Source organism: Lucilia sericata, unplaced genomic scaffold (genome assembly GCF_015586225.1).
Source record: "Lucilia sericata isolate MDLA Ls3-8-SP2 unplaced genomic scaffold, ASM1558622v1 Contig000782F_arrow, whole genome shotgun sequence".
In the NCBI taxonomy this organism is placed as follows: Eukaryota; Metazoa; Arthropoda; class Insecta; order Diptera; family Calliphoridae; genus Lucilia; species Lucilia sericata.
This window is the reverse complement of record NW_023994776.1, coordinates 105648-238267: the sequence shown is the minus strand read 5'-3', so window position 1 is coordinate 238267 and position 132620 is coordinate 105648. Positions and strand designations below refer to the sequence as shown.

The 132620-nt window shown below is 31.3% G+C and overlaps 4 protein-coding genes across 9 annotated transcripts; 2 read left to right on the top strand and 2 right to left on the bottom strand.

The window, feature by feature from the left end:
- The first annotated feature begins 35703 nt into the window (after positions 1–35703).
- Positions 35704–55577, top strand: LOC119608057 (palmitoleoyl-protein carboxylesterase NOTUM). The gene is made up of 4 exons (XM_037962304.1): positions 35704–36016; positions 51804–52485; positions 52553–53059; positions 53124–55577. Exons 1-4 carry the CDS (start codon positions 35918–35920, stop codon positions 54173–54175), a joined length of 2340 nt encoding a protein of 779 aa, XP_037818232.1. The 5' UTR covers positions 35704–35917; the 3' UTR covers positions 54176–55577.
- Positions 55578–57481: 1904 nt separating this feature from the next.
- On the top strand, positions 57482–60306 carry LOC119608056. Its single transcript, XM_037962303.1, has 8 exons — positions 57482–57501; positions 57693–57856; positions 57917–58330; positions 58402–58540; positions 59275–59438; positions 59531–59719; positions 59788–59951; positions 60019–60306. The coding sequence occupies exons 2-8, from the start codon at positions 57790–57792 to the stop codon at positions 60235–60237; spliced, it is 1356 nt and encodes a 451-aa protein (XP_037818231.1). The 5' UTR covers positions 57482–57501; positions 57693–57789; the 3' UTR covers positions 60238–60306.
- Positions 60307–67083: 6777 nt separating this feature from the next.
- LOC119608055 (death-associated inhibitor of apoptosis 1-like) lies at positions 67084–68209 on the bottom strand. The gene has a single exon (XM_037962302.1). The coding sequence runs from the start codon at positions 68119–68121 to the stop codon at positions 67186–67188; it is 936 nt and encodes a 311-aa protein (XP_037818230.1). The 5' UTR covers positions 68122–68209; the 3' UTR covers positions 67084–67185.
- A 1744-nt stretch (positions 68210–69953) lies between these two features.
- LOC119608053 (death-associated inhibitor of apoptosis 1) lies at positions 69954–126513 on the bottom strand. Of its 6 annotated transcripts, none has more exons than XM_037962296.1 (2): positions 126201–126513; positions 69954–71968 (listed from the first exon to the last, which is right to left on the bottom strand). In XM_037962296.1, the coding sequence occupies exon 2, from the start codon at positions 71896–71898 to the stop codon at positions 70615–70617; it is 1284 nt and encodes a 427-aa protein (XP_037818224.1). In that variant the 5' UTR covers positions 71899–71968; positions 126201–126513; the 3' UTR covers positions 69954–70614. The 6 variants fall into 6 exon arrangements, with proteins under 6 accessions (XP_037818224.1, XP_037818223.1, XP_037818226.1 ...); XM_037962295.1 differs by lacking the exon at positions 126201–126513 and adding an exon at positions 105626–105951; XM_037962298.1 differs by lacking the exon at positions 126201–126513 and adding an exon at positions 89120–89448.
- Between the last annotated feature and the right edge of the window lie 6107 nt (positions 126514–132620).

Below are 132620 nucleotides of genomic sequence, written 5' to 3'. Positions count from 1 at the left end.
TTGAATCTTTAACGTAGTATATAAATTTCTAAAAGTGTGATCTTTGGAATTAAGTAACTGAATTCGTCCTAGATCTTCTTGTTTTTAAAAGGATTAACTGTTTTAATTGAAATCTTTGTTTTACAACTGCGTAATGTTGCAGAAGCAGTGAGATAGGTTACTACACCTCTAGATTTACACAGATAGTTAGATTAGGTTCAAAGGGAAGTCATTGTGTGTATTATTATTATATTATAATCATTATTTCTATAAGGATCCCAACCAGATGCCTTGACAAAATTTAGAATATGCCTTGTTTTATCCCACGTAGTTCATCAATGCCTGAGGAAAGCAGAACTTAAATTATGTTCTCTGTTAATGATGAATATGGGACATCACATGTATCAAGAGAACAGTGTCCAGTAATTACATTTATTACCTTTTTTATTGCTTCTCTTCGGAAACCTATAAAAATGATTGTCCTAGAGCAATTATACGAAGGTCATATTCGAAGTGTGACATGAAGTCAAAGTGCTTTACGAGAATACCGGCCATTTTGGGCTAATTTTACAACCACAGAGTGAGTGATTCTGCCGGTCCATGCACAAGCACTATGCTCAATTATTCGCGCTATATTAACTCTGACCAATGCAGCCCGGATGCTTAACATCCGAGATGAAAAAATTACTTACGTTTACAAACATGCTGATAGAATAGCCTCTATTGAATCGACAACAGCATCCGGAGACGTAATCGGTAGACTGATACCCTAAACCATCAAATAAGCCGAGAACACACTGTGGTAAATCTTGTATGAATAAATTATACTCTGAACATGTCCGGACAAGGAAGAAAAATTCAATGGTATCACTAATATAAGATTACATCCAACACATACATACATCTATCACCATTTATCGCAGCACACTTCTCATTCATCCGACACACTCATTGAGGAAAACATCCGACATATTCACTCTACGTATACGGGTCCAGAATCATATGCACTTGATACCAACTCATTTCCAACGCTTAGTACCACAGTTGGAGTATTTTTTGTCTCAGTAACAGCACCGAACTTATCCAGAACTATAGACTTTATCAGTGTTTTTACCAACATTATCTTCTAGGGATAAAACCACAGCCACTAGTACTTACACTTAGACGGGACAAGGGGTAAAGTTAGAAACTTTGTCCTAAGGGCTACCGGTTCCCAGATTATGTGGTTCTTCCCTATGGTTCGACCCCATGTCAAACCATTCTAATGAAAGACCGAGGATACATTTGATAATAGACAGTTTATAGTCCCGGCAGACTTGAGGTATTGGTATCAACTCTTTTCGGCGGTAACGTAATAACACCTAGATGAGTTTCTTCAATCAAGATCGAATCGGGGGTCGAAGTTTGTCAACTGAAGGTTAAGTTCATTTTGAACCAGTATGTTACAATTCGTAAGGTATTGATTAGTCATCGACATCCTCAGCCCTCAGTAGTGTACCTGTTTTGGCTAGTTCATAAATTAAACAGTTTCTCTGGTTGTTGCTATGAAACGGAACCCATATTAGCATAACCCAGGAATGTGTCGCTATGTCGTTCAAAGACACCAAACATTCTATATATGTCGAAAGACATCCGCAATACTCTATACAGGAGCTTTCCTGTCGAATATGTCACCAGATACTCAATAATCTAAAAGAGAAACAATGAAGAAACCACTGCTAATCCTTCTACTCCGTCAGTAAAAACTCTCGTCACACCAGAATTAGGGACGTTTTTTTATCTAGATGCTTTAACAAGAATCCAATTTGTTGATCCTTGTAAAAAATAGAGTTTCGATAGAATAAAGGAAGAAAGCGTAGATTACATCCTTAAAATAAAGGATTTGTTTTAAACTTGCAGTATACGAATCGTCGAGAATGAGAAAACAAAATGGCATCGCTAATGCATTATATGTCATTGTTTTGTGACAGACCCTAAAGAATATTGCAAGAGTATTGCAAGCCTACAATGAATCGTATTCTCATCCCGGGAATTCCCGTGAAAAACTCTATTATCCACTCTCGGTAATTTATAAGTAATGCCATAACTAGAGTGTCCCAGTATTCATTCACCAATACGAGTATTATCGAGCCAAATAGCTTTTCATCTCCAGTAGAGACCAACGGCAAACTTGGACTAGTATAGATATGCCAACAAACTGACTGACAGTAACAACTTGACAATCGATATAAATTCGAATGTCCCTAAAATAGTGAAAAATAATACATTTGAGGGTCAAATCATGATTTTATGCAGTTCAGGGAAAATGCCACCATAATTCTTATTACCAGTTATACCTCTACAGACCAAATACTTAAAGAACATTATGAAATATTGATAACAACTGTGGCCCAAATGTAAATATAAAGTAAGTTTTAGTCTAAATGAGGTACAGAACAGTGTCGTTCTCTAAAATTACTTTCAAGTGCCAATGATCGTCATTGTCATATGGTGCATATCGAGAAGAACATAACTGCTGTGGCTACTTAATTCATGAAAATGGATCTTGAGCGAAACAGAACTGTGATAGGAGTCCTTTCGTGGGCAGAGAGCTGAGCTACTGTAAGAGTAACATCCACAAAAAATAAAATTGTGTAACATTCCGAAGGACATCCAAAAGTTCCGAAGCATAAGTTTTATAATCCATAGAATATGGTTATCCAAAAGTCCATAATAGACCATTTTGAGACATTAGAGTCACCCAATGAGAATTCATTATCCCAATCGGTAGATCTGTAGAGACTCATCTCTGAAGAGCTGCACAGATACATTAAAGTACGATATTGTCGTATAATTATGAATCTAAATTTTCATATATTGCGAGTTGGTAGTTTGTTCGACTCTTTCCGAAACTATGTAAAGCTTTGTGTCTGGAAATACAATCACATGCAGGCGGGATAGGTAACTAGTTAAAATATTTGATCCTATAGTAAATAAATATAAACCCGGCTTAATTGTAGTGACTTCTCTCCTGTTTCATTCCATAATATACCACAATTATGCTCTCCTATTAAACTCTCAACATTTCCAAGACTCTTCAAAATCGCTAGATTTCTTACTCTCTCTTTATCTTTAAATCTTTAACTCGTATTTCTTTTATTATTATTATTATTGTTGTTGACTTACCTATATACCTAGTGAATAGTGAAAGAGATACTCTACTCTAAACTTTATCTCTACTCTACGTGCACCATGACAATGAGCGTGAGTATGTACATACAGCGAACGCATTTAACCAACATAATAATTAAAGGTCTTCGGAATGCTTTTTTTTGTGTGTTTGTGTTTAGATCGTTTGCCGACCATAACGTCTTTGTAGTCAACGTCGTCGGCGTTTCTTTTGAATATATTTTCGCGCAGCCGCAGAAAATTTGTCGGTATGCTTTGATGTTGAAAATGGCGTGTGCCTTAATGCAGAGATTAAACTTTGTTGTTTGCCGACATTATTTGCTGCTGCTTTTTACTGTTGTAGTTGTTGCTTGTTGTTATTATTTGTTACTCTTGTAGTTATTGTTGTTGTTGTTTTTGCTAGCTATTCTAGTTTTTGTTTTGTTTTCGGTTTCTTCGTTTTGCTTTAATATCCGTAACATTAAAACGATCGTTTTTAAGTGCATGACGATTGTAACAATAGTGAATGCGAGTTAAATAAATGCCAAGAGAGATTTTTGTCTCGCAAGAGTAAAGGGATAGTTAGTTTTTGTTGTTGTTTTTTAATAGTGAAGATAAAAACTATGACCTCTTTATAGTGTTGGCTCCCCTAAATACGGTATTTTATTTTTGGGCTGCCTTAATTTAAATTGTTCAAATAGTTTTTTTTTTTTAATTTTATTTTTGAGTTTAATATTTTTTGGGGTAAAGAAACCAGCTTGACTGGTCATAAAATTCCTTTCATAAAAATCCTTTTATAGCCCTCCAAAAGCCAAAATATGGCAAAGGTAAAACTATTTATGCAGAAGCACCTGTTGATTTTCCCACACTACGTTTTTTGTTATTGTTATTGTTTAGTTCTTTTTTGCGCTGTTTGTTATTCCTGTTACCTTAAAGAAACACACGGTAATCATCTTAATCCTGTGCTGTGGTGCAACCATGTGAATTTGTGTGAGCAAGTGTGAGTGAGCATCTTTTGTATCCTGTGGCTGTTTAAAACTTATTCATCTCAACCCCTCATCATTACTGAGAAGCCAGTCAGCCAGTCGTATTTATGACCGGCCACGTTACACATTTATGTTTGTCGGTCAACTTCACACGAATATCGCAAATCGCCACCTGCCAAAAGTTCCACAAATATACAAGGATATGTATGTATAGGTAAGTTAAAATGTAGTATGAAAAGGATAAACAACAGCTTTTAGCAGACATTTTTATGTACATACATTAAAAAAATGGCAAATCATAAAACCTTATACTTACTCCAAGTATATTTTCCTATCAACATCATCGTCATGATCAATCTTTCTAGATTGTGAAGCGGTTTCTCTTAAGCTTTTTTTTGCGTTTTATAAATATTCATTATGAATTCGTGGCAGTTTATGTTTTTAATGAAGAATTTTTATTTGAGTTTTCAAATGTTAACTTTTTGAACTTTTACACATTTTTAAATAATAATTCGTTTTGGCGACTCGAAAGCACTTTTTGGCAATTTTAGAAACGTCAACCTTGACGATCTTCCCTCATTTTTGTATTATTGAAACCCGAGGGAAAAGAGGTGCTACCAATACTTCTAGTCTACCAGGACTAGAAGTAAGTATCCTCGGCCTTTCCTTTGAATAATTTGACCTGGGGTCGACTCAGGGTGCCTTATAATCGGTTACATTGGGAACCGGTAGCCCTTAGGGCAGATTTAAGGACTTTGTCTTGACGGGGTTTTGTGGAGAGGTTTGAGTGCGAATCCACAGGAGGAGAATGTTGGCTAAAAAACGGTAAAGTCTATCTGTAACTCTAACAAGGGATCCCCCACAGAGGATAACTGTAGGTCTAAGCGTTGGAAATGATTTGGTGTCAAGTTCATATACACTTGACACCAACTCTAGGTATACGCATACCTAGAGTGAGCGGTTTGTTCAAGGTTTACTCTCTTCATGCCAGATTTAAAACAGTGTGTGTGAGTAACAAGTCTTCGGCTTATTTGATGGATTCGTATTTCGGTCTATCGATTTCTTCTCTAGATGCTGTTGCCGAATCAACATCTGCGTGGTTATAAACGGAAGTGATATTTTTGCATCTCGGAAGTTAAGCAACGGGCAGTCAATAAACATACTCAAAACATTTCAGACATCTTAAAGCGTTATCACGCCCAAAGACCTGTCATCTTCCCATATTTTCTGTTACTGCAAAGGAGAGTTTAAGTAACTTTCGAAAGTCACCATATACATCGACGCAGTTGCCATTAATCTACCATTAACGAGTTGATCATCAAGATTCTCAAAGGTGACAGAGATACATAGCTTAAATTCCGGAACCTTGGATGATTCTGTACAAAGATATATATCTTTCCTATTTTACTACACTTATACTGGGTCTTGTCCAATAACATGTCATGAAAACTTAAGTTTTCTTCTCTCAACAGTGTTGTCAACATCAGATGCAACGGTGATACAGCAAGAGAATGGTTCACAGATACTTTTCCGCAGTAGACTGCGGTCTTTTTACTCCTGTTAAAGAGTTTTGGAAGAGTCTTCCCAAGGATCCAGATCTCCCCTCTTAGCCAGCCTTTCTCCTGGGCAGATCACCGCTCTCGTAATCGTACTATTTAATCAAGGCGCTTGTGAAAGTTTATACTTTAACATGTAGGCGTTAAAGTAAAAACTCTTCGGCATTGAACTGTTCTAAACAGTTCTTTAATAAGGTTCCAAACATTATCCAATTAGTATTATACTTAATCGACTTCGGTGGCGGTCGTAGTATGTCTGAAAGGGATTGCGCTTACTATGCAATCCTTAATTTCGTGTATTAGATCTGCTGAACTTTTAAGTTCCTGACTAATACTTCTTTCCCGATTCTATTGAAGAAAGTAGCTGTATTTACTGAGTTCAAGTCTTAGGTATTAAAGACATTCATAAGAGCTTTTCCCCAGTTATTGGTGTTTAAGCTACACAAAGCGCACAATGATCTTACTTTCTCCTTGCGCCTCTTCAATCAACCTGTTTCATCAGATCTGAATTTGGTGCTAGTGTCGAAGAATCTGTAGTACCGTGGGTACTATTGTTGGCACTGAGGTGTCTTTATCAGTTATAAAAGGACCCCGCACTCTCTACTAGAAAGTGTGATATTACTTCCTCGTTTGTAGGATTTGACTCCTCAATGTTATCGGTAGTCTCTAATGATGATCTGTTCACCATCTTAGGTATTACAGTATCCTTGGCGGGGCTTGTTTTAACAGCCCTTCTAATCGGCACCTTCCCAATTTTTAAGATTACAACTTTAGAGGCAGGTTCTTCGCAAGACTAACCATGGAGTTCTGTTCGATACCTATCACAAGTAGAGTTCCCACAAATTATTCATTCCTGTGAAATGGGTCCCATTTTAAAAGCAGGTTCTTCGCAGGACTAACTGGAGTTCTTTATTAAAAGTAGAGTTCCTTCTGGTTCTTATTTCCTATGAAAGACATCCAACTTGTTCAAATCCACAAACATTATCGAAAGTTACTTAACTTATTTTCAAAGCTCTAAGAAACATACATTCATAGATCTTGGCCTTACAACTTATTTTATGTTGTAATTTTTTTCTTCAAAAATCTTCTATTTCAACATTGTCGGCAAAAGAACTAACAACATTGTATGTAATGTAAACAACAAATAACATGCAACAAACAATGGTATTAACACACTACAACAACACCATCAGCAACACTAATAACTTACTACATACCAATACATATACATATATCTAAACATACAAACAAATACCTAATCACACACATAAACTTAATGTAACGAGTATTTTTTTTTTTATAAAAATCACACACGCAACCAACAACCGTTGAATTAAACAACAACTATGCTGAGGACTACGACGATGACGACAACAACAATAACCAATCATGTTACAGCTGTTGCAGCTTGCTACTGCTGTATGCAACTGCATAGTAGAGATTAGTTTTGAAGTAACGAGGTTATGATGAAAAGTGCTTTTATTTTGGGTTAATGAAGTGTTGTTAACAATCCTTTAACTTTTGCGTCTGGGAAAGCGGACTTCGGAAGTCTGAAAGGAATTGTTCTCAATATTCAACACAGGGAATATATTTAAGACATTCCACCAAGATTATTCCGAGATTATCAGATTTCAAAGAATCCATATATAGAATCCAAATCCAATCTAATACTATTGAATCCAATCTAATACTATTGATCGGTTAGTATACAAAACCCACTCCTAAATGAAGAAATGTCGTAACATAGTATCCCCAATAAGGTAACCATTTTACATTTCGAAACTATTTTTCCGATTACCCTCGCATATATCGTTGATGGAGACAATAATGTTGTTGCTGCTATTATTGGTATTTATTTGTATGTGTATATACAGTTGTTGTTGATGATGTTAAAATGTTAATAATATTTATTGATGGCAAAATGCACAGTAGCCAAATAAGAAATAAATGGTAACTAACACGGCGACAATAATGATAATGACGGTAGAATAACAACAACAGCAGCGTAACAGTGGTAACTAAAACTAAATTAAAAAAACAAATCATTACAACAACAAAGAGAAACAGAAAATGTAGAAGAGCGAGAGAGAGATAAAAGGAAAAAGAGTTTCTTTCTAGGCCTTGTTTATGATGCTTCGTCAACACTAATTGTAGTTCATGTTTGCAATGAGATGCCGCCAAAAGTTGCCGCCGCCATAGACGATGCGTGTTGATAATCTTTTGGTTTGTTTGTTATTTGGTTTTTGTATTATTTTTTTTAAAGAGAAAAAAACATCAAACACTTACACACGAATATATGGAGAGGTTTATAGAGTGAAAGTGATTTGAATAAGGAAATCGAAATATTTTTGTGGAATTGATGTGGTCATGGACCATGTAGGTAGATAGTCTCCTAATATAATCAGAAAGGACAAAGATATTTAGGTTGCTTTAGCCTAAATACATGATCTAAACTTCAAGTTATATTTAGGGCTTTTAATTAACCAGACGAGGTTGCTTTGATATTTCGAAGTATAAATCATTCTCGACTTTACTCGAAGAAGTGTCAAGAATCCTTAGTGTTTGATTACGATAAATGTTCTAGAGCCTTATTCTAAAATGATAAACTAATCAAGCTTTTGATCTGTAGAAGCTTGAATATTTCCAATGGATTTTAACCAGTATGATATTGTCCAACTTTTCCAAATTTCATAGGCCAACCAAAAGGCGATTATGTGCGTTACTAGTTAAGCAGATCACTGACTTAAGACAGGTTCTTAAAAATACTCAACCTCGATATCAAATGCCCACTTAGGGGTTTTACAGTTACTCGATTTGTTTAGATCTTAGGTGGCGGAGAGAGCTTTAACAAGTTTGTGTATTGTCACTCCGAATCCTCTCATCGGAGGTATGTTATCTTGATGAAAGACCCCATCTTGGAATGATTACAATCCCATGGAAAAAAGGTGTTACCAGTACCTCTCACTCCCCACAGAGAAGTGATTGAGGGACTAAGCGTTTGAAATGAATTGGTGTTAAGTGTATATAACACAGGATGAATGTAGGGGTGTACGGATCATACCCGCCCGTATACCTAGAGTGAGTGTGTCGGATGTTGTTCTCGAATGAATGAGAAGTGTGCTGGGTTTAATGGTGATGGATGAAAGGTATCTTATTATGCAAGTGATACCATTAAATTGAAGACTCTATTCATAACAGATTTACCACAGTGTACCATGTACACAAATTGCCACCTGCGTGTAAGATACACAAAGTAAAGCACTTCGACATCTTGTCACTTTGAATTCGTAGTACACCTTCCTTACTTTTCACGGAGTAACGCTAACGATTCTTTATTAAGCCTTTCTGTTTGCACCTTTAGGTTCGAAAACCTTCATACGCGCCTCCGGTTCATGTGGTTCCACTGGAAAGACCACAACTGACCAGGATCACACCGAGTCTCTCGCCGGGCCACTCTTCCCCTAGAGACGTCACCGCTAGTTTTTACAGGTTTTCGTTCGTCCACGCCAGCAGTAGCCTTGGTACCTACCAACATCATTCTTTTGCGGAGATGAGCCAGGGTTCTCCTTGAGAATCCTCCATGTTATTTACGAGTCTCAAATCGATTCTGACGTTTAGTATTCAGGTGTAGAGTTTTCTGAAGAGCTTGCTCTTTCTCCGATCGCTACCATTTAGGCCGTGCAGATGTAACTTGGTCCAATAAATCTGATGTTGCAGGAAGATCATACCACTCGTGCAGGGTCAATAAGACTTTAACCAAATCTAAAGATGTTTTTTCGTCTGTAGTTGTCAACCGACTTGTTTTCAAGTCGATCAACTATGCCCAAAGAAGCATGATTTTGGACAACATGTTCCTAGGTTAGGGGGCGGAAGCGTTGATTGAACCCTGCATCGATCCAACCTATTCAGAGTTCGCTGTGTTCACTACTTAGTCCGCAGTACCCGAAGCAATGGGTTTGTATCCGTATCAGAAAATCCCATGCAAAGCTCTCCCTTTCACCACCTGGAACGCGTCCGAATGGAGATCTGACAACTCCACATTCCAATGTCCCAAAGCAGGGCATATGAGAAATTTAAAACGATTCAAAACTTTTAGTTTTAGTTGAATTTAAAAAACAATCTTGAAGCCATTAACTGGTCTTACAGAATAAGATATATTTCCATTTTCCGTAGACTATTGCGGCAAATACTTATGTTCTTATTTAAGTGCTAGACAGTATAAACTCAGGAGCTAATAAACAAACATCATTCATTGTTGACTACGACTACTTACTACGCATTCGTACAAATATTAAATAGAAGTGTGCGTGTGTATGTATGTTTACTATGATCTTGTCTTGAGTTTTTTTTTTTTACTCTCATGCATAAATAAAAATTCATGAATAATGTGAACAGCATGTAAGAGTTCGGATTGTAGACGACTCTATGAAAATGACGACAATAACGATGTTGTCGGGATGATGTAGATGATGATCTTGCTCCCACGGGATATTTGCACAGGCGAATTGTTTGTCATTCGACTAGTTGTATTCGTACGTTGTTTATTTGTGCGGTTAGTGGCTGCTCATACATAATAATTATTGCCTTATTCTTAACATCACATGCTCACACAAATAGTTCCAAAGACCATGGGTTATTTTCAATTTGAACATACATATGTATGTATCTAGAACTCTACTTTTCAGCAGTAGTTATACCGCTATACATACATATAGTAGTTCTTTCTCATCGCTTTGCTATTTATCTTTTGCATAAACATTGACAAAACATACAAATAACCATGAAGCCACTGAGCGATCACTGGTTAATAACAAAAACCTTCAAGAAATCATCATCTTCCACATCGCACTCCTCAAGTTATCACAAGCAGCAGCAGCATTAAGTCTCTGAAACCAATGGAGACACTCCATACAACTTACAAACAAACATACTTACACTAGAAATCGCTTGAGAATTCTTCAAGCTTTAACATTTTCCTACTCATTATTCTTTCTAATTGTGCGTCTAATCTGTACTTTGAAATTGAAGATTATACGTTTTTTTCAGTTTCTGCTGCTGTTGTTGTAGTGTTTTTTCTTTATTTGTTGATCTTTGAAGTTGCCTGCTGGCCTTTAATGTTTACCGTCATTTATATGGAAGACGAAATAGTACAAATGTCGTTTATGAAATACCGCGTGCGGAAGCTGATTATTTAATGTTAGAATAAAATATGATAGAATACGAGCATTTGAAAGATGTGAAATGAATTATATAATTTGAAATGTTAGCAAAATCTATACTGATGTACATACTGACATATATTCTTAGCATTAAAAATCTATAAATTAATTTTAGAATTTTAAGAAATTATATCAATATTCAGGATTTCATAACACTGGTGGACGATACCTTGTTGTGAATTCGTATCCAAAATTTACCTAACATTGTAGGCAAGTCTCCATATTACTGACCAAACCCAATCAAGAATTTACAGATCCAAATTTTAAATTTGAAACTGATGATACCTTGTTGTTGGTAGGTTCTTGTCTAACTCAATTATTAGCAAATTTCAACAAGTTTACCAAGTTTAAAACCTAGAAAATGCCTCAAATTAAATGGGTTAAGGACCTTATACATTACAGCTACGAAGTCTTTAAAAAAAGGGTTCCCAGAGCTCAAATTTATGATAGATATGTTCTTAAAAAGTAAGATGGTAGTACAATTTGTATCCATTCGTAACATAGTCTCTCCATGCTCTTCCGAAGTCATTTTACTTTGAAATTAACAACACCATAGAGCTGCCTTATATCTTCAGATACGATTAGGTCTTTAAAGCATGTTATAACATTGCTGTGTTCTTTATGGAGAGGACGAAATCAACACTTAGGTCTTCATTCGGATAAAGCTTAATTATGGGAGAAATGTTGTTGTCGAACATATTCATGATTACAATAAGGGTTTTCACAGTTAGTTAGTTAGTTAGTTAGTTAGTTAGTTAGTTAGTAGTTAGTTAGTTAGTTAGTTAGTCTGTTAGTAGTTAGTTAGTTAGTTAGTTAGTTAGTTAGTTAGTTAGTAGTAGTTAGTTAGTTAGTTATAGTTAGTTAGTTAGTTAGTAGTTAGTTAGTTAGTTTAGTTAGTTAGTAGTAGTTAGTTAGTTAGTTAGTAGTTAGTTAGTTAGTTAGAGTTAGTTAGTTAGTTAGTTAGTAGTTAGTTAGTTAGTTAGTTAGTAGGAGTTAGTTAGTTAGTTAGTTAGTTAGTTAGTAGTTAGTAGTTAGTTAGTTAGTTAGTTAGTAGTTAGTTAGTTAGTTAGTTAGTTAGTTAGTTAGTTAGTTAGTTAGTTAGTTAGTTAGTTAGTTAGTTAGTAGTTAGTTAGTTAGTAGTTAGTTAGTTAGTTAGTTAGTTAGTTAGTTAGTTAGTTAGTTAGTTAGTAGTTAGTTAGTTAGTAGTAGTTAGTTAGTTAGTTAGTAGTTAGTTAGTTAGTTAGTTAGTTAGTTAGTTAGTTAGTTCGTTAGTAGTTAGTTAGTTAGTTAGTTAGTTAGTAGTAGTTAGTTAGTTAGTTAGTTAGTTAGTTAGTTAGTTAGTTAGTTAGTTCGTTAGTTAGTTAGTTAGTTAGTAGTTCGTTAGTTAGTTAGTTAGTTAGTTAGTTAGTTAGTTAGTAGTTAGTTAGTTAGTTAGTTAGTTAGTTAGTAGTTAGTTAGTTAGTTAGTTAGTTAGTAGTTAGTTAGTTAGTTAGTTAGTTAGTAGTTAGTTAGTTAGTAGTTAGTTAGTTAGTTAGTTAGTTAGTTAGTTAGTTTAGTAGTTAGTTCGTTAGTTAGTTAGTTAGTTAGTTAGTTAGGTAGTTAGTTAGTTAGTTAGTTAGTTAGTTAGTTAGTTAGTTAGTTAGTTAGTTAGTTAGTTAGTTAGTTAGTTAGTTAGTAGTTAGTTAGTTAGTAGTTAGTTAGTTAGTTAGTTAGTTAGTTAGTTAGTTAGTTTAGTTAGTTAGTTAGTTAAGTTATTAGTTAGTTAGTTAGGTAGTTAGTTAGTTAGTTAGTTAGTTAGTTAGTTAGTTATTAGTGTAGTTAGTTAGTTAGTTAGTTAGGTAGTAGTTAGTTAGTTAGTTAGTTAGTTAGTAGTTAGTTAGTTTAGTTAGTTAGTTAGTTAGGTAGTTAGGTAGTTAGTAGTTAGTTAGTTGTTAGTTAGTTAGTTAGTTCGTTAGTTAGTTAGTTAGTTAGTTAGTTAGTAGTTAGTTAGTTAGTAGTAGTTAGTAGTTAGTTAGTTAGTTAGTTAGTTAGTTAGTTAGTTAGTTAGTTAGTTAGTTATAGTTAGTTAGTTAGTTAGTAGTTAGTTAGTTAGTTAGTTAGTGTAGTTAGTAGTTAGTTAGTTGTTAGTAGTTAGTTAGTTAGTTGTAGTTAGTTAGTTAGTTAGTTAGTTAGTAGTTAGTAGTTAGTTAGAGTTAGTAGTTAGTTAGTAGTTAGTAGTTAGTTAGTTAGTTAGTTAGTTAGTAGTTAGTAGTTAGTTAGTTAGTTAGTTAGTTAGTTAGTTAGTAGTTAGTTAGTAGTTAGTTAGTTAGTTAGTTAGTAGTTAGTTAGTTAGTTAGTTAGAGTAGTTAGTTAGTTAGTTAGTTAGTTAGTTAGTTAGTTAGTAGTTAGTTAGTAGTAGTAGTTAGTTAGTTCGTTAGTTAGTTAGTTAGTTAGTTAGGTAGTTAGTTAGTTAGTTAGTTAGTTAGTTAGTAGTTAGTTAGTTAGTTAGTTAGTTAGTTAGTTAGTAGTTAGTTAGTTAGTTAGTTAGTTAGTAGTTAGTAGTTAGTTAGTTAGTTAGTAGAGTTAGTTAGTTAGTTAGTAGTTAGTTAGTTAAGTTAGTAGTTAGTTAGTTAGTTAGTAGTTAGTTAGTAGTTAGTTAGTTAGTTAGTTAGTAGTAGTTAGTTAGTTAGGAGTTAGTTAGTTAGTAGTTAGTTAGTTAGTTCGTTGTTAGTTAGTTAGTTCGTTAGTTGTTCGTTAGTTAGTTAGTTAGTTAGTTCGTTAGTTAGTTGTTTCGTTGTCGTTAGTTCGTTAGTTAGTTGTTAGTGTTAGTTTAGGTTGTTCGTTAGTTGTTAGTGTATTTAGTAGTTAGTTAGTTAGTAGTTAAAATGTTGTTTTCGTTAACAACATTAAATTCCCACCCACCAAACTATGGATCATTTATAAAAATTCGGCAAATTTGCAATAAATATCCCAACCTTTTTGTTATCTAATTACTACAAAAAAAATATTAAGAATTCCTACATCATATTACGTTTTACAATGCAGATGTTGTTTTTATTACCCAAAATCTATTTGTTGTTAATTTGTATATTAAGAAATTTCCTGTCCTCTTTTTTGTGAATCTAACTATTAAAATTATTTTTATCAATTCTCTTCAAAGCCCTTAAAATTTACGAACAAAATCCTTTTTCAATGTTGGCCTAAAGCGGCATTTTCACTTTGAAATCACTTGTTAATAATGATCTTAAAATCATCATCTTATCAACATTTAACGATCTACTTTTATCGAAAGCCGAAAGAGCTTCTGGTTTTATGCGAACAATAACAACAACGATTATATTGCTAAAAAAATAAACTATATAAACTGAGAAAGAAGAATAAAAAAGTACCGAAAAGAAAACAAATTACGATCATTTCAGTGGCCATAATTTAGCAACACATTCAAAAGTTTCATTAACAACAACAATAAACAAAATATCAAGTTTGTGTCTTAAGTCTTTCGTTTTTTTAAGTATTTTATTTATGAAACAAAAGTTGCCTGCCCGTAGTTGGGGTATTTTAAAGTTTTCTTATTATTTTTGTTGTTGTTGTTCATTTAAAGCTAAATTTATTTTAATTACATTAACACTTTGGTGCGTTCTGCTTAAATTGATATACTAAACTGTGTCTATGTATGAGTGTTTTAATAACATAAATAAGGATTTTCAACAAAAGATTTATACGAAACGGTTACTTTTACTTTATAGAGGGTTTTGTTTAAAGAAACATAGAATTTCCATAAACCTTTTATTTATAATCTTTTAAAGAAATCTTTAAACTAATGACAAACTGACAACATTTAACATTCAAATGTTCTCTAAACAAAATTGCGCAGAGAGCAACTTTTAATGTTTAGCCGCTGATTTTTTATATGGAAATCATTAAATAATGGAATTTCAAATTATAACTTAGATCAGCTACTGTTCTTGCGGCTATTTTTGCACATTAACTTTTGTTTTTGTTTAATTAAGCTGAATTAATAAAATTCGTATCAATTTTTAATCGTTTTTTATTTCTAAATTGATTTTGTGTGTATTTTAGGAAACCGCATGAAGAAAAAATAACTTAATTTTTTTTTGGTTATTTTTACGGGATTCATTTTAATGTTACTTTAGGATTTTTTTTTTTTTTTTGTAGTTTTGGCTTGATAACGATTCAATGGTTAATATTGGTCTATAAAGACTTTTATTGCTGCCATTAAAATCAGTTTTTGTGTTTAATGACGAACCATTGATTTTGATTTTATTTGAAAAAAAAGATTTTACGATAAGTTTTTTTCCGATTTAGTAAATATTTTTTTAATACGATATGAATTTATAGGCGGCATATATCAAACATATATGGACTTAACATAAAGTTTGTTCGGTATTTTTTTTATTAAATAAGAAATAAAATTTCGTTTAAGTTTAAGCTAGATTACATATATTTTTGTAAATAGTAAAATCTCAAGTATATATTCAGTAATGTTCTTTAGCAAACTTTAGTAAATATATCTAATAGTAGCTTGAGGTTTTTGAAGAGCTCCCCATGTAGCGCGAGCTCTCGAACATCTTCTTTTTTTATAGTCCCAGAGACAATAATAAATTTTTATCAGAATTCTTCTATAACAATACAAAATATCGAAACTGCTATACAGCTCGGGGTGAGCTTTAGCCTTATCAGTTATTTTCTTCCATTCCTCTATGTTTAAAGCTTTCTGCTGCCAGTTTATAATATATATAATATTGGGTCGTCCTCTACGCAACCTTCCATCTCGTTCGCGGCCGTCCTCTTCTTCTAGTACCTCCGATGTCATAGTTTAGCATTAACTTTTGTGGACTACTGTCGTCCATGCGTGATACGTGTCCTGTCCATCCTATGTGTTGCGCCTTTATAAATTTTACTATGTCCTCTCCGTTGCATAACTCGAGCAGTTCGTCGTTGTCTCTTTGGACATATGTAGTTTCCATTATTACGTAAAGGATAGCAAACGTCCAATAGTGTGATTCCTCCATAGTTCTCGCATGAAATCTTGTGGATTGGTACTATGAGACCGACGCCCCATGATTTGGGTAACTGTTCCTGGTTCCATATATTAAGTATCAGTTTATACTTTTGTCTTCTGTTTTAGTGTCCTGTAGAAAAAAAAATTCCAAAAATTTTCCATAAGAAGAAGAATATTTCTTCTATAGAAGAAGAAAATTTCAAAAAATTTTCTATAATTTGTATAGAAGAGGAAAAATTCCAAAAGTTTCCTATAGAAGAAGAAAATTTCCAAAAATTTCGTATAAAAGAAGAAAATTTCCAAAAATTTCGTATAGAAGAAGAAAATTTCCAAAAATTTTCTATAGAAGAAGAAAATTTCCTAAAATGTTCTATAGAAGAAGAAAATTTCCTAAAATGTTCTATAGAAGAAGAAAATTTCCAAAAATTTTCTATAGAAGAAAAAAATTTCCAAAAATTATCTATGGAAAAAGAAAATTTCCATAAATTATCTATAGAAAAAGAAAATTTCCATAAATTATCTATAGAAAAAGAAAATTTCCAAAAATGTTCTATATAAGAAGAAAATTTCCAAAAATGTTCTATATAAGAAGAAAATTTCCAAAAATTTTCTATAAAAGAAGAAAATTCCCCAAAATTTTCTATAGAAGAAGAAAATTTCCAAAAGTTTTCTATAGAAGAAGAAAATTTCAAAAAGTTTTCTATAGAAGAAGAAAATTTCAAAAATTTTTCTATAGAAGAAGAAAATTTCCAAGAATTTTCTATAAAAGAAGAAAATTTCCAAAAGTTTTCTATAGAAGAAGAAAATATCCAAAAATTTTCTATAGAAGAAGAAAATCTCCAAAAATTTTCTATAGAAGAAGAAAATTTCCAAACATTTTCTATAAAAGAAGAAAATTTCCAAAAATTTTCTATAAAAGAAGAAAATTTCCAAAAATTTTCTATGGAAGAAGAAAATTTCCAATAATTCTCTATGGAAGAAGAAAATTTCCAAAAATTCTCTATTCTCGAAAATTTTCTATAGAAGAAAATATAAAAAATTTTCTATAAAGATTAAAATTTCCAAAAAATATATATATATATAAAAATAAAAATTTTAGAAAATTTTCCATAGAAGAAGAAAATTTCCAAAAATTCTCTATAAAAGAAGAAAATTTCCAAAAATTTTCTATAGAAGAAGAAAATTTCCAAAAATTTTCTATAAAAGAAGAAAATTTCCAAAAATTTTCTATAGAAGAAGAAAATTTCCAAAAATTGTCTATAGAAGAAGAAAATTTCCAAAAATTGTCTATAGAAGAAGAAAATTTCCAAAAATTGTCTATAAAAGAAGAAAATTTCCAAAAATTATCTATGGAAAAAGAAAACTTCCATTACATAATTATCTATAATCTATATCTATTTATATATAAAAAGAAAATTTTCTATATAAAAATTTTAGAAAATTTTCTATAGAAGAAGAAAATTTCCAACAATTTTCTATAGAGAAGAAAATTTTCAAATATTTTCTATGGAAGAAGAAAATTTCACAAATTTTCTATAGAAGATGAAAATTTCACAAATTTTCTATAGAAGATGAAAATTTTCTATAGAAGAAAAAATTTCAAAAAATTTTCTATAGAAGAAGAAGAAAATTCTCTATAGAAGATGAAAATATCCAAAAATTCTCTATAGAAGAAAAAAATTTCCAAAAATCCTGTATAGAAGAAGAAAATTTTCAAAATTCCAAAATTTTTAAAATTAAAATGTTGAAATTGTTCTATAAAGAAAAAAATTTTTCTATAAAAAAGAAAAGAAAGAAAGTTTTGAAAATTTTCTACAAAAGTAGAAATTTTGAAAATTTATTAGAGAAAAATATTTTGCAAAATCTTACAATTAAACTGAAACAAAATAATTGCGATAAAATTTATAACTAATCATCTCGCAATGCGAACATTAAACTGGATAGAAAAAAATCAAATGTCAGTCAGTTGTGTTCATCTATTCATCCTTCCGAATGTCTGCCTTACTATGCCTCATGTTGCAAACACTCTAAGTCACTCACTAACAGACTGACTTACAACTCATATAGATTTGTAATAATATAGGCGGCTAATTTCTTTAATCTTTAAAATCTTGTGCATTTCTAACCATCTCTTTTTTCTCATCCTCATCTTCTTAATTTTCATTTCTATTTCCACAGCAATAGAGAAAGACCTTATCTTGCCACAATTACGCTTTATTTTTTCTACTGCTATGTTTTACGAAATATTAAAGTTTAAATAAAAAAAAACTTAAATCGTAGAAAATACAATTGCAATAGCCGCTAGAAATGATTTGTATGACTGTATGTCTGTCTGTCTGTCTGTCTGTCCATCCAACAATTCGTTCATTCGCTCGTCTGTATGGGAAGGTATGATGGAATATTTTGTTGTTGTTGCACTAAACTAAAGCAAAGAAGAAGGAAAAAAATGACAGTCAGACCCAAGTAAAAGATGCATTCAAAGTCGGATTGTTAAGAAAAATGTAACTGTAACAGTAGAAATATTGCTATGCCACGAGCGATAATTATTGACGGTAAGTGGCGCAAAGGAATGTGTACATTTGCCGCATTGCAATGCAATTAATCCATTTGTGGCAAAATCAAAACTCTATACAAAAGAAAAGAAAGAAACTGAACAGCAACAACAACTACAAGAATTCAACAAACAAATGACAGCTTGCGGCAGGCTGGCCGCATGAAGAAGATGCCACAAGTGTTTGTCGGCAGAGTTTTAAACTAGAGCAAATAAACGGCTTTATCATTTTACTATTATTATGGTTTACTTAAAACATTTCTTGAAATTGGAGTTAAACGAGATGTAAGGATTTTACTATATAAATCTCTGGCTGGCTCTGTGTAGTTATGTTGAATTTGTTGCTTGCCGTTTAGATTACCTTGCAACATCTTGTATTATTAAAATTTTTAAGTTAAATTACGAAAACATATTTGTGTAAATCAGACTAATTTTGTTTGAATACAATTTCATTAAATACTTCTTTTTTATTTCGCGAGAAGAATACCTGGCGAGAAAGGCAAAGAAATATGTATAGTGAAAAAATCTGTTAAATTAAAAAATGTAGTGAAAAAATATATTACATTTTTCATGTTTTAAGTTGGTAGGTAGTTTTACTTATTAGAAAGTAAGTATAATTTTCCAACTTCTATTCCGATACCAGAGTATTGTTATATCAGCACCTGAAAGCTGACGAGATTATATCGTATCAAACCAAGTTTTTGGGGCTCTGAATGAAGTATGAAAATCGTCTCAAATTCATTTGGTTTTGAAAAATTTCTATAGAAATACAAAACTTTGAAACTGCTCTATAAAAATACAAAATATCGAAACTGTTCTATTTTATTAAGTTTACGGGCACTGCGAAAAGTATACCAAATTCATTTGAGGATTAAGCTCCGCCTGTCTTCTAGTTCATTTCTAGTTCAGTTCTAGTTCAGTTCTAGTTCAGTTCTAGTTCAGTTCTAGTTAGTTCAGTTCTAGTTCAGTTCTAGTTCAGTTCTAGTTCAGTTCTAGTTCAGTTCTAGTTCAGTTCTAGTTCAGTTCTAGTTCAGTTCTAGTTCAGTTCTAGTTCAGTTCTAGTTCAGTTCTAGTTCAGTTCTAGTTCAGTTCTAGTTCAGTTCTAGTTCAGTTCTAGTTCAGTTCTAGTTCAGTTCTAGTTCAGTTCTAGTTCAGTTCTAGTTCAGTTCTAGTTCAGTTCTAGTTCAGTTCTAGTTAGTTCTAGTTCAGTTCTAGTTCAGTTCTAGTTCAGTTCTAGTTCATTTCTAGTTCAGTTCTAGTTCATTTCTAGTTCAGTTCTAGTTCAGTTCTAGTTCAGTTCTAGTTCAGTTCTAGTTCAGTTCTAGTTCAGTTCTAGTTCAGTTCTAGTTCAGTTCTAGTTCAGTTCTAGTTCAGTTCTAGTTCAGTTCTAGTTCAGTTCTAGTTCAGTTCTAGTTCAGTTCTAGTTCAGTTCTAGTTCAGTTCTAGTTCAGTTCTAGTTCAGTTCTAGTTCAGTTCTAGTTCAGTTCTAGTTCAGTTCTAGTTCATTTCTAGTTCAGTTCTAGTTCAGTTCTAGTCCAGTTCTAGTTCAGTTTAGTTCAGTTCTAGTTCAGTTCTAGTTCAGTTCTAGTTCAATTCTAGTTCAGTTCTAGTTCAGTTCTAGTTCAGTTCTAGTTCAGTTCTAGTTCAGTAGTCTCAGTTCTAGTTAGTTCTTAGTCAGTTCTAGTTCAGTTCTAGTTCAGTTTCTAGTTCAGTTCTAGTTCAGTTATTCTTAGTCAGTTCTAGTTCAGTTCTAGTTCAGTTCTAGTTCAGTTTCTAGTTCAGTTCTAGTTCAGTTCTAGTTCAGTTCTAGTTCAGTTCTAGTTCAGTTCTAGTTCAGTTCTAGTTCAGTTCTAGGTTCAGTTCTAGTTCAGTTTCTAGTCCTCAGTTCTAGTTCAGTTTAGTTCAGTTCTAGTTCAGTTCTAGTTCAGTTCTAGTTCAGTTCTAGTCAGTTTCTAGTTCAGTTCTAGTTCAGTTCTAGTTCCGTTCTAGTTCAGTTTCTAGTTCAGTTCTAGTTCAGGTTCCTTAGTTCAGTTCTAGTTCAGTCTAGTTCAGTTTAGTTCAGTTCTAGTTCACAGTTCTAGTTCCGTTCTAGTTCAGTTCTAGTTCAGTTCTAGTTCAGTTCTAGTTCAGTTCTAGTTTCATTTCTAGTTCAGTTCTAGTTCAGTTCTAGTTCAGTTCTAGTTCAGTTTAGTTCAGTTCTAGTTCAGTTCTAGTTCAGTTCTAGTTCAGTTCTAGTTCATTCTAGTTCAGTTCTATTCATTCTAGTTCAGTTCTAGTTCAGTTCTAGTTCAGTTCTAGTTCAGTTCTAGTTCAGTTCTAGTTCAGTTCTAGTTCAGTTCTAGTTCAGTTCTAGTTCAGTTTCTAGTTCAGTTCCTAGTTCAGTTCTAGTTCAGTTCTAGTTCAGTTTCTAGTTCAGTTCTAGTTCAGTTCTAGTCAGTTCTAGTTCAGTTCTAGTTCAGTTCTAGTTCAGTTCTAGTTCAGTTCTAGTTCAGTTCTAGTTTTCTAGTTCAGTTCTAGTTCAGTTCTAGTTCAGTTCTAGTCAGTTCTAGTTCAGTTCTAGTTCAGTTCTAGTTCAGTTCTAGTTCAGTTCTAGTTCAGTTCTAGTTCAGTTCTAGTTCAGTTCTAGTTCAGTTCCTAGTTCAGTTCTAGTTCAGTTCTAGTTCAGTTTCTAGTTCAGTTCATAGTCAGTTCTAGTTTCAGTTCTAGTTCAGTTCTAGTTCAGTTCTAGTTCAGTTCTAGTTCAGTTCTAGTTCAGTTCTAGTTCAGTTCTAGTTCAGTTCTAGTCAGTTCTAGTTCAGTTCTAGTTCAGTTCTAGTCAGTTCTAGTTCATTTAGTTCAGTTCTAGTTCAGTTCTAGTTCAGTTCTAGTTCAGTTCTAGTTCAGTTCTAGTTCAGTTCTAGTTCAGTTCTAGTTCAGTTCTAGTTCCTTTCTAGTTCAGTTCTAGTTCAGTTCTAGGTTCAGTTCTAGTTCAGTTCTAGTCCGTCTATTCAGTTTCTAGTTCAGTCTATTAGTTCTAGTTCAGTTCTAGTTCAGTTCTAGTTCAGTTCTAGTTCAGTTCTAGTTCATTCTAGTTCAGTTCTAGTTCAGTTCTAGTTCAGTTCGTAGTTCAGTTCTAGTTCAGTTCTAGTTCAGTTCTAGTTCAGTTCTAGTTCAGTTCTAGTTCAGTTCTAGTTCAGTTCTAGTTCAGTTTCTAGTTCAGTTCTAGTTCAGTTCTAGTTCAGTTCTAGTTCAGTTCTAGTTCAGTTCTAGTTCAGTTCTAGTTCAGTTCTAGTTCAGTTCTAGTTCAGTTCTAGTTCAGTTCTAGTTCAGTTCTAGTTCAGTTCTAGTTCAGTTCTAGTTCAGTTCTAGTTCAGTTCTAGTTCAGTTCTAGTTCAGTTCTAGTCAGTTCTAGTTCAGTTCTAGTTCAGTTCTAGTTCAGTTCTAGTTCAGTTCTAGTTCAGTTCTAGTCAGTTCTAGTTCATTTAGTTCAGTTCTAGTTCAGTTCTAGTTCAGTTCTAGTTCAGTTCTAGTTCAGTTCTAGTTCAGTTCTAGTTCAGTTCTAGTTCAGTTCTAGTTCAGTTCTAGTTCAGTTCTAGTTCAGTTCTAGTTCAGTTCTAGTTCAGTTCTAGTTCAGTTCTAGTTCAGTTCTAGTTCATTCTAGTTAGTTCTAGTTCAGTTCTAGTTCAGTTCTAGTTCAGTTCTAGTTCAGTTCTAGTTCAGTTCTAGTTCAATTTTATTCAGAAATTTTCGTGTTTTCATAATTACAATACAGTAATAAACAAATTATAAATTAAAAAATATAATAAATGTATGTATATTATATATTATATTTTGGATCATCCGCATCTCTATGTCCTCAGGGATGTATATCGTGTTATAATTCAGGATGCGGTATGACATCCTGTTAGGTTCAGTTCTAGTTCAGTTCTAGTTCAGTTCTAGTTCAGTTCTAGTTCAGTTCTAGTTCAGTTCTAGTTCTAGTTCTAGTTCAGTTCTAGTTCTAGTTCAGTTCTAGTTCAGTTCTAGTTCAGTTCTAGTTCAGTTCTAGTTCAGTTCTAGTTCAGTTCTAGTTCAGTTCTAGTTCAGTTCTAGTTCAGTTCTAGTTCAGTTCTAGTTCAGTTCTAGTTCAGTTCTAGTTCAGTTCTAGTTCAGTTCTAGTTCAGTTCTAGTTCAGTTCTAGTTCAGTTCTAGTTCAGTTCTAGTTCAGTTCTAGTTCAGTTCTAGTTCAGTTCTAGTTCAGTTCTAGTTCTTCAGTTCTAGTTCAGTTCTAGTTCAGTTCTAGTTCAGTTCTAGTTCAGTTCTAGTTCAGTTCTAGTTCAGTTCTAGTTCAGTTCTAGTTCAGTTCTAGTTCAGTTCTAGTTCAGTTCTAGTTCAGTTCTAGTTCAGTTCTAGTTCAGTTCTAGTTCAGTTCTAGTTCAGTTCTAGTTCAGTTCTAGTTCAGTTCTAGTTCAGTTCTAGTTCAGTTCTAGTTCAGTTCTAGTTCAGTTCTAGTTCAGTTCTAGTTCAGTTCTAGTTCAGTTCTAGTTCAGTTCTAGTTCAGTTCTAGTTCAGTTCTAGTTCAGTTCTAGTTCAGTTCTAGTTCAGTTCTAGTTCAGTTCTAGTTCAGTTCTAGTTCAGTTCTAGTTTAGTTCTAGTTCAGTTCTAGTTCTGTTCAGTTCTAGTTCAGTTCTAGTTCAGTTCAAGTTCAGTTCTAATTCAGTTCTAGTTCAGTTCTAGTTCAGTTCTAGTTCAGTTCTAGTTCAGTTCTAGTTCAGTTCTAGTTCAGTTCTAGTTCAGTTCTAGTTCATTCTAGTTCATTCTAGTCAGTTCTAGTTCAGTTTTGTTTTTTTTTTTTTTTTTTTTTTTCTAGTTCAGTTCTAGTTCAGTTCTAGTTCAGTTCTAGTTCAGTTCTAGTTCAATTCTAGTTCAGTTCTAGTTCAGTTCTAGTTCAGTTCTAGTTCAGTTCTAGTTCAGTTCTAGTTCAGTTCTAGTTCAGTTTTAGTTCAGTTCTAGTTCAGTTCTAGTTCAGTTCTAGTTCAGTTCTAGTTCAGTTCTAGTTCAGTTCTAGTTCAGTTCTAGTTCAGTTCTAGTTCAGTTCTAGTTCAGTTCTAGTTCAGTTCTAGTTCAGTTCTAGTTCAGTTCTAGTTCAGTTCTAGTTCAGTTCTAGTTCAGTTCTAGTTCAGTTCTAGTTCAGTTCTAGTTCAGTTCTAGTTCAGTTCTAGTTCAGTTCTAGTTCAGTTCTAGTTCAGTTCTACAGTTCAGTTCTAGTTCAGTTCTAGTTCAGTTCTAGTTCAGTTCTAGTTCAGTCTAGTTCAGTTTTAGTTCAGTTCTAGTTCAGTTCTAGTTCAGTTCTAGTTCAATTCTAGTTCAGGTCTAGTTCAGTTCTAGTTCAGTTCTAGTTCAGTTCTAGTTCAGTTCTAGTTCAGTTCAAGTTCAGTTCAAGTTCAGTTCTAGTTCAGTTCTAGTTCAGTTCTAGTTCAGTTCTAGTTCAGTTCTAGTTCAGTTCTAGTTCAGTTCTAGTTCAGTTCTAGTTCAACATCAACAATCACAAACTCCATCTCTACATTAGTTTCTCAAGTTAACGAATTGAACGAAAGAGATAAGATAAAAGAAAAACAAATAAACGATTTGGACAATCGTATCAACAAGATAGATCAACAAATGATTTCTCAAATATTGAAATAAAAAACGTTGAAAACAAACAAATAAAGCCTATAGATGTTGTTAAAAAAATAGCAACAACATTAAATGTTGAAATTAGCGAAAGAGACATTAACCAGGCCTTTCGTTTGAAAAATCAAGATAATAAAATTATTGTAGAATTCTTTTCTCTGAGCAAAAAAGTGGAGCTAATGAATAAAATACAGAGACATAGAGTAGATGCAAATATAATCAACAGTGATGATAAAAATAGTAGCACTACTAAATACATCTATATCAACGACGAACTAACATACTACTATCGACGATTGCTGTGGATAACGAAAACCAAAGCCCGCGAAGCACATTGGAAATTTGTCTGGGTTCGAAATGGCAAAATATTCGCACGCAAATCTGAAAATAGCCCTTCCATAGTAATTAACAATTCCACCGACATTGAGTGTATAATACCCACAATCCAAATTTAAAAACTTTTTTTACAAAAAACACTTTTTTTTCAAAAAACATTATTTTAAATATAAAAACTTAATAAAAATGAATTTTCAAAAAAATCATATTTTAAATAATTTCAATCATATTGATAAAGACTATTTAAGTTATCCCACTTCATTTGTATATACGAATATCCGCTCGCTAAGACTTAACTTTAATTCGTTTCTCGTAAGCATAAATAAAATAATAAACAAAATTAAATATATAATACTCGTGGAAACAAATATAAATGATAGTGAAACAACTCTCTACAATATACAAGGCTTCAATGCAATCTTCATCAATAGGGAAGGCAGAGGAGGAGGAATTGCAGTTTACGTAAAAGAAAACATAAATTATACTCAAATCTTTTCACAGACAAAATCATTTGAACTTTTGCATATACAAATTAAAACAAACAGTAAAACTTTCTCACTCCTTTCAATTTATCGTCCCCCCGATCTCAAAGTTACTGACTTCATACAAGAGCTAGAATCTCTCATCAGCAAAATAAACAAAAAAGAAGAGATCATATTAGTAGGAGATATTAACATCGATATTTCAAAACAAAATAAAACAACAACAACATATATTGACATGTTATTATCGAATGGCATGCAAAATATTGTAACAGAAAACACTCGCGAAGATATAAACAATAACACACGCACTTGTATCGATCATATATTTATAAAAATAAACAAACAAATCCACATATATATGCATCAATAATAACAACAACAATAACTGATCACTACTCTCTGTTTTGTGCTACTCATAAAGAAGAGAACAAACAGACCATTAACAACCCAACAACAACTATTGGGCCGCTACTAAAAATAAACAATAATACAGTGTGTAAAAAAATAAAAGAAACAAACTGGAATGATTTAATGCAACAAACACAAAACGCTAATGACTTGTATAATAAAATATATAAAACATTTAGTGAAATTTATAATAAATCAACAAAGGAAACGAAACCTAGCAAAAAAAGATCAGAGAATCAATGGATAAGCGATGAAATTGTTCAAAACTGTGATTACCGGGATAAACTTTATAAAAGATGGCGAAACAATAAAAATAATAAAAATTACGAAACAGAATATAAAAAATTTAGAAATAAATTAAATAAAAAAATAAACTATGAAAAAAATAACTATTTTAGAAAAAAATTTTATGAAAATAGAAATGATATACGCGTAACATGGCAAATCATTAATGAAATTATAGGGAAAAAATCTAATAACATTGATGAAACCATTAAAAGAAACTTTAAGACGGACAATTTAGATAATATACTAAACGGGTTCGCAATAAATTTTAAAAACAATGTAAAGAAAATTGTGCACAATTGTGATATAAAAACTATAAACAGTGTTGAAGTAATTCGGCAAAACTCTTTTTATATGGAATATGCAAATGAAGAAGAAGTTTATTACATATTAAAATCACTCGACACAAAAAAGAGTGCAGGTGTAGATGATATTAGAGGGATTGATTTAAAAAATAATGCAAACTATCTAACGCTGGTGATAACAAAGTTAATAAATCTAAGTTTAGAAAACGGTATGGTACCAACTTTACTTAAGACTTCTATAATAAGACCTGTTTATAAAAACGGATGCAAAACAGACTACAACAACTATAGGCCTATTTCAATTTTACCTATAATAGAAAAGATATTGGAGGAAATTGTCGTCAGAAGACTAAAAGCTTATCTTGAAAAGTTTAAAATAATAAACAAAAACCAATTCGGATTCCAAAAAGGAAAAAACATTAACAAGCTATTGGGAAACTTTGCAGACCATATAAATGGCTGCTTAAGTAAATGTATGCACTGTCTTGTTCTTTTCATCGATTTCAGCAAAGCCTTCGACACTCTTACACACAGCAAACTTCTACAAATGTTAGAGAAAATAGGGATAAGAGGTAATACATTAAACTGGTTTAAAAACTACCTTGATCTTAGATCTTATCGCGTTAAGATAGGAGATGGATACAGTGATGATGTAGAATATGACTGTGGTGTTCCCCAAGGTTCAAAACTAGGGCCAATACTGTATATAATCTATGCAAATGAGATGATTAGTACTCTTCAGGGAAAAAACAACCTTCGCTTATGCGGATGATACAGCTATAGTAGTCTCAGGCCAAAATGTTACTTCTGTTACTCAAAAAATGCAAATGCAATTGGATATCGCAAATAAATGGTGCCACGACAATGGGTTAATAATTAACGCAACAAAGACCAAGTTAATGTACATTAAACCACCACATATTCCTAACTCAACAATCAATATAATATACCACGAAAACAAATGTCTACATGAAAAAGCCAAAGATCCTACAAACGATAACGATGATTGCTCCACAATAATAGAAACTGTAGATACGTACAAATACCTAGGAATATATGTCGATAGTAAATTTAAATGGAAAGCACATATTGAACATCTTCAAAGTAAACTACGAAAATCTGCTTATATGTTATGTCATTTAAGCTACTGTTCTACATATAGTGTGTTAAGACAAGTTTACTTCTCAATAGTAGAATCCTACATTCGACATGGTATAGCAGCATGGGGAAGTTCAACACATTGTCGAATTATACAAAACACGCAAAATCAAATACTTAAAATCCTCAGTAAAAATTTTAATTTCACAGTTCACAACACATCACAAATCCACAGACCAACTAACTACACATACAGAAACAACAGATCACTTGAAGAAAACAACCTTACACAATCCAACACACCCACAATAAACAACACAACAGAAAACACAAACGCTCACCGGTCCAATGACACATTTCATAACAATACTTCAAGCTACAATAACACGATACTCAACTTAACACAAAATAACATAGCAGACCATAATTTGTTTAACACAAACACAACTCACATAAATTCATCATTAAATGCTGATAACTCTTATGAAAACAACCAAATATTACAGAATATAAATATAGCACAATGTCACATAGCAAACAATACAATGGTCAATGAAATAGTACCCAATTCAGAACAACTCACGAACCAACATAATGCAAACAACAATCGAAATATATTCGCAATCGATAGTAATATTGCGAAAACGATGAACGTATTGAACATTAAAAGCATCTATTATATGACATTAATAACCGAATTTAATAAAGATGATCGATTTTTGAAGGTAATAGATCACGACTATAACACAAGACGTCGAGCTCAGGGAAGATACAAAGTGGAACGCTACTACAACAATTATGGCAAATATACTTTTGGTGTTATCATACCAACTATAATGAACAAAATACCTATACACATTTTAAACAACACTAGTAATTACAAACGAAAAAAACTTTTAAAAGAACATTTTATAAGTTCGCAATAATTACGTTAATTAAATATCTATTGTTTTTGTTAAATTTTACATATATTTTTTTTCACCTGCTGACAAGCCGAACGGTTTAGCGGGTTCTTAATTTCATATATTTATAAAACAATTGTTAGATTTAAGAAATCATTGTAAATCAAAAATTAATGAAATTAATAAATTAATTAATAAATAGTTCTAGTTCAGTTCTAGTTCAGTTCTAGTTCAGTTCTAGTTCAGTTCTAGTTCAGTTCTAGTTCAGTTCTAGTTCAGTTCTAGTTCAGTTCTAGTTCAGTTCTAGTTCAGTTCTAGTTCGTTCTAGTTCAGTTCTAGTTCAGTTCTAGTTCAGTTCTAGTTCAGTTCTAGTTCAGTTCTAGTTCAGTTCTAGTTCAGTTCTAGTTCAGTTCTAGTTCAGTTCTAGTTCAGTTCTAGTTCAGTTCTAGTTCAGTTCTAGTTCAGTTCTAGTTCAGTTCTAGTTCAGTTCTAGTTCAGTTCTAGTTCAGTTCTAGTTCAGTTCTAGTTCAGTTCTAGTTCGGTTCTAGTTCGGTTCAAGTTCAGTTCTAGTTCAGTTCTAGTTCAGTTCTAGTTCAGTTCTAGTTCAGTTCTAGTTCAGTTCTAGTTCAGTTCTAGTTCAGTTCTAGTTCAGTTCTAGTTCAGTTCTAGTTCAGTTCTAGTTCAGTTCTAGTTCAGTTCTAGTTCAGTTCTAGTTCAGTTCTAGTTCAGTTCTAGTTCAGTTCTAGTTCAGTTCTAGTTCAGTTCTAGTTCAGTTCTAGTTCTAGTTCAGTCCTAGTTCAGTCCTAGTTCAGTCCTAGTTCAGTTCTAGTTCAGTTCTAGTTCAGTTCTAGCTCAGTTCTAGCTCAGTTCTAGCTCAGTTCTAGTCAGTAGCTCAGTTCTAGCTCAGTTCTAGCTCAGTTCTAGCTCAGTTCTAGCTCAGTTCTAGTTCAGTTCTAGTTCAGTTCTAGTTCAGTTCCAGTTCAGTTCTAGTTCAGTTCTAGTTCAGTTCTAGTTCAGTTCTAGTTCAGTTCTAGTTCAGTTCTAGTTCAGTTCTAGTTTCAGTTCCAGTTCAGTTCTAGTTCAGTTCTAGTTCAGTTCTAGTTCAGTTCTAGTTCAGTTCTAGTTCAGTCCTAGTTCAGTCCTAGTTCAGTTCTAGTTCAGTTCTAGTTCAGTTCTAGTTCAGTTCTAGCTCAGTTCTAGCTCAGTTCTAGCTCAGTTCTAGTTCAGTTCTAGTTCAGTTCTAGTTCAGTTCTAGTTCAGTTCTAGTTCAGTTCTAGTTCAGTTCTAGTTCAGTTCTAGTTCAGTTCTAGTTCAGTTCTAGTTCAGTTCTAGTTCAGTTCTAGTTCAGTTCTAGTTCAGTTCTAGTTCAGTTCTAGTTCAGTTCTAGTTCAGTTCTAGTTCAGTTCTAGTTCAGTTCTAGTTCAGTTCTAGTTCAGTTCTAGTTCAGTTCTAGTTCAGTTCTAGTTCAGTTCTAGTTCAGTTCTAGTTCAGTTCTAGTTCAGTTCTAGTTCAGTTCCAGTTCAGTTCTAGTTCAGTTCTAGTTCAGTTCTAGTTCAGTTCTAGTTCAGTTTTAGTTCAGTTCTAGTTCAGTTCTAGTTCAGTTCTAGTTCATTCTAGTTCAGTCTAGTTCAGTTCTAGTTCAGTTCTAGTTCAGTTCTAGTTCAGTTCTAGTTCAGTTCAAGTTCAGTTCAAGTTCAGTTCTAGTTCAGTTCTAGTTCAGTTCTAGTTCAGTTCTAGTTCAGTTCTAGTTCAGTTCTAGTTCAGTTCTAGTTCAGTTTAGTTCAGTTCTAGTTCAGTTCTAGTTCAGTTCTAGTTCAGTTCTAGTTCAGTTCTAGTTCAGTTCTAGTTCAGTTCTAGTTCAGTTCTAGTTCAGTTCTAGTTCAGTTCTAGTTCAGTTCTAGTTTCTAGTTCTTCGTTCAGTTCTAGTTCAGTTCTAGTTCGGTTCTAGTTCGGTTCAAGTTGAGTTCAAGTTCAGTTCTAGTTCAGTTCTAGTTCAGTTCTAGTTCAGTTCTAGTTCAGTTCTAGTTCAGTTCTAGTTCGGTTCTAGTTCGGTTCAAGTTGAGTTCAAATTCAGTTCTAGTTCAGTTCTAGTTCAGTTCTAGTTCAGTTCTAGTTCAGTTCTAGTTCAGTTCTAGTTCAGTTCTAGTTCAGTTCTAGTTCAGTTCTAGTTCAGTTCTAGTTCAGTTCTAGTTCAGTTCTAGTTCAGTTCTAGTTCAGTTCTAGTTCAGTTAGTTCAGTTCTAGTTCGGTTCTAGTTCGGTTCAAGTTGAGTTCAAGTTGAGTTCTAGTTCAGTTCTAGTTCAGTTCTAGTTCAGTTCTAGTTCAGTTCTAGTTCAGTTCTAGTTCAGTTCTAGTTCAGTTCTAGTTCAGTTCTAGTTCAGTTCTAGTTCAGTTCTAGTTCTAGTTCAGTTCTAATTCAGTTCTAGTTCAGTTCTAGTTCAGTTCTAGTTCAGTTCTAGTTCAGTTCTAGTTCAGTTCTAGTTCAGTTCTAGTTCAGTCCTAGTTCAGTTCTAGTTCAGTTCTAGTTCAGTTCTAGTTCAGTTCTAGCTCAGTTCTAGCTCAGTTCTAGCTCAGTTCTAGCTCAGTTCTAGCTCAGTTCTAGCTCAGTTCTAGCTCAGTTCTAGCTCAGTTCTAGCTCAGTTCTAGTTCAGTTCTAGTTCTATTTCCGTTCTAGTTTAGTTCAGTTCTACTTTAGTTCAGTTCAAATTTAGTTCAGTTCTACTTTAGTTCAGTTCAAGTTTAGTTCATTTCTAGATCAGTTCTAGTTCAGCTTTAGTTTAGTTCTGGTTCAGTTCACGTGTTCACGTAAAGCACTTAGATTTGTGCCACCAAAGGATATATTTAGAAAATTTTTCTACTCTTTAGGGCCAGACAAAAATTTTCAAAAATTACAAAAATAAAAATTCTTATGGTCTTACAGTTGAACTGTCTATTTAATTGCTTTTGTAATACCTTAGAGTTCCTAATTAAGTAATTAACAAAGAAGATAATGAAGGCATTATACAGACATATATGTTTATTTCAAATTGTTAATTGTTTTCTTTTATCAACATTATCAACGAACTGCTGCAATTATGTAATGCAACAAGTTCCTCTTCTTCTACTATCGCAACTTTACAAATATCCCATAGGAAATCCTTCTCCAAATTGTGCCGAATCTTATACATATAGTTTATTACGCTGTTACTCTGCTTCCTAACTTATTTAATAGTTTTGAGTTTATCTTTGATGTTATTATTGTAGTAGTTGTTGCTATTTTTTTTTTTTTTTCTTAATATTCCTACCATATATAGAAATATAGTTGTTGTTGTTGTTATTATTATTATATTATTACCAAACCAGCGCGGCCATTACGTTTGATCCTGGCATTCTATTGTTCCGTTTCAAAGGCCACTATTATGTAAACAATCGGCATCTTTGATCTTGCTGGCTTCAAAGCGTTGCCGAATTGTTTTATCTTTGCCGCTCTTCTTCATTTATTAAAGAAGTAAAACACAAAAATAACAACAACTAAAACAGCTACCACCATTGAGTCAATAATAGTGATAATGATGATGTTGCTGACTACGTTGAGATGGTGATGATCATGATGTTGAAAATACAAGAAGATTCAACTTCGTCTTACTTTAAGCTTTACAATAGTGTTCTTTTTTCTGGAGTTTTTCGGTTGGTTTTATGGTTGACTGATGTCTGACTTACTTTACTCTTTGATACTTACAATATTACGTTTGTATTTCTGTTTGCTTTTTGTATCTCTTTACAACATTATTTCTTTCTTTCAACCAATCCACAAAACTACGAATAACATCTGTGCGCGTGTCTCTTATTATTCTTGTAATTTATTGTTTTTTGTTTGGTTTTGTTGTTGCTGTTGTTTTAGGAAATGAAAATCAACTTGAAATGTTTGTGGCAAAAGCTTAAGGCTTTGTAACGCTGTAAAGTTCATGGAACAAGATTGATTTGTTAGCAATCTTGGCTGTGAAGGTAAGATAAAACAAAGTAATCCGCAAACATATGTACATAAGTTTTTGAAATTTAGAAGCTAACACACATATATACATTATAGACGCAGTGAATGATTGGTCCATAATATACCAAAAACATCAGGTTTACCAAGAGGTTGATTTTCGAATGATGATGTTTGAATTTGGATGATTGTTAGCTTTGAAGATATTGGTTATTTGTAGCTTGTGGGTAGAAACTAGTGTATAAAGATAAGTCAACAAGAAAAAATTATCGGGGTCAGATCGTATGTTCTCTTTTCCAAATCGTAAATAGCACAAACAACTAATAAACAGAGTCTATGATCATTAACATCAAGCTTGTGGGTTAGTTAGACTGTACTAAAACTTCGGACAAAATTAAAGTCTTCTTGCAAACTGTCTTAGTTGTTCTCTTCCAAAGAGAAGTCAGATAACTCTGGTTTGCTCTTTTTTTAAAGAAGTTAATACTTCCAAACTTCCAAACAACAATTTAATCAGCAAATAAATCTTATCATCATACCGTGCACGGTTCCAAGCCCAAAATTGAGCACAAACTTTGTGTTTACGGCAGTTGAACTGTGACAAATCTCGATCATCGTAATTTTTGTCACAAATTCTAAGCGCTTTGAAGCTTAATTAGCAAACTGACGCCTTGTTCCCTAATCAATAATGCGAGGCTTCAGGTCTACCGAATCTTAAACGAGTTCTGGTCTATATTTAAAGACCACATTCGAAGGACTTTCAATTTTTAATGGTCGTTAAACACAACAAATTGACTTTATGTTCGATACCTGTCCATAAAGGTCACTCTGACAATGAAAGGACAGACTGCCTAGAAAATAGGTGCGCTCGTCGCCAATTAATTCGCCCTGAGCCCTTCTTTGGCATTCCCCACGGTTAAGCTGAAATCTGAATTTGTTCACCATTGGGTAGCAATACGAGGGTTCAGACAATAAAAACGTTTTATAACAATGTCAAAGGGAAAATCCCAAATCGATCTCAGAGTACTAACGGGATTACTTACTGGAGATTTTGGTCTTAGATACCATCAGTTCACTCTATAACGAATCTTTGCAGATTTTGTGGCCTTCAAGAGGAAACCTCGGATCATATTCTACCTTGGGAGCTACTTTACTAACCCCAAAAGATATCTTCAATTTCTTACCAACTAAACCAGTAATTTGCCATAAAAATTGCCCTCTTTTTGATAAAATATTATAAACAAAAAAGCGACTATTGGGAATGAAAAGTTTGTGACAATTTTCCCTTCGAACGAAATTTTTGTGGAAACAGCATATCTTGTTGCTGATAGAAGTGAATGCCAATGATCAATCTCGGTAACTACTCTCGAACATCCAACAGCCCAACAAAAGTTAATGAATTTTTCATTTTGATCTCTTAGGACTCTTACATCTTGTACGGGTTCAGTTCTAAAAGTCGCCAAGTAGATGTTTGCGAAATCGTAAAATTATGAAAGAGAAACTTCACACACACACTGACAAATCTACTGACTCGGACTCTCCAACTCCAGGCTCAAAAGAAGTTAGATTTTGCGGAAGTCCCTTAAAGCTTACGTAATCGTGTAAAGGTTAAAATTCAATGCCCAATTCGCTAAGTAAAAGTTTACTACAATTTTCGTCTCTCTACTCATTTTACGAACAGTCCCCTAATTCTCTTTGATTGCTTTGGATTATCCTAGTCTTTTTTCGTACAGCAAAAATTTTATTTGTCGCTGCTTGGTCGAACTGATCTTCCTTTGATTGATTTTTTTCAGAATTAGAAACTGGTCACCAAACGATACCTGTGTCTGTCGTAAAAGCAATTCTTATTTGAACATTTGGACTTGGTCTGTTCGTAACTTTTCAGGGAGATCTTTACAAGTTGTTATACGAAAAGTTCTTTAGTTGTCTTTGAATTTGGGACTGCGTTTTTCCCGTATAATAATAAAAACCTATGTGGACTATCTGATCGTGATCGTACCACCACTTGTATCCGACCGAAAATGGAATACAACTCTCATATATGGAGAGTCGAAGTCTATTTTGGAGCTACTCGACCGCGTACAGGAGAGGGCGAAGGTACTTATCGATGACAGTAGTGTATCCAACTCTATTGATTCACTGGAGCACCGTCGCAACGTGGGGTGTATTTCACTGTTCTATCGATAGGACAATGGAATGTGTTCCTTTGAAATTAGGGAACTTGTTCCCGATACCCGTATATTCTTGCGTAACACACGTCTTTCTTCAAGAACACACCCATTTGTGGTAGATTGACCGCATAAGACACTATAGGGAAAATTCATTCTTCAGCCGCACTGTTCGTATGTGGAATAAACTGTCTGCAGAGGTATTCCCTGCCACTTTCGATATAAGAAGATTTAAATCAAATGTTCACAAACACTACTCCCTCTATCCTCCTTCCCACAACCTATTTTCCTAGTTCCAACACAATGCTTCCCATAAGTAGGGGTCATCCCCTGAGTGCTGGTACAATTTAAAAAAAAATAAGACCTTCACGATCATTTGTAATGTAAAAATGCGCGATCGTTTGTTGTCTTTGCATCTGGGACAGCATTTTTTCCATGAAACTGATCGTGCTGCCTCGATCGCTCTTGAAAATTAAGACCTTCGAATGTAAAAGTAAGTAATCTATAATTTCGTCTTAGTCGTCTTAGCAAAAGTTCTATAGTTGTCTTTGAATTTGGGTCAGCCGTTTTCCATATAATGAAAACTAATATGGATCACCTGATCGTGCTGCTTATTTTTAAAATTTTACATTAATATGGCCACCAAAGACTATCAATATCGATCGCCTTTGATTGGTAAATTAAGACTTTTACGTTCCTTTAAAATGTAAAAATGTACAATATATCAATTGAGAATTGTTGTTACTAACTCTCAGTAGTGACTGTTAGAGAAAAAATCATTCTTTGTTTGTTGTAAAACTTATTCTAAATCTATCAAAACTTTGATAAATGATAAACATTCAAACTTATTTACTACTAATTACAACATATAAAAACAATTATACTTCCATTAAACTTTAAACTAAACTTATGACAACTATAAACAGAGAAAGAGAGAGAGAGGAAAGAGGAAAATTGCTGATCGATTACAAATTCTCATAAAATTTCTTTAGAACAATTTACGAGTACGTGCACACATAAACCGAAGCAATAACAAAACTTTTATCTTAATCAAAATAAACGTTTTTTTTTTTTTTGAAATTCTTTGCTGCCTTTCCTTTCATTCACTTTTAAACGATCAATTATTATTTTTGTTATTATTTTTCACATTCTAAACAATACTTTTTATTTATTTATTTTCCACCATATACAATTTATAAAAAAAAAACTAATCGAAAAGAGATAGAGAGAGAGTATGTTTCATTTCTTACTGTGTTCCTTATAGCAGCAAGATCAAACCTTAAAACTCTCTGAGAGCAAGTGTGTATAAGTGTGGCAAGAGATTGTACCTGTGTGAAATTATCACTGTTTAGTTTACTTGATCTTTACTATTGTAACGTCGAGTTCGTCTTCTTCGTATCTTATAGTTTGAGTATATTTCAGTTGGTATTTTCGAACGAACGCAAGAAGTAAACAACTTGACGTAGTTAAACACGAAAAATATCTTTCATTCCGTCACAATTAATCGAAGTGAATAGATGTGCGTTCGGTTAAGAGAAAAAAAATCATTATCATTAAACAAGAAAAAAATAACGTTTAAATTATATTAAAAAAAAAAAAACTTAAAAATAACGTATTTTTTTGCGGTAACGGAAAATAAATATTTTTGTTTATTTATCTTTTATAAAAAAAATATAAAGCATTATAATTTAAACAAAATAGAAATATGAGTGAAAAATAACTAAAAAAAATTATTTAAAATTTATAATAATTTACCAAAAAAAAATTGATATTATGTGAAATGTTAATAATTTAAAGTACAAAGCAAAAGTAATTCTTTAACAGCAGAAATAAAAATTTGTTAAGAAAATTTTATTTATATAAAAAGAAAGCTCTTAGGAAGTGGATTTAGCAATTATGTGGAACAACAGCGAAATTAAATATACAATTTTTTCGAATTTTCATCAGCCCACAAATACAAAATCTCAAAAACGGATTAAATATTTAAATTATAAGGTAAGTTCCTCTATGATTACATAAAAGTGTTTGAAATGAATGATGGGGTTTTAAAAATTTTACTGCTGTTGGTCTAGTTTTAGATCTCTAGCTATTTATGGATTTTTGTATATAATAAGATCTGTTCGAAATTGTAATTTCATGGAAGTAGTACCCAATGAGATTTCAATTGAATTTGGAAGTAAATTAGGTCTTGTTTTAGATCTTTTTAATACTTTTAACTATTTAAGGATTTTTTATATAGTTAGTTCTGCTCCGAGTTGTAGTGCTCCGATGTTTAGGAACTCAGTTTCGTGGCAGTAGTACCCAATGAGATTTCAATTGAATTTGGAAGTAAATCAGGTCTAGTTTTAGATCCCTTTAATACTTTTAGCTTTTTTTTTGGTTTATTATATAGTTAGTTCTGCTCCGATGTTCAGAAACTCAGTTTCGTCCAACTTTTTATAATTGCGATTGTAATCCTGGGTGTCCACTCTCTGAGGAGTCTTCACTCCATGTTCTTGTTAAAGAACAAAATTAAGTAAAAATCCCTCAGAAGTTTTGCTTCTTAAAAACACACAAATCGGTCAAAATACGAGAAATTTCGCTTTCGATGTTGGAACTATAGCTCTTCTAACATTCTTAGATTTTTGGCCCTAATCTATGATTTAATGCAACCCCAAAGAAAAAAGTCAAACGAAGTTAAATTCCACGTCCGTCTATCCAACTGTCCGTCCATCTTGAAAAATATACAGAGAGACCAAATAACTAGAATTTATATCGCAATTTCATTGAAATCATTACCACGCTCGCTTACAAATAAGCACTTAAATAAGTCATTACGAATAGGGACTTGGGTATCGTCTTCCTTAGTTCGCTGTTGTACTCACAACACCAATAACAACGAAATATATTTAAGTACTTACTTACATGACTATATATAAGTAATTATTAGAGTATTCGAAAGTAATGCAAATGGTATGCAGTATTCATTTTAAAGTAATATATGTCATTACGAAGTTCAGGGGATAGTTTAATAGTGACTCCGGTAGGTTAATTACTAGTATACTAGTCTGTCAGTTTGGAAGTCGTGGATTCGATTTGCACCAGAGAATCTGGCAAAGGAGCTCACAGCTAAGTTCATAGGATAGTTTAGGTTAATTGCTAGTATTCTAGTGTTGAAGTCTTGGGTTCTATTGTCATCATAGACTCTAGGAAAGGAACTCACAACAGGCCCGATAATGAACTAAATGTATTTCTTTGGATCTGCAAAGCACATCCATCCTCTATAAACTAACTATAGTTTAAGGAACATTAATAAAGATTTGACAAGCTAACTGACTTTTCAGAATAGCTCAATAAGAATACCATTAAAAGCTTTTAAAGCAGAAACATATAGCTTTCTAAACATATACAAATTGATAATGTTTAAATATCGTTTTAACAAAATACCTAACAAATTGTTGCACATTATCGCTGCAACATTATTAACGCAAAAATTAACTCTTTAAAATAAAAAATCCTAACAATTAATTGTTAGTTAAGCTAAGTAATTATTTAAAAACACTCACAGCAAAAAAATCAACCAAATAACCGAATCGAAAAAGTTGTTACAAGTCAATAAAGTAATACACAAGGAAAACTTTACAACACAATTATTTACACACATACATACATATGTACATATGTATATATGTATGTATGCACATTGTACAACTAATAATTATAAACAATAACCAGTTAAATATAACTTAGAAATGTTAGAAAACTTTAACTATAAATAGTAAAGAAATAAATAGAATATAAAACATCATTACAATTAAACTAATGATCAGATAACAAAGCCGCAAAAAGAACAGCTTAATAAAACATGAACTAAAAGCTTATAGGCAATAATAATTTTAAATTTGATTTTGCTTCAAAAGACCTAAAAGCCGATTGATTTAAAAAGAGATGAAAACGAAACAACAACAGCTTAGGAACGAATGTATAATAAATCCCAAAACCACATGTAATTTCCACTAAATGATATTATCACAGTAATAAAAATTAGGTAGCAGATCCCTTAAATTATAATCAATTTAAAAGAATCCGCACATACTAAACATTTCGCGTGCAACATCATCATAAAAACACAAAAACCGAAAAACAACAAAATAAAAACAAAAAACACTGAAAAAATAATAATAATAATAAAATACAAAGTGGAAGCCGCATTTGGAAAAATGTTTATACAACTACATACATACATACATACATACATACATACATACATACATACATACATACATACATACATACATACATACATACATACAATACAACCCAACCCAAAAAGCAAGCCATAAAATGTATGAGGAGCAGCCAAACACCGGCCAAAAACAACATTTAACGTTCCGCAGAAAACCCTCATCAATTGTGATCCAACAGCATACAAAAACGTTAAAGCTGAAGTTTATTTGTCTCGTTGGACGATTTTATGTCTGCAACAACAATATTGCGAGCAGCAACAAACAAACTCGACAATGACGACGTTAAAGACGAACCAGAAAACTACAAAAACAAAATAAAAAGGTTAAAGCCAAAAAGGCAAAAGAAAAAAAAATAAATGGGGAAACGAAAACAATCTAACCAACCATTCAACCCAACCAAACAACTAGCCAAACAGCCAGCCAGCCATTCAGCCGACAGCGATAGCAGCTACTGTTTACCGCCAAAGAGAAGATCAATGGGCGCATGCGCCCATTGATATATACGACAACCGTAAAGATGATGACGACGATTACAATGACGAGAAGCTTACTTTTTTTCATCTTCTTCATCATCATCATCAGCAACGTAGTAGTATATATAGTGGTCGTCTTTTCATCGTCATTGTCTTCTTCTTCTTCTCCTTTCGGGACTGGCTTTCTTTTAATAACACAGCATGACCATGTGTAAATGCATTCGAAATACAAAACAAAAGTTTATCTAAAAGAATGTTTACGTCGAAGGAAATGTTGTTTATGCTAAATATGTATGTATTCTCGAGTTCGATTCCCTTTATTCAACACATTCAACAGTTAAAAGCTTTCAAACGTCGAACTTTTTAATTAAAAGTAAAATTTTGTTAAAATTGTTCTTCTATTAATGAAAATTCGAACATAATTTCGAAAATATTCTAAAAACTAGTTTCTGATTTAGTTGCTAAGAAGATAAAAATTTCGAAAGAACTTATGAAATTTGAATATTTTTTCAATGTTCGAAAATTCGAACTTAATTTTAAAATTATGAAATATAACTTAAACAACTTTAAATTACTTGTAGTTTATTAATAATCATTAAATATGCTTAAAAGCTTTTTAAATTTAGCTATTTTATATTTTCGAACATAGAATTTTACATTAATTATTAAAAATTTCTATTTATATCGTTTGTCTGTGCGAAGAGCAACTCAAATAAAGGTTTTTTATTTATGTTCGAAAATTCGAACTTAATTTCGAAATCCTAAAATATGGTCTAAACTATAGCATTTCATCTATTATTCATGAAAAATCATTATATAAGTTCGAAAGACTTTTAATTTAGCTTTTTCAGACTTTCGAACTTAGAAGCTTTAAGACAAAATATAAAATTTTGATAAAATTTATTATATTAGGCAAGAAGCAATTTAAATATATGAGTTTTAATTATGTTCGAAAATTCGAACTTAATTTCGAAATTCTAAAATATGGTCTAAACTATAGCATTTCAGCTGTTATTCATGAAAAATCATTATAAAAGTTCGACAGACTTTTAATTTAGCTTTTTCAGGCTTTCGAACTTAAAAGCTTTAAGACAAAATAGAAAATTTTAATGAAATTGATTATATTAGGCAAGAAGCAACTCCAATATATGGTTTTTGATCATGTTCGAAAATTCCAACTTAATCAAAATTCTAAAACTTAAGCTTAAAGCTTTCGAAATTAAAATTTTTAATTAAAAATTTAAATGTTTATTATATTTTGTTTGTTTATATATAGAGCCACTCAATTATACACTTTTTAGCCATGTTCGAAAATTCGAACTTAATTTCGAAATTCTAAAATATGGTCAAAATTAAATTAATTTGTCTACAATATAAGCTTTCGAACTTTAAATCAAAAGCGTAAAATTGATTTTAATTTTTTTTTTTGCCAACTTATAAAGTAATGCTTTTTACAAAATTTCGAAAATTCGAACTTAATTTCGAATCTTAAAATTTCCCAGTTTTTGTTTAGTTGTTATTTTTCTTAATTTTTTCATCGAATTCAACCCCTTGTCAACAACATTATTTTAAATAACTGATTTTATGCTTTTATTTTACGTTTTGTGAGCTTTTGAATGTTGTTGTGCCTGTAGCTTGGAAATGAAAGAAAAAACTTAAAATTTTAAAATGTTTTACGAGACCGTTTCATCTTCACGTTCACGAGAGCAACAAAGAAAAAACAAACCGACAGACAGACATACGATCTTCAACAAAACAACAATAATAAAAAATAACCGAAACAGACGTAATCATCATGCTCTTAATGTAGCGCATACTACCTGTAAACATTTAAAAAATTGCCACAAGCACATAAACAACAACAACAATAACAACAGCAGCAGCAACGAGAAAACATCTTTAACGAAATGAAGAAGTACGAAAGCACACGAACAAAAAAAAGCACAACAAAATTAAAGAATAACTTTACCGAAAACCGAAACTACAATCAGCATTATTTTACTTTAGTTTAAGTACAATCGGTTTCTTACTTTATTTTAGTTAAAAACACCAGCGACCATACCTTATAACGTCTTGTCTCTTTACAGAGTCAGAGTTATTGTTGCTGTTGGATTTTTCGTGTATGTTGTTTTTGTAGTTTTTGTATCTTTCTTTGCAACATGCCGCCAAATAGTCGGCATTATACAAAGTAAAAAACGGCACGGGCTTAGCGCGTTCAGCTTAAGTTATATCTCAAATATACAAACACACAGATACTTATTTACACATACATACATATGTACATTTAAACTACTTTTTATATTTTTAATGTTGTTATTGTGTTGTTGTTTCTTTTTTCATGTTTGTATCTTTCTTAAAATACGACCAAAACCAGCTGGACAGACAGACGGACTTAATCTAACCAAACTTCTTGGTACTCTTTCAAAAACGAAACAGCAACAACACAAATGCAGCAATGAGAAAATCCAGACTTTTTAATAACGCTAAACGGAAATGTACCTTTTTGGGTACCATGCGAAAGGGAAAAATTTTGTTAGGAAAATGATTTAATAATGAAATCAAAATAAACGGCCCTTTTTATAAAAACAAAATTGGTACTTTTTTCCTTTAAAATTTTTAAGCAGTAGTACGTTTTACCCTTTTTTTAGCACTTAAGTCCAAAAGGGATTTATATTCTGTAATTTAAAAACTTAAATACATTAAAAACATCATCACCTTTTGGTCAACATTACAATTCCTATGTTAAGTACGTACCCGTACACATCTTTAAGTTCCCCTTTTTTCTGAACCTCTTGTTATTGTTTTTTGGCCGTTTCTACTTAGTGTGTGCCTACCATAGTATATGTGTTAAACCTTTAAGTTTTTTCCCATTTAAGAAATTTATCAGCTTCCGAATTACCTGTTTATTTATCAACTCTACTACTTTGTATACCAAAGGTATGTAGAAGGATATTTTCTTTTCTTTTTGCGTCGTCATCGTTGTTGTCTTCTTTTTAGCCTTGAGCTGGTTTTTCTCTTAAAATTGTTTACTATATGGATATGGCTATTCTTAATGTCGTTGTTGTTGTTTTAGGAAATTCTTAAGCATAAGCGTGTTTTATGGCATAACAGGTGTTATTTTAGGTCAGTAATTAGTTGTTGTTATTATTGTTGTGTTTTCCTTGAATTAAATAAAAACAATAAAGGATTGTCTTAAAAAGGTATGGATGGACCCATGATATTAACTCCTTTCAATAAAAATATTGATAAACAAATTCGTTAAATCAAAAAAACATTACGAAAGCTGAACTAAGACTTAACTAGTACTAGCAGTGAACTAGAACTGCAATGGAACTGTACTAGAACTGAACTAGAACTGAACTAGAACTGAACTAGAACTGAACTAGAACTGAACTAGAACTGAACTAGAACTGAACTAGAACTGAACTAGAACTGAACTAGAACTGAACTAGAACTGAACTAGAACTAAACTAGAACTGAACTACAACTGAACTAGATCTGAACTAGAACTGAACTAAAACTGAACTAGAACTGAACTAGAACTGAACTAGATCTGAACTAGAACTGAACTAGATCTGAACTAGAACTAAAGAACTGAACTAGAACTGAACTAGAACTAGAACTGAACTAAAACTGAACTAAAACTAAACTAGACTGAACTAGAACTGAACTAGAACTGAACTAGAACTGAACTAGAACTGAACTAGAACTGAACTAGAACTAAACTAGAAATGAACTAGAAATGAACTAGAACTGAACTAGAACTGAACTAGAACTGAACTAGAACTGAACTAGAACTGAACTAGAACTGAACTAGAACTGAACTAGAACTGAACTAGAACTGAACTAGAACTGAACTAGAACTGAACTAGAACTGAACTAGAACTGAACTAGAACTGAACTAGAACTGAACTAGAACTGAACTAGAACTGAACTAGAACTGAACTAGAACTGAACTAGAACTGAACTAGAACTGAACTAGAACTGAACTAGAACTGAACTAGAACTGAACTAGAACTGATAGAACTGAACTAGAACTGAACTAGAACTGAACTAGAACTGAACTAGAACTGAACTAGAACTGAACTAGAACTGAACTAGAACTGAACTAGAACTGAACTAGAACTGAACTAGAACTGAACTAGAACTGAACTAGAACTGAACTAGACTGAACTAGAACTGAACTAGAACTGAACTAGAACTGAACTAGAACTGAACTAGAACTGAACTAGAACTGAACTAGAACTGAACTAGAACTGAAACTAGAACTGAACTAGAACTGAACTAGAACTGAACTAGAACTGAACTAGAACTGAACTAGAACTGAACTAGAACTGAACTAGAACTGAACTAGAACTGAACTAGAACTGAACTAGAACTGAACTAGAACTGAACTAGAACTGAACTAGAACTGAACTAGAACTGAACTAGAATGAACTAGAACTGAACTAGAACTGAACTAGAACTGAACTAGAACTGAACTAGAACTGAACTAGAACTGAACTAGAACTGAACTAGAACTGAACTAGAACTGAACTAGAACTGAACTAGAACTGAACTAGAACTGAACTAGCACTACTAGCACTGACTAGAACTGAACTAGAACTGAACTAGAACTGAACTAGAACTGAACTAGAACTGAACTAGAACTGAACTAGAACTGAACTAGACGAACTGAATGACTAGAACTGAACTAGACTGAACTAGAACTGAACTAGAACTGAACTAGAACTGAACTAGAACTGAACTAGAACTGAACTAGACTGAACTAGAACTGAAACTGACTAGAACTGAACTAGAAGAACTAGAACTGAACTAGAACTGAACTAGAACTGAACTAGAACTGAACTAGAACTGAACTAGAACTGAACTAGAACTGAACTAGAACTGAACTAGACTGAACTAGAACTGAACTAGAACTGAACTAGAACTGAACAAGAACTGAACTAGAACTGAACTAGAATTGAACTAGAACTGAACTAGAACTGAACTAGAACTGAACTAGAACTGAACTAGAACTGAACTAGAACTGAACTAGAACTGAACTAGAACTGAACTAGAACTGAACTAGTACTGAACTAGAACACAAGTAGAATCGAATTACTAATGAACTTAAAATAAACTATAATTGAACTAAATTGATTCAAATTACTTATTTAATATGTCAAATCATACTATATCTTATCGCCTTTTGGTAAGCCGAAACTATAATTAAAATTAAGTTGAAATGAAATCAAATTATTTAAACATTTTAGACAAGTTTCTGCCACTTTGTGCCAATTTCTCACATGATATTTGTATTTGGATTTCATATTTTCGTGTTTTTTTTATAAATAAACACGAGTAGCATTTTAACTTATCAAAACTTTTTTTTAATAATAAATATTTTATAATTTTTTATAGATATTTACCACCGAAATCATTTAAATATTCATTCAATCAATGCTGCTGCCAGCTCTCAAAGAAGACAAAATAATAATAATGACGAAAAAATTAATAAATTTCTTAATTAACTCTAAAAAAATACAATAATATAAAAATAAAATAACAACAATAACAAGCTTTAAAGTTTAAAAACATTAAAGCGGTATATATAATTTTTTTTCTCTTCTAACAAATAACTTTGATTTTTACCGCCTTAGCTAAAAGAATAAAGACAACAACAATAAAACAAATCTCAAACGGCCTACAAAATGTTGAAACACACAGTTAAAAAATTACAAAGAAATAATATAAAAATAAAAACTAAATAGCAAATTAAAGTCATAAAAGAAAACCAAAATCTAAATCAAATATTTACCACCAATAAAATCAGGAGCATTATATGAAAAAACAACAACAATAATAAATCCAATTTAAATAAAATTCAAATCAAAAACAAACCCATACACATACATATATACGCACTGACATTTCAATTAACTAATTCACAGCGCCAGTGATTAAAAATATTGATAAGAAAACAAATTAAATTCAATTAAATTAAACCGCCTCTCTTTTTTTCCCCGATAACACATCAAAACCTCAAAACAACATGAGATACTACTACCGTACAACAACAACAAAAACTATCTAAAGGGCCGCTTCCAAACTTTGATCAACGTAAATATAAACACTAAGCTCAGAGACGTTGTTTAAATGTTTGTTTTAACGTTATTTCTATAGGTTTTATTTCCAAAAGAAATGTTTAACGTTTTAGTCTGGTTTTAAAAATCTTTTTTTGCAAAACGTCTTTCTATTGTTACAAAAATATATATATCGTTTGTTTGTATTCAAAATTGTAACCTTTTTCGCTTTCAAAGTCTGTTTTTTTTTCGAATAGAATTTTTATTGTGTGAAGTTTACCGCCCGAGTTCTTAACATTCAGGCCTTTAGCAATCAATGATAATGATGATGAGATTTTTAATGAGCCTAAATGTCTAATATTGACAATTTATTCAATAGCTAACACAGCTATTATATATTTTTTTTTTTCATTTCGTGTTTGAAATCGCCGTTGATTTAGTTTTATTTAAATATCACTTTCTGTATTTGAAATTGTATATTTTTTATATTGTTTAGAACAACAGCTCACGTCAGACCTTATTTGGTTATAAAAAGTGTGCCAAATTCGTATGTGATTATAAGGGAGTACTTTTTTGTTGTTGGCAGGTGAGCAGTAATGAAAATATATGAAATCACTTCAGTTCTAGTTCAGTTCTAGTTCAGTTCTAGATCAGTTCTAGTTCAGTTCTAGTTTAGTTCTAGTTCAGTTCTAGTTCAGTTCTAGTTCAGTTCTTGTTCGGTTCTAGTTCAGTTCCAGTTCAGTTCTAGTTCAGTTCTAGTTCAGTTCTAGTTCAGTTCTAGTTCAGTTCTAGTTCAGTTCTAGTTCAGTTCCAGTTCAGTTCTAGTTCAGTTCTAGTTCAGTTCTAGTTCAGTTCTAGTTGTCAGTTCTAGTTCAGTTCTAGTTCAGTTCTAGTTCAGTTCTAGTTCATTTCTAGTTTCAGTTCTAGTTCAGTTCTAGTTTAGTTCTAGTTCAGTTCTAGTTCAGTTCTAGTTCAGTTCTAGTTCAGTTCTAGTTCAGTTCTAGTTCAGTTCTAGTTCAGTTCTATGTTCAGTTCTAGTTCAGTTCTAGTTCAGTTCTAGTTCAGTTCTAGTTCAGTTCTAGTTCAGTTCTAGTTCAGTTCTAGTTCAGTTCTAGTCAGTTCAGTTCAGTTCTAGTTCAGTTCTAGTTCATTCTAGTTCAAGTTTCTAGTTCAGTTCTAGTTCAGTTCTAGTTCAGTTCTAGTTCAGTTCTAGTTCAGTTCTAGCTCAGTTCTAGTTCAGTTCTAGTTCATTTCTAGTTCAGTTCTAGTTCAGTTCTAGTTCAGTTCTAGTTTCAGTTCTAGTTAGTTCTAGTTCAGTTCTAGTTCAGTTCTAGTTCAGTTCTAGTTCAGTTCTAGTTCAGTTCTAGTTCAGTTCTAGTCCGTTCTAGTTCAGTTCTAGTTCAGTTCTAGTTCAGTTTCTAGTTCAGTTCTAGTTCAGTTCTAGTTCAGTTCTAGTTCAGTTCTAGTTCAGTTCTAGTTCAGTTCTAGTTCAGTTCTAGTTCAGTTCTAGTTCAGTTCTAGTTCAGTTCTAGTTCAGTTCTAGTTCAGTTCTAGTTCAGTTCTAGTTTCAGTTCTAGTTCAGTTCTAGTTCAGTTCTAGTTCAGTTCTAGTTCAGTTTAGTTCAGTTTCTAGTTCAGTTCTAGTTCAGTTCTAGTTCAGTTCTAGTTCAGTTTCTAGTTCAGTTCTAGTTCAGTTCTAGTTCAGTTCTAGTTCAGTTCTAGTTCAGTTCTAGTTCAGTTCTAGTTCAGTTCTAGTCAGTTCTAGTTCAGTTCAGTTAGTTCTAGTTCAGTTCTAGTTCAGTTCTAGTTCAGTTCTAGTTCAGTTCTAGTTCAGTTCTAGTTCAGTTCTAGTTTCAGTTCTAGTTCAGTTCTAGTTCAGTTCTAGTCAGTTCTAGTTCAGTTCTAGTTCAGTTCTTAGTTCAGTTCTAGTTCAGTTCTAGTTCAGTTCTAGTTCAGTTCTAGTTCAGTTCTAGTTCAGTTCTAGTTCAGTTCTAGTTCAGTTCTAGTTCAGTTCTAGTTCAGTTCTAGTTCAGTTCTAGTTCAGTTCTAGTTCAGTTCTAGTTCTTCTAGTTCAGTTCTAGTTCAGTTCTAGTTCAGTTCTAGTTCAGTTCTAGTTCAGTTCTAGTTCAGTTCTAGTTCAGTTCTAGTTCAGTTCTAGTTCAGTTCTACTTTAGTTCTATTTCAGTTCTGGTTCAGTTATATTAAAATAATGATTTAATATCTTTAGAAACAACGCACTCTTTCAAAGCCCTATCTATTAATTCAATCACCGACAAACAAACAGGGTTGCTAAACTTATTGATGACGTCTGCAAAAATGCAAACAACCATAGATGGCGCCAAATAAAAATGTTTATAAACAAAACACGTTTACATGCCAAGCTAACAAACAGCTCTTAAGTTAACAAAGCCGTTGATAACTTTGATTTAAAAGATCAATTAAAGTCAAGACAATATAGAGTGAGAGAGAGAGAGAGAGGCGTAGAAGGAGAAGTAATAATTGATTAACGTTATCGTTATTATTACAACAGTATATTGTTAATAAAATTTTAAATTAAAATGATTTATTTAAGGTGCGGCAATTTATTTTTTATGTCTTTTCAAAAACTAAGCGCCATTTAATTACACGCCTAAGCCTTCAAAAGACTTATAGATCAAAGTGGTATAATGGTAATATTTATTATTGTTGTTATTGCTATTGGTCTTTTATTATTTAATTTTGTGCTATTGCGGCTAAAAGGCGGCAACATAAAATAGAAAAACTTGATTTACTAAACACAAACACATACATAACTCTTTAGCACTTTGGCTTTACCACCAACCACCCCCTCTCTTTTCACTCTCATCTTGGGCTTGCTTTACTTTAACTGTCTAGAGTTCTCTATCTGGCAATGTCTGCTGTCATTTTGTCATGTATTGGAATGTTGTAAATGACAAGGAAACTTGTTTATATCTTTTCAAAATGGTAATTAAAATGTCACAACAAAAGGTAGGGGAGAAAATTGAGTGATCGAGTGTGCTGTAAAAGCTCGCATAACAGAGTGTGAGAGGAAGTAGTGTTTATACATAGTGATCGTGGTGGGGGTGTGTGTTCAAGTAGTAATTTGTTATTAATCGATGATTATAGAATGTTGTCAAGTATTGTGGTTTTACAATGTTTATAGTCATTAAACATGTTAATGAAAATTACAACAAATTATAAAACAAACAATATCAAATATTTTACCGCCAATTTTGTATTTAATTTGTGTATACTTAGTTTTAAATATGCTTTCAATTTGAATATTTGTTTTTTTTGCGGTCTTTTCTACTTTTCATTCATAATAACGTTCTTACGTTAAAGTGAATGAATAATATTATAGGGCTTGTATATATTATTTATTTATTTGTTTAATAGTGTTTTCTGAAAATGTACACAGTAATTTCCTTTTGTTGTTATGATTCTTAAAATTGTTGGTGTTTTTTAAAATTTTTTTTAACAAACAATTGCCGCTTTTTGTGTATTTATTTAACAATTTGTCACTTTGTATTATTTTGTTTATATATTTTTTGTAGTTGTCATTATTTTTAGATAAACAATAAATTTGTTTGTAAATAACAACAAACTTCAAATTTTGGTTGTGCAAAATCCCTTTAGGCGGTTAATTGTACTCATCTTTTATTTCGTCTGCGTCATCATCATTATTATTATCATGATCATCATAAACGAAAACAACAATAATCTTCCAAAACATCATTCTCATATTCTTCATATTAATGGCAATGTTGTCGTTTTATTTATTTTAATCATCAACATCATCATGATCACCATTTTTGTTGTTGCTTTTGTCGACGACGTCGTCGTCATCATCACAATCAACATCATCATCATCGTCAACATTGGGTTCGGTAAAATGTCTTTGATCTTATCGCAAAGCTTCTTGCTCGCATTTTGATCAAAGCAAGTTTTTCCGCCAAAGTGGTGGTAGAGTAACAGAAAAGACCATAATAACAACAACAAAAAATAACAACAACAAGTACTCGCACTACTACAATAACAATAATAATAATAACAACACCAAAACGAAGTTTTAACCACATGACGTTGTAATAAATGTTTACCAAAGATACGACTAGTGTACAACAACAAAAGAAGAAAGACAATAACAAATTTATAACAAAAACAATAAATTAGTGATCATTATAAACTTGTTATTAGAGAAATATATAGTAAAAAGGAGAGAGATATGTAGAGCAATATCTGCAAGTTAAGTGTTTTATAAGAGTTAAGAGAGAATTTAAGAGTTTCCTGTTCAGTTCTAGTTCAGTTCTAGTTCAGATCTAGTTCAGTTCTATTTCAGTTCTAGTTCAGCTCTAATTCAGTCCTAGTTCGGTTCTAGTTCAGTTCTAGCTCGGTTCTAGTATAGTTCTAGTTCAGTTCTAGTTCAGTTCTAGTTCAGTTCTAGTTCAGTTCTGGTTCAGTTCTAGTTCAGTTCTAGTTCAGTTCTAGTTCAGTTCTAGTTCAGTTCTAGTTCAGTTCTAGTTCAGTTCTAGTTCAGTTCTAGTTCAGTTCTAGTTCAGTTCTAGTTCAGTTCTAGTTCAGTTCTAGTTCAGTTCTAGTTCAGTTCTAGTTCAGTTCTAGTTCAGTTCTAGTTCAGTTCTAGTTCAGTTCTAGTTCAGTTCTAGTTCAGTTCTAGTTCAGTTCTAGTTCAGTTCTAGTTCAGTTCTAGTTCAGTTCTAGTTCAGTTCTAGTTCAGTTCTAGTTCAGTTCTAGTTCAGTTCTAGTTCAGTTCTAGTTCAGTTCTAGTTCAGTTCTAGTCAGTTCTAGTTCAGTTCTAGTTCAGTTCTAGTTCAGTTCTAGTTCAGTTCTAGTTCAGTTCTAGTTCAGTTCTAGTTCAGTTCTAGTTCAGTTCTAGTTCAGTTCTAGTTCGTTCTAGTTCAGTTCTAGTTCAGTTCTAGTTCAGTTCTAGTTCAGTTTCGTTCTAGTTCAGTTCTAGTTCAGTTCTAGTTCAGTTCTAGTTCAGTTCTAGTTCAGTTCTAGTTCAGTTCTAGTTCAGTTCTAGTTCAGTTCTAGTTCAATTCTAGTTCAGTTCTAGTTCAGTTCTAGTTCAGTTCTAGTTCAGTTCTAGTTCAGTTCTAGTTCAGTTCTAGTTCAGTTCTAGATCAGTTCTAGTTTAGTTCTAGTTCAGTTCTAGTTCAGTTCTAGTTCAGTTCTAGTTCAGTTCTAGTTCAGTTCTAGTTCAGTTCTAGTTCAGTTCTAGTTCAGTTCTAGTTCAGTTCTAGTTCAGTTCTAGTTCAGTTCTAGTTCAGTTCTAGTTCAGTTCTAGTTCAGTTCTAGTTCAGTTCTAGTTCAGTTCTAGTTCAGTTCTAGTTCAGTTCTAGTTCAGTTCTAGTTCAGTTCTAGTTCAGTTCTAGTTCAGTTCTAGTTCAGTTCTAGTTCAGTTCTAGTTCAGTTCTAGTTCAGTTCTAGTTCAGTTCTAGTTCAGTTCTAGTTCAGTTCTAGTTCAGTTCTAGTTCAGTTCTAGTTCAGTTCTAGTTCAGTTCTAGTTCAGTTCTAGTTCAGTTCTAGTTCAGTTCTAGTTCAGTTCTAGTTCAGTTCTAGTTCAGTTCTAGTTCAGTTCTAGTTCAGTTCTAGTTCAGTTCTAGTTCAGTTCTAGTTCAGTTCTAGTTCAGTTCTAGTTCAGTTCTAGTTCAGTTCTAGTTCAGTTCTAGTTCAGTTCTAGTTCAGTTCTAGTTCAGTTCTAGTTCAGTTCTAGTTCAGTTCTAGTTCAGTTCTAGTTCAGTTCTAGTTCAGTTCTAGTTCAGTTCTAGTTCAGTTCTAGTTCAGTTCTAGTTCAGTTCTAGTTCAGTTCTAGTTCAGTTCTAGTTCAGTTCTAGTTCAGTTCTAGTTCAGTTCTAGTTCAGTTCTAGTTCAGTTCTAGTTCAGTTCTAGTTCAGTTCTAGTTCAGTTCTAGTTCAGTTCTAGTTCAGTTCTAGTTCAGTTCTAGTTCAGTTAGTCAGTTCTAGTTCAGTTCTAGTCAGTTCTAGTTAAGTTCTAGTTCAGTTTTAGTTCAGTTCTAGTTGAGTTCTAGTTGAGTTCTAGTTGAGTTCGAGTTCAGTTCTAGTTAAGTTCTAGTTCAGTTCTAGTTCAGTTCTAGTTCAGTTCTAGTTCAGTTCTAGTTCAGTTCTAGTCCAGTTCTAGTTCAGTTCTAGTTCAGTTCTAGTTCAGTTCTAGTTCAGTTCTAGTTCAGTTCTAGTTCAGTTCTAGTTCAGTTCTAGTTCAGTTCTAGTTCAGTTCAATTTATGAAATTTTCTCCTTTGAATGGTTGTTGTATTGACTAGTGGATTTACAGTGTTTTTTGGATTGTGTTTATTGTTATGGTGAATTATTTTACTACACTCTCTTTCATTTGGTGAACTCCAAAAATACACCACATTTTTATGGTGGATTTACAAAACTGAACTGCATTATCCACATATTGAATCCAGCCTTATCGATAGAAAATGTGTTGTTGACTTTGATAAATGTAAAGTTGCACAGGGTACGTCGACACATTTTGTATGGGCTTAATTTTACACTGACTGAGATGTCTTAGCTTTATCAATAATGATATTTGCAATAAAACATAGATGGCGCAAGGTAACATAATATTGTTTAAAACGTTGACATAAATGACGTCTATATAGACGTTATTTTCCTCAATATTGATTTCACTATAAATCGGAGTATAACAAATATGTTTAAAATCCTTCAAAGAGATTTTAACCATAAAATAATATAGTTTTATTATACCAACAACGTTTTTAATTAAATTTTATATTCGGGCTGTACTCGTGAAATTTGAATTACTCAAAAATAATACCTGTGTTTGTGAGTCGTGCGCAACCAAGTCTGTTAGGCCGCAGCAGTTTTTGAAACTCGCTGAATTTGCAAAGCAATTTGAAATTATTTGAGTATCGTATTTGTGTATCCCCAAAACTCTCCCACAAAAATTTGTTCCCAAATAAAACATGAAATCCCCACAATGTCCCTGACTAACCTTTTTATTTCTTTTATTGCAGACACAAACATTTAACACCTCATTCCAAACACAACAAGCCTTAAACCAAATGGGTAGCACAAGTTCATCATATTCCACCATTTGCAGTAGCAACACAGAGGTAACAACAACTGCAACCACCAACACCACCACCAGATCGCTGCCATGTACGTGTAGCGGTAAAAACACAATCAAAGCGACAACGCTATACAACCACAAAACATCTTCAATATCCACCACACTACTGCTGGCCATCATACTGCCACTAATATACACCAAAAATATATTGATGGTTACAGCAGCACCCTCCCACCAAAGTAATACACCCACATTACCGGAAGCAGCATCGCTGGTCACGAAGGCGGTCAGCTCTAATTCATTAAATTCCACCGTTTTAGGGGCAATGGAACTGCAAAATATTAAAATCAATTCTGTACAGCAGACGCCACAACCAGTTGGTGTAGTGTCCACACCACATCCGGAGCATAGTAGAGCTTTAAAGAAGGCCTGGCTATCGAATCGTACTATAGTTTGTAATGATGGTACAGCGGCGGGTTTTTATTTGCGTAAAAATCCTAATTCCAAAAAATGGATTGTCTTTCTGGAAGGTGGCTGGCATTGTTATGATAAGAAGACATGTCGGGCTCGATGGAATAGACTGAGACATCTGATGACTTCCACCGATTGGCCAGAAACTCGAGATGGTAAGTTGTTTATACGATAAATATTAAAGAGCAATAATTCATATAATTTTTTTTTTTTTAATTCTAGTTGGTGGTATTTTATCCGCTTCTCCCGAAGAAAATCCCTACTGGCATAGTGCCAATCATGTATTAGTACCCTACTGCAGTAGTGATTCCTGGTCTGGCACTAAGGATACTTTTGAATCTACAGATTTTAACTTTCGTTTTATGGGTGCTTTGATTTTAAAACAAGTTATAGCCGATCTTATACCCATGGGCCTGGGACGAGTACCAGGAGCCGAACTTTTACTAGTGGGATCTTCGGCAGGCGGTTTGGGTGTTATGTTAAACTTGGATCGCATAACCAACTATTTACAGCAGGAACGTAATCTGCAAGTTACCGTTAGAGGAGTCAGTGATTCCGGTTGGTTTTTGGATAGAGAACCCTATACGCCCTCAGCTGTGGCCTCTAGTGATGCTGTAAGACAGGGCTGGTCTCTGTGGAAGGGACTACTGCCAGAAACCTGTGTAGAGCAACATAAATCAGAACCCTGGCGTTGTTATTTTGGCTATAGACTTTATCCCACTTTGAAAGGTAATATTTTGAAGAATTTTGATCATTAAGAGAAATTTTATTTAATTTGTATCTTTAATTTTAGCTCCCTTGTTTGTTTTCCAATGGCTGTTCGATGAAGCTCAAATGAGAGCCGATAATGTAGCTGCCCCCGTAACTCCTCACCAATGGAATTATATACACGCCATGGGAGGAGCTTTACGTTCTTCTTTGGACAATGTTACCGCAGTTTTCGCTCCCTCCTGCATAGGACATGCAGTACTCTCAAAACGGGATTGGACCACTTTAAAAATCGATGATATTTCTCTGCCCACCGCTTTAAGATGCTGGGAACATTCGACAAGACCACGCAAAAAGCGTCATGATAAATTGAAAAGATCCACTGAAGCCACCATCACCCACAAGGACAATAACAAGAGAAGACATGAGAAACAGCACAAAGACAAACAACGCGATAAGAAAAAGAAGAACAATAATAGCAACAATAACAATAATGGAGAGAAAAAACGTCTGACAAAAGCCGAAAGAGAAGAACGCAAGCGCTTACGACACGAACAACAAAAACGTAGAGAAGAAAGACGTAATCGTCGTAAGAACAATATGGTGGCCTTTCCTGAGAGTAATCTAACCAATTCCTTACGTTTAAATGAAAACTCCACCGATGTTCAGGAATCGGAAAACCAAACTCAGCAGCAACGTAAGCAAAACAAACGTAAACGTAACGAATTGGAAAAACAAAAGCGTCAACAAAATAAACAAAAGAAACGTCAACGCAGAAGAAAAGAGCACAACTCCGTGGATGCTCAACAGCCCGAGAGAGAACTGCAAAAAGAACAGCCCTTGGTAGAAAAGCGTGCCAATAGTGCCAATAAAATCAATAGACGCAGTGGTGTACCACGTGTACCGGAAAGATGTTCTTTGCGGCTTTTGGAACGTTGTAGTTGGCCCCAATGTAATAATTCCTGTCCTACCCTAACAAATCCTGTGACCGGAGAAGAAATGAGATTTCTAGAATTATTGGCTTCTTTTGGTCTGGATATTGAAGCTGTGGCAGCAGCTTTGGGCGTGGACATGCAAACTCTTAACAATATGGATCGCACCGAACTGGTGAACATGTTAACGCAACAGGTCAGCTGATCAAAAGATTATACTCGAACTAGGAGTAGAGAATAGTAAAGCTCCTAAGGGAAAATCATTCCAGCAAAGCATTATGAAATTAAGACAAAGAAAGCTTTTAAAGAGAGAGAGAGAGGTAGAGAATGGAAATTTTTACTAAAAATTTATGTTACCAAACTCTTAAAACCCTTAAAGCTTTTTAACAGACTAACTAGCCTTGTGAGAATATTACCTAGTAATCTCTTAACAAATTTAAAAACAAAAACAAAAAGTTGTAAATATTGTGAATAACTGTCCTAAATTTTAAGTACTTAAAAGTTCAAATTAGTTTTATAAGTTATAGTGTAAGCTTTAACAATTAGAAAAAAGGAAAACAAAGTAAAGAGGCTTTAAGCTTAAGGAAGTTAAAATGAAAGCTTAGATTTTAAAAGAAAGAAAGCTTAATAGTTGACATTATCGGTTATACAATGTCACAGCTTTCATGCAAAAGTCAAAATTCGATTATTGTAATTAAAGCTTTTAGAATTTCAAAGCTTTTTAAGTCTCTTTACAATGAAAATTTCTAAAATTTCTTACTAAAACTGTGTTGTATAAATGTATATTTACTCTTTACTTTAAACAGGGGTATTTAATGATTCTATAACTATAAAAATAATAATAATTAAAAACAATTTACAATTATTATAAACCCTTTATTAAGCTTATAACACAAAATGCAACACACAAGACTGTTATTGTTACAATATTTTAAATTAAAAAAAAACACACACATACACAATTTTAACTAAATAATAATTATAATTATTTTGTTCAGTATAGAATTGAAAAAAAAAAATACTCTTAAGATATGGTTTCTTTGCAACAAATATTGGAAATTTGTGGAACCAAATTATATGGCAGGAAACCATATCTTTAAACCCATAAATACATCCATATACTGACATTAATTCATATACATACATACTTAAATATTTACATACAGTTTCAAAACCTACCTCATCTATTTAATAATAATAATAATTGTTGTTGATTTTGTTTTATTTTTAATAGTAATATATTATATTAAACAAACACTAATCCATCCTTTTTATTAGATTTAGTAAATATCTTAAAATACTTAGCAAAAAGCTTAATCTTTAGTTCACAGAGATTTATTTCATCTAACAATAACTAGTAAAAGCATACAAGCTATTGAAAAGCTACTACAAAGCTTTTAAATTTCATTATCACTAGCAAATAAAATATTTATATTGACAAACCACATCCTTCCATATTTATTTATTAAAAGCTATAAAAAGCCCTTAAAATAAAATCAAAAAAATTATTAATCAACAGTAACAAATATTTTGTACCTGTATTAATTACTTATTATTACTTATTTTACATTCAAATAATTTAACACAAATCCAATCCAATCAATTAACAAAACAATTACATTCCTTGTGTTTAATATATTATTAATTACTTAGATTTTTTTACATAATTTAATAATTTATTTATTATAATTTTAAGTTTTTATTTGTAATGTTTTAATAATAATAATAACATTTTTAAAAGAACGCAAGAAAAAAAGCTCTCGAATACTTTTTATATATTTTCTAATTTATGAAAAATTTTGATTCAAAATTTTGTTTTTTACTTATTGTACAGTTTTAGTTTTAACAAAAAATTTATTAATTTATACCTAATTGTTATTAAAATTCAAAAGACAAAGATGAAAAAGCAACAAAAAATTTTAAACATTAAAAATAATAAAAATCAAAGTACAATTTTTAAAAATAAATTAATTAACTTTTTTTATTTAATTAAATGGGTACAGAATAATTTTTTATTCATTCCGATCGAATTAAGATATTTTTCAAACTTGCAATCTTATTAGTTAAGTTCTAGTTCAGTCCAGTCCTAATTCAGATCTAGCTCAGATCTAGTTCAGTTCTAGTTCAGTTCTAGTTCAGTTCTAGTTCAGTTCTAGTTCAGTTCTAGTTCAGTTCTAGTTCAGTTCTAGTTCAGTTCTAGTTCAATTCTAGTTCAGTTCTACTTCAGTTCTAGTTCAGTTCTAGTTCTAGTTCAGTTCTATTTCAGTTCTAGTTCAGTTCTAGTCAGTTCTAGTTCAGTTCTAGTCAGTTCTAGTTCAGTTCTAGTTCAGTTCTAGTTCAGTTCTAGTTCAGTTCTAGTTCAGTTCTAGTTCAGTTCTAGTCAGTTCTAGTTCAGTTCTAGTTCAGTTCTAGTTCAGTTCTCGTTCAGTTCTAGTTCAGTTCTAGTTCAGTTCTAGTTCAGTTCTAGTTCGTTCTAGTTCAGTTCTAGTTCAGTTCTAGTTCAGTTCTAGTTCAGTTCTAGTTCAGTTCTAGTTCAGTTCTAGTTCAGTTCTAGTTCAGGTTATAGTTCGAGTTCTAGTTCAGTTCTAGTTCAGTTGCTAGTTCAGTTCTAGTTCAGTTCTAGTTCAGTTCTAGTTCAGTCTAGTTCAGTTTCTAGTTCAGTTCTAGTTCAGTTCTAGTTCAGTTCTAGTTCTAGTTCAGTTCTAGTTCCGGTTCTAGTTCAGTTCTAGTTCAGTTCTAGTTCAGTCTAGTTCTAGTTCAGTTCTAGTTCAGTTCTAGTTCAGTTCTAGTTCAGTTCTAGTTCTAGTTCAGTTCTAGTTCAGTTCTAGTTCAGTTCTAGTTCAGTTCTAGTTCAGTTCTAGTTCAGTTCTAGTTCTAGTTCAGTTCTAGTTCAGTTCTAGTTCAGTTTCTAGTTCAGTTCTAGTTCTAGTTCAGTTCTAGTTCAGTTCTAGTTCAGTTCTAGTTCAGTTCTAGTTCAGTTCTAGTTCAGTTCTAGTTCAGTTTTAGTTCAGTTTTAGTTCAGTTTTAGTTCAGTTCTAGTTCAGTTCTAGTTCAGTTCTAGTTCAGTTCTAGTTCAGTTCTAGTTCAGTTCTCAGTTCAGTTTAGTTCAGTTCTAGTTCAGTTCTAGTTCAGTTCTAGTTCAGTTCTAGTTCAGTTCTAGTTCAGTTCTAGTTCAGTTCTAGTTCAGTTCTAGTTCAGTTCTAGTTCAGTTCTAGTTCAGTTCTAGTTCAGTTCTAGTTCAGTTCCAGTTCAGTTCCATTTCAGCTCTAGCTCAGTTCTAGTCCAATTCTAGTTCAGTTCTAGTTCAGTTCTAGTTTATAGGTTAGTTAATTATTTGATCGGCAGTGAAAAGTAAAATTTGAAAAATTTTACATTTTTATTGCGAAAACGAACTGTTTTATTTAAAATAAAATACTAAAAATTTCAACTCTGTTATGAAAAACTATCACAAGAGCAATAAACTGACACAAAGATATCTACCTATGTAGTATATCCAAGTGATGCAATCTTCGTTGCTCTACTTTTCCGTAAGTACGTTATATTAATTCGTGATTCGCAATACAGGGTGTTGAAAACAAACAGAATATTCAGATAATAACTTGATATCAAATTTAAAATTACTATTAAATATTTTTGATAATAGTTTTTATCATTGGGCGTAAGCTCCCTGTATGTGCACAATCGTTTAAATTAAACTTAATAGAATGATCTTTTCTTCTCAGTTTATCACGAAGAGCAATTTGTCAACATTTATTAAAGTTTTTCCAAGAAATACACATGTGAAATAATATCTAAAATAAGAATTAATATAATTTTAAGATGTATCACTATTGTAAAATTATAATAATAATTTTAATTTCAATATCGAAATATAATTTTATACAAGGTATGTTATATAAATTAAAGAATTTTCATTAATTTTACCAATTTTTTTTTCTTGCAACAGCTTGTCCTATTTATCTAACAATCGGTTTGGATGGCAGCACTTATCAAGAATCAACTTTACATTTAAATTGGGCCTCCGATTGTTTCATACGCCCTGAGTGGTATGGCATCTATAATGAGGAACCTTCAACCACCCTTTTGCAACCGTTTATACGTCTTTATAATATAAGCAATGCCACTTTTCAAATGTCCATTAAGCAAAAAATTGGAAAATTAAAATTTCCCAAAGGTTGGAATCGTAACGATGCCGATGTACAGCCTCTGCATTATACGAAGAGTAAATGTTTGGATTATTATGTGGCTAGTTTTCAATCGAATGAACTTTTATCGGTGGAATGTTTGAAAATCTATCCGACTTGGATGACAAAACAGAATGATATTGTTAAAATGCAATTGAAAGAACTTTTTATACCAGGTTTTTAAAAATGTTTAATGTCTTGAGGGGAGTTTACATTGTTATAGTTTTTATGTTTACTTTTTTTATAGGAACCCATGCCTCCGGTGCCTATCTTACTAATTATGGTGCTACCAAGTCCTTATTTATACGTGAACATGCTGTTTCACAATATTTTGATGTCTGGTCTCAATTGGTATTTGGTATACGTTATTTGGATTTAAGTATTGGGTAAAGTTTAAATATTAAATTCAGATCAAACCCCCCAGGCTTTATAATTATCAAATTTCTTATACATTTGGTTCTTAGACCCCAACCATCAAAAATATGGGTTGGGAATAAGAACTATTAGTCGTGGCTAGACGAAAGTATATTCAAGGCCCTTATTAGATTTTAAGATTATTTTCTTATATCCCATAAATTTTTCGCATGTCTGATAGAATTATTTTAGATTTGGACCTCGAAAACACCTGGGATCTTCAAAAAATTGATTCTAACAGATATACAGATAGACATCGGTAAATTGTGGTAGCTATCTACAAGGTTTCGGTATAGATATTGTGGAAATTGCAGAGGGAATAACAAACTAAACTATATTTAACCATCTCATGAGGGCGAAAGCTACAAAAATTCTTAAAATTTGTCCATCCGAAAAAAATTTATCAACACATTAGTCTTGTATATCCGGACATACCGCTAAGCCTGCTGAAGGCACTATAGGGACTTAATAAGAGGAAGTAGAGGGACGAAACATTCCTCAAATGTGTCTGTGGAACAAAAGGCACAGATACCAATATCCTTCCGGAATATCGTGAGGAAAATAGTTTCAAATTTTATCCTAAAGTTATGGGCTTCATCGAAAATCGATTATGGTTAAACGTCCACTGTAGAACGAAGTCGCCATCAAATATTTATTTTCAATTAATACCTGTATAACTATTCAATGTATTTTGATTAAATTTCAGCTATAAACCAGTCGATTTATATGATCCACAAAATCCCGAAAATTTTTGGATAGTGAACGAAAATATGTTTATCAATCAGTTGCGTTTCGTTTTAAAAGATGTTCGTAAATTTGTAACAATATCTGGAGAAGTTGTTATATTGGATTTCAGCTCATTTCCCATAGGTAAATAATTTCACGAATTAGTATTACAATAAAATTTGACTTACAAAATCTAGTCCTACATAGATAATATTAATATAAAAACTATTTTTAAGGTTTCTACAAACATCCCGAAAGACATACAGGACTATTGCATTTGATTACTAATGAATTGGGCCATTTGGCATTTCAACGCACTGATAGAAGTGTGCACTGTTACGATTTAACCATCGAAGAAATAATAGCAACTAATGGAACCATAATAATATTATATCCATTAGAAGAATTACCACATCCGGAAAATGGTAAAAATACCATATAAACTATAACTATAAATCGATATAAAACTGTAATAATTTTAACCAATTTCCAGAATCTCCCATACTCTGCTCACCTTGGAAACGTTTCTCAACCGGTTTTATGAATAATTCACAGGCTCTGGACTATATGCGTCTATTGTTTAGCAAAAAGAAAACATCACCAGTTCGAGATGAAGGTTGGATATTTAATGCCATTAAATGTATGGAACAATCTTTGGTAAGTAATTTGTAATGTTTTACTAAAGATCTTAGCAGATTATGGATTTTCCGTTTCGCCTTTCCAGAACACCAACAAGTTACAAACTGCCAAAGAAAGAGCTTTACACATCAATACGAAAGTCTCAAATTGGCTTCGAGGACCTTGGGGTTCTACGGCAAACATTGTGACTTTGGACTATTTCAGCAGCACGAATATCATAGATGTTGCCATATATGCGAATATACAAAAAGCCTTTTTAAAATTAAATAAGGATTATGTGAAATTTGAAATAACTGAGAAATAAAGGAAATTTTAGACCTTGATCTGATGTACAATATTGTTGTTATTTTTGATCGAATTTTGGATTTAATGCGCATCGTTTTATGGTCTCTTTAATGAACAAAAACTTAAGAATCAGCAAAATCTAGAATATAGCAACTCTTAAAATGGCATAATTATAGTCTCACTATTAAATTGTAATTCAATGCATAATCTCTGTAACATTTTAAGTAATTTTATTTGTAAGTAATATATGCAAATTTAATATTACCTACAAATAACTTTAATTTATACTTAGAAATAAGTACCCTTTTAAAAACATTTGATCACTACCGCCTTTCATATTTTAATGAATTAATTTTCTAAATAAGTGCAGGGAACATAATATGTATTGCTGAAAGTTATAGCTGCTGCAGTCAACAAAATCTATATATATAAAATTCTAACGTTACTGACTGACTGACTAATTCACTGACTGATTCATCATCGCACAGAAACATGAAATTAATAATAAAGGGATTTTCGCAACTTTTTCGTTCTACACAGGTACATTTTTGAGTTTTCTTTAAAATTAAACCTAGAAACATGAAATTAAGCATGTAGAGCTCGGAGTAAACGAGAATCTATAAAATGGGACTTTTTGGTACTTTTTCGTTCTTCAAAAGGTACTTTTTGAATTTTCTATAATATTGAACCTAGAAACATGAAATTAAACATGTAGAGACCGGAGTAAATGAGAATCTATAATAGGGGACTTTTTGGTACTTTTTCGTCCTTCGACTGATACTTTTTGAGTTTTCTATAAAATTTAACCTAGAAACATGAAATTAAGCATGTAGAGCCCTTAGTAAATGAGAATCTATAAAAGGGGACTTTTTGGAACTTTTTCGTCTTTCGACTGGTACTTTTTGAGTTTTCTATAAAATTTAACCTAGAAACATGAATTTAAGCATGTAGAGCCCAGAGTAAAGAAGAATCTATAATAGGGGACTTTTTGGTACTTTTTCGTCCTTCGACTGATACTTTTTGAGTTTTCTATAAAATTTAATCTAGAAACATGAAATTAAGCATGTAGAGCCCTTAGTAAATGAGAATCTATAAAAGGGGACTTTTTGGAACTTTTTCGTCTTTCGACTGGTACTTTTTGAGTTTTCTATAAAATTTAACCTAGAAACATGAATTTAAGCATGTAGAGCCCAGAGTAAATGAGAATCTATAATAGGGGACTTTTTGGTACTTTTTCGTCCTTCGACTGGTACTTTTTGAATTTTTTATAAAATTTAACCTAGAAACATGAAATTAAGCATGTAGAGCCCTTAGTAAATGAGAATCTATAAAAGGGGAAATTTAACTAGAAACATGAAATTAAGCATGTAGAGCCCAGAGTAAATGAGAATCTATAATAGGGGACTTTTTGGTACTTTTTCGTCTTTCGACTGGTACTTTTTGAGTTTTCTATAAAATTTAACCTAGAAACATGTAGAGCCCTTAGTAAATGAGAATCTATAAAAGGGGACTTTTTGGTACTTTTTCGTTCTTCAAAAGGTACTTTTTGAATTTTCTATAATATTGATCCTAGAAGCATGAAATTAAGCATATAGAGCCTGGAGTAAATGAGAATCTATAAGAGGGGACTTTTTGGTACTTTTTCGTTCTTCAAAAGGTACTTTTTGAATTTTCTATAATATTGAACCTAGAAACATGAAATTAAGCAAGTACAGCCAAGATTAAGTGATAACCTATAAAAGGCGACTTTTCGGCACTTTTTCGTTCTTCAAAAGGTACTTTTTGAATTTTTTATAATATTGAACCTAGAAACATGAAATTAAGTACGTAGAGCCTAGAGTAAGTGAGAACATATAAAAAGAGGACTTTTTGGTAATTTTTCGTTCTTCAAAAGGTACTTTTTGTGTTTTTTATAACATGAAATTAACCATGTGGAGCCCGGAGTTAATGAGAATCTATAAAAGGGGACCCTTTGGTAATTTTTCGTTCTTCAACTGGTACTTTTTTAATTTTCTATAATATTGAACTTAGGAACATGAAATTAAATAAAAGAGGTCTTTTGTTACTTTTTCGTACTTCATTGGTACTTTTTGAGTTTTTTAAAATATTGAATATATAAACATAAATTTAAATAGGGGACTTTTTGATATTGCAGATGTATATACATTTACAATAATATTTATTTTATTCCATTACGATGAGGGTAGCGAAGCACACTGGGTATAGCTAGTAAGTAATAAATTAAATTCAATGACGTATATAACAATTTTAAATCGTTGTTATTGAGTGTTTGTAACTAAAGTTAGGCAATGTGCAGTGTTTTTTTTAGCTGTATGACTTATAATGGGCGTATGTACTATGCATCAGAGATATTGGCCAAATAAGGAAGTGTGTGATATTATACAGGCTTAAAAACTACTAATTAACAGCTTTTGGATGAAGCATTTCTAGACAGAATTGCGCGGTATAAATTGGTTTTAGATGTTTACAAGTGGGAGAAGTTGGTAAGTTAAGATTTGATGGATTTGATATGCACTAAAATTATGGAGTTATAACTAACTAACTAACTAACTAACTAACAAACTAACTAACTAACTAACTAACTAACTAACTAACTAACTAACTAACTAACTAACTAACTAACTAACTAACTAACTAACTAACTAACTAACTAACTAACTAACTAACTAACTAACTAACTACTAACTAACTAACTAACTAACTAACTAACTAACTAACTAACTAACTAACTAACTAACTAACTAACTAACTAACTAACTAACTAACTAACTACTAACTAACTAACTAACTAACTAACTAACTAACTAACTAACTAACTAACTAACTAACTAACTAACTAACTAACTAACTAACTAACTAACTAACTAACTAACTAACTAACTAACTAACTAACTAACTAACTAACTAACTAACTAACTAACTAACTAACTAACTAACTAACTAACTAACTAACTAACTAACTAACTAACTAACTAACTAACTAACTAACTAACTAACTAACTAACTAACTAACTAACTAACTAACTACTAACTAACTAACTAACTAACTAACTAACTAACTAACTAACTAACTACTAACTAACTAACTAACTAACTAACTAACTAACTAACTAACTAACTAACTAACTAACTAACTAACTAACTAACTAACTAACTAACTAACTACTAACTACTAACTAACTAACTAACTAACTAACTAACTAACTAACTAACTAACTAACTAACTAACTAACTAACTAACTAACTAACTAACTAACTAACTAACTAACTAACTAACTAACTAACTAACTAACTAACTAACTAACTAACTAACTAACTAACTAACTAACTAACTAACTAACTAACTAACTAACTAACTAACTAACTAACTAACTAACTAACTAACTAACTACTAACTAACTAACTAACTAACTAACTAACTAACTAACTAACTAACTAACTAACTAACTAACTAACTAACTAACTAACTAACTAACTAACTAACTAACTAACTAACTAACTAACTAACTAACTAACTAACTAACTAACTAACTAACTAACTAACTAACTAACTAACTAACTAACTAACTAACTAACTAACTAACTAACTAACTAACTAACTAACTAACTAACTAACTAACTAACTAACTAACTAACTAACTAACTAACTAACTACTAACTAACTAACTAACTAACTAACTAACTAACTAACTAACTACTACTAACTAACTAACTAACTAACTAACTAACTAACTAACTAACTAACTAACTAACTAACTAACTAACTAACTAAACTAACTAACTAACTAACTAACTAACTACTAACTAACTAACTAACTACTAACTAACTAACTAACTACTAACTAACTAACTAACTAACTAACTAACTAACTAACTACTAACTAACTAACTAACTAACTAACTAACTAACTAACTAACTAACTAACTACTAACTAACTAACTAACTAACTACTAACTACTAACTAACTACTACTAACTAACTAACTAACTACTAACTAACTAACTAACTAACTAACTAACTAACTAACTAACTACTAACTAACTAACTAACTAACTAACTAACTAACTAACTAACTAACTAACTAACTAACTAACTAACTAACTAACTAACTAACTACTAACTAACTAACTAACTAACTACTAACTAACTAACTAACTAACTAACTAACTAACTAACTAACTACTAACTAACTAACTACTAACTAACTAACTAACTAACTAACTAACTAACTAACTAACTAACTAACTAACTAATTAACTAATTAACTAACTGAGAGATCTTGTAAGAACCCAGAACGTATAACGAAATAAAACCATGGGATACCCAACGCCATTTATGAATATCAAGTGTGTTTTTCATAAAAAATCATTTATCTTGAGTATTGCCTTGGTTCCGATATAAATATTCCAACAATCTATTTACGAAAAACTAAATTTCTGAATGAGGCTTCATATGAAGTCTAGGGCCAAATATGGACAGAGTCTGATAAAATTTGTTGGATAGATATATTTCTTTCATCGAGTTTTAGTGTTTAAAAGTGAATTGAGGACATTCAAGTCATTTTCTGAGGTGGACTTTGTGTGCGAGCTATGGTCAAATAAGGCCCGATCATTACGTACGTCATCAATGCTAGTATAAAACTTAGTTGTGCCACTATTATTCAGTTGTATCCTATTGGTATACGTGCTTGAATGTGGGTATAGGTCGAATATTTTTGTGCGTTACAAATTTGTTGTAGGGTATAGAATATAATGTTAGAGCATAAACGGTGTACATAAAAACAATCGAACTATTAATTAGTATATACTCTTTTCGCAATGTAGGGTGTAAAAAACCTACTTCACAAAAAACGCCTAATAAAGAAAACACATTATCGAATATGATTACTTATTGTGGGCTGACAAGATATCAAATTCTTCGGCTTAAAAATTGAAATTAAAACTTAGTTATAAACTTTAAAGTTAAAATTTAAAAAAATATATATAAATTTGTATTCCTGAAAAAACACGAATGGAAAACTGTGTATATTTAAAAATGTTTCTGAATACGGGTGTTTAAATGAGAAGCAATTGTAACACACTAGGGTGATCGACTCGATTTTTCAACCGGTTTTAAAACCGGTTTTTTCTGCTTTACCAGTGTCGGTTTTTTCTAAATGTTGATTTTTCGAATATCGAATAACCCGGTTTTTTCACTTTTTAAAAACCGGTTTCGAATACTTTTATTTGCTTTGTATTCAAAGATTATTTAAATGAAATTTTGAAGTAAATAATACAGCCCGTTTAAATTTTAAAAATATTCGAGTCCAGGAACTAGGATATATTTTTCTAAAGCACCATTGGTTAAACTTTTTTGATTTTCCTAATTAATTAAAAAATTTTATTTGTAAAATTGATAACTGTTTAATAAAATTTTATTAATCTTAAGATTATATTCCAACTACAATAATTAATTTACCGCTGAAATATTATGGAAGTGTTGGAATGCCTATGAAAATTTCCTAAAAGGGCTTTAGAATAAGCTAGGATTACATAGTACCTTATGTTTAGCAGAAGTGTCCACTTTTTTCCTAATTTTTTTTTTTTATATTAAAGAAATAATGTAAATCAGACGACTAGATCTAAAGTTATAATCTGTTAAACTGTTAAAAATCATTTCGGGCCATGTTTTATTAATCAAATTTAAACATAAACATTAATTTCTTCAAATTAACATATATTTTTTTATTTATTATGAAAAACCGGTTAACCGGTTTTTTCTGAATTTGAAAAATATCAACCGGTTTTTTTGAAATGTCAACTATTCGAACTATTCGAAAACCGGTTTTTTGAAAATGTCGAATAATCGATCACCCTATAACACACTCATGTCTTGAAATACCCATTTACTTGGTATCTTGTCAGCAGCAGTAAAAAATATATATATTTTCCTTTTCTGAATATCACTTGTGGTTTTTAATAATAATGTTTTATTAATAAATCAAATTTATTTCAATTATTGTATGATTAGAATGTGTATTAACTTATAATATGTTAGAATAACTAAGTCCACTATAATTTATAATTTGAAATCAAATTTAAGAAACCGTTTAAAGGTTTTTGAAATATATTCAAAATTTCTCGAAAAACAAGTAACATAAAGTATTCAAAAACAATTTTATAAACGATCCTTATCTGATTAATTTTTACGAAAAATGTGCAATGAAAGATTATACATTAAATGAAAGGTCTTTCGAGTATCATTCTGTTTATATAGTACCTACATATTACCAATCCATGAATACCTATCCGACATTTATATAGACAAGACTTACATCAAAAAGACTTTTCGAGAATAACTGTTTTAAATGTTTCATAACTTTTTACAATTTCTAGGACAACTTTGAAAGAAATTATAGGATTCCGATCATAAAACCAGATAATATGTTTCTAATCTGAATTAATACAATATTTTTATTAACACTGAAAATAATCCATTACGAAAAAAAATGGAATTTTGAATGATGCCAGTCCTGTAGTAAATGAGCGATATGATCAGAAAGATTTTCAAAATTCTGGAAAAATTTTTTGTTTCGGAATTTTGCTCTTCGTTATTTTTAAATCGATTTTGCTGATAGAAAACTTTTGGAAATAAAATCTAAACAAACTATTGAAGATTTAGATCCCGATCTTTATAATTTAACATTTCTTATATCTTCATCCTTTTTCGTGATATATTAACCTATACACCGAGACCACATTCGGATTCAGTTATACTCAATATCTTTAAAAATATATACTTTGGTCTCTGGGTTTTGATTTTTTTCAAATTTTGTTGGCCTGTGTATATAACAAAACAGTCAAATTTTATATAATTTATAATTTTTTTTATTAAAAAATAATAACTATAATAAAATATTCGAATCTTCATTTAATGTAGGTTTTTTCACAATCTCATTTAATTCTTTTAGGAGAAATACAAACGTACAACATTTTGAATGGCCGCCCGACACAGGGGGCATTCTTTCGATGCGAAGGCACACTGAGCACAGGCCACAACATGACCACAAGGCACATAGACGGCATTGCATTCTTTATCAAAACATATTTTACATAATTTATCGTCAGTCAATTCGGTGGATGTAACTTCTGGCAATTGGTTATTCATTTTGGGTTCCGATATGTTGATTGTAGAATTTTCAAATTTCACTTTCACACTTTTAATAAACTCTTCGCCTTTCATAAGTTTTACATAGGGACAATAGTGTCCCATCCATAGGGCATGTTGTTCCCAAGGATCATCGTCTACATCCCAGTCTTTGAGGCCACTCAGACATTCGAAACATACAACACTATCACCAACACCCTTATAATAGAAACCAGCTTCGGCTAGTTCCTCAGGCCTTTGTTTTATACTACGCGGCCATTCAGCAAAAGATGCTAAACGTACCGCTTTTATAGAGTAATCTGCCACTTGAGTTTTGCGCCCTGCTCCAATGGGTGGCATATCGTAGGAAGCGATTTTTTTTGCAGGTAACAATTGGTCTAGAATAATTTCATTTATGGGTACATTATTGGTTGTGCAGCGTATTAACAGTGGACAGTTTGGTGACCAACGTAAATGCTCCAGCACCGGATCATCCTGCAACTCCCATTTGCCAATGATAACCTCACAAAAGTAACATTTAGTTAGATCCTCTTTGCCTGTAAAAAACATTCCACTTGCAGCCAATTTATGTTTATCCAGCCATTGGAGAGGCCAATTTTCAAATGTCTTCAAACGTTCCTTTTCACATCTAAATCGATCGTTCAGTTCGTAATGCGGTGTTAAATGCTCATTGATGTGATTTATATTGAAGTTTGGTTGTATCGTTTGTAATTCGTTTTGTATATTGCAAGTCATTGCTAATTAGTTTACCATTTGCGGACTTTACAGACGGACTTCTATTCGGATATTAAGAGATGTTAGTATTTAATTCATTAATTTATACTTGAAATGAAGCATCGGAAATGATTTCAAATATATCTTTCGCGGTTATCATGATTTAATGATTATTTTCATACTTATGAGAAATAAAATTATCTTTAATAATAATTCTGATTAAACTTGTTACCGCGAAATGGTCATAAGTCCATTTAATAAAAGTATTTTTATATTACACTGATCTGCACAAACAGTTTTTTTGCACTCCTTTAAAATTTATTGGCAGATTGGGGAAGATTAAGTGGTCCTGAATCCAAGTGCGATAACAAAAAATGTTTATCAAGTCAACTTTTCACGCAAAAGCATTTTTTTAAAAATAAACATTTTGGTAAGAAATTTAAAATAAAAGTAAAAAACTTTAAAAATGAGATCTAAACAGAGCAGAACTAACACAGAACAGAACTAGAGCTGAACTTGAACTGAGCTAGAACTGAACTAGAACTGAACTAGAACTGAACTAGAACTGAACTAGAACTGAACTAGAACTGAACTAGAACTGAACTAGAACTGAACTAGAACTGAACTAGAACTGAACTAGAACTGAACTAGAACTGAACTAGAACTGAACTAGAACTGAACTAGAACTGAACTAGAACTGAACTAGAACTGAACTAGAACTGAACTAGAACTGAACTAGAACTGAACTAGAACTGAACTAGAACTGAACAAGAACAAGAACTGAACTAGAACTGAACTAGAACTGAACAAGAACTGAACTAGAACTGAACTAGAACTGAACTGGAATGAACTAGAACTGAACTAGAATAGAACTAGAGCAGAACTAGAAAAGAACTAGTACAGAATTAGAACAAAACATGAACAGAACTAGAACAAAACTAGAACAGAACTAACACAGAACTGAACTAGAACAGGACTAAATTTAAACTAAAATTGAACTACAACTGAACTAGAATAGAATAAAAAGAGAACTGAAACAGAACTAACTATAACAGAACAGGACTAGAAGAAAACTAGAATATAACTAGAACTTTACTAGAAAAAATTGGAACAGAATCAGGTAGTTCCTGAGATACCGAATTATTTCCGTAAAAGGAGTTTCTAAACCACGGTTTCTAAACCGGTCGTAATACTTGCTTTTGTTTGCCCTTTTAAGTTGTTGAAATAAAACACTCACAATTTTGAATTTTGTAAAACATTTTATTTTAATTATTTTTCAAAAATATTTCTTGTTTGTTTTTAACCATTTTTATGAAATTCTTTACATATTGTTTTTGATGTTTTGCATTAAAATTTAATTCATATTCTATTTGCTTTTTCAGTTAATAATGCCAAATCATAATTAAAATTAATCATTAATATTAAAAAGAAACAAAAACTTGCCAAATATTTCAAAAAATAAAAAAATTTAATTCAATAATATGTAACGGTTTTTTAAAGATTTTAAAATATTAGAAATGTTAGAATTAGGTTTAGTTAATTAAAATGAAAAATAAAAGATTACAACTGTGCTGTTTTGTGTTTATCATGTTTATATTAATATTTATTGTTGCTCAATTTTTTAAAAACATTCACTCATAATTATGTTTTTTGTTTGTTTGTTTTTCAGACCACATTCATTGCATACACAAAATTTTTATGTTGTAGATAGAATAAAATCTTAATTAATCTTTTGTTTTCAAAAAATAGTTTTTCAGTTTTATTTGTTTTTATTTTATTACTATTATTATTATTACAGATAGTTTTTATATTTATGTATTTTAATTTTAGAAAAAAGTATGTTTTTGAATTTGTTTTATTTTTTTTAATTTTTTTTATTTTTTTAAATTAAATTTGTACAATTCACTACAATTCGTTGGTGAATTGGACAAAGTGTTATATAGAAAATGTAGTAAGTTTTTGGGTTTTTTTTTTTAATTTTGCCATTAATGTAAAAATATATTAGCGGAAATCAGTCTTCATAGTTAACTACTTTTGCAAATAATAGTAAAAATGCTATAGTTTGCAAAATCAAAATAATATTGTAAAAAAAATGCTTAACTCCTTGTAGCTGCTTACTCTGGCAAATATACTACGTAGAGTGATTTCCGCTAATGTTTTAAAATCTTATTAAATGCTTAATTTAAGATTTAAAACTGATTAACTTAACACAATGTAATGTAATGTTTTTGTACAAAATTTAACGGCCAGTTAAGACTCATTTAACACAAATCCTAACTGGCCGTTAAACCCGTTTTGTTAAAGGATATAGATAGTTTAGACCAAGGCGGGGGATTATTATTATTATTGTGGTTGTTGTTAGAGAATTATATACATTTGTAAAACTATAAGGGAATGGAAAGTTGGTTAATTTTAAAGGGCAAATAACTGTAGGAGTTGTTGTTGTTTTTGTGTTATTTTTATGTTTGCTGTAATTATTAAAAGTATAAATAACTATATAGAGTTTATAATAATTTACGAAAAATATACACGCATCACATCGGCAAAGGCTTTTCGACACAGTGGACACTTGGTAACGGATGAAGCGCACTTGGCACAGGCCACCACATGACCACAAGGTAAAAACGCCGTATTGTATTCGTTGGCATAACAAATTTTGCACAATTTCTCCTCGGGTATAGTGGAAGAAGATTTGCGATTTTGTTCTGGTGCTGGGCAGCCAGCGGCAGCTAATGTTTGTTGTGTGGCGCCCGCTGACAATTGCTGTTCCGTTTCTTTTGGGCCCGTTATACTGCTTGCGTTTAGAACAGTGGCTATGGTAAGCGAGTTGGTATTGGCAGTAGTTTGTTGTGCCTGCTCCCCCTCTTCAGTGTTGGTGTTGGCATTGGATTTTTTAAATCTATTTACAACAGTTTCTATGTAAGTATCACCCTTGATTAATTTTACATAACGACATTTGCCCATCCAGAGAGCATGTTGTTCCCAGGGCTCATCATTCTCATCCCAGTCTTTAAGACCACCACCACAGCTGAAACACTTGACACGGTCACCCACACCGGTATAAAAGAAACCCGCCTCGGCTAACTGAGCAGGTTTCTGTTTCATGTTGCGCGGCCACTCGGCAAATGTACGCAAGCGAGCCGTTTCAATGGCATATTCTGGATACTCGGGATAAAATGTACCAGAATTAGGGATGCTGGCACTACTACCGCTACTACTGGCTGTGGCAGGTGAGGCAGGCGGTATATCGGCCGCAGGTATGGTGCCCTCGGGAAATGCATTACGTCTTATTTCAATCTGATCATTTAGGCCGCAGATATCATAGCTGGGTGGCGGCAATAGTCGTTCCAAGGCCTCACAATTAATGGGTACATTGTTGGTAGTACGTCTCCTCAAAAGAGGACAATTTGGCGACCAGCGCAGATGTTCAGGTACAGGTTGATCCTCAGGTTCCCAGCGACCAATTTCCACTTCACAAAAATAACACTTTGTCTTATCACCCTCGCCCATGTAGAACATGCCCGACATGGCCAATTCCTTCTTATCCAACCACTCCACTGGCCAAGTATTGAACGTTTTAAGACGTTCATCTTCCCTATGGAATATTTCGCTCATGGCATAACGTGGTTTACACACCGCTTGCAATTGTTCACTGTGGGTATTATTATCGGTTTCGTCACGTAATAGATATTGTTCCGCTTTAAGTTGTATGGACTTGTAGAAATCATTTGGATTGGCAGGAAACCAATAACCGCTTTCAAGCGGTCTTATTGGTCGTGCTAATAGTTCTCCGGCCATTTTGTTCGTTATTATTAACTTCTTGCGTATGGTTTTCACGAAACGTTATTACAACTGTTTGGTATTTGAACTGTAATGATAGAAAAGAAAGAAAAATACTTGTAAGTATAAGGATACAGGATAGTAGAGATAAGATAAAATATTCTTATCACAATGTAAGCAGGTGTAATTATAGATAATTTATGTGGCCATAACAATACTAAGGTTAATGATCTTTTAGCATTCTTATCTTGATTAATTTAGATTAAGTAAATATATGAAAAAGAATATCGTAGATGTTTCGAATCATTATCTAGTTTACAATATATTTGTAATAATCTTTTTTTAATTATATAAATTATTTTATCTATTTCACTTTCAGAATATCGTTTAAAAAGTAACTCGACTTTATGTTGAAATAGTTTTTTTTTTAAATATGCATTATCATATTTCCCAGAAATATTTGTGAATAAAAATGCACTCAAAACATTATCTAAAAGATAAGATTTTTCTATTTACTCAGAAAACAATTACGTTAAAAGAGTCATTCTATTTTTGGAAAATTATAACTACAATAAGTTTAATAGACAATTTCCGTTTAAAAACAATCTGGAAAAGTTCTACAGAAATGAGCAATAATATTTAAAAAGTATTTCATACAAATTGAGAGACAATATGACCTTTGACCCCAGCTAAAAAGTAGTTAATAGATTTTATTTGATCCGCTAGATAATATTCTAAGTTAATTTGTTAGATTTGAAAGCCCGGACGATAAATTATGAGAGATATTTAGCCACAGTCGTATGTACAGCTATACTGGAGGTAAAAACTTGGGCTAACTGTTCCTGACAAGTCAGTATTGAGCTCGAAACTAAGAATTAACTTCCCCCCGTCTGGCAGCGTCTTTTTGGAACAGCTATCAGGCGTTCTCCCTTATAACCCGCAATGAGCGGGCTTGTGATGAAAGGATGATCTGGCTATCCCAAACTCTTGTATGTGTACGTCTGACCGAATCTACAATACTTTCAAACTACACAGCTGTTAGCCGGCAGGTTTAAATTTTTCACCGCCGTCTTTTAATAACAAGTATAATCTGACATGTCAACTTCGAACATTCTAGACATCAATAGGCTACAGTAGCGATTTAACGAAAACATATTTTAAACTGTATTGAAACATTAAGCAAATTACTGTAAAACTTTACCAAAAATAATTATTTTGAACTACTTCCAACCCGTGCCGGCAGAATTTTAATAACCCGAGTTGCAGTTTAATATTCCAAATTATGCAGGAATCGTTAAGCAAATCACTGTAAAATGTTATCCAGAAATTAAGAATTTTAACATTTATTTCAAAGACTTCTATAGTAAACTGATACTTCTCGCTGCTTGAATATTCGTATTTGTATTGAACCATTTAGTAAATCACTATGAAATGTTATCATGAAATATTGAATGATTTGACAAATATCCGACAGTCTAATGAAATATTAAGTTTTTTAATCTACTAATAAAACTTAATAACCTCTAGGCTCAAAGGATCTGTTTTGAAGTTCTACTTGCTGCTAGAATTGTTTTGAAACATTTAGCTAATCACTGAGAAATGTTATCTAGAAATGAAATTATCATTTTTGAATCTGTCAAACATTTTACAGACATCTATAGTAAACTATGATATGTTTGACATTCTTCTAACTGCTGGAATATTTGAAATTATATTGGAAAATTTAGCAGATCACTGTGAAATGTTATCAAGAAATATTGATTGATTTGACAATGTCCGCCGGTCTATATTTGAATTTACCAAAATAAAATTTAGATATTCAACCGATATGTTTCGACCATTCTACTCGCTTCTGTAAAATTCTAATTTATTCCAAAACATTTAGTAAATCACTGTGAAATGTTATCCAGATATAAAATTAGTATTTTGAATCTATATAACTTATGTAGGAAACTTTAAATTAGATTTTTTATTACTCCCCGCTTGTGAAATATTTAAAATTATATTGAAGTGTTTAGTAAATCACTGTGAAATGTTATCAAAAGAAATATAACGATGTCTACATTCAAACGTTGTATTTGACATTTATCACGCTTCTAAAATATTCCAAATTATAATGAAACACTTAGGAACCCGTTAAAGTAAACCGATCTGTTTCACATATTCTTCATTTCTGGAATACTCTAAATAATATTGAAACATTTTGCCAATCACTGTGAAATGTTATCAAGAAATATTAATTGCTTTCGTATAAACACTTGTAGAGCAAATATTATTGATTTCATATTTATCTTATCGATGGTTTTAAAAAAAGTTTCCAAGAATTTACTTGAAAAATACATTATTTAATAATAAACAATTTTACAAACGGAAATTTTAATTATTTTTTTTAATAATTTTGCACACAGCTTTTATTTAACATATTTGCTTTTGAAAGTTTTCACAAAATTTTGCTTTATCACAGCAAACTTTCTTTGCTCTCTTTTTAAAATACAGAGAGCACAATATTGTTGTTTTCATAAGAGTTTGGGTAGAAAAACACCATTTTTCTAATAATGTTAAGGATATTATAAAATGGGTATACCAACGCACTTCTCTCACACTTTAGAAATCAAATAAAATATTGATTTTTTTTAAATTTAAAAAACAGACTGCTGCGTATGTGTAATTTTTTTCGTTTTTAGCTACGTTTTAGAATTAGATTTTTTACTACGTTTTTTTTTAGAAAAATTAATTTTAATAAAATTATTAAATAAAATTTTAACCAAAAAAAATTTTATTCAAAATTTAACGCATTTTAAAGATTTTAAAATTTTATAATTTTAAATATTTTTTAAACCCTGAGGAGGTCTTTTTTTTTGTAAAATTTTTCAAATAAAAATAAATTTTTCTTTTTTTTTACTTTATGAGACCAACATGAGCACTCGTAGTTAGATACTGGCCATTTTTTGATATTGAAACACCCTTAAATGTTGTTAAAAATTGTATGTTATCTTTTCATTTATAACATTTTTTGTTGATAAATTTTCTTTACCTTTATTTAAACAATTTTTATTAATTGTTATTATATGTTATTATTTTCTTTAATATTATTATAATATTAACATTTTGTTAGAGAATTTCTTTGTTTGATTTTATACAAAAATTTAATAGTATTAAAACCCGTCTTAGTTTACTTTAATACTTTTACTATAAATACGTCGTTCACCGAGAGATTCTATTTAACGAATGAGTTTCAATGGGAAAAAATTGTCTACAATTAAGGGAAGTCTTTAGAAAATCGTGTATATATATACAACGAGAGTTAACTAAAATAACGCTGGGAGAAAGAGAGAGAAATGATAAACGAAATATAGAGAAACGTAGAGAGTGCATAAATTAGATGCATATCTATGTAGTTATATATTTGTTGAATTTTTTTCCATTTCCATCCCCTAGTAGCTTATAGATTCTAGACCAGAGACATTAATTTAAGGTAGCCAGATTATAGAAAAATAAGTTGTTTACTACTATAATGACTTTTTAATAGGAATAAAACACTTCCCCAAGAACAAAAGTTCTTTAAGACTCAATAATCTTAAGGTACAACGATATCTATTCAAATTAGAGAGCAAAACATCATTAAGTTTACATATGTATGTAATTAAAGATCTAATTCGAAAAGTTGTACTACTTCATATATGACTCTTCTTGTCATGATAAATTGGCTATCCATTGATCTAATGTGTCAAAAAGTTGCTCTCAACTCTGCGATCTCAACTCTGGACAGTATTGACTATAGCACCTTTTCTTAGATAAAAATATCTCCGTATTGATCCATTACTACCCATATGAGATAGATTTTATCCTCAGTGATGGATCGTATAAAACTTACACTAATGGCTCTAAAACAAAAGATGGATGGAGTGAGTGATAGCTTCTATATTGCGTTCTGCAGGCAGAACTATCACACATAAAACGGGCTGCCAATTGGCTTAGATTCCACCGAGTATACGTCTTTGATATGCGGATATATACTGACAGTAAAGCTGTCGTAAAGACTATCTTTGGTAGTTATAAAACATCAAATGTGCTTGAATTCAGGACATCTATTAACAAATATACTACAGCAGGACTGTAAGGCACACCATTGCGAATTATCTTGCGAAGACTAGTACTTCACTAGCAAGAGACGGATAGCTTTGTCTTTAGTCTTTCTACAGCTACGCTCAATACGTGATAAACTCCACGATCATGTCCAATCTAGATGTCCAGACAAGACTAGCGAAGATTATGTAGTCGATATATCTTTCGAGAACTCAGCTACAAAACGCAATTGCCGAGTTCACTGTCCAAAGACCTCGTGGGCTAATTATACGAAAGAAAAAAAAGTTTGGAGAACCGCAGTAAGTAAATCGAGTTATACTAAAGCTCTGACCCTTTCTATTTGCAGTATCACAAAGGGATCAATATGATGACTCAATATAGGTGGTCAGACGAGGATAATAGTTTGCGTTACATGTGACGAACTGTATAATGACGAAGATCATGTGGCTCTTATACAATGAACTACGATCGCAAGCCTTCATATATTTACGTATATTCCGAGAGCTCAGCTACGAAACACAATTACAGTGGTTACTGGCCACAAGTCTTGAATCTTCCGAGAATGACTTCCACAGAAGCTGTCATAACAATGAGAATAATACCCACGTCGTCTGTCAATGACCGACCTTAGCGGAGCATAGCTAGATAACCATTTGCTGTACAACTTAAGGTGATCATCCGAGAGAAAAACTTGCAACAAAAAAGTTTAAATAGGAACCGAAGTAATTATAACGAGGTGTACTAATGCTCTAACACTTTCTATTTACAGTCCATCAATATGATGGATTCAGTTGCAATCTAGTGGACTGCTGAGAAGACCAGTACAATGGCGAAGATCATGTGATCGATATACACTACGATCGTAATCCTTCTTATATATTCCGAGAGCTAAGCTTCGAAACACTGGGCTTTTGGGCTTCCTAACAGAGGATGGAATCTTCAGAGAAACAACTTGTGTAGAAGCTTAGAAACTTTGATAAAAACGATGTCTGTTACCCTCTTATTCTGTCAATATCTGGTCCTAGTAGAACATAGGTTTTTAGGTACACTAGGCAGCCATTTGCTGTACGACTTTACGGTTTTATCCGAAGAGATCATTGAAAGATAAACTTGAAACAAAATAGTTTGGAGGGGAATCAGACTAATTACATAGAATAGTACTAATAAGCCGATACTTTAAAATATCACAAAGAGATCAATATGATGAAACCAACAATCTGCTCACCTAACCTAACTTTATTTCGTTTTCTAATCACTTTGTACTATTAATTTACAAAAAAGTACTTTTATTATTAAAATTAAGTACTATTTATCATCAGTTCTCTTTGAAATACTTTAAATTTAATTTAAAGTGTTTAAATCATTCTCACTTAGTTAATGTCTAAATTAGGAAATTTCTAATTAAAATTCCAATTGAATAATAATATTTACAAAGAATTTTATAATATTGAAAAAAACACCCACTTCAAATAAAAATTTCAAGGTAAAAAAAAAAAATTAGCAAAAACTGTTAGTAATTTTAAAAAAGCAACAGGTATTGCATAAGATAAGATAGTGCAAAAAAAACTAATTAAACAATAATTTAAAAAACAAAAATTAAAAACTGACGTCATTAAGCAAAAAGTTTTAGATACTCTAAACATTATCATATGTACCTCCTGGATCAGGAAAACTTAAAGTAATTAAACACTTTTGTAAAAAAAAATTAATATAACTACAACCTTTATCTACCCCCAAGAACCAGTTAACGAACTACTTCTGTATTGATTCTTTTGCAATTCCCAAATTTCCCATTTTTTTTCACCAATCTAAAGATCTGGCATTATTTTCCTTTTAAAAAAACACATTTTTTACACACTTTACAAACAACTAAAAAAACAAACATCTGCCATTAAGAAAATTTTTCCGAGAGGGTCAGAGAGGAGAGTAAAATAAGCATATTACAAGTGAGTAGTAACAGGAGTAAAGAGAGTAATTTGTTATGAATGTATGATGAATACATACAATTATTTTAGTTGATTGTTTTTTAATGCTAAAGTACATATTTTTTTTTTGTAAATTAACAATAAAAACCACTATTATAGTATGTCTACTACTACATATACTATATACTAAATACAAACATGTAGTTTGACATTTTACAAAGAGTATTTGCCAAAATGACAAGTAACTCTGAGATAAGAGAGTAAATGAATGAGTTTTTAATAACCTATCACACTTAAAATGGGGATGATTATTAGAAAGAAAAATTTTAGTTTCTTTTTGTAGATAAAACAACAATATAAAATTTTACAAGAATTTTAAACATAAAAACTTAATGATTATTTAATGATTAGCAAATTTATCTAAATGTTATTTAATTTCTAAGAGGAATTTCTTTACCATTGATTTCTCTCGCATTTGTGTAATGCATTTTAATTATTTATTTAAATAAATAACAATTATTTAGTCATCATTTTATTATTATCATATTGTTATGGTCCAGACACTGATTGTACGTATTCCCTCTCTAGTTCCCTGTTTTATTTGCTTTAATCTGGTGTGCATATATATTAATCATACTGATATTTAACTTTAAATAATAAATGAATTTCAACATATAAATAAATTTATTTAAATTGTTATAATTTTATTCCAAGAATGTGCAGTTTATTTACAATAACAAACTGAAAATGTTTATAGAACTACATATTTGTTGATCTATTTTTTCAGATTCTCACAAATGCAAATAAAATATTGAATTATTTTCAATTAACGAAGGCAATCGAAAAATTTCGAACAGAAAATATTCAAACATTCTCACCTATAATAGATCAAACATATACTTAATAGGTCAAGATCTGCTTACAAGTTGAATTTTGAACCCAGGGGCCAAATGATCGCAGACATGATCGTGTAAAAATGATAATAACTTTTCTTTCTGAGCTGATGACTTTCGTTAACAAAGAAGAAATCTAGTACATTTCAAATACATTTTGATAAGGAAGCTTTAAAAATGAATGTCGACTCCATGTCGACACCCTTTCACAGAATATGTTCCGAAATTGACCATTTCGAAAAAAATCAAATCAGTTGTGTATAATACAAAATATAACGAGTATAAGCGTTAAGCTTGATTAATTTCAACTTAACATCGAAATTTTTTAAATACTTTTCAAATAAATGCTATGAAAAGTAACTTTTCAAACTAAACTCGTAAGAATTTATAGGTATTTTTGTTGTTGTTGTTTTCAATTGAAATAATCAATAGTTCAATTCTATTTATGTGGTTTTGTTTTCAATACAAATAGAACAACAATAACAACTACAAGTTGTTGTTAGAATTTTAATTACATTTTACATGACATTTCAGTTTTGTTTTAATTTATTCTCTTTCTCTTTATTTTGCTTACACTGCGATCTTGACAGGCATTATCTCAATATTTTATATTATTCAAAATCCCTAAAACAAATATTAAAATATTTGAAAACTAAAGAGCCTGTTCCTATCCTCAAAGGTTTCTCAAAGTTTTATCTCAATGATATTTAATATCTTCCTTTTTTAGTTAAGTTGACATCACTGTATCACCGATATTTTCTTATTTACTATATGTATACAGATTCTTGTGGTTATTTTGGGTTTGTTCTTATTGTTGTTGTTTGTTGCTGTTATGGTTTGTTAAAGTAATTATTATTATATATAGTACGTATGTATGTATTTTTTTCACAAACATTCCAAAGCTCGATTTAATGTTGTTTTTCAAGTTCTTGTTCCCATAATAAGAAATACAAAGAACGACAACAACAGCAACAACCACAAAGAAACAAAAGACCACGATTTAATCTAAAACCCACTCACTTTGCACCAAGACTAAGTAAAATGTACAAAGTCTAACAATTGTTATTTATATGGCAACAACAACAATATACGAAGAACAAAAATTTGGATTTGGAAAAATAATTCAGAGCAATGCGGCAGCAATTTTAAAAATAATTTGGAAGTTTATTCGATCACTTGGAAAGCGGAAAATATACAATAGACTGGACTATAGACTAAACAATTGATTAGACTATAGACTAGACTATAGACTAGACTATAGACTAGACTATAGACTAGACTATAGACTAGACTATAGACTAGACTATAGACTAGACTAGACTATAGACTAGACTATAGACTAGACTATAGACTAGACTATAGACTAGACTATAGACTAGACTATAGACTAGACTATAGACTAGACTATAGACTAGACTATAGACTAGACTAGACTATAGACTAGACTAGACTATAGACTAGACTAGACTATAGACTAGACTATAGACTAGACTATAGACTAGACTATAGACTAGACTATAGACTAGACTATAGACTAGACTATAGACTAGACTATAGACTAGACTAGACTAGACTATAGACTAGACTATAGACTAGACTATAGACTAGACTATAGACTAGACTATAGACTAGACTATAGACTAGACTATAGAGTAGACTATAGACTAGACTATAGACTAGACTATAGACTAGACTATAGACTAGACTATAGACTAGACTATAGACTAGACTATAGACTAGACTATAGACTAGACTATAGACTAGACTATAGACTAGACTATAGACTAGACTATAGACTAGACTATAGACTAGACTAGACTATAGACTAGACTAGACTATAGACTAGACTAGACTATAGACTAGACTAGACTATAGACTAGACTAGACTAGACTATAGACTAGACTAGACTATAGACTAGACTAGACTAGACTATAGACTAGACTAGACTATAGACTAGACTAGACTATAGACTAGAGACTATAGACTAGACTATAGACTAGACTAGACTATAGACTAGACTAGACTAGACTATAGACTAGACTAGACTATAGACTAGACTATAGACTAGACTATAGACTAGACTATAGACTAGACTATAGACTAGACTATAGACTAGACTATAGACTAGACTATAGACTAGACTATAGACTAGACTATAGACTAGACTATAGACTAGACTATAGACTAGACTATAGACTAGACTATAGACTAGACTATAGACTAGACTATAGACTAGACTTAGACTAGACTAAGACTAGACTATAGACTAGACTATAGACTAGACTATAGACTAGACTATAGACTAGACTATAGACTAGACTATAGACTAGACTATAGACTAGACTATAGACTAGACTATAGACTAGACTATAGACTAGACTATAGACTAGACTATAGACTAGACTATAGACTAGACTATAGACTAGACTATAGACTACTATAGACTAGACTATAGACTAGACTATAGACTAGACTATAGACTAGACTATAGACTAGACTATAGACTAGACTATAGACTAGACTATAGACTAGACTATAGACTAGACTATAGACTAGACTATAGACTAGACTATAGACTAGACTATAGACTAGACTTAGGACTATAAGCTAGATAACTCTAGACTATTAGACTAACTAGACTATAGACTAGACTATAGACTAGACTATAGACTAGACACTATAGACTAGACTATTTTAGACCTAGACTATAGAATAGCGACTATAGACTTAGACTATAGACTAGACTATAGACTAGACTATCGACTAGACATAGACTAGACTATAGACTCAGACTATAGACTAGACTATTAGACTGATATAGACTAGACTATAGACTAGACAAGACTAGGACTAGACTATAGACTGGGACTATAGATAGACTCTATTTTTAGACTAGACTATAGACTAGACTATAGTAATAGCTATAGGACTAGACTAAGGACTAGACTTAGGACTAGACTATAGACTAGACTATAGACTAGATAGACTATAGACTCGATATAGACTAGACTATAGACTAGACTATAGACAGGACTATAGACTAGACTATAGACTAGGACTATAGATAGGACTATAGACTATGCTATCAGACTAGACTATAGAAAGACTATGTACTAACTATAGACTAGCTATTAGCCTAGACTATATAGACTTAGACTATAGCCTAGACTATAGACTATGACTATAGACTAGACTATAGACTAAGACTATAGACTAGACTAGACTATAGACTAGACTATAGACTAGACTATAGACTAGACTATAGACTAGACTATAGACTAGACTATAGACTAGACTAGACTAGACTATAGACTAGACTATAGACTAGACTATAGACTAGACTATAGACTAGACTATAGACTAGACTATAGACTAGACTATAGACTAGACTAGACTATAGACTAGACTATAGACTAGACTAGACTATAGACTAGACTATAGACTAGACTAGACTATAGACTAGACTATAGACTAGACTATAGACTAGACTAGACTAGACTATAGACTAGACTATAGACTAGACTATAGACTAGACTATAGACTAGACTATAGACTAGACTATAGACTAGACTATAGACTAGACTATAGACTAGACTATAGACTAGACTATAGACTAGACTACAGCTGGATAGAAACGACTAAAAAAACATCGACACCAAGAACTGTTCCGGATGGTAAAATTGGACTTTGAAGGTCTGATAAAAATTTTGACTTTACGGGAATAATTAGGTCCCAAAAGGATTTTTAAATTGAATGTGCAAGACACTGGGATTTTGAGATTTTTTATATAGCCCTTCTACGAATAAAACTTGCCCAGAACATAAGGGTTAGAAGAATTCCTCTTCTGTTAAAGGAAAAAGGAATTTTCTAAAAATAACAATTTTTTACATTGCTACAAAAGAATTAATTTTAGTTTTTAATTACTGAGCCGATTTTCCAGATACTTTTCCCACAAATCATTAGTGAAAAAGTTTAGTTGCTGCTTTTTATCACAACAACAACAAGAACGACCCAAGCAACAAGAGACAAGAACCAAGCCTTAAGCATTATCTTATGACAGTAATAAAAACAACAACAACAGCAGTCCAACTAAGCTATGCTGTTATTGACTGGCTGGGGCTTTAGGTTTAGCAACAACATAAATGGTGGTGGTCTCTTTTGAAGTTTTTTAATTTTTATTTATTTATTTATTTTTTACTTTATTTAATGCAGCCGCTGCAAACTTTTTTTTTTTTGAACACGTCCTAGCCAACAAGCACAACATGGTTAAAGCCAAAAAGGAGATTGTAAACATTTTCATATGAAACTGCTGCAAATAGCCAACAAGCAAAAGCATTTAAACAGCCCCAAAGTGAAACGAACCGAACCAAACGAAAACCAAACCATACCCATATACAGGCATCTTATAATGGTTTCATTTTGTTGTTGCTGTAGCTTTAATGCTGACTTTGTGCCGCTTTTAAAACATTATGGCTTGAAGTTACATGGAAACCAAAGCAATCAACGTTTTTCTTTTTTTTAGATTGTTTTTTTATGTATTTCACTTCATTTTTGTATCTTACAAAACTTTACATCCCAATGCAACAGCATCTTTGGATTGGGGTTTTTCTTATGTTTTGCCATCGACAACGGCGAGGAGTGAATGCAATTCACAATGAATACAACACCAATAATAATAATAATAACAACAACAAGAGGAATGGCAGCAACAGCAGCATCGACTTTTAAAACTGTGAGAAAGTTTCAATGGAATGCTGTCAAACAAGACTCAAATGGGAGAAAAAAACTAAAACAAAACGATGAAAAAACAAACTGAAAATGCATACATTGACAGCATCAACAACAACTACAACATAACCCATGCTAGGCTAAACCCCAACTGCATTGTAAGATGCCATATTTTAGTTATAACCATGTTACAGATTTCATTTTAAATATCTGCCAAGAAATTTAAATGTTTCTTTAAAAATTTGGTTCCAATTAAAAGGGGCTGGATGGAGTATAAAAACGATCTTGGTAATGGGAATAAAAGTAAAAAGAAATCTGATTCTGACAAATCTGGGACCATAGCGGTAAATAAGCGAACCTCATTATAATCAACAGTAAACTACTTGAAATCATGTAATCGATATTTGAATATCACTGCATGTACTTCCGGACCCGGACCCGGACATATATGATATGTCTTATCGACAACCGCTCCAAGCCCTCACGAAGCAGTTATTGTACTAATTCTTCTTAGGATCCCATGTTTCAATAGAGTTGTATAAAGGTTTACAAAGAACAAATCAAACAGCCAAATTAATGTGTTATAGGCAATGTTGGATCTACATCTGATTGAAGCCTTCATGATCCATTCGTGGATCTCCTTTTAATAAAGATAAGTAGTAATCAACACTAATGATATCAGTGTGATCAACTCGATATGATTCAATTGTTTGTGTAAAGCTTATCGTTTGATAAAATCTTTGAGATTTTGGAACTAATGTTTGTCTTCATGATCAACTGATGACCAGTTGATCTAATGATTAAGGCAATTGCTACCAACTTTGCCCATCGACTTTATATTGTAGTCGTATTGGAAAGTTTTTATTATGAAAAGAAATCTGGAGAAATTCCGAAGAATATGAACCTTCTGCTTTCCTCAGACCTACAACATAAAGCCAACTTCTCCGGCAACTAACTCCTCATGAAGTTTTATGGACTGATGGCTCTAAGCAAGCATTTTAAAAGCGTTATTCTTCCAAAAAGAAATCTGAAATCCCGGTCGAATATTTCGATCTTATATATGAAAGACCAAAATTTATCCGTAAATAAACTTGCAGCAACGATTTGTTGTACAACTTATTACCATCTTGGTCAATAATTTATCATTTTGAATTTTGCATCAGATCAGCTAGCGATCAAGAAATGATCACAGTCCATATACATTACAAAGCCGGCAGATTAAACTCTCAAATCAAGAATCAAAATAAATCAGAAGATCCCGAAGAGTTTACTTATCGGCTCCTCGATCAAAAAGTTTATAACTGTGTATATAAATTTCTCGATCCGAATATCCTTGTATTTAATACCAGATAGATCCTAAAAGGTATTATGCACACGATTATTGTACTAACAATCTCTGAAAAGTTTGGTATTGTATGGTAATGTATAAAATCGGTCCAAAACGTCTAAACCTAGAAGCAAGTTTTGAAAGAGTAAGTGAAAAAATGATCTTTATACACTGAATTTATAACAAGATCAATAGAATCATGGGAAAAATTTCCATTTTTTATAATTCTCTCTTAAACTAGTTCATTGAAATTAAAGTTAAACCCCCAATATGGCAACCATTTTCTTCTTTTTGACAAACCCAACCAAGCGACAACTATTCAGTCTGTCAGAGTTTTTTTATTCAGTCAGCTACACACATACAACATGAAACATTAAGTGCAATTCAACAACTTGAATAAAAAAAAAATTACAAAAAATACAAAATTATTTCCCAACTATGTATAGTAAAGTACGAGAGTAGTAAAAAGTCCAAGAGGAGTATTAATACGAGTACAATTTACTCGTATTTGTAAAACTTCGAGTTAAGTTAGAAAGAAATGACTATATGATTATAGAAGCCCCCGTCATACATTTCGTCGGGTAAAATATAAATGAGGAAAATAAAAAACATCAATGGGAAGTTGAAAAAAAATGTTTTAAAGAGGTTCAATGCACAGCTATGGGCTTTTGGAGTTTATGCAGTTGTATATTCATATATGTATAACTGGCATGTTGTTGTTGTGCAAAGATTATAAAGAGAGACTTTTAATAAAAGTATGTAATATAAAGCGTTAATGCTGTACTGCGAAAGGGAATATCGGGGTTAAAAGCTTTAAAAGATGGTACTTTTTGGCTTAAATCTCCTTAAGCTAAATTCTTTATTAAATACTGTAAATCAGATTTCCTTAGTTCCAAAAACTTCTGCTGAGCATTTTTATTAAATAAATCATTTTGTTTTACATTTATAGGCGTTTAAAGTCTTGGTGTTAAAGTGCTTAAAATAGTACCAGTAATAGTACTTTTTGCTTTAAATTTTAATCTTGAATATTTGTGGTTTTTTATTGTATTTATATAAAAATATTTATCGCTGATATACTTGAAAATATTTGTGTATGTATAAATGTATGTCTGCATATGCGTAATATACATATTTATGTGTTATTTGTTGTGCATTTATTGATAATTGATTGGAAAAAAACCCAGTTTTGAGGAGAAGGGATTCCGGAAAATTTATTTGTTTACAATTTAAACATTTTTCTACAAATATAAATATATAAGAGTATAATATTACAGTATGAGCTCATTTTTGCTTTTCTGATTTAAGCTCAGAGTCAGGCATGGAAAATTCAATACCATTGTACTTTTTCAGTGCTTTTTTAAAACGAAAAATATCGCTATACATGCAGAATATATTAAGTACCTTTTTCCATAGACTAGTAAAAAAGCTACTCGAATGTTGTAATCTTCCCCAGTTATTCTACCTATCGATCAACGAAATGAAGAGAAAAAAACTAGAAATATTTATTTAAGAAGTTTACTAATGGTTCTATATCGAATAATAGCATGGAAATGTCCCTTCATTGTACCCACATAGAAAAGTTTTCCTTTAAAATTTTAGGAACTAGAAGTCAGAGTTTTTTTAAGTCAAAATTTTAGCCCTCAATCGCGCCTCAAACAGACAAAAGTTTAAAAGCATGTTGGTTTTAGATTGGATTATATTTCAAATTATGGCAACATTTTGTATGCGTATCTATTATAAGATGATCTTACTGGCGAATTCATTTGACAACTTCAGTTGTAAGAAAATTTTTTTATACAAAGAGTTTGTCAACCTCAGTAACAGAGTTCATGTTGAAAACAAATCAGCTGTTGAAATGAAGTCACCATGTATAAATTCACCTCATCCACATTTATATATTTAGAGGAAGTGATCACTTTATACTAAAAAGTGTTGTCAACATTTCCAAATAAAACAGAAATGTTTAAACATGTTAACTTTTAAATTTTCAACACTGAGAAAGAAACCAGCCGGTAAGTTAAATTTTGAATTATTAACCGAAATTATCACGGGAATTGTATAGCTCAGGAATGAGCAGTGTCAAATATTCGACCCTATTCCCATTAGAAGTGAAATTTTTTGTCTACAGTCTAGTCTATAGTCTCGTCTATTGTCTAGTCCATAGTCTAGTCTAAAGTCTAGTCTAGCCTATAGTCTAGTCTAGCCTATAGTCTAGCCTATAGTCTAGTCTATAGTCTAGTCTAGTCTAGTCTATAGTCTAGTCTAGTCTAGTCTATAGTCTAGTCTAGTCTAGTCTAGTCTATAGTCTAGTCTATAGTCTAGTCTATAGTCTAGTCTATAGTCTAGTCTAGTCTATAGTCTAGTCTATAGTCTAGTCTATAGTCTAGTCTATAGTCTAGTCTATAGTCTAGTCTATAGTCTAGTCTATAGTCTAGTCTATAGTCTAGTCTATAGTCTAGTCTATAGTCTAGTCTATAGTCTAGTCTATAGTCTAGTCTATAGTCTAGTCTATAGTCTAGTCATAGTCTATAGTCTAGTCTATAGTCTAGTCTATAGTCTAGTCTATAGTCTAGTCTATAGTCTAGTCTATAGTCTAGTCTATAGTCTACTCTATAGTCTAGTCTATAGTATAGTCTAGTCTATAGTCTAGTCTATAGTCTACTCTATAGTCTAGTCTATAGTCTAGTCTATAGTCTACTCTATAGTCTAGTCTATAGTCTAGTCTATAGTCTAGTCTATAGTCTAGTCTATAGTCTAGTCTATAGTCTAGTCTATAGTCTAGTCTATAGTCTAGTCTATAGTCTAGTCTATAGTCTAGTCTATAGTCTAGTCTATAGTCTAGTCTATCTAGTCTATAGTCTAGTCTATAGTCTAGTCTATAGTCTAGTCTATAGTCTAGTCTATAGTCTAGTCTATAGTCTAGTCTATAGTCTAGTCTATAGTCTAGTCTATAGTCTAGTCTATAGTCTAGTCTATAGTCTAGTCTATAGTCTAGTCTATAGTCTAGTCTATAGTCTAGTCTATAGTCTAGTCTATAGTCTAGTCTATAGTCTAGTCTATAGTCTAGTCTATAGTCTAGTCTATAGTCTAGTCTATAGTCTAGTCTATAGTCTAGTCTATAGTCTAGTCTATAGTCTAGTCTAGTCTAGTCTATAGTCTAGTCTATAGTCTAGTCTATAGTCTAGTCTATAGTCTAGTCTATAGTCTAGTCTATAGTCTAGTCTATAGTCTAGTCTATAGTCTAGTCTATAGTCTAGTCTATAGTCTAGTCTATAGTCTAGTCTATAGTCTAGTCTATAGTCTAGTCTATAGTCTAGTCTATAGTCTAGTCTATAGTCTAGTCTATAGTCTAGTCTATAGTCTAGTCTAGTCTATAGTCTAGTCTATAGTCTAGTCTATAGTCTAGTCTATAGTCTAGTCTATAGTCTAGTCTAAGTCTAGTCTATAGTCTAGTCTATAGTCTAGTCTATAGTCTAGTCTATAGTCTAGTCTATAGTCTAGTCTATAGTCTAGTATATAGTCTAGTCTATAGTCCAACCTAAAGATTTTTTAAATTGTTATATTACATTTTCAGGCGTTTAATTATTAAACTTTTTTGGCAACACTGTTTTCATAAGAAAGAAAGAGAGATAGGGAATTTAATAAACCAATGATGTCAACTTCTGCTGGCAGTATACAGCAGCAAAAATAAACTACATATTTCCATTTTGTCAAGTAATTATTTATAAAAATCAATTTACTTATAAATTAAGAAAAAAAAAAGTGGTAGATGAGGCAGTTAGCATTACTGTTATTACATTTTCTTTTCATAGCGATTTAAACTTTAAATGATTTCGATTGTTTTTAGCGAATAGATTGGTTAGCAACACTGTTATGAAGTTTACTAAGCAATGTAGCCAATTTAGTGATTTTAACGTTTGACTTTATTAAAAAAGTTTTATTATTTACATATTACACTGTAATTTTTTAAGTTATATTTGCCATATGTTAATAAATATCACACAAAGTCCACAATTTTTCACTGTTTAAAGTTAATCTTCAAATTTTCTTTAAAAAAATTATTTTAAAGTTTATTTTTTAATTCCACTATTTCATTGTTAAAGTTATTTGTTTGTTTTATTTATAAAACTTTTATCGTTTATATTATTATCTTTAATGTAGCACAGAAATTTAAAAACAAAACAAGTTGTTGCAATAAATATGTATTATTGTATTTAAAAACATTGATAAATTATATAAAAACAGTTTCTTTTGTTTAAACAAAATAAGAAAAACTTACTCAAAACAAACTGATTACAATATTGCTCGGGAAAGTTTTGCAAATGTTTTGTTATTGTAGACACAATGTTTAAAGAAATTTCTTTAAGTAAACGACGTTTCTTTAACAATAACTTCCGTAATTTAAAAAAATAAGTTTGTATTTTGCTTTGCAATATTTTCAAACATTATTTACTTTTCAACAATATTATTACTTAATAATCGAATACAAAAACATAATTTTTTTTTTTTGTTCTCTTTATTAATTTATTTATAAAAATATTGAAACGTTTCACGATTTGACTTCGTGCGCCTTAACGTTGTTGTTGCTAACAAACTTAATGCACTAGTGAAGTGAAAACATTACAATCATAATAAAAATTCCCACATAGAGAGTCCAAAATACAAATTAAAAATCAACTTTAAAAAAATTTAAAAAGAGTATTCACTCTCTCGAAAATAAAATCGTTTTAAAAATAAAGTCGAAACATATAGAAAAACCTAGATGTAAACAAAAAAAAAAGTCCAACCAAACAAGAGCATAATCATAAAAGAGCATAACTTTATACAGAGAGCATATTGAAGTGCATTTGTACGAACGAAAATGTATATATTAACCAAGCCTAGAAAGTCATACAAATATTGAATGTATTTGTTTGGGTCTGAAGTCTAAGCCAAGAAAAAAAAAAAAAAGATAAAATAACTAAATCCAACAACTACATAAGGCTAAAAAGCAAATACAACAAAAAAAGGTAGTAGTAATATAATAAACATGACAAACAGACAGACGAGATACTGTGTATAGATGCGAAGACCCTAACCAGGCAATATCATACATATTGAAGAACATACATAATGCACGTACGAAACCAACAACAGCTCATATGTAAACATTGGAATGCAGTTGGACAACTTTTTATGGTGTTAAGTTTCTTCTTATTCTTCTTGTAGCAACATAAGAATAAAATTATATTTAACAGACGTTCTTATTAATTCTTGACTTCGACTTCTTTCTTGGCCAAGAAGACATGACCGTTTGTTGGTTCTTAATGTTGTGTTTATTGGTAGAGAGAATTGTGTTGAATATCTTTAATATGTTTGGAAGGAAAACATGTTGTATAATGGTTTGAATTAAGGAATGTTTAAAATCTTGAGTTGGTATTTTTCAAAATGTTTCAATGTTTGATCAAATATAAAAGGAATTTGTTTCGGTATCCCAGTCATACACACACTTTCTATGTGACTGTCCCGCTCTGGCCTGTCTCAAGGAGACCTCTCTAGGTTTCATTACGGATCTCTGTGTGTTCGCAGTAAATCCTAACCTAATCTTTGATATTCCAAAATTGATCAAGTACTCGATCTATTTAATCTCTGACCCCGTTGATTAACTTCCATAATGCCAAAACATTCATACAACACACTCATAGATAACAACACTCACTCTAGGTATACGGGTAGGTAAGGTCCGCATACCCCTACATTCATCCCGTATCATATACATTTAACACCAACTCATTTCCAAACCATATTCACTCCTCTGTATAGACATTATAGTGCATCAGTCTTTTAACTAACAATATTTTCCCCGGAATTTGAGATTAAACAACAGCCACCACGTACACCTCTAAGGGACCTCTTCAATAACTGGGACAAGCAAAAGTCCAAAACTCTGCGGTTTACTGGTTCCCTTGGTACCAGATAATGTGGTTCTCTGATTCGACCCCATGTCATTACCAGTTTATAGTCTTGGCAGACTAGATGTACTGGTAGCACCTATTTCCCCCGGATTGCGATAACACAAAGATGAGGATCTTTCATCAAGGTAACATGCCCGTGGAGGGTCGTTCCCAATCACTGAGTCAGTTTTTGTTATAATCATTCTACAATGTTTCGCTACAAAGAAGAGTTCTGAACCTCAGGTCATCAACAGATAGCTGGTAATGCCATTAAAGATTCTCATTCGAAAACTGGTACTTCGCATGTAAGAACACGAGTACTTTCGTTTTTATTCCGCTATCAAAATGCAAACGCTCAATTCGTAGTAAACTCCACTAAGTTGCGCAATCCAGAATGGCGTAGATCTTGTGGCCATTATATAACTCACAAATTTCACAATCTATGCTACACATTTCTAGAGCACAGCTACGGAACGCAATCGCTGGGATTACTGGTCTTTTGGGGATTAATGATAGACAATTTAATCGACTTCTGCAGAAGATGAAGAGCAAGAAGATATCACTCACTTCCTCTATCAATGTCCGTCCCCAACGGAACACGCGCTAGATAGCAGCTTTTTGCAAGTTTCAACGGATTTATCTGAGGTAAATTCTTAACATTTATCTGAGGTAAAGTCTTAACATCCAACCCGTAACTAAATCTGTTTATTCGTTAATCATCAAACTCCACATTCAGGAATTAAGTAAAATCACACAGATTACTTTCCGATACCGAAAATATCTTCTCTAGGTCATGCTCGATTCGGAATTCGTGGTGACTTTATAAAAGAAGAGTCGAACATTTCGAGAGACGATGTAAAGATATTTGCAATATGATATATGATACGATATGTTCGTTTTGGAAAATTGATGTCATAGCAAATGAAAAGTCTAACATTGTGAGAAAAAATGAGTAACTTTAAACTCATTTGCGATAGTTCCAGTTGCATATTCAGGGAAAAATTGTTCCTAGAAAAATACTCCCCAATTTTGAGCTGTTACAGAAGGAATTCCTCTGCAAACATTTTCATCGGCCAGAATGTTTTGACTGCAGGCAGAATACTTGGCATTACCATCTATGTACATAAGGTAATGATATATCTTTTGATTATGTATCCTGGCGTGCTAATTTAGATTTAGAGAGAAATATCTTCAAAGTTCTTCAGCTATAAAGAACATTAACACTCAATGTTAATATCAAAGTTTGTTCTACATTTCCTAGATAGGGAGAAACAACTTCTTCAAATTCTTGGGACCTCCAAAGAAAGAATGTGAATCTTCACAAAAGGAGAGAAAAGGACTACTTAATTACTTAACAAATCATCGAGCACCCAATCTATCCACTTGTTCGTCAAATTAATGCTTGAATCCTTATCAGTACGATCCTAGTTTTGAATATTCAGAAATAACTTGGATCTCCAAAAAAAAAATAGACAAATCAAAATCACTAAAACAGATTTAAAGAATATGCAGATATACCATACACTTCCATCGATGCCATATATCTAAATAACGCACTTCTCTGAGATCTAATTTATTGCATTTACTTTCAAAAATTGGAATGATCTCGCAGGTTTGAGAGAAGAACATAAGCTTAACTACCAATACTTCCCTAATCAAAGATAGTTAAGACCCACTGCCAAATAGTTTATACTTTTTACCAATAAATCGAATAATACCAGTAAGATCCTGGTTTTAAGTATTCAGAAACAACTTGAATCTCCAAAAACTAAGATAAGTCAAAATTACTAAAACTTATTTAAAGAATATGCAGATATTCCATACACTTCCATAGATTCCATATTTCTAAATAACGCTTTCCTCTGAGATCTATTGTGATCTCTTAGATCTATTGTAAACTCTTAGATCTATTATGATCTCTTAGATCTATTGTGATCCCTTAGATCTATTGTGATATCTCAGATGTGTTATGAAAGCGAATCAATCGAGGTTCACTTTCCAATTATAATGATCTCACAGTTAGAAGGTTTTTGAGAGAAAATTAAGCTTATCATGTCGTAACTTCTCTAATCAAAGATTGTTAAGATTCAATGTCAACCTTTTAGATCTGTTTTAATCTCTTAGATCTATTGTGATCTGTTAGATCTATTCACCCCTATTCTGCACTTCAATTCGCATCGAAATTTTCTTCGTTTGGCAACTTTGGTATTCTGCATTTCGATTTGACTCTCCGCCACAGATCGTAATGCAGAATACACACAATCGTAAAGCATTAAAACGAATTGTAATTACTTCTTCTTTTTCTTACGATTCAGTTTTTAGTTAGATCGCTGCGTAGCTGAATGCGTAAACATAATCGAAATGCAGAATAGGGACAATTGTGATAACACATCTAAGAAAGATGTGTTATGAAAGCGATATCAATCATCTGTTTGGATATTGATCTAATGATCTAATTTATCGTATTTCGAGGTTCACTTTCCAATTGCAATGATCTCACAGTTAGAAGGGAAAATTAAGCTTAAGAGGTCATAACTTCTCTAATCAAAGATGGTTAAGATTCAATGTAAATTTTTTAGATCTATTGTAATCTCTTCGATCTATTATGATCTCTTAGATCTATTGTGATCCCTTAGATCTATTGTGATCCTTTAGATCTATTGTGATCCTTTAGATCTATTGTGATTTCTTAGATGTGCTATGGAAGCGATATCAATCGATGGATTTTGATTTAATGATCTAATTTATCGTATTTCGACGTACACTTTCCAATTGCAATGATCTCGCAGTTAGAAGGTTTTTGAGATCTTAACAGGTTAAAACTGCTCTAAACAAAAATTTTTGCTGAGTTTGGAAAACATGCTTAAATAAAACAAATCTAAAAAATTGGGCAATCATTCTAAAGAAAAAGCAAAGCACTTTTTGCAGCATAGACCAAAAAATAATGATCTTGCAGCTGTATATGAAAACAAATGGCCGAATGCAAACGAGTGATCTTGAGTATAGATTTGGTTAATAGTAATTTTATTTATAACGATATAAATATAACAATTACAAGGTGTTTTTTTGTAGTTTTTATCTGTGCTGTGGTTTCCTTCTTTTAATGCATGTTCATTAATACTTTTTTTTTATAATTTATGAATATAAATTCCAGAACTACAATGGATGCTGAGTGTTGGTTACTTATGGTAATTTTTTTTAAGATGATTTTTTTATAATTTTATACTTGTTTAAATAAAAAAATTGCATTTAGCTCACGACTCCTGTGAATTGTATTTCTTCAACTTAATATATACATTTTCATTGTATTGTTTTCTGTTCTTTGCCCTTCTTCTTCTTCTTCGTCCTCAGCTGTTGAAAATTGAAACTCCAGCATCAGTTTGTTTTGTTGTATATTATAGAAAATATACAACTGCTTGCTACCAGTGTACTGGTTGGTTTTTTTTTCGAAAAACAATATAAGAATAAGAATAGAGAAAAACAATCCACTTTGTATCTGGTATCACTGCATTCCAATCTCGTATGTAACCAACTGCAGCATTTACAGAAAACTGGAAAATTATATACAATATATTCATACAATTGCTTCAAGTACATTCTCTAACGAACTTCAAGTGTAACCACATAAATATTTCAATATTTGTTTTTTCTTTTTCTTTAACATCCTTTTAAGTTGGAGTTTACTTTAGTGGTTTTAGTTTTAGAAAAGAATTTTCCCAAGGAATTCTTTTCAATGGTAAATCTAATATCATCAAGGTTTTTAAAATAGATTTCTTTCTTCTATAACTTAACCTCTATAAAGTTGTGGTTAGTAAAAAATTTGATACTTTTTGAAATCTAACATCTTTAAAGTCAGTTTTTTTTTCTAGTGTAATTAGATATAGGGATTTGAAAGTTGGAAAATTTTAAAAGAATTTCTTTTCTAGTTATCAAAGTTATAGATAACCGGATGTGGTTCTAGTTCTAGTATTATGTATTACTAATTAACTTTGACTTTACAAAAATTTTAATTGAAAAAACAAATTTTGCTTAACAAATGCTTGATTTTTTTTTTTTTTTTTTTTGGTATGATATCATCAGAGCCAACTCGAACTTGAAAGAATGTTGGCCTTTATTTATGCAAGTATTTAATACAATATTTATTTCTGTCCTTCCAAGAAACATATTGAGTGTTAAAAACAATATAAATATAAACAAGTCAAAGTCATTTTAATGGGTCAAAACGAATAGCAAATGCCCTAAACAATATTGCAAACAAGATGTAAACAAATGATATGATTTCCTTAATATAAACCTTTTTTTTACTGAACAATTTTAGAAAAGTTCCTTTATAATGTTACATAACATTCAATAATTCTTTATTAGTTCGCCCTAATTGAAAGTAGGGTACTCATAAGTAAACGTCAAAAAAAAGCCAAAAAAAGCTAATAAAATACAAAAATATTTATACAAAATAAAATGCATATGTAAATTATACAAACCAACGACCGATGATAAATTTAAAACATTTTTTTTTTACTTTGTGTTTTATTCTTCGTTAAATTTAGAACAAAAACACGAAAGCGCCACACATGGAGGAGAAGAAAATGGTATTTTGAAAAAATATACATATACTATAATTTGGACAAATGCCGAATATCTTCCCACAAAAAACCAATGACCAATATTCAGACATTGAGTGATAAAATTTGTTAAATTGATTTTATTATAGAAATTTGTCATATACAGTAGTGTGGAAAACAAAGCTAACAAAATGATCTCATTTCGTACACAGTGAAGGGGAAATGAAAATTGTCAAACAAGCTTGCTATTGAACCATTCGAATGGTTCTCGTCGTCGTATGTTGTTAACCTACCGATAAGTATGTTATTGCTGTGATCGTACAAGTTTACTACGAATTAAAAGTCAAGTAGAATCGCAAGGAGTCCATTTTGACAAGACCACAGCACTAGTTAGAAGCAATGTAAATTATATTGATATGGTATTAGATCTTGCTATAAGCTGGATCAAAATACTTTATAGAGTTTGGATCCAGACAATTCTCCAATATTGCTTATAATGTATTTTCCTAGAAATCTATTCCTATTGACAGCGAGGGCAGGTCATTCGAAGAGAAGGTCGAAAACCATTTCCCTTCCATTCGTGCAACAAAATTCATTGAATGGGAGCACAGGCCAACATATTTGTCTTGCACCTATTAATGTCAGTATCCTCGATATTTTGGGTTATATATGCGTTTATCATTGAATATAGACCCTCCACATGTGACTAGATCTATTTTCCACCCTTTGAAGAAAGAACCTGAAGTTATTACTTTTAATAATCCCTAACCAAAGCAGATCTCGTTCTAACTAACTCATCTGTCTGTTCCGTTCCACAGTAGTTTCTTTGAGCAGAGTGTAATGTCAGGCAGACGACTCAGGCTTGATCATTCATGTATTATCTGATCAATAGGTAGGGGTTTGATTAAACCGATTAAACCAATGAGCCATATTATCCTTTAAACTTTAGCTAAGTTCTATAGAACAATCAAAGTTTTATAGAACTGTTTAGTGGATATTGTGAACATTCGATAATCCAGAGAACTAAGAATCCCAAACGAAACTCTGTGTCCTACTTGTTCACCCACTGAGGTCTGCTTTAGCTACTATATCTGTGACAAGCGTTTGTTGAATACAAAGGCCGGAAGTCCAACTACCTAAAGATAGAGACGGACGTGTCACAAAGAGGTTGATATTCCCTAACTTCCCGAAACATCCCAAGATATTTCAAGGGTGTCGTACTCAAATTGTCATCTCGGTCGAACGCAGACGGATTCCTACGGTTCCAAAACCGCAAAAGTCTAGGAGTAGTCGTCGAAATACACATTCACTTTCCTTCACGTTTGTTGCGTTTGTTGAATTCAAAAGGCGGAAGTTCAACTATTTGAAGATAGAGATGGGCGTGCCACAAGGAGGTTGATCTTGTCTAACCTCCCAAGATATTTCAATGACGTCAGATGATGGTACAATATTGTCTTTTAGGTCGAACGCAGACGGATCCATACCGTTCCAAATCTGCAAAAGACTAGGATTAGTCGTCGTAATACACATTCATTTTCCTTCAATCAAAAAGAAAAGAAATCACGAAACAAGGTCCTTAAAAGACTTGCAGGCATTTTGATTTATCAAGGACAAAGAGTAAATTATAACGTCATATAAGGACATTGAGTAGCTCTCTCCTAATTTGCACAGCCCACAACATACGCCATACAATGTGGTACATCACTGACGAATATGATAAAGATAACTAGCACAGTGAAGAGGCAGTCTAAACTACTCCCACTACTAGATAGAATTTATTCAGACACTCTTAACCGATGTCCCACATGTCTTCTAAGTCCCCAGCACGTCTGCAAATTTAAACCCTATCGACCATAGAAATAATTTTTAATATAATTTCAGGTTGGAGCTTTCAGAAACAAACAAAACTGTTACAACAATAGACTAATGATTCTTTAGATCTGTATGCAAGACGGCAGTACGTGCTTCATAACGAAATTCTTTAATCGATTTGAAGGTTTTCACATGAGAGGAAGACTACAATTCTATAAAGGGTTAATAAGAAGGTTATCGGAACATATTGCTATATATTTTTTCTTAAAAGATTGTCTATGCTTACAAACCGATGCAACCTTTGGACTATTGACTGAGGACTGCACTATAATTTAAACTACAAGGATCACAGTCTGCATGAATGATTATTATCGTTCGTTATATCTTGTCTTTAAATGACGATCTCTCTACTTCAAACCAGATTCTTTCGATTGCATATAATCGACCCCGGAAAAAGTTTTACGTTTTAGACTCAACCAGGGTCTTTAATTCTGAATTATCTCCAAAGATAGAAAACCTCATGAGACATTGCCAATCAAACTTTTCCACAATCGGATATATATTATATAGCCGGATCTATTATTTCTAGGCACCATAGCCACAAAGAGAGCTGCTTATTATTATATAGCAATTTTCTTATTTGTCACATTTTAAAACACAACTAGTTACCCATCTAAACTACATTTATCTCTTATCCCCTTAATATTAAAATTTCAGAGGAATTTATCTCATAATTATTATTTTCTATAACAATAAAATATTAAAACCCATAAAATATAATAATAATCGCCAATCTAGGTGGTCCACAGCGAAACTGTGGCCTTAAACGAATTCATAAATGAATATAAAAAAGTAATACTTAAAGAACTACTTCCAGCAAGAAGATGAAAAACAAGAAAATAACAACTACTCCCTCACATATATTTCGTAGGGCTCTGGTTAATCCCATGATAGATCTTTTCTTTAAGCATTTTTTATTAAATTTCGTTAAAGAAAGGCTGCTTGCTAGGCGGCGGCATTTGCTCTGTTTTCTTTTTTGTTGCTGTTCATTCTGTTATATCTTTGTCTTAAAATCTCTTCTCACGAATTGTTGTTTTCAAAACACCTTGAAGGTTAAACCCTTAAAAGAATGAAACAACAACAACAACAACTACAAAACCTTGTAAAAATAAAATATCATAAAAAGAAGAGGAAGACAACTACAAAGATAATAATGGTAAACAATACTCTTTAGAATTAACAAAAGTTTTCGTTGTTGCTGATCATGATGATGATGAACACGATGATCATGATGATGCTGCTGCTCCAGCACAGCGAGTGTAAGATCACGATGATGTGACTGCATTAAATGCATTTTTAAGCTAAAGAAATTCTTGTTTTTCCTTATTTTTTTAACAGGGAAAAAGCAAGGAAGGGTAGGACAAGAAGACTGACTGGCAAACCAAGACAGCAGAGCATACTTAAGAATTCTACTTGAGTTTGTATTGTTGGGCATGCGCCGACGTTTTTCTGGGTTTTAATATTGTAAAATGTTCATTGTTTTTCTTGTGTTTTATTTGATATATTCATGATGCAGCATCATCTTCGTCATCCGTCCATAAAAAACCAACAACTTTTACATACTACAACATAAATGATCTCAAAATTCATTCAATTCTTGGAATTCTGTTGTTGCCTCATGAATACTGTGTGTGTGTGTGTGTAAGTTTCTATCTGTTGCTTTTTTATTTAATATATTCGTTTGTTTGTATGAATCAAAATTTTAACAATTAATGGCCTCTCTGGTTTTATTGAAATTGATTAGAAATTGTAGTTACTCTTGTCGGTATGTGTTTGTTATTTTTCTCTCTTTTTTAGATACAAATTCGTAAATGTTCAAATTTGAAATGACCTTTGTGGCGTTTTATCTAAGTGATCGAAGAGCGAAGTAAACGAATAAAGCTAGGCAGTCCGCTAACAATAAAATTTCTTTACAATCAATACTCGTTAGTGGTGATCACAAATTGTTAAAACTGTTTTTTTAGTGTTGTTGGTATTTTAATTTAAAATTTATTTAAATATTTAGCTATATGTTCTCTCAATTACAGTGTAGCGCTTAATAAAGTAGACAAATTTTTTTAAGAATTATCACTCGTGTTCATTTAAAAACCTTTAAACCTGAACTCTCAGTCATCAAAGCTTTAACTAAATTGCTACTCAGTATTGCTATAATCGTGCGTGAGTCTACGATATGTCTCCCAATAGATAATGTAAAATACCCTCTATCTATGGTAGGAAAATAGCTCGAAAAAGTTCTCTGGAATCTGTGTTGCACGATTCAATTCTATAGAGGACATGGATATGTAATAGTCCTATGGATGGCTCGAGGGTTATAACCTCTACGAATTTAATTTAACCCAAAAATTCGGTGCAAACCAAACACAAAACTAGATTATAGATTAGACTATTGTATAGGCTAGATTATAGTAGATTGGATATAGACTAGGCTATAGGCTAGATTATAGAAGATTGGATATAGACTAGACTATAGACAAGACTAGACTATAGACTAGACTATAGACTAGACTATAGACTAGACTAGACTATAGACTAGACTATAGACTAGACTATAGACTAGACTATAGACTAGACTATAGACTAGACTATAGACAAGACTAGACTATAGACAAGACTAGACTATAGACTTGACTATAGACTAGACTATAGACAAGACTAGACTATAGACTAGACTATAGACTATACTATAGACTAGACTATAGACTAGACTATAGACTATACTATAGACTAGACTATAGACTAGACTATAGACTAGACTATAGACTAGACTATAGACTAGACTATAGACTAGACTATAGACTAGACTATAGACTAGACTATAGACTAGACTATAGACTAGACTATAGACTAGACTATAGACTAGACTATAGACTAGACTATAGACTAGACTATAGACTAGACTAGAGACTAGACTATAGACTAGACTATAGACTAGACTATAGACTAGACTATAGACTAGACTATAGACTAGACTATAGACTAGACTATAGACTAGACTATAGACTAGACTATAGACTAGACTATAGACTAGACTATAGACTAGACTATAGACTAGACTATAGACTAGACTATAGACTAGACTATAGACTAGACTATAGACTAGACTATAGACTAGACTATAGACTAGACTATAGACTAGACTATAGACTAGACTATAGACTAGACTATAGACTAGACTATAGACTAGACTATAGACTAGACTATAGACTAGACTATAGACTAGACTATAGACTAGACTATAGACTAGACTATAGACTAGACTATAGACTAGACTATAGACTAGACTATAGACTAGACTATAGACTAGACTAGACTAGACTAGACTATAGACTAGACTAGACTATAGACTAGACTATAGACTAGACTATAGACTAGACTAAAGACTAGACTATAGACTAGACTATAGACTAGACTATAGACTAGACTATAGACTAGACTATAGACTAGACTATAGACTAGACTATAGACTAGACTATAGACTAGACTATAGACTAGACTATAGACTATACTATAGACTAGACTATAGACTAGACTATAGACTAGACTATAGACTAGACTATAGACTAGACTATAGACTAGATTATAGACTAGATTATAGTCTAGACCATAGACTAGATTATAGTCTAGACCATAGACTAGATTATAGTCTAGACCATAGACTTGACTATAGACTAGACTATAGACTAGACTATAGACTAGACTATAGACTGGACTATAGACTAGACTATAGACTAGACTATAGACTAGACTATAGACTAGACTATAGACTAGACTATAGTCTAGACTATAGACCAGACTAAAGAAGATAAGAGAATTTAGTATTAAAAGAAATATGTATAAATTTTGACACATGTAGTAGGTGTAAACTTTTAGTATTGAAATTTAGATCTACTTTTAACGAATACAAAATGCTGCTAAAAAGCAAACCAAAAGATGAGTCGAACCCAAAAAAAGAGTTGAGAGGAAAAACACAATGAAATCTTCTTCAGATTTTTTTTTTTTTTTTTTTTTTGTAAACACCAAATGTTTTCTTCTTTTTTACGCATACTCATTCTTTTAAATAAAAAAATGAACTACGACGAACAACAAGAAGTTTATGGTTGAATGCACTACTTCCGCTGGTAAAGGAAATAATTAAAGAAAAAAAAAGAAACTACAAAAAATAACAAGACTACAAAAAAAAAGAAACGGAAGAATGGGCCTTGTAATAGGGGATTACTAAACCGAAACCGAAAAATGAAGAGAAAAAGAGTTGCCAATTGTAAATGATGATCATTAAAATGTAAATAGAAGAGGAAGTGTTAGGGGAACTTAGGTATTCAATTATGTGAATGACAGATACAAAAAATCGGAAGTTTATAATTAGAAATTTGTGTTTTGGTAAAAAAAAAGATATCATCATTATTATGAATGAGTAAGAGTTGTTTAGAATTGTACAATTCTTGGAATATTATATACAATAATATTTACACTTTGTTTAATAAACATGTTTTGTTATAAAGTTGCTATAAATTACTATTTGTTTATATTTAAATATTTGCCATTGCTTAAAACGCAATTTGTTTTTATTTTTTGGGTAAGTATGCAAAATAAAACAATGACGACATCACCAAAAATTTAAATATGATAAATACATGTGTGTTGTTGTGTATGTGATCTGGCAATACTAATTCCATTTAATTAATGGAATTAAAAAAAAGAGTTGCCAAGTTTGATTTAGAGAATAAATAAAACGGTAACGATCAAATTAAATTTTTGTGTTTTCATGTTTGTCTTGCAAGTTGCAACATTGTCAGAAATGCTTTTTCTCATCAACATATCAAAACATAAATTGCAAGTTCACATGATTGTTAGACATTTTGTAACATTTTTCAGCCAATGTTGTAAGATCTGAAAATCGTGTATCACAGCCTATTACTTGAGGCAAAAAAAAAAAGAATCCAAAATATTTTAAAGAAAATGGTTCTTGGCAACACTACAAAACAACTTTGAAAACAAATAATAGGTATAAACACCAAAAAACGAAAAGAGCTCAAAAATGTAAACACGTAGGTACAACAGAGATGGAAAAGTTAATATGATTGCAAAATTATTGATATATTTTGATTTTCAAATATACTTTGATGACTCATTCGATACCCATAAAATATTTGTAGGACATTTTTATGTCCTATGTATTTTGATTTTTTAGAATTCGACTTCTTTTCAATAATTCTCCCGGTATTTTTATTCGAATGAATTCAAGTGATCATTCAATTTCTTGAGAAGGGAAGCCTCCATGCAATTCAGTCTTTGAATAAGACATGGTTCCAATATATCGAGAAATGGTTTCAAAATCGATTAACAAAAGACATCAATAGAAAAATGTCACTTTAGCAAATGAATAAATGGCTGTCTCTACCAGAGTTCATATTGGTTAAAAAAATTGATTAATCAGTCAAAACCGAACAACAATAATCTATCGAATGTTCAATTAGAACATCAAATTCTCACTAGGCTGGATATAATCTTCACACTACTTCTCTATTCAAAGACATGTATGTTATTTCTTCTTTCTGCTTTCTCTCTATCTCTTCTACTTCACTTACCACTATCTCTATTTTTCGTTTTCTTATAGGTATTTTTACAGAGGGATCAAATTCGGACCCCAAATAATGCAACATTATCAAACTGTCAGATCACAAATCATTTAATCGTAATTGTAAATATTTCAAATAAAAAATTTTAAATTTCCATCCCTGACATGATAAAATTAAATAAACATTAAAATTATTTAAATATACAGAATGAATACAGTAAAAGGTCGAAAAAAAAACAAAGGTTAATTTCCAGTGTTGTCAAAAATGTATTTTCTGGTACAAAATTTAAAGCTAAAGAGAGAACGATTTTTTTTTACTTTTTTTAGATCGGTTGCTTAAAGATATAGGCTTACATAAATCATTAAAGTCTTCGGAACTTCTTAGGGAATCTATACTGCTTAGATTTTCTCCACAGAATCTAACAATGCAAATATTTAGTTTGCTCTCTTATAGTTAAGTAGTTATATACGCTAAAAAAACTGTATATACATCTAAAGCTTAATATCTCGGGAAGGGCTTACTCGATTTTAAAAGTATTATTTTGATGCCAAGGTTGTCGGAAGGTCTTTAGTCCAGTCTTTAATCTAGTCTATAGTCTATTTAATAGTCTAGTCTATAGTCTATCTATAGTCTGGTTATAGTCTAATCTATAGTCTAGTACATTGTTAGTTAAAGTCTAGTACTATATACTTGTCAGTCTACATTTAGTATATAGTATTGTCTCAGTATAACTATAGTCTAGCTTTAGTCTATATATGGAAGTCTAGGTCTTATAGTCCTAATCTATAGTCTAATAGCCTTGTGTAGAGTTAAAGTCTAGTCATATCTTTAGTCTAGTCTACTTCTAGTCTATTATAGACTAGTTATGTAGTCTAGTCTATAGTCTAGTCTATAGGTCTATGTTTCTAGTCTAAGTCTAGTCTATTAGTCCTAGTCTATAGTCAGTCTATAGTCTATAGTCTATAGTCTAGTCTAGTCTAGTCTATAGTCTAGTCTATAGTCTAGTCTATAGTCTAGTCTATAGTCTAGTCTATAGTCTAGTCTATAGTCTAGTCTATAGTCTAGTCTATAGTCTAGTCTATAGTCTAGTCTATAGTCTAGTCTATAGTCTAGTCTATAGTCTAGTCTATAGTCTAGTCTATAGTCTAGTCTATAGTCTAGTCTATAGTCTAGTCTATAGTCTAGTCTATAGTCTAGTCTATAGTCTAGTCTATAGTCTAGTCTATAGTCTAGTCTATAGTCTAGTCTATAGTCTAGTCTATAGTCTAGTCTATAGTCTAGTCTATAGTCTAGTCTATAGTCTAGTCTATAGTCTAGTCTATAGTCTAGTCTATAGTCTAGTCTATAGTCTAGTCTAGTCTAGTCTAGTCTAGTCTATAGTCTAGTCTATAGTCTAGTCTATAGTCTAGTCTATAGTCTAGTCTATAGTCTAGTCTATAGTCTAGTCTATAGTCTAGTCTATAGTCTAGTCTATAGTCTAGTCTATAGTCTAGTCTATAGTCTAGTCTATAGTCTAGTCTATAGTCTAGTCTATAGTCTAGTCTATAGTCTAGTCTATAGTCTAGTCTATAGTCTAGTCTATAGTCTAGTCTATAGTCTAGTCTATAGTCTAGTCTATAGTCTAGTCTATAGTCTAGTCTATAGTCTAGTCTATAGTCTAGTCTATAGTCTAGTCTAGTCTAGTCTATAGTCTAGTCTATAGTCTAGTCTATAGTCTATAGTCTAGTCTATAGTCTAGTCTATAGTCTAGTCTATACTCTAGTCTAGTCTATAGTCTAGTCTATAGTCTAGTCTATAGTCTAGTCTATACTCTAGTCTATAGTCTAGTCTATAGTCTAGTCTATAGTCTAGTCTATACTCTAGTCTATAGTCTAGTCTATAGTCTAGACTATAGTCTAATCTATAGTCTAGTCTATAGTCTAGTCTATAGTCTAGTCTATACTCTAGTCTATAGTCTAGTCTATAGTCTAGTCTATAGTCTAGTCTATACTCTAGTCTATAGTCTAGTCTATAGTCTAGTCTATAGTCTAATCTATACTCTAGTCTATAGTCTAGTCTACAGTCTAGTCTATAGTCTAGTCTATAGTCTAGTCTATAGTCTTGTCTATAGTCTAGTCTATAGTCTATTCTATAGTCTATTCTATAGTCTAGTCTATAGTCTATTCTATAGTCTAGTCTAGTCTATAGTCTAGTCTATAGTCTAGTCTATATAGTCTATAGTCTAGTCTATAGTCTAGTCTATAGTCTAGTCTATAGTCTAGTCTATAGTCTAGTCTATAGTCTAGTCTATAGTCTAGTCTATAGGCTAGTCTATAGTCTAGTCTATAGTCTAGTCTATAGTCTAGTCTATAGTCTAGTCTATAGTCTAGTCTATAGTCTAGTCTATAGTCTAGTCTATAGTCTTGTCTATAGTCTAGTCTATAGTCTAGTCTATAGTCTAGTCTATAGTCTAGACTATAGTCTAGTCTATAGTCTAGTCTGTAGTCTAGTCTATAGTCTAGTCTATAGTATAGTCTATAGTCTAGTCTATAGTATAGTCTATAGTCTAGTCTATAGACTTGTCTATAGTCGCCAAAAAGCTTGTTGTGGATCTTAAGCCTTAATTTCACTAAGAGCGTCAAGATTAAGGCAACTTATAAATATTTTACAACTTTTAAAAAAGCTATATTGACAACACTGTTTTTCTTATTTCTTTTTACCTCTTATTCATGATGAACTTCGTTTTCTTCCACTTTTTTTTTACAAATGATCACATTACATTATTTTCACTAATTTTAATTATTTGCTCTATATCTATGTTATTTATTAATAACTTTATTGCAGCAATATTTATTATACATACCTTGATAATTTTTCTCTTTTTAATGAAAAATTCAAGTTGTTTTGTTTATAACAAAAAAAAAAAAACAATACACTGTTTAGCAATTGAAAGAATGGACACCAAATATTTATGCAACAGAAATCACTTTACGATCAATATAAATTGCACAGATTAACAATTTATTGTTTATTACGATAAATTTGTAATGTTTTTTGTTGGAAAAAGAGTAAATAAACTTGTTAAATTTTAGTTTTATTAATATAATTTTGGGATTTTTTTTTAATTCCTATCTCAACATTTATTAAACAAAGTTCGTGACACACTACCGAATGTACTCGTTTTTTGCCAACGAAATGTGTTCATCGCAAACAGCGTTGTATTAAAGGGGAAGTATGCTTAAGGGAAATTTTTTTGTTCTACGCTACATAAATAAAATGAAAAGTAAAATTTATTTAAATAAAATAAAAATAAATAATAATAAGGAAATGTAATTTAATTTGTAATAACAATTTAGCAATTATGAAAAGTGAAAAAGTTAAAAACCTGTTTTTATATTAAAAAAAAAAACATGAAAAATCTAATTAGAGCAAATCTAAAATTAGAGCTAGAGGTCTGAAATTTTTACAAATACCTATTCCATACAGGTAGGTATCAAGAAAATTGAATCTTCGCTCTGGAACGACCCAAGTCATACCCGTCCAAAGATGGCCAACCCAAAGTTTTTCCCCAGGAAAGAACTGTCGGCAACACTTGAGGTTTGTATGGTATTGAAACTAGGGTTCTATAAATCGACTTTCGAATAATCGAACAATCGACTTTTGTCGAAAAAAGTCGAAAAGTCGAAGTCGACTATTTTGTTCCAAAAAAGTCGATAACTCGACTATCGTCTATGAAAAAAGTCGAAAAGTCGACTTTGTAAATAAAAGTCGAAAAAAGTCGAAAAGTCGAAAAAAGTCGAAAAAAGTCGATAAGTCGAAAAAAGTCGAAAAAAGTTGAAAAGTCGAAAAGTCGGAAAAAGTCGAAAAGTCGGAAAAAGTCGAAAAAAGTCGAAAAGTCGAAAATAGTCGAAAATTTTAAAAAAATGGAAAAGAGGTCAAAAACTCTAAAATAGTCGGAAAAACTCGAAAAAAGTAAAAAATAGTCGAAAAAAGTCGAAATAAGTCGAAAATAGTCAAAAAGTCGTAAAAAATCGAAAAGTCGAAAAATCGGAAAAAGTCGAAAAGTCGGAAAAAGTCGAAAAAAGTCGAAAAGTCGAAAAAAGTCGGAAAAAGTCGAAAAAAGTCGGAAAAAGTCGAAAAAAGTCGAAAGGTCGAAAAGTCGACCATTTATAAAATACTAAAAGTCGAAAAGTTTAAAAGTCGACTTTTAAATAAATGAAAAAGGTCGAAAAGTCGAAAAATCGACTTTTCATAAAATGGAAAAAGTCGAAAGGTCGAAAAGTCGACTTTTAACTAAATGCAAAAAGTCGAAAAGTCGACTTTTCGTTTCAACTATAGAACCCTAATTGAAACATGAACAATATCGCTTCAAGTTTTCGATAAAATTCCCCCATACAAGTGTTTGCCGGAATATAGTTGAAAAATCCATGAAAATGGTTATTAAACCGCAAATGCAATGAAATTTCAAATTTGGCACTAGTTGGTTTTATGTACTCAGAAATCATTTTGCAAAATATGGCGGACACTGATCTAATATTGAAACTATCCCCTTTAGAAAATGACTATATAGCTATCAAATGGCCTAAAAATGTAGTAGAGCACTCAAATTCCACATACACAAAATTCATAGGAGCTTAAATCTCCGTACCATAATTGATCGTAACCTCCATATAAGGACCTCTTCAGAAACTTACTTTAAAGCTCTCAACAGGCTTCAAAATTCGAATATAGCAATGAAAATTGATATAAACAAGTTTTATAGGAACTCTCAGTCCAATTTTATAAGAATCGGTTCTCCACTAGTAAAGCGATGAAATTCGGCATAAACAAGTTTTATAGAAACATAAATCTCTTTGTCAGATTTAATAAGAATCGGTCCATATTGGAACCAAGACCTCATATAAGGTACGCTTCAGAAAATGTCTTAAGCGCTCGCAACTTGTTTTAAAAATCAAGTATAGCGATGAAATTTGACATAAGCCGCTGCAAAATTTTATGTAAATCGGTTCAAATCATCCATTCAAAAAAATCATCCGCAAAAAATTAAATTTTTAAAATTTTTAGATCTAACTGAACTTAGACTCATAAAAATTTGATAGTAGTTGTATTTTTGGAATTCGGGTACTAAGGCTTACATAGGACCAAATTCAAATAAATAGTTTGTTACTTTTTGGAAACAAAATTATTCTTGATCAAATAAATGCAGGGCCCAAATTATGGCATACGATATCGATCGAAATCTCCATTTAGATTCTATTGAGATTTCGATCGATACGTATGCCGTAATTTGAGCCCAGATTTGAATCGTTTGAGTTTTCTCTCTGATATTAACAATTAAACACGGAGTATTTTGAAAATATAATACTCGAAAGGTCTGTTCCTGGGAAAGACATGTTTAATTGTACTTTTCTAATTAGTAATAACCGCAAAGAAGAATTTATACTACTATACCAGATTGAATAAAAATGTATAAGAGAGAAACTGTTTGACACGTTTTTGTTCATCAAATAGTACTTTTTTTTGAGGTTACTTTAATATTGGATCTGGAAATATAAAATTTTGTATGACTGAATGAGGTACTTTGGTACTTTTTCGTTATTCAAATGGTACTTTTTAAATGTTAATATGTAGGGTTCTATAGTTGAAACGAAAAGTCGACTTTTCGACTTTTTGCATTTAGTTAAAAGTCGACTTTTCGACCTTTCGACTTTTTCCATTTTATGAAAAGTCGATTTTTCGACTTTTCGACCTTTTTCATTTATTTAAAAGTCGACTTTTAGACTTTTCGACTTTTAGTATTATATAAATGGTCGACTTTTACCGACTTTTCGACTTTTTTCGACTTTTTTCGACTTTTTCCGACTTTTTCCGACTTTTTTCGACTTTTTCCGACTTTACGACTTTTTCCGACTTTTCGACTTTTCGATTTTTTACGACTTTTTGACTATTTTCGACTTTTTTCGACAATTTTTTTACTTTTTTCGAGTTTTTCCGACTATTTCAGAGTTTTTGACCTCTTTTCCACTTTTTTAAAATTTTCGACAATTTTCGACTTTTCGACTTTTTCCGACTTTTCGACTTTTTTCGACGTATCGACTTTTCTGGACTTTTCGACTTTTTTCGACTTTCTTCGACTTTTTTCGACTTTCTTCGACTTTTTTCGACTTATCGACTTTTTCGACTTTTCGACTTTTTTCGACTTTTCGACTTTCCGACTTTTCACCTTTTTCGACTTTTATTTACAAAGTCGACTTTTCGACTTTTTTCATAGACGATAGTCGAGTTATCGACTTTTTTGGAACAAAATAGTCCACTTCGACTTTTTTCGACAAAAAGTCGATTGTTCGATTATTCGAAAGTCGATTTATAGAACCCTATTAATATGAAGCCAAAACACAAAAAAGGGTATTTCGCGGTACATCATAGGGTGGCATTTTGTGCCCTTTAATCTGGATAACTATGATTAATAACTTCCTAAAGACTTAAACCGAAAAAGGACTTAGACCAGTCTATGCTATGCAGATGATGTGGTAATACTTCTAAGGGGAAAGCAGCCAAATTACTAGAGTAGAAAGGCTCTGAATACGGCCTTAAGGTGGACTCAATCTGGAGGCCTGAATGTTAACCCGTCTGTCTCTTCACAAGATAGACAAAAATTGAACCCTGATACCAGTAACCGACAGAATTAAGTACTTAGGTATAATACTTGACCGGAAATTTAGATGAAGATACCACATAGATGATTGGATTAAGGCACATAGGTGAAACAGGGAAAGAATATAAACAAATTTTAATTTTTTCAAGTTCTTTAAAAAATGTATATAGTTTGTGTTATAAAAATAACATTCATGTTTTATCTTATCTGGAATATTTCAGAATTTAAAACGTGAAATCCTGCAAAGAATTAATAAATCAATTTTTTTATACAATTCAAACTTTCAATCCTTGAATAGGGATAAATGTTTTCCTGTCTCAAAAAAAAAAAACTTCTCGAATTGCAGAAAGCGCATGTGTTTAGTTGGGTCATAAATCGATAAGAGGACTTCGCAATGCATTCATTTAAGAAAAAATCTCTACAAAATGGGCATAATGCCAAAGGAAAAGTAGAGCCTACCAGAATGAACGCGAACAAAATATTTTAGAGAAAAGACCAGAACCGAATCAGTTGATAGTAGAGTAAAGTAGTATACGTGATATTGTACTCGTACTACACCTACAACTTTATTGTAAAAAAGTTTATTGTAAAAAAAAACAATATGGCGGATTATGGCGTCTAAACGCATACATTCATGAAAAAGTGCATATCCTTATAAGGACATATGCAGCAGGCATATTTTTATTGTAGTTAACTGGCAGTAAAAAAAATTAAAGGGGAGAATATGTGTAGGCTCCCGATTTACAAAAAAATAACATCATCATGGGATACATGCAGTTAAGCAGGCAGGCAGTCATATTATGCAACACTTGGCTGGCGCATGCCAAATGATTTATACGTTTTGCTAGTGGAAATAATATCACAGACATTAGTAGTACGAGGATGTTCTCGAAACCGAAAACAAAAGAAGACGAAATTTACAAAAAAAAAAAAAAAAAAACACCAGCAACAGCATAGAAGCAACATGTCATTGAACTACTCTACTCGTAGGGGCTTTTTACGACTATAGCCGCATGACAATGTGTTGCCTGCTAACGACAGTATACAACCAGATTCATAGACATTAAAAACTTTTGGAAATTAAAATGCAAAAACTACTTTTTCCTCTAGTATAACAATAATAATGACAAAAACCAGCACAAAGCAAAATCTTTATTAAATTTATTTTGTTCTTTTTCAAAAAAATTAATACTTTATTTCTCGCTTATGCCACTAACACCTGCAACGCGCAAAAACATTCCAAAATTCATTGATTGCCTGCCCCTTCTAAAAAATATGAAAAGCAAAGGATCATCTTCTTATTGCTACGTTTATTTTAAAAAAGTCTTATAGAATACAAAAAAGAATTGAAATTTAACAGCTGCTGCAGATGTTACTTGCTGCCACAAATAACCCCAAAATACCAACAACAGACAATAAACACTCGCTTGGCTAAAGACTCATCATCGTCGTCATCATCATCATCATATGCTGGCTGCCACCATTCACGTTTGCCATTCAATTAAATCGACAAAAGCGAACAAAAAAAAAATCGAACACAAAAAAAAAATCATTCAAAAAAATATTTTGTTTGCCACGCACTAATAATTGCGTTTCCTTTATTATTATTTTTTGAAAGTATGCGCCACAGTACTGGGGCACTTACAACAAAGTGATTAAATCGAAAATTATTTTCATTTTCAGAAAAATACGCACTAATTCTTAAATACTTAATAATTCATTCAAAGATCTTTTCCAAAAATTTTGATAAATTCAATATTTTTCGAACATTTTCAAACACAATACAGAAATATTTCAAAATACCATGTTTTTGCTGAGATATCGTCCATGGAAGTTTTTGACGTAAGACAGAGATATATAAAGAGGTCTTCCTGTTGTTATAACATAATATCTGATGATGATGAAATTCTGAGACCAGATTCGGTTAAAGCATTCCTTTAAAGTCGACAGGTTGAACTTTCGGATGTTATAACAAATTTTATAAATAAAGAAGTCTTCATGCTACTATAACATCTCAAAAATAAAGCAGAGAACTAGATTTTTCAAAATTTAGGACACAATATCTCCAAAACCTGATAATGAAGAAGTTCTGAGGGTAGATTCAGTTAAACCTATTCTTTAAAGTCGACAAGTTGGACTTTCCGATGATATAACAAACTTTATAAGTAAAGGAGTCTTCGCATTTTTATAACATCTCATCGAAAAAGTTTTTTTTTTAATTTAGGACATAATATCTCCAAAAACCTGATGATGGAAAATTCTGGGACCTGATTCGGTTAAACCTTTTTCTTTAAAGTCGACAGGTTTTTCCTTCAGATGATATAACAAACTTTAAGATATGATATCTCTAAAACCTAATGATAGAGAAACTTTGAGTCCAGATTCAGTTAAACCTTTTCTTTAAAGCCGGCAGGTTGGACTTTCAGGTGTCGTCGCGCTATTATAACTTATCAAATATGACTGAAAAGGGGTGTTTCTTCCAAATTTAAAACGCTATATCTCCCAAATACAGAATTTCAGAGTTCAGATTCAGTGCAACTGAATCCTTTAGATATTTTTTTTTTTTTTTTCAAAACTGATTGGCCCGTGATATTATGGAAATTTCTGAGAAACTCTGCGTTAATTGAAATGGGGTTTTGAACAAAATGTGGACCATTTTTTATACTACATCAATAGAAAATATTTGTGGAAAATTTAAGCCCCTATAGTAGACCCATAAAGCATTTAGACAGATATGGCTAAATCGTCTTAGAATCTACTAAATAGGGATCTATAGTATATAATACTTTACGGATCTATGACCAATATTTAGATGTGTTACAAACGAAATGCTAAAATCAATATATCTGTAGTCTTTGCCCAGTATAGTTTTACTTTTTCCCACAATATCAGGAAATCACAAGAACAAATCAAGACACTCGAGATCATGTACTTTTAAAGATCGGCGTAGTTGCATACACTGCATAATCTATACAGAATTGTGGGTGCTCTAAAAACCACCTAAGTTCCACAGTATTTATCGCATATGCGCTTCCTTAAGAACCACTGTCTCATCAAAGCAAGAAGGAGTCATCTAAATCGCGTTCTGGCGATTACGTTACCTATTTAGGAACTAATTGTACGCAGAAAACTATTAGAGACCTATTTTCCCGCTAAAATTTATATTTCGGTATCATTTTAAAGTGCAATTCTCCAGAGGGGAGTGACTGTGGGTACTATATATTGGGAATGAATTCACAAAGACCGTATGCAGAGTGAATGTGTCGTATGAATGGTTTCTGTGATGAGCTGATGATGATGAATGTACAGTATTGCTGTCCTTGTATTATCGATAACTTCCATCACCTATAATCTTAAATAATATATTCTGAACTATAGTCTGGGCTAGTCTGATTTATATTCTATTGCTATTGGTCTATAGTATAGTCGAATGTCTGGAATATAGTCTATTTTATAGTCTGACTCTGTTCATACCTAACTCTCACATTGTGCCCCAAGACTTGGCTTAATCAATGTTAAACTTCAGTTTACAAAATATGTCTCTAGGTATATTTACCGAATTAACAGGGATCAACATAGCAGTGTGGTTGTGGAAAGCTTCAGGTATGATCAGATAATGGGCATCATCCCAAGTCACACATGGCTATGGTGGGTCGTTTTTAACTGACCCTGTCGTTGAAAAAGTCTTCCGTTATGTTTCGGCCAATACAGCGGGTAGTAATATGAAGCATTTAAGACACATTATCAGTGTAAACTGAGATCGCATCCAGAAACTGGAATGATTTGTTTTAGTTTTTTTTTACCGATTGTTGACAAACAGGGGAACTATAGATAAGACAAGATCTACTGGCCACAGTTTCATAACAGCCAACCCAATTGAAATGTTCTAAATTCTAAATCCTGGCTAAGAGTTCCCTTAATCATAGAAATTGATTCTAATACAAAGTTGACTAATCAAGTTTCGAAAACTGTAATTGTGGAAATAAGTTTTGAAATTGAGCCCTGCAATCGAAATTCATTGGAAAATTGTACAGGAAATTTGTCACAAAAGTTATCGGAATTATATACAAACAAATGCAAATTATGCATTGACTTAGTGAGATATATGTATGTATGTACATATTTATAACAAATAATATTTAATAATTTTTAAAGCTTGACAACATTTCATTTACGTCAAACTGTATAAACAATAATAAATAATTTGATAAAGAATTTCATGTTATAACACGTTTTAAATAAATATTATTCATTCACTATACATCCGAAATCGGTACACCCGAAAAGGGCTGTGTTCTATTCGAGTCCAGGAGTGCTACATATGTACATGTACTTGAATCTTCTAATACTGAACATACATTTAAGTCAAGATGTATTATGCCATGGAATTGGGACTACCTGTAAATGATTATGTCATGCATTTAAGTATTCTTTTTAATCATAATTAGACACAAGTTTTTACGATTTCAAATGATTACTTAGCTATTTCCTGTTATTGGCGCCATGTCTCTATTTCTCGATAAATAAAATGATTAGTTAAATTTTATAAATATGATAATACATTTCATTCACAATATCGCATTTCATTTGAAAGTTTAGATAAAGTTTGTAGAAATTTACCATGATAATCGAGATACAGTGGGATCAAATAACTAGTAATCAAACTATTTTTTTTCACTTGTCAGATTAAAGTCTGGTATATACCCCCAGTTTTTTATGTCATATCATAGCATTATTGGTTTATAAAGAAATTTGAAGTATGAAATCTGGTTCGAATAATATGGACATTTAGCATCGGAATATCAAGAACTTATTTTTTGATATGTTAATAAATTTTATTTCAGATTTTCATTTCCACTAGTTGGGATAATTTCATATTGACAACATTCACCACCTTAATTTTCCTTCTTACTCATTTCCATTCCAATTTCAAAGTTCAAATATAATATGCACAGAAATAGCAAATGTTTTAAAAATAATTGACACTTTGGCGACAGACATATAAAACACCATTTTTTTGGCTTTTTAAAAACATACATTTTCAAATGTCTAGACTGAAAGTGCAGCAGCCGGCAGCCTGAATAGAGCAGACAGAGTGCACTTGTCTTCCAAAATAAAAACGGTAAATTATAAAGAAAAACCACAAGAGTTTTCATTTTGATAATAAAAGAAAACTGTTTTATTATTTTATTTCTGTAATATCAATTATGGCAGATATAGGGGTTTAGTGTACCGATCTGGTGGGATTAGAGTATTTGGGAATTCTACAGTTTATCGCTTGCGAACAAACATTGATTTTTTCATCTTTAAAACGTGAATTTTAATATTCCTTCTTTTATATGTCCAGGCAAGTTTGCGAACAAACCATATTCTGTTCCACTGTGGAATGCATAAACTCGATCTATAAAAACAATATATATATAGCAAATTTCATGGAGATCGATTATATATAGTAAACCCCAGACCCCATATAACCCCTCTAACAGAAAATCAAATCACTTTTTATAATATACTTTTTGACATGTGTCTAATCAAACAGAATTGTGGGTGCTCTAAAGACCACCTATATAAGTTCCACAGTATCTATCGCATATAAACATTCTTAAGAACGACTTGGAGGTCCTTTTCTTCTGAAAACCACAGCAACACCACGAAGTTTTTTTTAAAGATGGGATATGAATTTAATTAAATTTGATGACATTCGGACCTTATTGAATGCTGTAATAAATGCAAGTCTGTGCAAGCGAATGGAAAATATATCATTTCTTTTTAGCATGAATTCCGTAGGTTAGTTAGTTAGTTAGTTAGTTAGTTAGTTAGTTAGTTAGTTAGTTAGTTAGTTAGTTAGTTAGTTAGTTAGTTAGTTAGTTAGTTAGTTAGTTAGTTAGTTAGTTAGTTAGTTAGTTAGTTAGTTAGTAGTTAGTTAGTTAGTAGTTAGTTAGTTAGTTAGTTAGTTAGTTAGTTAGTTAGTTAGTTAGTTAGTTAGTTAGTTAGTTAGTTAGTTAGTTAGTTAGTTAGTAGTTAGTAGTTAGTTAGTTAGTTAGTAGTAGTTAGTTAGTTAGTTAGTTAGTTAGTAGTTAGTTAGTTAGTTAGTTAGTGTTAGTTAGTTAGTTAGTTAGTTAGTTAGTTAGTAGTTAGTTAGTTAGTTAGTTAGTTAGTTAGTTAGTTAGTTAGTTAGTTAGTTAGTTAGTTAGTTAGTTAGTTAGTTAGTTAGTTAGTAGTTAGTTAGTTAGTTAGTTAGTTAGTTAGTTAGTTAGTTAGTTAGTTAGTTAGTTAGTTAGTTAGTTAGTTAGTTAGTTAGTTAGTTAGTTAGTAGTAGTTAGTTAGCGTCCATGACCTCCGTATTCATACACTACAATACTACCAACTGGTCTACGGAATCATCCTGCTTCCTTAGTTCAACTGTAAATCGCAATCGGATTTTTCCGATTTCGAAAGAAAGACGGCCTTGTATATATAGTAAAGAAATTATTTATAAATTGTATAAAGCAAATGTGGGTTTTTTCATTAACATGAAATGTGGTTAACAACAATTATAAAATATTATTATAAACAAATTAATATTGAAATATTGATAATGATAATAATATAAATAAATAAAAAGCAAGTGATTCACTTAGCAAGAACATATGTATAAAGAAAATGAAATTTAACCCCCAAAGTGCCACCAAAATTCATATTGAAACCGATACTTTTAAAAATAATAATTATAATGGAATTTTTAAGGAAGCTTTGAAACTTAAATAATATTGAAAATAGTTAATATGAATATCCATATGTTGTAGAGCTTATACCAAATTCTGTGCATAAATGTTTGAGATATGTATGTTTTAAATCCCCAAGTACCCATATAAGGGTTTTCATAGTATTTTGTTCATAACGACCGATTTTGCTGATTTTAAATAGAAAACTTCTCAAACAAACTTCTGATATAATTATTTAAGATTTGGTTTCCGAAGATGTCTAAGGTCTTCAGACAGATTGACATGGCTAAATTGACTTCGCTATCTACATATTTATAAATATTCAGGGGCGCAAATACTAAATTGTAGAAATTATAAACGTAATGAAAAATTTTGGTTTAATTTCAGAGCAGTTTGTTAAGATCGGAAAGTCTTATTAGGCGGACTAGGTTCGGAAAGTCATTCTAACAAATCCTAAATCTTTAGTTTATTCATGAGTTACAACTTTAAGATATACAATTATAATTTTCATTATCAAATATCAGTCATCACATTATCTAAAGGAAAGATATAAAAGTTGATGGATCTTTGTTCCTTCTCTTTTTTTTTGGATAATAATCATACAAAAACAATATTTAAACATTCATAAGCATTTCAAAATCGTAAATTTATTTAAACGACTTTATGAAACTTATTACAGAGACTGGCGTCGCTATAATGAGTTTTTGAATGTTTTAGTGATTTTTTATAGTTTTTTAAATAAAAATAAATTGCTACAAAAAAATAAAACCAAAAACTTTTATACGAAATATTGACTCTGCTGCAACCATTTTTGTAGAAAATTTCAATACAAGTTGTTTTTTGTTTTATACTATTTGCTAAATACTATAATATTTATTTTGCATCGAACAAACTAATAATAAAAAGAATTGAGAACGGCCTTGCAAGGCCTTTTAAGAACAAATACTTATAGCTATATACGACACACACAGATATATTTACATATATACATTTAAATGCATATGTCTGTATGTCTAAATAAACTCATGATAGAGTTGACTGGTCGTAGTATTATTTTGAATAGTGGCGCTCGCCTGTTCATTCGATCGCTTACAAATGGACTATGACAGACAAGCTAGTTTAACTGCGTTAAAAGTACAAGTATCTAGATACTGGTTTTGTCTACGGTTGCACCCGTCAAAACACATATTGCTAATATAGTATTTTATGTAGGTATGTGTTGGCCAGTTTGTTTACGTCTGTGTGTATGACTAAGTTAGCAACTGAATTGATCACTTGATTTTATTGTGAGTTCGTAATAATTACGACAAGTTATGGCTTAACTGAAAGTTGTACTGGTAGCCACCATCATCAGTCAGTTCTCAGGTGTGTGCAGAATTATTAATGAATGTATTCCTTAAGTAAAAATTGCAATTTAATTCATTATCGCCCTAAATTCCCAACTAGGTGTGAAGTTCTTTATGAAAATGCTTAGCGCAATAAGAAATTTTATTCGCAATATATCGTGGTTGCCCAGTTATCTGTACCGATATGTCAAAAGCCTTTATACTTCAATTAAAACTTGAACTCAAGGTCCTACAAGCTAACTTCTTCTGATGATCATCAAGAACAAGAATCTAAAAACTTTTCAGGAAAATTTCATCCTAGAAGAGTAAAAGATCTTATTCCTTGCTAATGGATTGGACTCAGAATTTATCTATTACTTCTGGTTTTTGAGACATAGTGTCCTAAAGTTATAAAATCTTTTATATCATCTGAAAGTCCAATCAGATATATATCCTTCCTTCTTCGATATTTTTAACCTAAAGATCATTCCAAGATCTTATAGAAAGCGAGGTCGATTAATTTTCGGAAGACCCTAGATATCTGCGACAACCAAATCTTCAATTTCTATCTCTACCGATATTTCAAAAGTCTCTACCGACTTCTCAAAGTCCAAGTTATCATACAACCTAATATCTTCTGATGATCGTCAAGAACAAGACTCTAAAAACGTTTCAGAAATACTTCCATCCTAGAAGAGTGAAAGAACTTATTTATGCCTTTCTAATGGATTGAGCTTAGAGTTTATCTTTTACTTCTGGCTTTTGTGATGTCGTGTTCTTAAGTTTGAAAACGCACATATTTGAGACGTGAAGACAACTCAATTTATGTTTATACCCTATGTTTATAGACCTAGACCTTCGCAAGAAACTGTTTGGTTTTTTCGTTTGTAATTTCTTCCGAACATATACTATAAATACATTCCAAGTTCTTATAGAAAGAGTAGTCGAATAATTTACTGAAGACCCTAGATATCTTCGAGAAGCAAATCTCTAACATGCCTTCCAGATATTATCTATTAAAAAACTGCAAAATCAGTTCATAAATAAATCTTCTATTCTTCCGAACATATACTATAAATACATTCCAAGTTCTTATAGAAAGCGTAGTCGAATAATTTACTGAAGACCCTAGATATCTGCGAGAAGCAAATCTCTAACATGCTTTCCAGATGTTATCTATTAAAAAACTGCAAAATCAGTTCATAAATAAATCTTCAACAATTCTATCAGACATATGACTTTCAGACGTTATCTATTTAAAACGCGCAAAATGATTCCATAAATAAAGGATATTTGAGCAAAATTTCGAAACAAACCATGACAATATTACTTTTTTTTAATCCTGATTAGTGGTGATTCAGAAGCTATAGCAGCTATTTCAACAAATTTTGTCCATAGATCATTGCTAGAATCGGTTCAAAATTTCATATAGCAAATTTATATATTCTCGGAGAATGGATTTATTGGTAATAATTCCCTCTAGAATAATGGTATGGTAACAAGATTTAACATGAATATGTTTTGCGAATATGTTATTAAGCGAAATGTTTTCTAACCATTGGTTATAGCTCCCATATAAAGCCCTCTGAAAATCACTTAATCGTAAATAACTCATAAATTAATAATTATATCGGGATAAATTTATATTCGAATATGTTTCGTATATGGCAGATTTCATGTTAAGTGACCACACTTCTGAAACCCATGTGTTCAGCACTAATGTAAGTCCTATTCGATAGTGGTATAGATACAATTTTTCAACAAGATCTATCAAGAACTCTCGGGGTTACAGTGGGTCAAAACTTGAACGATCTTGTTAAAAATTGCGTTTAAGTGGTCCAACTTTAATATCGATTATATATCTTTAAGCAGTACAACTTTAGCTTCAAACGTAGGACTTTAAGTAGTCCAACTTTAGCTTCAATTGTAGTTCTTTTAGTGGTAAAACTTTGTTTTCATTCGTAGTACTTTAAGTAGTTAATCTATAGAATTCAACATTTGCTTTAATTGTAGAACTTTAAATCACTTCAATTGTGCTTCAATAGATATTTAGACCAAATTTAGCTTCAATCATACTATTTATATAATCCAATTGCAGGACTTTAAGTAGCCCAAAATTTGGCTTCAATCGTAGTTTATCAATATTCCTACTTTAATAGCAAACCAACCTAAGCTTCAATCGTAGGACTTTATTTGAATCGTATGTCTCAAAATTATCCAACTTTTACCCCAATAGGAAGTTTCTAATTAGCTTTTAAGTTTATCTATAATCGTTCCTTATTAGGTATTAATCGTAGGCCTTTAAGTTTTCCAACATTAGCGGGTCTTTACGTAGGGCACATAAACTTATACTTATTTTTACTTAGGTTGGGCCTTAAGTTTCAATTCTCTTGATATCCTCCGAATTAGTTTAATTTAAAAAGGAATTGCCATTCGATATAACAACTGAAATAGAGATAAGACTTTAAAGCTGAATCCAGAAGTGGCCCGTTTTTTTACAGGGTTCGGCATTTTTGCTGGGAAGAAAACAAAATTATGTGTTAAAGATAACAACTAAATACAAATTACTTCGCCTGACTATTAAAATTGTTTTTATGTACTTAGCAAAATATAATCACCTTTAACAAGTAGGTACCCGTTTAATTTATCGTAAGTAACCGGTTTTAAAAATGTTTATTTACTAAAAAATTTACATTATTATGTCATTGGTTTTATTGAATTCTATTTTTTTTTACATAATTAGCATGTATCTACTAAAAACAAGTTTTAAAATACAAGAAAATTTAAAAAACTCTTTAATAATTAGAAAATTTAACGATTGCAGTAATGACCACATCCCAACCGAAAGACCTGTAGGTAGTATTTCTTCACTGATAATAAACCAAATTCTCTTCATAGATTCCCAGCGATTATTTACTTTTATTAAATAATAACAGATAGTAAGTTGTAGTATTTGATAACATTCCTTTATCAGACATTTAATTCATGGATTTTATTGTAAAATCCCAATACATAGTAAACTGAATGAATCAGGGAATTAATATATGACTTATTTACTATTTCAAGTTATCAATACTTGTTAGTTGCTGTTTATTATAGGAAATCCCCAATGTTAAAAACTGTTGTTATCTATGGACGTTTCAACATTCCAGTGCTGACAACGTATTGTGTAGAGAATTTCGGGCATTGAATACTTATATATTTGATACCACAAAGTAGTTTGGGTTATATAGAAAGGTCGTGATTTAACATCCTAAGACTATTTTTCCCTTAAATTATTCATAATTTGATCGATCATTTTATTCCTATGCTATCGGCGAAAACCGTCTGGTACTTCTAACAATATTGATTAGATTCATTCGTGACTTTATTCCTAATAAAGTTTGGATAATGATGATGAATGAAAAAAACTTCTATAATAAAAGAATAGGAATCAGTTCCGAAAAAAATGCACTTAGACCGCTCTCGGGTCTGTTTTGCGTTTCTTTTCATGGGAAATTTTAATGGAAAATATAGCGATTTATGAAGAGAACTATCCAACAATGTTCTGAAACTCAGTTTCCTGTATGTTTTCAAATCGTACCCATAATTTTTGGATCTAATTTCGATGAAAGTCTGAGAAAGTGTTCTAACGCTTCAGTGTCCTTTCTGCATGCTTTACATTACAGTGATTCTACCCATCGTTCCATTATTTATCGATTCATTGTCCTCTCTGCATGCAGTTAGTCTATTATTCTAAGTGACCGTGAGTGATTCTTACGCCCATGTTTTTATTTCAGTCAGTCGGGTTAACTCGAACTCCCTTTCTTTTATAGCAAGTACATTCGCTCTTTCATATCCGATTATTCCCAAGTATTCTGACGCTTATCACTTGAAAAGTATTCGGTTATGTCCCTATTACAGTCCAATACAGTCTTAGATATAACCTTATCAGCTAATATCGGGTAAATCCGGAAATATATTAACATCTATTGGCGCCATATTCAATCCAATTTACACATTCGGTGATAGAATGGACTTCCAGCTGGGAATTCAATCCTATTTATACATTCCGTGACAGCACAAAATATCGTCTGAGAGCTATTGTTGTGGCAGTAGTATAGTTCGTTTTCCAAGTTTTCAATGTAGATCATTAGATCCGCCTTGTTTCCCATTTTAGACTCATCCGTGTAACAACAGATTATCGCAGGAAATCTTCTATATCCAATACATACATAAACAATTTTAATAGGTTTAATCGAGTTATCTTAAAAAATGTGTACTATGAGTACAACATTTAACTTGGATTTCCCTATTATAAGACTTATTTGTTCTTAAACTTTCTTATCATTCTTTAAAGAATATAACACCAGTATTATTATTATTTTTTTATTCTTAATTATTTCAGAAAATTCTTTTGTTCGAACAAGAAGTCAATTAACGATAAATTGTAAAGTTCGATTATATATAAAAAAGTGTGTTAAATTGGTATTGTGTAAAAAAATTGCTTGGTCTAGGTACTATCTTGTCAATTTTATTACATTTACAGATACAAAAATAACAATGTATGTATTAATTATAACTTCGCAAAATATGAGCAGACTGATTTTTTACGAAAAATAATGTCAAATAAAATAATTAAAAAAATGTAGTCGGTTAAGTCAGATTAAATGATACCCTATATCCATATGAACTACTTTTTAGATGTGTCGCAGCTACATATTTTACTGTTTTACTGTTACTGTCAAATAGGGTATAAATACAGATCAGTAATCAAGAACCTTTGATTTCAATTATGAATTAACTATTACATTAGTACAAAGATCATTTTTAATTCGATTCGATTCCGATAACAATTATTGCAAGAAACTTATTACTGTTAAAATAACATAGCTAGTTAAACGAACAAAGAATATAAAATGACATGCCGAACTTTTCCCAAAAAATTTCCGAGCAAACAATATAAATAAGTTTGCTGATATTAAATCCATTTAGAAACAGATCCAAAATGGACCATATATTTGTTAACTCTTAACAAGTTGAAAAACTTATTATGATCAATTAAATGTTGATCCATTTATACTAAAAGCGCATACATATTTTCCATTAACAGCTTTTTTAATCAACAGCGTCATCTTTGGTTGTTAAATGGAATTAAACAAAGTTTTAGTCGATACACAAACCTAAACGTTATATACAAAATTGAACAGTGGTGTCAATTTTTGTTTTTGTTATAAATACCAGCAATTTAAATCTGTTGACTAATCTGTAATTTAGACTAGTCTATTGGCTAGTCAATAAAATAGTATATTGACAAGCCTATTGATTATATATTGATATGTCTATAGATCAATATATTGACTAGCCTATGAACTAGTCTATGGACTAACCTATGAACTAGTCTAATGACTGATCTATTTACTATTATAATGTCTAGTTTGACTAGTTTATGTATTAGTCTACTAAACAGTATGGACTAGTCTATTGACTAGTCTATGGACTAGCCTAATGACTACTCTATCTACTGACTAGTCTATGGACTAGACTACTGACAAGTCTACTGACTAGTCTATTGACTAGTCTATGGACTAGTCTAATGACTAATCTATTAGCTAGCCTAATGACTAGTATATGACTAGTCTAAGGTCTAGTCTATTGACTTGTTTATGTACTAGTCTACTGACTAGTCTATGGACTAGTCTACTGACTAGTCTATCGGCTAGTCTATTGTCTTCTCCTAGTCTATTAACTAGTGTACGTCCTAGTTAATTGATTAGTCTAATGATTAGTCTATTATAATGTCTGGTCTATTGGCTGGTCTAATGATTAGTCTAATTGACTAGTCTATGGTCTAATCTATTGACTAGTCTATTATTAGTCTATGGACTAATCTATTGACTCGTTTATGTACTAGTCTATTGAAGCGTCTATGGACTAATCTATTGACTATTCTTATGACTAATCCATAGACAACTCTATGGACTAATCTATTGACTAGTCTATTGAATAGTCTGTCGACTAATCTATAGACTAGTCTATTGACTAATCTATTGACTCGTCTGTGGACTAGTCTATTAACTAGTCTATAGACAAATCTATAAACTCGTCAATGTGCTACTCTATTGAAGTTTTTATAGACTAGTCTATTGACTAGTCTAATGGCTGGTCCATAGACAACTTAATGGACTAATCTATTGACTAGTCTATGTACTAGTCTATTGAAGCGTCTTGACTAATGTATTGACCAGCCCATAGTCTTGTCTATTGCAGCGTCTATGGACTTCTAATCTATTGACTAGTCTCTAGACTAGTCTATTGACTAGTATCTGAACTAGTCTATTGAGTAGTCTATCGACTAGTCTATTGACGAATCTATTGACTCGTATATGGTCTTGTCCATTGAAGTGTCTATGGACTAGTCTAATGACTGGTCCATAGACAACACTTGACTAGTCTCTGGACTAGTGTATTGAATAGTCTATCGACTAATATATGGACTAATCTATTGAGTAATCCGTTGACTCGTCTATGGACTAGTCTATTGAAGCGTCTTGTCTAATCTATTGGCTCGTCCAAGGACTAGTCTATTGAAGTGTTTCTGCACTAGTCTAATGACACGTCTATGGACAAATCTATGAACTAATCTATTGACTAGACTCTGGACTAGTCTTTTGACTAGTATATCGACTAATCTATTGACAAGTCTATTGACTCGTCTATTAACTAGTCTATTGACTAATTTATTAATAAGTATAATGGATAGACTATAAATAGAATAGTCTATTGATTATTCTATTGTCTAGTTAACTAGTCTATTGACTCATCTATTGACTAATTTATTGACTAATATATTAATATGTCTAAAAAATGTGGACTAGTGACTAGTCTATGGAATATCATAAGAACTAGTCTATGAACCAACCTATGAACTAATCTATTGACTAATCTAATGACTAGTCTTTTGACTAGTCTAATTACTAGTCTATTGACTAGTCTGGTGACTAGTCTAATGGCTGATCTATTGACTAGTTTCTTGATTAGTCTATTGACTCGCCTAAGGGCTATTCTATTGAAGCGTCTATGGACTAGTCTACAGACTAGTGTATAGACTAGTCTACGGACTAGTCTAGTCTATTGACTAATGCATTGACTAATTTATTAATAAGTCAAATGACTAGTCTATTAACTAATCTATTCATTGACTTGTCTATTAAAGCGTCTATGAATTAGGCTATTGACGCATCTACGGCCTTGCTTATTGACTAGTATATAGACTAATCTATTAGCCAGTCTACTGACTCGTCTATTGACCAGTCTTTTGACCAATCTGTTGGCTACCAATCTGTATCTACGCTTTGCAAAAAACACATTTTTGTTACACAATTTCAAAAAATTACCAATATTTTTCCATTCATTTTTACCTTTCACTATCCCCCTACTCCTAAACTTTTCAATAACCATAGATAATTGCTCAAATATGACATATTTATTGTTTCTATTTTCATATATTTTTCACATGAAAAGCTTTTTAAGAAACTAAAAAAAACAGACACACAAATTTTAAATTATCGAGTGATGCACAAATTTTTGAGATATTATTTTGTGGAGGCGTTTGTTTTACAAAATGATCTCATATTTACACAATATTTTAATGATGTAAATGAAAAATTGCGGAAAATAAACAATTACAACAATTGAAATAGAAAAGAAAACGCAATATTTTGAAATTTTTTTGTGAACTAATAGAGTGCATATAGAGAATTTCACAATTTTGCAAAATATCGAATTTAATGAATATGTAAATAGGGTTAAAAGTTCAAATTTTAAGGCAAAGTGAAAACAATAGCGAAAACATTGAGTGTGATTGAAATTTATTATAAACATGTGTGGACTAATGGCGAAAATAATTAAAAGCACTTTGCAAAATTTAACATACTATTTTCAAAAATGTTCTATTAGAAAATTTATCATGAATTTTTAATAAAATAGAAAATCTATCGAAGAATTATCTATAAAAATAGAAAAAGAAGAAAAAAACCTTTTTATAAAGTCTTTTAAAGATTTTAGTTGTTTTTCTATTAATTCCCATGTAATTTTACGATAAATTGAATAATTTAAAGAAATAATTTTTTTTACAAACATCATTCATATGTTTTCTGCTGTTTTTCCTTTAGGAAATTTAATATTTTCCTTCTCCTCCTATTTGTTTGCCGAAAGAGAGTAAACAGGATTGCAACTCTTTTTTTAGTTTTCTATGAAGTACAAAGAAAATCAAAACAAACAATAAAAAATGCACATAAAAATGCCAATGAACTTTAAACTCGTGAGAAATAAATTCGGAATTAATATCTCCCCAAAAACACTATAATAATATGCGCAGTACTCAATTTTTTTGTAAACACCCGTGAGAATTCATACAAAAAATATGATATACTCCCAAGAAAAAGTTTTTGTTTTTATTACATTTACCCCCAATTCATGTTTTTCTAAAATAAAGAGTCCTTTGACACAAGCACAATGTCAGATTTGTTTGTAAACAAACGGAAGTTATGCTCAGCATAAACACACACAAACAAACATAAGAGACATAAAAGAAAACAAATATGAATAAGAAAATGTAACGGTAGTATTATGAATACTACTACTATTACACTAACTACTATTATGCTGCTCAGGCGTATTGTCAACATAAACATTAGAAAGAGACAACAATATTTATACGTTTTTTTACTTAAATTTATAAATATTTTTATGTTAAAAAAGTCTTTAACTTACCGTCATCATGTTGACATGTTATTCATAAACTTGAAGGGAAAAAAACAATATTTATTATTGAAAATTTTAGTCAATTATTAAAGTTTAAATCTAATTGCACTTTGTAAATGTTTAATAGTTCTTAACAAAATAGTTTATTTTTTTAATTATTTCTTATTAAATTTTAATTATTTGTAGTTATTGTTTATTTTGTTTTCTATAGTTTTTTTATAATAATTTCACATCATCACTCCACTGCGTAAATATTTGTTGTTATTACAAAACAACCGCTATCAGCGAATGTTACCAACGTTTTGGTTTGAGGTTTCTCACAATTGTCACTCACATTCTGCTATTCTAAATATTAGAAACACTTTTAGCAGATAAATAATGTATGTATGTTTATATGTTCTAGTAGTTTGTGCTCTGCTATACATTTTTTCTCAAATTATTTAGTTTTTTTATTTCTACTTCCAACTATTTCGCTTTTACATTTATTTTCGTTTGTGGAAAAGCACAATATCTGCGTGCTTTTAATATTTTTTTTGAATGAAATAAAACTCACAACAAAAAAACACTAAAATAAAAGTATTTAGAGCGTTGCCATTCATAGACAATAATTATAAATAACAATAAAATGCAAATTATAATAAGGGGTTGAAAAACCAAAAACTCTGGGGAGTACAAGAAAGAGCGAGAGATAACAACAAAAAATTTGACATCAACATTTTTACATAGAAATGTATGTATGTTTGTTAAACAACCGTAACAAAGTATCATAATAATAAGATGTACAGGGGGGCATATTAATTAGCACTTGGGGGAACTTACAAAAAATGTTTTCGACAAAACAATTTTTCAATAAAATGTCGTAAAGTCGACTTTTCATAATCTGCAAAAAGTCGAATAAGTCAACTTTATACTTCAACTTTAGCACCCTATAAAAATATTATTTCAGCTACTTCTCTGTTCAATGTCATACTTAATGACGCTAATCTATGTACATATGTATGTATGGTTGTTTGTATGTTTGTTTGTATGTATCGAGTCTACTCGTATTGCATGATCTTTTAGAAAATAACATTAAATTACGCTGCAAACATATGTACATAGTAGACTTTCAAGTAAAAATTATCTGAGTGATTTTCACTGAGCTTTTTTCGCTTTCAGGTAATTTAGAAAATAAGCTTTTTGTATCGAAGGGCGAAAAAAATTTTTTATATCAGGCATGGAAAACACACAGCTCTCACATTACGTTTAGGCAACTTAATTACATCATGAGCAATTTACACAAGTATGCTTCAGGTAGGTTAGTACGAACTAACTAACTAACTAACTAACTAACTAACTAACTAACTAACTAACTAACTACTAACTAACTAACTAACTAACTAACTAACTAACTAACTAACTAACTAACTAACTAACTAACTAACTAACTAACTAACTAACTAACTAACTAACTAACTAACTAACTAACTAACTAACTAACTAACTAACTAACTAACTAACTAACTAACTAACTAACTAACTAACTAACTAACTAACTAACTAACTAACTACTAACTAACTAACTAACTAACTAACTAACTAACTAACTAACTAACTACTAACTAACTAACTAACTAACTAACTAACTAACTAACTAACTAACTAACTAACTAACTAACTAACTAACTAACTAACTAACTAACTAACTAACTAACTAACTAACTAACTAACTAACTAACTAACTAACTAACTAACTAACTAACTAACTAACTAACTAACTAACTAACTAACTAACTAACTAACTAACTAACTAACTAACTAACTAACTAACTAACTAACTAACTAACTAACTAACTAACTAACTAACTAACTAACTAACTAACTAACTAACTAACTAACTAACTAACTAACTAACTAACTACTAACTAACTAACTAACTAACTAACTAACTAACTAACTAACTAACTAACTAACTAACTAACTAACTAACTAACTAACTAACTAACTAACTAACTACTAACTAACTAACTAACTAACTAACTAACTACTAACTAACTAACTAACTAACTAACTAACTAACTAACTAACTAACTAACTAACTAACTAACTAACTACTAACTAACTAACTAACTAACTAACTACTAACTAACTAACTAACTAACTAACTAACTAACTAACTAACTAACTAACTAACTAACTAACTAACTAACTAACTAACTAACTAACTAACTAACTACTAACTAACTAACTAACTACTAACTAACTAACTAACTAACTAACTAACTAACTAACTAACTAACTAACTAACTAACTAACTAACTAACTAACTACTAACTAACTAACTAACTAACTAACTAACTAACTAACTAACTAACTAACTAACTAACTAACTAACTAACTAACTAACTAACTAACTAACTAACTAACTAACTAACTAACTAACTAACTAACTAACTAACTAACTAACTAACTAACTAACTAACTAACTAACTAACTACTAACTAACTACTAACTAACTAACTAACTAACTAACTAACTAACTAACTAACTAACTAACTAACTAACTAACTAACTAACTAACTAACTAACTAACTAACTAACTAACTAACTAACTAACTAACTAACTAACTAACTAACTAACTAACTAACTAACTAACTAACTAACTAACTACTAACTAACTAACTAACTAACTAACTAACTACTAACTACTAACTAACTAACTAACTAACTAACTAACTAACTAACTAACTACTACTAACTAACTAACTAACTAACTAACTAACTAACTAACTAACTAACTAACTAACTAACTAACTAACTAACTAACTAACTAACTAACTAACTAACTAACTAACTACTAACTAACTAACTAACTAACTAACTAACTAACTAACTAACTACTAACTAACTAACTAACTACTAACTAACTAACTAACTAACTAACTAACTAACTAACTAACTAACTAACTAACTAACTAACTAACTAACTAACTAACTACTAACTAACTAACTAACTAACTAACTAACTAACTAACTAACTACTACTAACTAACTAACTAACTAACTAACTAACTAACTAACTAACTAACTAACTAACTAACTAACTAACTAACTAACTACTAACTAACTAACTAACTAACTAACTAACTACTAACTAACTAACTAACTAACTAACTACTAACTAACTAACTAACTAACTAACTAACTAACTACTAACTAACTAACTAACTAACTAACTAACTAACTAACTAACTAACTAACTAACTAACTAACTAACTAACTAACTAACTAACTAACTAACTAACTAACTAACTAACTAACTAACTAACTAACTAACTAACTAACTAACTAACTAACTAACTAACTACTAACTAACTAACTAACTAACTAACTAACTAACTAACTAACTAACTACTAACTAACTAACTAACTAACTAACTAACTACTAACTAACTAACTACTAACTAACTAACTAACTAACTACTACTAACTAACTAACTAACTAACTAACTAACTAACTAACTAACTAACTAACTAACTAACTAACTAACTAACTAACTAACTAACTAACTAACTAACTAACTAACTACTAACTAACTAACTAACTAACTAACTAACTAACTAACTAACTAACTAACTAACTACTAACTAACTAACTAACTAACTAACTAACTAACTAACTAACTACTAACTAACTAACTAACTAACTAACTAACTAACTACTAACTAACTAACTAACTAACTAACTAACTAACTAACTAACTAACTAACTAACTAACTAACTAACTAACTAACTAACTAACTAACTAACTAACTAACTAACTAACTAACTAACTAACTAACTACTAACTAACTAACTAACTAACTAACTAACTAACTAACTAACTAACTAACTAACTAACTAACTAACTAACTACTAACTAACTAACTAACTAACTAACTAACTAACTAACTACTAACTAACTAACTAACTAACTAACTAACTAACTAACTAACTAACTAACTAACTAACTAACTAACTAACTAACTAACTAACTAACTAACTAACTAACTAACACTAACTACTAACTAACTAACTAACTAACTAACTACTAACTAACTAACTAACTACCTAACTAACTAACTAACTAACTAACTACTAACTAACTAACTAACTAACTAACTAACTAACGACTAACTAACTAACTAACTAACTAACTAACTAACTAACTACTAACTAACTACTACTACTAACTACTACTAACTAACTAACTAACTAACTACTACTAACTAAACTAACTAACTAACTAACTAACTAACTAACTAACTAACGACCTACTAACTACTAACTAACTAACTAACTAACTAACTAACTAACTAACTACTAACTAACTACTACTAACTAACTAACTAACTAACTAACTAACTAACTACTACTAACTAACTAACTAACTAACTACTAACTAACTAAACTAACTAACTAACTAACTACTACTAACTAACTAACTAACTAACTAACTAACTAACTAACTAACTAACTAACTAACTACTACTAACTAACTAACTAACTAACTAACTAACTAACTACCTAAACTAACTAACTAACTAACTAACTAACTAACTAACTAACTAACTACTAACTAACTAACTAACTAACTAACTAACTAACTAACTAACTAACTAACTAACTAACTAACTAACTAACTTAACTAACTAACTAACTAACTAACTAAAAAACTAACTAACTAACTAACTACTACTAACTAACTAACTACTAACTACTACAACTAACTACTAACTAACTAACTAACTAACTAACTAACTAACTAACTAACTAACGAACTAACTAACTAACTAACTAACTAACTAACTAACTAACTAACTAACTAACTACTAACTAACTAACTACTACGAACTAACTACTAACTAACTAACTAATAACTAACTAATACTAACTAACTAACTAACTAACTAACTAACTAACTACTAACTAACTAACTACTAACTAACTAACTAACTAACTAACTACTACTAACAACTAACTAACTAACTAACAACTAACTAACTACTAACTACTAACTAACTAACTAACTACTAACTAACTACTAACTAACTAACTAACTACTAACTAACTAACTAACTAACTACTAACTAACTAACTACTAACTACACTAACTAACTAACTAACTAACTAACTAACTACTAACTAACTAACTAACTAACTAACTAACTAACTAACTAACTAACTACTAACTAACTAACGAACTAACTAACTAACTAACTAACTAACTAACTAACTAACTAACTAACTAACTAACTACTAACTAACTAACTAAACTAACTAACTAACTACTAACTAACTAACTAACTAACTAACTAACTACTAACTAACTAACTAACTAACTAACTAACTAACTAACTAACTAACTAACTAACTAACTAACTAACTAACTAACTAACTAACTAACTAACTAACTAACTACTAACTAACTAACTAACTAACTAACTAACTAACCTAACTAACTAACTACTAACTAACTAACTACTAACTAACTAACTAACTAACTACTAACTAACTAACTAACTAACTAACTAACTAACTAACTAACTAACTAACTAACTAACTACTAACTAACTAACTACTAACTAACTAACTAACTAACTAACTAACTAACTAACTAACTAACTAAACTAACTAACTAACTAACTAACTAACTAACTAACTAACTACTAACTAACTACTAACTAACTAACTAACTAACTAACTAACTAACTAACTAACTAACTAACTAATTAACTGTGCATACATTGTATTTTCATTAACTTTCAAATTTAATTGAACGTTAAAGCCTGTGCTGCCATCTTTAGTATTTCATTGACTTAATTCTTTGTTGCCAACTAGAACTAATTTACAAATAAAAGTGCTACGAAGTTTTTAATAATGAATTTTACTACCAAATTGATAAAAGTCGACTTTAACTTCATACAATTTTGGAATTGTCGACTTGATCACTTTTCGACTTCTTTATCACGGTTTATGTTAAAATATTATGTGTTCTGGATTACAAATAAAAAAAACGTTTGTTTTTTAAAATGTTCGAAATAAAAATAGAAGCATTATTGTATGGATTTATTAAGTCTTAGATTTTGGACTGATTTTGTTATTATGTAGGCTTGTAGAAAGAATAATTACGTCTGTCCGTTGCAAAAAAAATGGTTTCGATGGACTTTTAGTAACAAAACATTTACATATTGACTTATTTTAGACTTTTCCACTTTTCTACCTTTATTACCTTTCGACTTAAAAATTCTATGTCGACTATTTTCTCTAACTTATTTACAATTATTGTTAGGCTTTTTCTTACTTTCTGACTCTATGTTCCTCTCTTTGTTAAAGAAAAACCTTTCTACAAAATAATCGACCTGATCAATAGATCGAAAGTCGATTTATACAGTGATATATTCAACGG

What these genes read in the sequence shown, in the direction of transcription:
- LOC119608053 (XM_037962296.1), bottom strand. Translation starts at nt 71,898, where the DNA reads ATGGCCGGAGAACTATTAGCACGACCAATAAGACCGCTTGAAAGCGGT.
- LOC119608055 (XM_037962302.1), bottom strand. Translation starts at nt 68,121, where the DNA reads ATGACTTGCAATATACAAAACGAATTACAAACGATACAACCAAACTTC.
- LOC119608057 (XM_037962304.1), top strand. Translation starts at nt 35,918, where the DNA reads ATGTGGAACAACAGCGAAATTAAATATACAATTTTTTCGAATTTTCAT. An exon ending in TTGGCCAGAAACTCGAGATG is followed by an intron (nt 52,486 to 52,552) that starts GTAAGTTGTTTA and finishes TTTTAATTCTAG; the next exon opens with TTGGTGGTATTTTATCCGCT. An exon ending in ACTTTATCCCACTTTGAAAG is followed by an intron (nt 53,060 to 53,123) that starts GTAATATTTTGA and finishes CTTTAATTTTAG; the next exon opens with CTCCCTTGTTTGTTTTCCAA.
- LOC119608056 (XM_037962303.1), top strand. Translation starts at nt 57,790, where the DNA reads ATGTATCACTATTGTAAAATTATAATAATAATTTTAATTTCAATATCG. An exon ending in TTTCAGCTCATTTCCCATAG is followed by an intron (nt 59,439 to 59,530) that starts GTAAATAATTTC and finishes ACTATTTTTAAG; the next exon opens with GTTTCTACAAACATCCCGAA. An exon ending in AATGTATGGAACAATCTTTG is followed by an intron (nt 59,952 to 60,018) that starts GTAAGTAATTTG and finishes TCGCCTTTCCAG; the next exon opens with AACACCAACAAGTTACAAAC.